The sequence below is a fragment of the Copadichromis virginalis genome, linkage group LG2 (genome assembly GCF_057382275.1).
Source record: "Copadichromis virginalis isolate Kocher_CV1m ecotype Utaka linkage group LG2, C_Virginalis_male_GT1.1, whole genome shotgun sequence".
In the NCBI taxonomy this organism is placed as follows: Eukaryota; Metazoa; Chordata; class Actinopteri; order Cichliformes; family Cichlidae; genus Copadichromis; species Copadichromis virginalis.
Genome location: NC_140619.1, coordinates 33,636,981 through 33,761,664, shown reverse-complemented (window position 1 = coordinate 33,761,664; position 124,684 = coordinate 33,636,981). Strand labels below are relative to the sequence as shown.

At 40.6% G+C, this 124,684-nt stretch overlaps 10 protein-coding genes across 23 annotated transcripts; 2 read left to right on the top strand and 8 right to left on the bottom strand.

Moving 5' to 3' along the window:
* Nucleotides 1-18,280: 18,280 nt before the first annotated feature.
* Nucleotides 18,281-43,658, bottom strand: LOC146717802 (high-affinity choline transporter 1-like). Of its 4 annotated transcripts, XM_085431154.1 has the most exons (11): nucleotides 43,559-43,658; nucleotides 29,570-29,713; nucleotides 28,828-28,858; nucleotides 25,772-25,992; nucleotides 24,977-25,090; nucleotides 24,219-24,374; nucleotides 23,789-23,937; nucleotides 22,550-22,693; nucleotides 21,448-21,601; nucleotides 21,149-21,366; nucleotides 18,281-21,051 (listed from the first exon to the last, which is right to left on the bottom strand). In XM_085431154.1, exons 4-11 carry the CDS (start codon nucleotides 25,953-25,955, stop codon nucleotides 20,494-20,496), a joined length of 1,677 nt encoding a protein of 558 aa, XP_085287280.1. In that variant the 5' UTR covers nucleotides 25,956-25,992; nucleotides 28,828-28,858; nucleotides 29,570-29,713; nucleotides 43,559-43,658; the 3' UTR covers nucleotides 18,281-20,493. The 4 variants fall into 4 exon arrangements, with proteins under 4 accessions (XP_085287280.1, XP_085287282.1, XP_085287277.1 ...); XM_085431156.1 differs by lacking the exon at nucleotides 28,828-28,858; XM_085431151.1 differs by lacking the exons at nucleotides 28,828-28,858; nucleotides 29,570-29,713.
* On the top strand, nucleotides 43,654-53,601 carry LOC146717801 (zinc finger protein ubi-d4-like). 4 transcript variants are annotated; one of them, XM_085431168.1, is made up of 11 exons: nucleotides 43,654-43,737; nucleotides 45,317-45,477; nucleotides 45,788-45,895; nucleotides 46,047-46,237; nucleotides 46,347-46,439; nucleotides 47,255-47,339; nucleotides 47,832-47,966; nucleotides 48,604-48,735; nucleotides 48,964-49,076; nucleotides 51,783-51,864; nucleotides 52,038-53,601. In XM_085431168.1, exons 1-11 carry the CDS (start codon nucleotides 43,706-43,708, stop codon nucleotides 52,121-52,123), a joined length of 1,218 nt encoding a protein of 405 aa, XP_085287294.1. In that variant the 5' UTR covers nucleotides 43,654-43,705; the 3' UTR covers nucleotides 52,124-53,601. The 4 variants fall into 4 exon arrangements, with proteins under 4 accessions (XP_085287294.1, XP_085287288.1, XP_085287300.1 ...); XM_085431162.1 differs by having other exon boundaries at nucleotides 46,044-46,237; XM_085431174.1 differs by lacking the exon at nucleotides 47,832-47,966 and having other exon boundaries at nucleotides 46,044-46,237.
* A 1,161-nt stretch (nucleotides 53,602-54,762) lies between these two features.
* On the bottom strand, nucleotides 54,763-68,243 carry LOC146717800 (sodium/potassium/calcium exchanger 3-like). Of its 4 annotated transcripts, none has more exons than XM_085431136.1 (17): nucleotides 67,690-68,242; nucleotides 67,371-67,469; nucleotides 65,761-65,837; nucleotides 65,575-65,649; nucleotides 65,079-65,163; nucleotides 63,446-63,549; nucleotides 63,296-63,370; nucleotides 60,447-60,472; nucleotides 60,298-60,351; nucleotides 60,066-60,202; nucleotides 59,620-59,789; nucleotides 58,316-58,583; nucleotides 57,215-57,381; nucleotides 57,011-57,125; nucleotides 56,821-56,933; nucleotides 55,737-55,802; nucleotides 54,763-55,556 (listed from the first exon to the last, which is right to left on the bottom strand). In XM_085431136.1, exons 1-17 carry the CDS (start codon nucleotides 67,796-67,798, stop codon nucleotides 55,446-55,448), a joined length of 1,851 nt encoding a protein of 616 aa, XP_085287262.1. In that variant the 5' UTR covers nucleotides 67,799-68,242; the 3' UTR covers nucleotides 54,763-55,445. The 4 variants fall into 4 exon arrangements, with proteins under 4 accessions (XP_085287262.1, XP_085287268.1, XP_085287261.1 ...); XM_085431142.1 differs by having other exon boundaries at nucleotides 59,701-59,789; nucleotides 67,690-68,241; XM_085431135.1 differs by having other exon boundaries at nucleotides 63,296-63,549; nucleotides 67,690-68,243.
* A 740-nt stretch (nucleotides 68,244-68,983) lies between these two features.
* On the bottom strand, nucleotides 68,984-77,411 carry LOC146717799 (uncharacterized). The gene is made up of 12 exons (XM_085431134.1): nucleotides 77,174-77,411; nucleotides 75,690-75,736; nucleotides 75,447-75,605; nucleotides 74,085-74,235; nucleotides 73,002-73,052; nucleotides 72,736-72,813; nucleotides 72,188-72,244; nucleotides 71,997-72,056; nucleotides 69,751-69,815; nucleotides 69,533-69,662; nucleotides 69,380-69,444; nucleotides 68,984-69,290 (listed from the first exon to the last, which is right to left on the bottom strand). The coding sequence occupies exons 2-12, from the start codon at nucleotides 75,710-75,712 to the stop codon at nucleotides 69,086-69,088; spliced, it is 1,044 nt and encodes a 347-aa protein (XP_085287260.1). The 5' UTR covers nucleotides 75,713-75,736; nucleotides 77,174-77,411; the 3' UTR covers nucleotides 68,984-69,085.
* Nucleotides 77,412-78,470: 1,059 nt separating this feature from the next.
* Nucleotides 78,471-82,368, bottom strand: zdhhc24 (zDHHC palmitoyltransferase 24). Its single transcript, XM_085431133.1, has 3 exons — nucleotides 81,765-82,368; nucleotides 80,715-80,992; nucleotides 78,471-80,183 (listed from the first exon to the last, which is right to left on the bottom strand). The coding sequence occupies exons 1-3, from the start codon at nucleotides 82,067-82,069 to the stop codon at nucleotides 79,891-79,893; spliced, it is 876 nt and encodes a 291-aa protein (XP_085287259.1). The 5' UTR covers nucleotides 82,070-82,368; the 3' UTR covers nucleotides 78,471-79,890.
* Nucleotides 82,369-83,268: 900 nt separating this feature from the next.
* LOC146717797 (uncharacterized) lies at nucleotides 83,269-88,754 on the top strand. 2 transcript variants are annotated; one of them, XM_085431131.1, is made up of 11 exons: nucleotides 83,269-83,408; nucleotides 83,679-83,738; nucleotides 83,811-83,961; nucleotides 84,063-84,146; nucleotides 85,585-85,645; nucleotides 85,812-86,294; nucleotides 86,391-86,517; nucleotides 87,086-87,889; nucleotides 87,964-88,104; nucleotides 88,178-88,212; nucleotides 88,289-88,754. In XM_085431131.1, the coding sequence occupies exons 1-11, from the start codon at nucleotides 83,311-83,313 to the stop codon at nucleotides 88,384-88,386; spliced, it is 2,142 nt and encodes a 713-aa protein (XP_085287257.1). In that variant the 5' UTR covers nucleotides 83,269-83,310; the 3' UTR covers nucleotides 88,387-88,754. The 2 variants fall into 2 exon arrangements, with proteins under 2 accessions (XP_085287257.1, XP_085287256.1); XM_085431130.1 differs by lacking the exon at nucleotides 83,269-83,408 and having other exon boundaries at nucleotides 83,542-83,738.
* Nucleotides 88,493-94,690, bottom strand: pola2 (polymerase (DNA directed), alpha 2). The gene is made up of 18 exons (XM_085431132.1): nucleotides 94,316-94,690; nucleotides 93,720-93,844; nucleotides 93,524-93,612; nucleotides 93,340-93,397; nucleotides 92,997-93,106; nucleotides 92,636-92,835; nucleotides 92,434-92,522; nucleotides 92,068-92,220; nucleotides 91,648-91,710; nucleotides 91,522-91,573; nucleotides 91,320-91,438; nucleotides 91,118-91,156; nucleotides 90,580-90,653; nucleotides 90,050-90,158; nucleotides 89,774-89,880; nucleotides 89,515-89,571; nucleotides 89,306-89,432; nucleotides 88,493-89,116 (listed from the first exon to the last, which is right to left on the bottom strand). Exons 1-18 carry the CDS (start codon nucleotides 94,398-94,400, stop codon nucleotides 88,964-88,966), a joined length of 1,809 nt encoding a protein of 602 aa, XP_085287258.1. The 5' UTR covers nucleotides 94,401-94,690; the 3' UTR covers nucleotides 88,493-88,963.
* A 960-nt stretch (nucleotides 94,691-95,650) lies between these two features.
* top6bl (TOP6B like initiator of meiotic double strand breaks) lies at nucleotides 95,651-106,287 on the bottom strand. Of its 4 annotated transcripts, none has more exons than XM_085431113.1 (14): nucleotides 106,167-106,287; nucleotides 105,872-105,995; nucleotides 104,355-104,420; nucleotides 104,154-104,275; nucleotides 103,963-104,046; nucleotides 103,824-103,879; nucleotides 103,384-103,455; nucleotides 103,101-103,296; nucleotides 102,816-102,939; nucleotides 97,368-97,526; nucleotides 97,146-97,267; nucleotides 96,739-96,849; nucleotides 96,549-96,662; nucleotides 95,651-96,434 (listed from the first exon to the last, which is right to left on the bottom strand). In XM_085431113.1, exons 1-14 carry the CDS (start codon nucleotides 106,185-106,187, stop codon nucleotides 96,387-96,389), a joined length of 1,419 nt encoding a protein of 472 aa, XP_085287239.1. In that variant the 5' UTR covers nucleotides 106,188-106,287; the 3' UTR covers nucleotides 95,651-96,386. The 4 variants fall into 4 exon arrangements, with proteins under 4 accessions (XP_085287239.1, XP_085287254.1, XP_085287248.1 ...); XM_085431128.1 differs by having other exon boundaries at nucleotides 96,549-96,647; XM_085431122.1 differs by having other exon boundaries at nucleotides 102,816-102,927.
* Nucleotides 106,288-108,477: 2,190 nt separating this feature from the next.
* Nucleotides 108,478-113,767, bottom strand: LOC146717794 (thiosulfate:glutathione sulfurtransferase-like). The gene is made up of 4 exons (XM_085431099.1): nucleotides 113,399-113,767; nucleotides 109,170-109,298; nucleotides 108,915-109,077; nucleotides 108,478-108,681 (listed from the first exon to the last, which is right to left on the bottom strand). Exons 1-4 carry the CDS (start codon nucleotides 113,409-113,411, stop codon nucleotides 108,627-108,629), a joined length of 360 nt encoding a protein of 119 aa, XP_085287225.1. The 5' UTR covers nucleotides 113,412-113,767; the 3' UTR covers nucleotides 108,478-108,626.
* Nucleotides 113,768-113,840: 73 nt separating this feature from the next.
* LOC146717793 (LRRN4 C-terminal-like protein) lies at nucleotides 113,841-117,438 on the bottom strand. Its single transcript, XM_085431084.1, has 2 exons — nucleotides 117,315-117,438; nucleotides 113,841-114,917 (listed from the first exon to the last, which is right to left on the bottom strand). Exon 2 carries the CDS (start codon nucleotides 114,913-114,915, stop codon nucleotides 114,112-114,114), a length of 804 nt encoding a protein of 267 aa, XP_085287210.1. The 5' UTR covers nucleotides 114,916-114,917; nucleotides 117,315-117,438; the 3' UTR covers nucleotides 113,841-114,111.
* Between the last annotated feature and the right edge of the window lie 7,246 nt (nucleotides 117,439-124,684).

Here is a 124,684-nt window from a genome sequence, read left to right as displayed (position 1 = left end):
TGCTGTGTGTAGAAAGTCTCTGGGACTGCTGTGACATCCGCTCCGGTGTCGATTTTAAAGAATGTGTTGCATTTGTCCACATGTATCTCTGTTACCCATGGACTCTCTTTGGTGTCTGCAGAGAGGGAACCCAAGAAAGCGACCTCATCATCTGTATCGCTGTTCTCTGAAACTGTTGCAGCATTGACTTCACACAGTTTTTTGTTTCTGCACATCCTGGCAAAATGTCCTTTTTTCTTACAGTAATTACATGCGGCTTCCCTCGCAGGGCATTGTTGAAGATTGTGACCTTTTATGTCTCCACATCTTCTGCATTGTGTCTTTTTTTCTTTCTGTGTTTTGGCGGTTTGTTTATGTAGCGGTGTCAGCTGCTTGGGACGTGCCCCTTCTTGCCGTTTAGCATGGACGCGGTTCAGTTGTGAGTTGGTAATATCCATTTTAAAGTTAGTGCTTAGCATCTCTTGTTGCTTCTTTACAAGCTCACTTTGTCGGGCTCTGTTAAGCGCTTTCTCTAGCGTTAGTTCTGGATCCATTTGTAGCTGTTCTGACAATCGTTTGTCTTTCAGACCCACGACAAATCTGTCTCGCACCATTTCGTCATGCAAAGTCCCGTATCCACAATGTTCTGCCAGACAATGCAGTGCAGTATGGAAGTTGTCAACTGACTCACCCGTCTCTTGTTGGCGCTGGTTAAACTTCGCTCGCTCAAATATGATGTTTCTTCGGGCTACGAAGTGAGCATCCAACCTCCTTTTAACGGTCTCATAATCGCTCGCCTCTTCGGGAGTCAGGTGCAGGGATACCAATATGTCCTCTGCCTCCTCGCCCATAGTGTAGATAAGGGCGTTCACTTGATTTTCGTCCGCTTGCGTCTCCAATCCAGACGCGATGCGAAATCTGTCAAAACGCTTTATCCATTTGGTCCAGTCGTCGGACCTAAAAGTGAACTTCTCCGGCGGGGTGACTTGAAACTGACTCATGACGCCACGTCTCTTTTCGCGCAGCTCCTCTATGCAGTGGCGTGTCCAGCGGGGTGGCCTGGGGGGGCACAGGCCACCCCCCCAACCAGACTGGCCACCCCAGGTGCCACCCCAAAGGCAAAACAATAAAATTCAATCAAATATCAAATGTACGATTATGTTTTCACGGTGAAGCTCAGATATCCGAGTGTAAGTGAATGCAGCATTGGCTTCTGCGCTATGTGCATCAAGTTAGCAAAGGTAGGAGAGCCAAGCACGAAAGACGGCACTGCACGAAACAATTTTTCGGTGAAAGAAAATGAGGACAGAATAAATGTCCCGGTAAGTAATATTAAGTTTGTTGAGTTTAGTAAACTTCGGTGAAATTAGAATACCAAGGAAAAAATTACACTTAAAGAATTATTGCAGCCGTCGAATATTTCAGACAGTATGCTACTGAGGGCAGCTAACATAAGAGTTATGAGTTATAAGATATAATCTAAGTCGTAACATTGCTGTATGGAGCTGCAGATTTGGTTGCAGGTTAACATAGCTGGACTGGCCATCGGGCATACCGGGCATGTGCCCGGTGACTTATTTTTTATTTTTTTTTGTAATGGCATGAACAATGAGAGGTGGTGGATTGGCCAGATGCAGGTCGATGTGTAAAAATAACTCAGTTGTTTGGTGGTGTCTGTGGCGGGGCTTCCACAGAGGCCAGCAGGTGGATGAGGGAAGGGGAGGCAGGAGGAGAGCCCCGAGGCGGCCACCAGTCCGAGTGTCAGGTGAACTGAACTTCAGGTAAGAAGTTATGACCTGCAGTCTATCTGGGTCAGATATAAACCAAGTTTAGGTGGAGTTTATTTTTGTTGTGCTGACTTTTTACTGTCAGTTACAATAACTCGTACTGCGTTCTAGCCAGCTTGACGGAGATTTTATACAGCTGGGTGGGTGCTATGATGTTACTGATAGTGAACTTCTCTCATTCTCCCCCCTCCCTCTCCTGTTGCTACTTCAATCATGAAACTGATCAATGATCAGCTGATCGGCTTTCTCTTGTTTATTTATCGCCCACTTTGCGCCAGAAAGGAAACCAGCAGATGTCGCGCTAAACAACAGCAGCACGTTTAAGCTTGATCAGCTTTTGTTAGAATTTATTTAATATTAATTTCTAGTATCAGCTGATGTTTGCTGGAGCCACAGCTGTAAACCTGCTGGTCATGATGTCGGTTTGGTTATGTGGTGAGAGGGAAACATGAAGATGAAACCAGGAGATGTCCTTACTGAATCATCAGAGCTGAACAGATGATGGAGAAACAGGTTTACCTTTTAGGTGACATGGATGAGTTGAAGGGAAGTTATGAACTGTTTCTGAGAGACAAATAACACCAGGATCCTTTTTTATGTAGCTGACAGCTGGTAACTGTGCAGGGGCGGGTCTAGGAAAGTTTTGCCAGGTAGGGCATTAACAGGCAAAAGGGGGGCACAAAGAAATACCTTTCTTTCTTATTCTCATTTAAAATGTCTAGCTTTTATTAAATAATTATCTAAATCTTACAACCAAAGTTTTTATCTGATGTAAAATGTATAGAAATCATACATATACCAACAAGACGGTGTACATATGGAAAAGATATATATAAATTTTATAAAGTTTGTATCTGTCTTGTGTGAAACTTGTATGAAAAGCATACAAGAGTAAAAACGGATATAAGATCCCTTGAAAGATTATATAATGAATCTTGTATGTTTTGGATACTAAAACAACATATGAAAGTAATAAGAAAGTGGCCACTTTCATGAGTAAATCATGTAAGTTTTTACTATTTCTTTTCCATATGGGACTGTCACAACAGCATTTGTTTTCATTCAAAGGCTTTATGGCTTTAATACCTGGTGGGCCGGTCTGTAGTCAAAATGCCCGATTTTCTGTCCCAGTCCAGCCCTGCAGGTTAATACTGGCAGTGTCACCATGCCAGCTGACTGTATTTCATCATCAGCCAGTGTTGTTCTTGATCAAAGTTTACCATAAGGCAGCATAGAAAGTATTTACTTGCTTTCAGGTTTCATTCAAATGTTAGTCTTTTCAGTTTTCTCCCCACTTTTTTCCTGTTTCAAAATCACCAGTTTGTGAGAAGATTATCTTCTTTTTTTTTAACAGGCAGATAAAGTTTTACATTGGAATTGGCTAATTTGTCAATTGTTTGTTACAAATGTTCGTATTTTAATATTCAAAAATGTTTTTCCCAAAACACATGTGCACTATATGTCAGTAAAAATACTATGCAAATATTGCTGTCCTTGAATACTGAGTAAACACTGACAAAGCACTGATTGTATCTCTTGTACTTTATCAACACAGTATCTAAAAACTTTGCACCATAGTGGTTAAAATCTCATTCGAATAAGAGTTAAAAGCGCATTCGGTTATTAGGTTTATAGGGTTATTGAATTATGGTTAACGGTTGGTAGGTCTGTGAAGGTTCTCAGTCATCCAGGTCATCGTAGTCAAAGGAGCTTGCAAGCTCCTTTGATTAACGGTTGGTAGAATTTTTTTAACTTTATCTGCTAATTACATCTGCCACCCTTCTCCAAATCTGTGCCCCTACCTGGCCCCCCCAACAAAAATTTTCTAGACACGCCACTGCCTCTATGGCCGACCTTTAACCTGGCACCGACGCCGAAACCTTTCACTTATGCCCAACTAACATTTCCAATTGTCTTCTGACACCATGTTCCGTTGAGGTTATGGATGTTATTTGACTGGAGGCATAACTCACAGACACACGAGACGCGCCATTACTCCATGAGTGTCCTTTATTATTTTCCATCCCCCCCTACAACAACAACCCAGCAGAAACGTTCCTACCACTTAACATTTACCTGATACTACAATTATAACACAAATCTACATCCCAGTAAACCATTTGTTTGTTACTACAGGTCCAACATGACTGAATGAAACCACTGACAGTAAACCCAGTGCCCTGCCACCACAAAGCAGGTTAAAAAAAAAAAAAAAAAAAAAAAAAAAAAAAAAAATCTACCATACAATGCTACAGGCCATACTGTACCTGAGCTTTTTAACATAGACTCTGGCACAGTGAAAAATTGTCCTGTAGTACGACTAGAATTCATAAGAATTTAGCGATTCTGATTCCATTATCAAAAGGATTCTGGGAAGTAGCTAGCCGGTCGTCACGGCAAAGCTACGAGAGCGTCTCTCAGCATGGGCCCGAAAAAAGTTCTGTCAGCCGAGGAAGGAGACGATATTAAGAAGTCGCTGGAGTTTATGACAGAGGAGATTTCTACTGTCAAACTGCAGCAGAAAGCCATCCTGGACCTGGTCGAGGAAGTTAAGGCTCTCCGCATCCAGAACGCCGAGAAGGATCGGCGGCTGGCGTACCTGGAGAACAGAGTGGCGGATTTGGAGCAGTACACCCGGATGAACGATGTTATCATCACGGGGCTTCGCATCAAACCCCGGTCATACGCCCGGGCGGTCGCCACTGACAATGTAGGAGGGCCAGGAGAGGAAGATGTCAACTCCACGGAGCATCAAGTGGTTACCTTTCTATGGTCCAAAGGTGTGGAAGTGGATTATAACAACATTGAGGCTTGCCACCCTCTACCCCGAAAAAATGACAGTAACAAACCAGCCATCATTGTGAGATTTGCAAACAGAAAACAGCACTGTTAAAACAAGGAAGGAAACTGAAAGGATCCGATGTCTTCATGAACAAACATCTGATAAAAAGAAATGCGGACATTGCCAGGAAAGCACGTTACTTGAAGAAACAGGGAAAAATTCAAAATACATGGACCACCAACTGCAAAGTATTCATTAAACTCAATGGAACACCGGAACAAGCCAAAGTGTTGGTCATCAGAAATATGGAAGAGCTGGACAAATACTGAGGTCAACTTACTCTGGAGGTATGAATACACATGTGACGTGACACACAACACAACACATGGCACAGTCCAAAAGAACTTCATCTGCATCCGGCAACAATATCAACATGACTCATTGGAATTCTCTTTATGATAATCTGGAACTGAGAACATTTCGATACACAGACCATAATGTTCTAGACTTAGAAAAGGATATAGACCCGGAAAATAATTTCTTCTACAACATCAGCTGTAACTGCTGCTACTTCACTGATGAACAGTTTAAGCACACCATCAACACGGAAAATAAATTATCAATAATCCATTTTAATAGCAGAAGTCTGTATGCCAACTTCAACAATATAAAGGAATATCTAAATGAGTTGACAAATCCATTTGGAATTATTGCCATTTCTGAAACATGGATCAATGCGGAGAAAGGAATGGACTTTGGACTGGAGGGATATGAAGTGAATTTTGTAAATAGAAGGAACAAGAGTGGAGGGGGAGTAGCTGTGTATGTGGATAAAAACCTAAACTACAAGGTGGTAGAAAGTATGACAACTGTAATTGATAATTTACTAGAATGTATAACAATTGAAATTTATAAGGAAAAAGAAAAAAATGTAATAATTAGCTGTATATATAGAACACCTGGCTCTAGTATTCAAGTATTTAATGACTTCATAGAGGAAATATTCTCTAAAACAAAAAAAGTTATGTTTATCTGTGGTGATTTTAATATTGACCTGTTGAATCCAAAAAAGCATAAAATGACCGACGAATTCCTAAACACTATGTACAGTTTGAGTTTACATCCTAAAATAACCAGGCCCAGCAGAATTACACCACATTGTGCCACCTTACTTGACAATATTTTCACTAACAATATGGAAAACAACATTGTGAGCGGAATATTAATTAATGACATCAGTGATCACCTACCAGTTTTTGCAGTTTATGACACTAATTATAAGAAAAATCAGCATGAAGAACAACTGAGATACAGACGTGTAAGGACAATATCTGTGGTTGTACGTTTATTGTACTTCACTCACCTCCTAGAGCCGAATCTGATATCTTCTGAATTAGCCCAACTATTCATAACCAACTTAAATTATTTTAGCTTATGTACTTGCTACATAAGACAAATTAGTGGCGAGCCAGCCAGGAGGTTGTGTCAAGTATAATATTGTTGTGTACATTCAGTCTCACTATCTCACCATATTACTATGAACATGGACTTGTTGGAGTCATTAGGTGTTAAAATACCAAACGCGGTGTTGGTCAGTGGCGTCCCCGCATATGAGGTTGAGGAGGTTGAAGATTTTCTTCTCCAGTATGGTGCTATTGAACGCTCCGTGCCAATAAACTCACCCGGTTCTGAGTTTAATAATATGCTCGTTGTTGAGTTTAAAACGGGGTCTGCTTTTGATTTATTGGGTCCGATTCTGCCGTATACATTTAAGCCCTTAAATAATGAATATCATATAAAAAGCTTGTCTAAAATCTATGCGGCTACTGTCGGGTGCACAAAGACTAAGACTTATTTAGCTGACTTAAAACAAGTAGCAAAACTGTCTGGTCAGGATTTTGCTGAAGTTCTCCAAGAACTAATGACCCAAATAAATGGAGCTGTTTCAGAACTGCGCCCAGGAAAACCAGAAGGGCTCAAGCAGGAATGCACTGCCGCATCTGAACACAAAATGGCTGCCACTCCGGATCGACAAACCCACAACATGGCTAGCCCTGTCACTTCTTCAGCTACCCTACATCCTACAACAACAGAAGGACATTCTATCAGTATGTCTGCGGCTGAGTTGAATCCACCTGAAGTACAGAGGTATGTTGTGGAGCATATAGTAAAGAGCGAAGATGTAAACATACGCTCATCCCATAAGCTGCGCATGTTTTCTGGGAGACTACCACACCCACAGCATGAGGTGGACTATGATACATGGCGCTCTGGAGTGGATCTCATCTTAAAGGATCCAGCCATTTCAGAACTGCGAAGATCCAGACACATCCTTGATAGTCTTTTACCACCTGCAGCGGACATAATCAAGCACCTTAACCCCGACCTACCAGCAGAGACTTATATTCAACATCTTGATTCTGCTTATGGAATTGTACAGGACGGGGAAGAACTTTATGCGAAGTTCATGGACACGCTGCAGAACTCGGGTGAGAAGCCATCCGGCTACCTACAGCGACTTCAGGTGGCCCTGAGTTTAGCTGTCAAGCGGGGAGGAGTCAAGCAGAGTGAAGTGAACAGGCACCTGCTCAGCCAATTCTGTAGGGGATGTTGGGATAGCAATCTTATCTCTGAGCTTCAGCTGAAGCAGAGAAAATCCAACCCACCTTCTTTTGCAGAACTGTTACTCCTATTAAGAACTGAAGAAGACAGAGAAGCTAGCAAAACTCTGAGGATGAAGCAACATTTGGGAACACCAAGACACAGAGTTGCAGCTCAAGCTCAGTTCGCAGTAGAAGAAGAAAAGGGGGTCTGTGCTGCGTTGTCCACTCTCACCCAGCAGATGGCGGAGATACAAAAGCAACTTGCCGCCTTAACTGCCTCCCAGTCTCACCAGTCCTGTACTCTTGTTCCAAAGCAGCACCCGAAGCAAAGAACGGATACACAGGGGAATATATCATCTAACCCCAAGCCTGGTTTCTGTTTCAGGTGTGGGGAAGATGGACACATTAGACCACAGTGTGAGAACAGACCCAATCCCACATTGGTCAATGCAAAACGCAAACAGTTCAGTGAAAAGAAACCAAAATGGCAGAAGCGGAATTCATCAACTGGACATTTAAACTAGATACAGTTTCTGTAATGGGACGTACAGGAACTGTGCAGGACCCACATTGTCCCGCAAAGGAGGAAAGGAACAAGGAGGAAATTGTTCACTGTGTAGACCTACACACTTGTCCGAAGGCAACTACAATGTTACCTCATGGGTTAGTTGGGTCAAGATGCACAACAGAGGTGACCCTAGCAGGCCATCCACAGAAATGCCTGCTTGATACAGGATCACAGGTTACTACAATACCTGTATCCTTTTACAACAATCATCTTCATGACCAACAAATTCAACCACTCCATGATCTTCTCCAGGTGGAAGGTGCTGCGGGTCAAACCATTCCATATCTTGGATACATTGAGGTTTCCGTCAAGTTCCCCAGAGATTTTGTTGGTGAAGAATATGAAGTAACAACATTGGCTCTAGTTGTTCCGGACGTACACCCTGACGTCCCCGCTACTGTGCTAATTGGGATGAACACCCTGGAACCCCTGTATGAACAGCATCTTAACCAGCATCCGAGCTATCAGCCTAGCACTCATGGGTACAGAGCGGTGTTGAAAACACTACAGCTGTCACACAAGCAGAAGGAGAATGGCAGCATTGGGAATGTGAGGCTACTAAGCAAAGCTCCAGTGCGTGTTCCGGCCGGCCGCACTATTGTCATCCAGGGCTCTGCCAAAGTTTCCACCCCGTTGTTTAGCCAGAGTGTTCTCCTACAGCATCCTGCTTCCACCTTACCTGGGGGGTTGTGTGTCAGCAGTTGTCTCATCAACTTCCCAGCTCTTTCTCCATACAAGGTTCCTGTGGTTATTACAAATGAGTCGGAGCAAGATACCTTCATTCCACCTCACAGTGTCATTGCGGATTTGGAAACCTACCACTGCATCTTGTCTGAACATCGCGTGACCCATCTTCCAGTCAGGAACACTACCACCAGCCTGAATTTTGATTTTGGTGATTCTCCACTGTCACCTGAATGGAGGACGCGAGTCATAGGCAAGCTGAATGACATCTCGGAGGTCTTTTCACATCATGACTTGGATTTTGGATGTACATCAGCTGTCAAACATCATATTCCACTCCATGACAATACACCATTCAAGCAACGTGCCCGGCCAATCCATCCACAAGATTTCGAAGCTGTCCGCCGTCACCTGCGTGAGCTCCTGGAAGCCGGCATTATAAGGGAATCATCGTCTCCTTTTGCTTCGCCTATCGTGGTGGTCAGGAAGAAGAACGGTGAGGTCCGGCTGTGCATAGACTACCGGAAACTAAACCTTCAAACCATCAAGGATGCATACCCCTTACCTAATTTGGAGGAATCCTTTTCAGCACTCACTGGTTCTAAGTGGTTTTCAGTGCTCGACCTGAAGTCCGGTTACTACCAGATCCAGATGGAGGAGGAAGACAAGGCAAAGACTGCTTTTGTGACTCCTCTTGGGTTCTGGGAGTTTAACCAAATGCCTCAAGGTGTTACCAACACCCCAAGCACCTTTCAGCGCTTGATGGAGCGATGCATGGGGGACCTTCACCTAAAGGAAGTGCTCGTTTTCCTGGATGACTTAATCATCTATTCGGACACTCTTGAGGAACACGAACGAAGGCTGCTGAGAGTCCTGAACCGGTTGAAGGAATATGGGCTGAAACTGGCACCGGAGAAATGTCGATTCTTCCAAAAGTCTGTAAAGTACTTGGGTCATATTGTCTCTGAGGAAGGAGTTCAAACAGATCCTGAGAAGATAGAGACCATCAAGACATGGCCGGTTCCCCAGACTCTGAAACAATTAAGATCTTTTCTGGGTTTCGCTGGTTATTACCGCCGGTTTATAAAAGACTATTCCGTCATTGCCAAACCTCTCAATGACCTGACTCGTGGATATTCTCCAGTTCAAAGATCAAAGACTCTGAAAGCTCACAAGATACCCACCTACAGGCCAAACCAACCCTTCGGGGAGAGGTGGGATACCAAATGTCAAGTTGCATTTGAAACCTTGATTGAGAAGCTTACAACTGCTCCGGTTCTTGGGTTTGCAGACCCGTCTCGTTCATACATTCTGCACACCGATGCGAGTGTGACCGGACTTGGAGCAGTGTTGTATCAAGAGCAAGAGGAGAAACTCCGGGTCATAGCTTATGCTAGCCGCGGATTGTCGCAGAGTGAGAGCCGTTATGCAGCCCACAAGCTGGAATTCCTCGCCCTTAAGTGGAGTGTGACCGAGAAATTCCAAGATTACCTGTACGGGGCAGATTTTACAGTGGTGACGGACAGTAATCCACTGACCTACGTTTTGACAACAGCTAAACTGGACGCTACTGGACACCGTTGGTTGGCTGCATTGTCAACGTACTCCTTTAAACTTCTGTACAGAGCTGGCAAACAGAATTGTGACGCTGATGCGCTTTCGCGGCGACCTTACTCCTGCTCCAGTGATGAAGTTTCTAATGACCATGAACTCATTCGTCAGTTCATTTCTCAACACACAGCTGATTCTGATGTCCTTCCAGAAGAGACTGTGAGAGCAATCTGCCAAAGTCATTTGGTCAGAGCCACACGGCCGGGTGACTGCGGTGAGGTTGGCTTCACACTTGTCGAGTCTTTGTCAGTTCAAATGGATACCATCCCTGACAGTTACTGTTCCGAGGACTGTCATCGGCTGCCTGTCGTTCCTACTCTTAACATCAAAGAGAAACAACACTCAGATCCCTGCATTCGAGAGCTTATTCACCAGCTTGAGACGGGGGAGAGGGTTCCACCAACAGCTAGAGCTGAGCTCCCTGAACTTCCGTTCCTGCTCAGAGAATGGTCCAGGTTGGAGCTGGTGGATGGAGTCCTGTACAGGAGGAGACGGGACAATGGAGACCTTTCATACCAGCTTGTCCTTCCAGAGGAGTTGCGACCATCAGTCCTGAAAAGCCTCCATGAGGATATGGGCCATATGGGGATTGAACGTACACTTGACCTTGTCCGTACGAGATTCTACTGGCCTAAAATGGCAAAGGATGTTGAGCAGAAGATTAAGACTTGTGGCCGCTGTGTGCGCCGAAAAGCCCTGCCGGAAAAAGCTGCTCCACTTGTCAGCATAAAAACATCTCGACCCCTTGAGCTTTTGTGTATGGATTTTCTTGCTCTTGAGCCTGACACTAGTGGCACTCGTGATATCTTAGTCCTGACTGACCATTTCACTAAATTCGCTGTTGCCATTCCAACACCCAATCAAAAGGCAAGAACTGTGGCGAAGTGTTTATGGGAGAATTATATCATTTATTATGGCATTCCTGAGCGAATTCATACCGACCAAGGGCAAGATTTTGAGTCAAGACTAATAAAAGAATTGTGTGAGTTTGCAGGCATTCAGAAGAGCCGTACAACCCCTTACCATCCGAGGGGAAATCCAGTGGAGCGATTCAACAGGACGTTGCTGGCAATGTTGGGGACCTTGGAGACAAAACAAAAAACAAGGTGGAAAGAGCATGTGAAACCGCTGGTTCACGCCTATAATTGTACCAGGAACGAGGTTACAGGGTTTACTCCTTACGAACTCATGTTCGGTAGAACACCTCGTCTACCTGTGGACCTGGCGTTCAATCTGCCACTGCGGGAATCCCAGCAAAAGAGTCACTCACAGTACATTAAGTCACTCAAATCGAGATTGGAGGAAAGTTTCAGTATTGCCTCCAGTAACGCTACAAAGGCTGCCGACCGAAATAAGAAACGCTTTGACAATCGTGTGATACCATCAGCATTGGAACCAGGTGATCGTGTGCTTGTGAGGAATGTCCGCCTTCGAGGGAAGCATAAACTTTCAGATAAATGGGAGGAAGAAGTTTATGTGGTTGTCCATCGGGCTGGGGCCCTCCCGGTCTACAAGGTAAAACCTGAGAACAGCGATGGACCTATGCGGACCCTTCACCGCGACCTCCTCCTTCCATGCGGCCTCCTCACGGGCAGTGAGGTTAACTTGGAATCACCAGAGCAATCGCTTCCGCACAGACCAAGAACTCGGCAACAGAACCCGGATTTAAATTCCCTCACAGAACCTCTGGTTGAGGATGAGGACACAGGAAGCTTGGTTTCATTGTATGTTAATCCTCCAACGTTGCACTTCACTGTGGAAAAACAGAATCAATTTCCAGATTCATCTGACAGTGGGAGCCTAGGACCACTGATTTTGGATCCTTCAGTTGAAGTGGAAGTGCAAGGGGAACCAGCCTCTGTGTCCAGTGTTCTTCCTCCAGCAGTGGAGTCTGGTGGTGGGCAATCTGACTCTGATGTGGAAGACATTTTGCTTGAACTTATTGAAAGTCACCCTGAAGATAGAAATAGCTTACCTGAAAACTTACCTGGAAGTGGAGACATACTTGTCAACATTCCTGTCGTTGCTGTTGAAGATTCTCCTGAAGAGTCTAGTGTTATTGAACAGGGCACCGACATAGGTGACGGGCTAAGACGTTCACAACGACAAAGAGCACCACCTGATCGACTTCACTATTTCACTCGTGGTAATCCTCTGGTTTCCGTTGTCCAAACGATGTTGCATAGTCTTTCCGATGCATTGGGCCATAATGCTAGCCGTCCTTCGTCTGTTCACGTTGTCTAGCGTTTAACATGCGACGGGACGTGCATGGTTAAGGCGGGGAGGATGTAACCCACATAAAAATAAAAAGAACTGCGTCTATAACTAAATTGGAATCTTAAATTCCAACCGGAGCGTGTCCGTGAAGGCATCGTGCGTCATGACGCACGCCATGCCGCGAGGCTGCACATGCCTGTTGTGACCAATCACATTCGCGAGGCACCGATATATGCCTTCCGGGTTGTCGCCTCGAAACGACGCGGGGGAGAGGCGTTAGCGGATGGAAGCAACAGTATTTTGATACCGCCGTGGGTAGATGCGTGGGGCTCGTATGTGACATCGCACGTAGTGAATGTGCAGGCTAGTGGTGCCCTGGAGAGACCACAGCGACACCACTACTTTGGATGGCGAGCTAGGCCCAACGAGCCAGAACCCCAGCTACAACTTCCTGCGGTCTGGTAGGAGGCTGCTGCGGCCTACACTCTCCCCTCTTGGTTTAGTCCCCTAAATCTCACTTCTGAGATTTCAGTTTTGGAATCTTAGTGCTGATCATCCTACTTCAAATTTCAACCTGTCTAGACTGTCATACGCGTTGGACTTATATCACTCATGAAATAAACTTTATGGACATTGTTGCCAGAGGTTGGACGAGGTTCCTGCACTGCCGTGCAGCGGATATTTTACAAGCTTGAATTGTTTTATTTTTTCCTTGTCTGCAGATTTTGTAAATATTGGTGTTTGGTAATTGCACTTTATTTTCACTATAAATAACAATTGTAATCACAATATCTGTGGTTGTACGTTTATTGTACTTCACTCACCTCCTAGAGCCGAATCTGATATCTTCTGAATTAGCCCAACTATTCATAACCAACTTAAATTATTTTAGCTTATGTACTTGCTACAACTGCATTTAAGAACGATCTATTAAATCAGGACTGGGACAATGTGTACAAAGAAGCTGATATTGATATTGCATATGGCATATTTTTAAGAATATTCATGGAGTTGTACGATAAAAACTGTCCAACAATAAAATACAACAGAAAGCACAAATATTCAGATAGACCATGGCTCACTAAGGGTTTACAAAATGCATGTAAAAAGAAAAATACACTCTATAGGGAATACCTAAAACAAAGAACAAAAGAAGCTGAAAATAAATATAAAAAATACAAAAATAAGCTGACCAATATTATACGTGTATGTAGAAAGGAGTATTATAGTAAAATATTGAACAACAATAAACATAATATGAAAGGAATATGGGATGTTTTAAACGGTATCATTAAAAATAATTCTGGACAACAAAGTTATCCACAATACTTTAACGATAATGGCAATATTATGGAAAACACTGCTGATAAGGTCAACAGCTTTAATCATTATTTTGTAAATATTGGACCAAAACTGGCAGAACAAATTCCTGAGTCACTGCCATCAGTAGAATGTAGTGAAAACCTGATTGATAGGAACCCTAACTCAATGTTCCTCACATCAGTGGAGGAAAAAGAAATAATTGACATTGTACACATGTGTAAATATAAAACATCCACTGATTGTAATGATATTGACATGAAAATCGTCAAGAAGGTCATTGAAGGAATTGTAGGACCTCTAACATATATTTGCAACTTATCATTTCAGACGGGAAAAGTGCCAAACAAAATGAAAATAGCTAAAGTTGTGCCGCTGTATAAAACCGGGGATAGACGCCACTTCACAAATTACAGGCCTGTTTCTTTACTACCACAATTCTCCAAAATCCTAGAAAACCTGTTTAATAAACGATTAGACAAATTCTTAGATAAATATAAATTACTCTCTGACAGTCAATATGGATTCAGATCAAAAAGATCAACATCTCTGGCATTAATCGAATCAATTGAGGAGATTACGAATGCTATAGATCAGAAACAGTATGCAGCTGGAGTATTTCTGGATCTCAAGAAAGCATTCGACACAATCAATCATGACATATTAATTAATAAACTGGAACGGTATGGGATTAGGGGGGTTGTACTGCAATGGGTGAAAAATTATTTAAGTGACCGGAAACAATTTGTGAAGCTGGGTGTCCATTCCTCATCATGCTTGGACATTGCTTGTGGTGTTCCACAAGGCTCTGTACTGGGTCCAAAATTATTTATTATTTATATAAATGATATTTGTAAGGCATCTGATATATTAAAATTAGTATTATTTGCAGATGACACAAATATTTTTTGTTCTGGGGGGAATCTAAAGGAGCTGCTGGATACAATTACTTCAGAAATGTGCAAAATTAAAAAATGGTTTAACAGGAACAAACTATCGCTAAATCTAAGTAAAACTAAAATTATCTTATTTGGGAATTCCCTTAGAAATGCACAAGTGCAGATTCATGTAGATGGTGTGGAAATTGAAAGAGTACTTGAACATAAGTTTCTTGGTGTGATTATAGATGATAAATTAAACTGGAAGTCTCATATAAATCATATACATAACAAAATTTCAAGAAGTGTCTCAATCTTGAGTAAAGTAAAACACATTCTGGACCACAAATCACTCCACATTCTCTATTGTTCCCTGATTGCACCGTATTTGAATTACTGTGCAGAGGTTTGGGGCAATACTTACAAATGTTCGCTATCATCAATCTTTATATTACAAAAAAGGGCCATAAGGATAATCCATAAAACTGGTTACAGAGATCATACAAATCCACTATTCTTAAAATCAAAAATTCTAAAATTCACAGATCTGGTTCATTTTCTCACAGCACAAATTATATATAAAGCAATAAATAACCTGCTTCCTGACAATATTCTAAAAATGTTTTCTAAAAGGGAACGGGGATACAATTTGAGGGGGGAATTAAATTTAAAACATCCTCGTATCCGTACAACATTAAAAAGTTTTTGCATCTCTGTGTGTGGAGTGAAGCTGTGGAACAGACTAAGTAAAGATATGAAGCAATGTCCAAGCATGGCGCAGTTTAAAAAGCGGTTTAAGGATATGGTTTTTACAGGGTACAGGGAAAAGGTAGAGATTTGATAGGGTGTTCTTGTCTAATATTTTCTTTTCTTTTTTTTTTTTTTTTTTTAAATGACATCAGAAACAGCAGTATGCGACATTACGTGATGGCAGAGCTTCAGTTCATCCTTTGTCATTTTTTTTTTTTTTTTTTAATAAATAGGACAGGGGGAATGAATGAGAGAAAGAGGGGGAGAGAAAGAAAGAAAACCAAAGGGGAGAAGAGACGGTGAGAAGGGGGGGGAAGAGAGAGAAAAAAAAAAAAAGAACTCCTGGGTCACCTGTATGGAGAAAAAAAAACAAACAAACAAAAAAAACAAACAGAGGAGACAGCAAACAACAAAGAGTAACATAATAATAGAGAAAACAAAGCACCATCACAATAAACTAGCTAGTCATAGATATCAATATTTACTAAATAATAAACGATATTGTGCAGCACGCAAGATAGACAGCGCACAGTGTGCTTTGAGGCAGCAGCCAAGAAAGCTTTAGTCCGCGTCTGTGAATACCCATGTGTGCATACCTGTGTGGATCAGCATGCTTGCATTCCAAAGGTTTCTCCATGTAATGATCTGCTAGGGAGTGTGGGGGGGCCACAGCCCCGTCCTCCAGGGTGTGAAGCGGGTATGGAGGAGATCAAAACTCCAGACATCCAGAGGCCCCCAGAACACAAGAGACCATGGAAGACCAACAGAGGGGCAGCCGCGCCACTGTTCCAGTAAGAGCTGAGGAGAGTCCCAGATGAGGGCTCGCCCAGCAGCCGCGGAGCAGAAGTCAGGGGGAGTTGCAGTGACGCGCCCGTGAGCTCCGCCGGCCCCCAGCTGTGCCTGAGTGACCGAGCCCCAGGCCGAGAGGCCGGGGGCACCCCACCTCCAAAGGGGCCCGAGCGAGCCCCAGGCCCCAGGCCCCGACAAGCGGCCGCCAAGGAGTGAGCCGGTGTGTACCCGGACGCCCACCCCCAGACACAAAGAACCACCAACACACCGACACCTGAGGGAGTCCGCCACCGGCAGGGGAAGTGGTGGCGGGTGGAGATAGGCCTCCAAACCTTGGAGGGCCTGAGGTGTCCCCAGAGAGGTGGCGTCTGATACCCAACCTGACATATAGACACAGACATACAGGCACACACAGACACAAACATCCATTCCCACCCTCATGCTCTCATATGCACTCACTCCACACTCAACCAACGTGGAGACAGACATAAAGAGACGCTGTACACACAATCACACTCCCCAAGCGTACTCTACAAACCGGGTCTAGGTACCCTTGCCCCTGGAGGGGGGAATTGCACCCAGACCCAGGTGGTGTTACCCTTTTCCCTGCGGTGGGGAGAGGCAGACCACCCCGACTCCGCAGCAGCAGGGAGGCCCCACACCCCAGACCGCAGTCGGACGGCCAACTCCTCCTACTAGCCCTCCCGCTCCAGCAGGCCGCAGAGAATGGGGGTGGGAGAAGACTCCAAACCTCCCTCCACCCGCTCATTGTAGTGTTGATGCATATGTGTTCTAAGGTGCAATTAAAACCCAGGAGGGCATGGAGCTACCTGCCAAGGAGCAGCAGGTAAGCGCATAGTCCCTCCTGCTAGCCCTCAATGACTAAGTGTATTTAAAATTGAGAGGTGGGCAACGACGTCAGGGGTGAGGTATACACCCTGATGGTGATTTGGACTCCGTGATTGTGCCCACCCCCAAGATCCTATATGTATGTGTAATGAGAGTGTGAATAATGTGAATGTCTAAGTTGTGGGATAAAATTGAGGCAGAGGCAGCCAGAAGGGGACGGGGGGGGGGGGGGGGGGGGGTAGCCTCCTCTGCACCCTGGTGACATACCCCCACTCCAAGGCCCTGCATGTGTGGGTGGTTGTGGAGGAGCGGGAAGAGGGAGGCAGCTGGAGATGGGGAGGGAAGGAAGGGAGGGGCAGGTAACCCCTCCCTGGGGCCAGCTCCCCCGCTGACCCCAGTAGGCACTCCCACCCTCCGCGACCCGCCAGGGAAGGGGGGCCCAGGCCCATCAGACCGGGGCCCAGTGCAGTAGCGCCCCCCGGCTCCACAGAGCCCTGGACAGTCCACCCAACCCCACCACAGAGAAAACTGCACCCACCCCACCATCCACACATCTTCCAGACTACATAAGACGGTAAACGCCCAGGCTGAGATCTTCCTCCACCTCTCCTGTATCTCCCCCTCCTGCAGAGAGTTCCTGAAGAGAAGAAAGCTCCTGCAAGATGTGACCATCCCCCCCACCAGTTGAAGAGCCCCCCAGGCGGCTCGACGCACCGGCGGCACCCTGCTCCAGGGCCAGGCCCCCATGCACCCACCCGCCCACAACCCCGGCAACACACCAAGAATTTGTCTAATATTTTCATGTGTGTCCGCATGCACGGGTTTGTTGGTATGTTGGTATGTGTGTGTGTGTATATATATATATATATATATATATATATATATATATATATATATATATATATATATATATATATATATATATATATATATATATATATATATATATATATATATATAGTGTATCCTTCAGGTGTTAATGGGGTTATTGAAAATGTGTATATGTGCGTATGTGTGTATATACGTAGGTATGGATAGATAGAAACATATATGTGTATATATTTAAAAAAAAAAAAAAAAAAAATTACACATAACATATAATGTAATTACAAGGAGGTATTTTTGTAGTCTATTGATACTAGATAGTGGAAAAGGGGTGGGATTAAATAAGCTTATGCTTCTTCCTGCTCCTTTTTGAACATGGACGTTATTTGGAGTTGTGGTTGCTCGTTTTCCTTTTGTTTGCTTTGTTCATTTGTCTCTTTTAATTCTATTTTTTTTTTTTATACTTTTTCAACATGTTCAAAATAAAGATTCAATCAAACTCTCATTGCCTCCACTTTGAGAGTCACCATCATCACTAAGCACCATATGGAAGACGAGTGGATGAGAAACGTTTGTGCATATTGATAGTATTTCCACTCTTGGTGTTGATACTAAAAGTAATTGCGCCCAGAAGACAGTAATTTGTTACTTTTTACATTATATCAGCATTTTTCCGTAAAATTACATGGAACGCATAGTCTCATAATTACCATTTATCAATATAAATCTACTGACTACAGCCCCACACACCAACACATATCCCAATCCTAATAAGGACACACATATGATCTTTCTCAAAGCATTTACATGTGAACACAAAGCCAACAAAACAAAGCAAAGAAACTTCACAGTAATTTCCACAGTGATTCTACTTTAGTAACATGAACAGGTAGAAACAGGTACAGCTTGACTGCTCGTCACAGATGTTACCTGCTGAAGTTCAGGGTCTGGCTGCTGGGCGGGGTCAGGATTCACTCAGCTTTAAGTCACTCTGGGTTCTTGGTTAGCTTAGTGTTAGCATGCTGTCCTAGCAGGAGCTGGCAAAGAGCCGAAGTTGTGTTGGCAGGATAATGCAGTTACTGTTAGTGTAGTTTGCACTTTCCCCACTGTGCTCTTCTCCTTTGTGCAATAAAAATAAAAAATGATGTCCATATCCACACTTTTGCCCCCCATCTTCCTCTTCAGTTCCACACGTACTGAAATCAGCTGATTGTAGCACAAGTGCAAGTCCAAAAATATTTTTAATTGTTTTCCCAAATCATAATTTGTTGGGTAAGGAAGCACTTTACTGCGAGCATCCATCTTCCATTTCATACTTCCATCTAGCAAAATGAAGTCCAGTGGCATGAATGCTACATAAGATTCATACATATGAATGGACTCATATTCATTATGTGATTCATGTATTACCTCCCACTAACTTTAGGAATTTTATTGAAGTATCACTATATTAGTATCATTCACCATTAGTAACAATCGGTTAAACAAATGCTAGTAAAATGTATTTAAAGAAATTACTCCAATGTAATTTTAAGAAATGTATATACTTCATGCAGAAAGCATGCACTGATTATAAACAATGGATGACTTTGGAAGAATCCATGAATTCTTCCAAGGCCCTGTGGCAAACATGATCATTTCACAAAATATCTGGCATAAAAACAGAAGGTGTGATAATAAATCACAATAACTTCAGCTCTGCCTTCAATACAGTTCAACCCCACAAACTGGTTAATAAACTAAGCAACTTAGGACTCAGCAGCTCACTGTGCAGCTGGATATTGGACTTCCTGAGCAACAGACCCCAGAACGTCAGAATGGGAGAGCACACCTCCACCACCCTCATTCTGAATGTGGGTGTCCCACAGGGGTGTGTCCTCAGTCCCCTCTTATACTCACTTTTCACCCATGACTGTTCACCAATCCACACCAGTAACACCATTATAAAATTTGCTGATGACACCACCGTCATAGGACTGATAGACAACAATGATGATTCAGCCTACAGAGAGGAGGTTCAGCATCTGAAGCAATGGTGTGACGACAACAACCTGCATCTAAACACAGCCAAGACCAAGGAGATGGTAATCGACTTCAGAAGAACAAAGCGATCTGAGCACTCTACCCTCTACACTGATGGGGAGGAGGTAGAAAGGGTATAAAGCTTTAAGTTCCTCGGAGTCCACATCTCGGCCGACCTTACCTGGTCCACAAACATTTCCCACCAGGTAGGGAAAGCACAACAAAGGCTGTACTTCCTCAGGAAACTACGTCAGGCCCAATTACCCCAAAGACTGCTCGTAAACATCTACTGCTCCACCATCGAGAGCCTTCTGACCCTGATTGGAGGATAACTGCACTGCCAACACTCATGGACATTACACCTTATTTGTAAATCGTATTTCTATTTATACTTCAATGCAACCAACACCCCTACCTCTTTAAACTATATTTATTATAACCTTAGCTAATATAGTTCCAACAGCACCCCCCCCCCCCACACACACACTCTCAATGTGCAATATCACTGATCACACTGCACCTCTCAATGCACCTACTAGTTAGATGGCATGTATGTGTATGTATATAAATGTAAGCGTGTATGTGGAAATATATGTGTGTATGTATGTACGGATGCATATATGTATGTATGTGCGTGTATGTATAACTTCTACATATCTTTCTTGCGTAAATGTAAATTTTTTCTGTTATTGTGTAAATACTTACGCTATTGTGTACTTCACACACATGGAGAAATGCCAAACTGCCTTTCATTGTTCTTGTAACAGTGACAATAAAAAGCTATTCTATTCTAAAAACACATCTGCATCCCACTAAATCATTTAGTTTGTCACTCCAACTGACTGGGGGTTAGTATTAGTTCAGTTTCACTCTGACCATCAGGCTTCTCCTCCTTGTCTGTTTCGATGATGCCATTGCTCATTAATGTTAATTTTTGTGATCGTTTGTTGGCCTTCACTTTGAATACGTCCCACCTCTCAGAAATCAATCCTCTGTTGAAGAGCAGTGATGACAGGTAGGAGAACAACAAAGTAACAAAGATAGCGGATAACATGCAGATAGTCCTGACCGGAGAGCGCTGGACATAAATGCCATGTTCAAGAGTGCAACCTGGGAAGTGAAGGACAACAGGTAACCCTATGGATGGTTCACCACTGAGCAATCTCAGCAACACTCCAACTAGCAAGCCCATGATAGAGCCATAACCATTGGAGATGTTAAAAAAGAGGACGCAGACTAGTTGAGGGAACATGATGGTGTAGGTTATGTCTGAGCCCAGGATCCAAAAAACCATGATGCTGTTGTTTAGGAAGGTGAGCGATGTGCCAGCCACGCCCACCAGGACCACAGTGACACGGATCACCCACTGGAGCTCCCTGTCTGATGCCTGCAAAAAAAAAAAAACCCAAAATAAAATAAAATCTGGAAACTGAACCAGAAAAGACATAACCACAACTCGAATCTTCTTCTTTCAGGTCTCTTACTGTGGTCCTTAGGATGCTCTTATATATGTTGGATGAGAAGATGGAGGCGGCAGATAATAGAGCAGAGTCTGTTGAGGACATCACAGCAGCAGCTACAGCTCCAATACCAATGATGGAGATGTAGTTTGGAGTGAGGTACTGCAGAGCAATTGGCAGAACCTGACCAGCGTCTCCTCGCTTGAAGGGGGATGGGGAGCCATATAAGGTCATGTTCCAATCTGGCATAAAAACATAAAAAGTACAAATAAATGAAAATATATTTTAACAATTTTATTAAATATATTTCTCTGTTGTTGTACCTGTTGATGCTGCGACTGCTCCAATCAACACAGATGGGATTCCAAGTACAAAAATAAGTGGAGCTGCAATAAAGCAGGTGATCCTGGCTGTATTTGATGAGGAGGCTGACAGAGTCCTCTGGTGGAAGTCCTGATATCCAAGGTTACCTAAAGCCTTAAACAAATGACAGTGTGACAGTTAGCCGTTCATTTTGTTAGTTAGTCATTTATTAGGGTAATGTTGTTTTAGTTTATAATCTCTCAACTTTAGTTGTATCTCTAATTATGTGTATTTTATTAGCACTCAGCAAATGACAAACTGTTTATTTCATCTTGAGTTAACTTGTGTGCTTTAGGTTTATAATGTTCACATGGAGTACACATTATAGGTTGAAACATTTGCTCATTTGTTTCTCGTCAGACTAATTGTTTATGTCTATTTGGAGTTTCAGTGCTTGTTCGGAGGTCCCTTGAATGTAAATGAACATTTCTAGTATTAATTATAGTTTTAGTATTAATAATCATTAAATTCAATGAAAACTATGTCCTTTACCCCCCCTCATTACATCATTAGGCTTACATCATGCAAACAATTTCATACCCATGAAGGCCTAATGCTGAATGACTGAATATTGTTGAATGTAACTTGATCGAGTTCACTTGTTAACCACAATTTCTCCACTCATGTTTTCTAAGATGAATATCGTGGTCCACATTGATATCCTTAGTTTTTTCTGGTTTTAAAGGGAGACCCTGTTCTTTATTTTGTTTATGAACCTCATTGATCCATCTCTGACCTGGATCCATTTATAGGCGAGTCACTGCTTGGTTTGAGTTTTGATAACTTTGTAAATTACTTAAATAATCACTTTAAAGCAGATTGAACAGCAACCGTGTGTGTGCTAATAAAGAATGCTGCAAAGCATGTTAATGTCATTCACATAGTTTATTTTGGATGATTGTTTGTACTTAGTGACCTTTATTTTAAAAACATTTAGATATTTTAATACCCATCAAGAGACTAGTGCTAGAAATCTGTCTTGGTCTCTGCAACTGCTAATGTTTTTCTGTGTTTGTTGCTTTTACAAATTCAGTCCTAAATAAAAATAAATGCAGGCCTTACCAATAATAAGAAATTATCAATCCATCTCCATAGCCTTTCTTTATCTACAGAACCAATCCAGGGGGCTTGGTAGGTAAAGTTGAAAGCAGTCTTAGTAATGTCCATAGAGTGGGGGTTCATTAAGGTGAAGGGGACACAGAGCCACTGCAGAACAGAAGAAGATCCAATGACATAAAGACTAAGTTACAATGTTCACAATCACATTAGATTTGCCTATATTAAAACCCTGTTCCCAAAAAGTTTGGGATGCAAAATGTAAAAACACTGTAAAATTGTAATACAAATACAATGCAATATATTGGAAACCATTCCAATCCTGTATTATAAGCAGTAAGTTGAAACTGTTGTGGTTAGGAGTCTCTTCTGCGAACTGTTTATGGCCCAGGCGGGCATTGTTAACGCTGTGTATTTTTTGACATTGGGATAAATCAAAGCTGCTGAGGAAAAGGTGCATAATCACAGCACACATGCTCCAGAAGGTAAAGAACCATTTATCATAAAGATTAACCTTTCAACCTCAGATTAAAATCTACTGTTTTTCAAAAAATATAGGCTGATTTAGAATTTAATGGCTACAACACGCTTAAAAAAAAAAAAAAGGGGTGGGACGAGGGCAACTACAGTTAAGGGAGAAATGTATAATTAGGGAAACGGCTCAAATAATTGCCAGTTTCATCATCTTTAGTACATAATGTGCATGAAGATTCAGACAATCTGGAGAATCTAGAGGAGCCAGAAAACAAACGATTAAAGACCTTCAGGCCCTCAAGTCTGAAAACTGTGTCCAGTGAGCACCATCAGTCACAGATCAAAACTCACAAAGACAAAACTGATGTTTAATATAATTTAAGGGGATAGAAAGAAAACCTCTCCTGTGGTGCATAAATAAAAGTTTGATATATATTTTTTTCAAAGCCACAGATCTTGTATTTCTCATGGCCAAGGAGCAGAGGGAACATCCAACTTGCTATAAACACAATCTGATGAGTTTGGAGACATTAATGCATATATTACTTTTTTTTTTTTTTTTAAAGTGAAGTGCCATCAAATTTAAAAAAAAAAAAAAAAAAAAAACCATAAAAACAACAACAACAACAACAACTAAGTTTTCATGTATTTTCAAATCCATACAGGCTTTATTAAAGTATTTACATTAATTGTGCTCTTTTATTTATATTAAACACAGTTTCCCTATATTTTATTAAGGAGGGATGTGGTTTCCCATGCAAGTGAACTCACCATACTGAAGAAAATGAGTGTTAGCTGTATTATGTCTGTGTAGGCTACAGAGTAGAGACCTCCCATTAATGTGTATATGATGGCTACAGCAGCAGAGATCCAAATGGAAACAGCGTAGGATAAATCCAGGACCACGCTTATTGTTGCTCCTATAAAAGTAACACAGTAAATGATACAGAATCACATGCATCAGAATTACCTTCATTCAGTTTAGGAAAATGAGTTCAGTCACTTTAGGATGACACCAACAGCATGTGTCAGTATGACTTACAGTAATACTATCATACTAGTTTGTTGTATAGGTGTTTTGGATGCAGTTAAAACTATTATAGCAGCCAAACTTAAAACACTTGTCTCTATCCTGGAAATTATTCAGTTGCAGGTCTTATTACTAGAGAAGGAAAACAAAAGTTATGTGGGTATCACTCACCTAAGCCGATAAGAGTTCCTGTCACCCAGATTAGATCAGAAATTAACAGAGCCACGGACAGAGCTCCACTTATTGACTTTCCATACTTGATCTGGAATGGGTCCATCATTGTCACATATTTTCTTTCTCTCATTGGTTTGGCAAAGAAAAGTCCACCTTAACGACAGGTAGAACACATTTCTTCACATCCACTACTGAAAATCAGTGGACTTCCTCTTTAAGATTCATTCATAGTCTTATGCGAATCACATTTTACGCTAATTTGCACAGATGTGTCCCCACTTCCTTATAAGACATGCTTGGCCTGTATTTTTCAAAGCCTAATTTAGAAAAGGTAGGTTTTTAGATTTTTCCTTATGATTTTGCACAGCTTCCTCTAGAGGCATAAAAAGTGTTTGTGAAAATTTGTGGCGTTCCTATGTAAAACACATTTAAAGTAATCATATAGAAATCATATTTTTCCACACAGATATACGCCTTTGTCTTATAAAACACATCATTCCTGATTTAGACATTAAAAGTAATATCTAGAAATAAAAACCTTGCTTTGAAAAAGGTCGTTTTTGTAGATGTTACTTAATAGTTCAGATGAATATGATATTTGTAGGCGTAACCAAGTATGTGACAAGGAAATCATAATGATTAAAGTCTGTAGTGTAGTACCTTACGCACACATGAGCCGCTTTCGTCAGAAAATGGGAAATCATGTGCAAATGCAGAAATTATACAGGTAATGGTGTTATTATTAAAACTCTTACCAACAATAAAAGACAGGGCTGCTGTTAATGGCATGACTGCCCAGGCCAGCCCCATAGTTGGTGTGTACACTGCTTCTGTCAGACCAACGATAAAGCCCCCGCCAACAAAAGTAGCTGCAGAGAGCACAGCACAAACACACAGAGGAATTACACCGTGACCTTCAGGCTCAGGTAAAGAGGCTTCTAAATTAATATTGCCTACTGATAAGCAGTTAATTGATGGTGTGAACACTTTTGCACATGAGATGAAGTTTTAAAAACATCCGTTTTCTCTTTTAACTGTGTCTTAGTGTAACTCAAAATGTAGGAATTCAATTGCACAAAAAAAAAAATTGACTTAAGCAAGGAATATTAATTTAAAAAAAAAAACCAAAACTAAACAAAAACAAAAAAAAAAACCCGACTTAAGCTTAATGGTTCCACTTCACTGTAATATGTAATAAATAGGCACAACAACACATTTTTTAAAATAACCGTATTAAGAAAGGTTTGTTGTCTTTTACATACGAACAGGCTAGCCCCTTTATCTTAATAGCTGCACATGTTTTTGTTGAAAGAATGTCAAACGGGGGACTCCCTGTTAAAGAGAGATAGGTTGTTGTTCACCAGCTACTTTACTAACTATTTACTTTGGTGGAGGTAGAAGAGAATTTAACTTGTTCTATTACAAAAGCTGCACTGTGATGAGCTCATGCAACAACATACTCATTTTGTGCTTCACAATGTTCTTACACAGTTTCACTCAATGAAAGTGGCTACAATAACAGCCAAATATCTACAAACATGCACTCTCACCGGTCATTGTGAAGACTCCTACTACCATACTGATCCCTCTGTTTCCCAGCAAAGTGACCTCTGTCCGGGCTGCTTGGCTGCTTTTCTGCACCCGTTTGGACTTCATCGAGGCCCACAGACCAGTGCCCAGCACCATCAGGTAGAAGACCACCATTACCACCAGCCCTGGGATGTTCAGAGCCATTGTGTGCTGCCTTGATGACTGGCAAAACGTGGATCCACTGATGAAAATAAATAAATAAATAAATAAATAAATAAATAAATAAATAAATAAATAAGACTAATAAGTTGTTTTTCAAATGCAAAATGTTTAGTTCAATCCTAACATTTCCTACAAACTGTGCTTCCAACTATGAACTATCAGTTGTAATGTGATACGGGTGGGGCAGTCAAGGGCAGTCTGGGGTGCTACTGTTTGATTAGATTTTAGTAAATGTTTGACAGTTTCTCACAACTCCCGGAATAGCTCTTGATTGGGGTTGGAATTTTCCTTCACAATGTAAGGTTTGTTTTTAAGACTTTTCCCTCTTGGTTGAATTACTCAGCTATAGTTTAGTTTTATATTGGCATGTCTCCAAAACTGTGTGCAGAAAACCAAGGCTGGAAATGGAAAAAAGAAACTGTAATTATACTTACAGCTCTATAAACTGATATCTGTAGATGAATAAGCTGTCAGGACAGTCACAACCAATGTAGCAGAATTCTAAATACTAGACCATATTTTAGTTACATTTATTTTTACTGTTTACTAGTTATTAAGTTAGTGAAAGCAGTTAAAAATGTATTCAGTCAGTACAGAATCATCTTCTATCCTAAAATATCATCAAGAAAGCAGAATTAATTCAAATCAAGAAATAGGATCAGTTAGAGAGACAGAGGAGTGGCCTCACTTGGTTAAAGACGGAGTGTGATTGAGATCAGGGGGTTCCATTAAATCTTCTTATATTTTCACTAGTTTTTCAATGATTGATACTCGAAACGATTGGAAAGTTAAGGACATTTATTCGTTTATTTGTGATTTTGGGAGTGCTATTTAGGTGACAGTTTATGGCAGGTAAAAGAAAACCTTCATCAGAACTTGTTAGAGTGAATTGTTAAATCATTCATGTCATTTTATGCTTGCCAACTCTGATGAAAGGAATTCCACTGTCCTCCCCCCCCCAGATTCTCGAGGTTGTGGGGGCTGTAATGTTTTATTGCAGATACATCCTATCTGGAAGATCTGCTTCTTGTGATGTTGCTCCTGCTTTTATGACCCTTTGGTCAGCAGGAGGTATAACTCACTCTCTCACACACACACACACACACACACACACACACACACACACACACACACACACACACACCCCCCCCCCCCCAACCAACCATGTGGGCGTTGCTTTGCTGTGATGTGTTTTGTGTGAACTGTCTCTCAATAAAAGGCAGCGAGAGGAGGCCGTCATCGGGGTCATTTCCATGGTGGACACACACACGAGGCCTCCCTTGCGCAAATAATCGATTGATCGACTGTCTTGTTTTCTTCATGATGAATAAGTCTCTAGAATTAGCGGGGCTTGTGGAAACACAGACCCAATAGAACTGTTCACATCTTCTAATTATTTGTCTTGTGAACTTGAAAACGGTGTCACATAGTTTATTATTCAGATTCAGTCCAACTTTATCAATCCCAAAAAAAGGGAAATTTGTTTGCAGCTTACCCACACAACATACTCCCACAGTCAAACTCACACAACCACCACAAACACTGTTGCATGTCAAGGCCACCTTACAGCCCTTAGCTCTCTTACTGAGAGTTTCCTATGTGAGGATAGGAAACCGGTTTCTGGCTTGGCTCTGCTGCTAGACCTTACTGATAGGAGGAGCTCCCAGCTAAAAATGATTTTGACGGTTGTTGCTACATGTTAGACACAATGTCACCAGGAGACCAAGGCCCTGTACAGGCTCTTGGTAAATGCATTGAGGAAATCAATGACTGGTTGTGCCACAATTTTCTCCAGCTAAACAAAAACAAAACTGAGGTAACAGTCTTTGGCGCCAAAGAAAAACGATTACAGGTCACCAGAGAACTTCAATCTATACATCTAAAAACCACAAACCAGGCGAGAAATTTGGGTGTAGTGATGGATGCAGACCTAAACTTAGAAAAACACATTAAGACAATAACAAAGTCAGCTTACTATCACCTCAAGAATATATCAAGGATAAAAGATCTGATGTCTCAACAGGACCTGGAAAAACTAGTCCATGCATTCATCTTTAGTAGGCTTGATTACTGTAACAGCATCTTTACAGGTCTACCTAAAAAAATCAGTCAGACAACTACAGCTCATTCAGAACTCTGCTGCTCGAGTCCTCACTAAGACCAAAAAAGTGGACCACATCAGTCCAGCTCTGAGGTCTTTACACTGGCTGCCTGTCCGTCAGAGGATAGACTTTAAAGTTCTGATGCTGGCCTATAAAGCTCTGAATGGTTTAGGACCAAAATACATCAATGACCTCCTGACCCAGTATGAACCATCCAGATCCCTCAGGTCATCTGGATCCGGTCTTTTATCAGTTCCCAGAGTCAGAACCAGACACGGAGAAGCTGCATTCAGCTTTTATGCTCCTTATATCTGGAACAAACTCCCAGAAAGCCTCAGATCAGCTGAAACACTCAGTTTATTTAAATCCAGGTTGAAGACTCACCTGTTCTCAGCTGCATTTGAATAAAGCACCAAATCCACACTTTTAGCTTAAATTTCAAAACTTACATTTAACTACTGATTTTATCTACTGTTCTGATTTTATCTGTTTTGATTTTATATACTGTTGTTTGTTTGTTTGTTAATTAGTTAGTTTGTTTATTTGCTTGTTTTAATCAATTTTAAATCATGCTTTTTATTTGTTCTTGTTTCTAATGTCTCTGTAAAGCACTTTGAATCACCTTGTTGTTGAATTGTGCTATACAAATAAACTTGCCTTGCCTTGCCTTGCCCACATTAGCCATAGCCTGCCTGTAGCAATTTGGGTGCATTTTTTCTTTCAACTCTGTTAACCTTAAAAGATTCACTCACCTATCACATTAGAGCCTGCTCACAGTAACAGCTAGAACAAAAATAACAATTTGCATTTATTAATAAAAGGAGTCATTAAGAGGTACATCTTTGAACAAAGTTCACAGCTCTAAAATCTTGTTTTATTTCAGAGGAAGTTTTAACAGTGTAAAGTCTGCCTGTTTGATTTCCCTCTCTTTATCACACCATCATAGAGGCAACAAAAAAAGAAAACAGAGTGAACACCACATAATTTACAAAAAGCCTTGGCAACTGAAAAACACCTAACTGATCTAGAGTACTGGTTAGGTGGGAAGTAGTTATTTCATAAGGATATATCTAATTATTCTCCAACATTGCGTTCAAGGAAAAGCACTGGGAACAGTAAACATGTAAAGCATTACCTTCACCTTGTTACAAAAACTTGTTACAAACTGTCATGAAAGCTATTAAAAATAATTTTATAAAATCCATATAAAGGCATTTTGGCATAATATAGATGTGATAATGCAGCAGTAAAACCTGATCTGAGTGACCTTTCTGTGTAGATTAAAAAGTGATACAGTGACAATTATTTGTAAACTTTTACACTTTTACTTTGTTTTAAATCTTAGTCACCAGTAAGTGCCAAACTAAAACACACGCTTGCTTTATCAGACCAGCTTAGTTGATTTACAGTCAACAGCTGCAGCAAATATAGACAGAAGCTTTTGCTAACTGTGATAGGTTTAAGCAATGAAAATCAAAGTCAAACACTAATTACCTGCTTAGCTGGTGGCAGTGTGGGTATTCTGGTACCTTTCTGAATCCTTTCCAGGACTGCGTTCCTATTGTCTCTGCCTGACTGTTTTGTTTTCGGTTTGTCTCATAACCAGTCTAAGCCTTCTTGTGGCACAGGGGGCTGAGCCTATTGTAGATAAGACACAAAAAAAAAAAAAATCTACGGCTGGACAGGTTTTCTCATTCCTCACAGACCTCAAAGGAACCAGCAATTTACGATCATTTCCAGGCAGAAAAAAGTGCCTGTTTAGGAATAGAGGAAATAATTAGATTTAATAAATGAGACAGATAAAGGTTTTACTGAATTTCAACTTTTAGCTAATGGATTTGTGGCTGAAGGAGTATTTAGAGTCTTGACTTCTGCAAAAGTTGCGATGCAATCTAAAATATAGACATTGTTACAGTGCAATCAAAATCCTGTGCTTTAGCAAAAAACATAAAAGAGCAGCACTCATTCTTCAGAATGCCACATGATTTCAAAATCATGTAATTCGCTCAGAATTTTTAATTCATCAGTGAAGAAGTCTATTTAATAAGAGTATAAATATGATTACTTTACATACTGTATCTATGATAACCCGTTTGTGGACACGGTAACCCTTGTTATATCTACAGATTACAGACTCCCTATTCACTTAATGTTTATGTATAAATATTATAAATATGTAAAAATATTGTTTTGAAATAAGAACAGTTATGACCTTGTTCCCGCTTTTTCACGAACTGCTTGTCTAGGCTACATGTGTGACTGACGTCAACTGGCACTATAAACTAAAGATAAAATACACATAAACAAAAAGTTCTCTTGTCAGCATATTTGGTGTCAGAATTTATTTAGACCCATGATGTACAATAAATCTTCCAAACTTACAACTTTTTAGCTGACCCTAATATTTTATACTCTTTCAAAAGCCAGTTTGAGGGTCAGAGTTGGAGTTAAGTCTATGTCAGGGGCATTTATTGGGCAGGGTTCAACATAAAAACTTGCCTGATGGCTCAAAGCCTGAGTGGTAAAGTACACTGGGTATGTTGATTTGGCTGTGATGATATTTTTGTTATCAGATTATTCACTTGTGATGCCAACATGCTGAAATAAACCGTCACTATTTTTTTTTTTTAAGTCAGCATTACTGTGATAAAATATTTTAATTTCACATACTAATGAATTACAGTAGTCCAGCCTAGAAGTAATAAATTCATTAACTAGTTTTGAGACAGGATGTTTCTAATTTTAGAAATAATTAAACACATTTTTTAAATTATACAAAATAAAGGAGATACCCTGGTCAAAAAAATGACTCCAAGATTCCACTCTCCATTTACATGAACAAATTAGAGTCTAATAGATAAATATGATTCAACCCACTGCAGCACAGTACATTTATTATTTTACTATTCTTACAGCATGCTATAATCTGTTATAAAATGTTGTGATCAACAGTATTGAACATTGCACTGAGCAAGCTAACGTTTAATTAATTTTTGGCTCAACAGAGCTCTGACTCTTTGTCAGCCTGGATAAAGTACTGAAAAGAAACCTGGGGTTGTTCTTGTTTTCTTCAACCAGGACTTTTTGCAAGGGCAGCAAACTCTTTTTCCAGGCTAAATGAAGCTCTAACTTAATGAGATGCCATTTCCTCTCAAGCTTACGTTTTATCTGCTTTAAGGCGCAGGTTTGCCAGGCACAGTTATACCAGGGAGTCAAGCAAAGATTTCAGGCTTTTTTCAGGGGAGCCACTGTATCCAGGTTCGTAAACAGTGCTCTGCATTGTGCTGGCACATGACATCGAAGGAGATAACCGTGGAATTGCATCCTTGAACTCAGTTACAGCGCTTTCAGGAAGACAACTTGAGCCTTACTCAGGGTGTAAACAGACCTCAGACCAAATAAAACTGGTCAGACCCTAAACTGCCATTGGCACACCTAATAACCTTTGAAAAAACTTGGCTTCTTTCATTGAGAAAGCGCTATATCTGAACCAGATGCACCTAGACCGTGTGGTGGCAGATTTATTTTCTCATCTATTAATCACATATTTAATCATATCACATTAGTTATAGTAATATCACTTTACTATAGTAAGAGCACTCCTGTCACTAGTTTACATGCATGTGGAACGTTAACACAGTGAGGCCATTGTAATGGGAGACATTAAACAGATAGTGGGACTCCTTCTGCGTATCAGGGATGTAAATCCTTAGGTGACGGCCAAGCAGAAAACAAGGTCATAATTCTCTCTGAGGGAGAAGGTATAGCTCCCCCGTGAGAGGGGCCAACGTGTGAGTTTGTGGAATGTTCTTTGTCTGCGTCTCTGTATATAAGATGTAAGGACGGTGGCCACAATTCAGAGATGGTCCTAGTGTTTCACTGGGATGCTCTCTCCACATTGCAATGTGTTTATCAAACCCACTTCAAATCAAGCTCGCTGGGTGTGTTGCAGGTTATTGTTCAATTTTCCACAACAATTTGGCGTTGTCGGGCAGGATTCCTCCGGTGAGTTTTGCTGAATCACGGGCACGCGGTGACTGGCCACCCTGAGGTAAAATTGCCTCAGTCCCACCATTGTTTTCAAAAAGGGAGAACCGGGGGGTATGCTTCACCGAATCACACATGCAGGAATTTTTAAAAGAACCAAGAGAGGCACTGCAAAGGATCTGCAACGGTGAGCTGTTTTGATTTGGGAGGACTTTTTCTATCGGACCGACGGGGAAATCCTCGCTTCCTTACAGCTGCAATTATTGGGTGCAGGTTCCTAGAAACTCAGTTTGGGTATTCAAGTGGGTATTCTTGTTGCAGTGGTAAGTGCAGGATCAAATCCAGGTTTTGGTTGCATGATTTTCTTTTCTCTTTCAGAAATATGGGAAAGAATACATGCAGTATAAAGTGTGTAGAAACTGAGGAATGCAGTAAAGAGAAGTGTGTGTGTGTATAACCAAGAGTGATGGAAAGAGATGTGTTAAAATGTGGATAGAAGAATAAGAGAGGGAAAGTGTTAATAAGTAGTGATGAAAATGATATTAAATATGTCACACATAAACAGAGAAATGTGAAGGAAAGGCAGGTTTAAGGACATGCTCTGCTGAATCTGCAGCTCCACTGCGCACACAGCCATTAAACAAACACACACACACACACACACACACACACACACACACACACACAAGAGAGTTATTTTTTTCTCCTTATCTTTCCTCATGTGGTGCATTTTCCATTGTTATACCTCTCTGACCTGTCTTCCCCATGTGATGTTTTGTGTAATGTATGTATGGTTGGAAGGGTAAGATGGCGCTGGCACAGCTGGCAGCCTTAACCCAATTTCCCTCGGGATAAATAAAGTATTATCAATCAATCAAATGTTAAATGTTACAGGGGGAAAATGTGTATTCAATGTGAAACACATACTGTGTTAAAATCAGTATCACTCCTTTCACAGACTAGGAAGGTTGACCACATGATTTACAGCAACACCTCTGGAATCTGTTGATCCAGGCCCGACCTGCGAGGACACACCACTGGCTAATGTTTTTTTTTTTTTTCCTCTCTAAGGGTTCTGGCATCACACAGGCAGACATGAGTGAAATGAAGCAGGTTGTGTAGTGATTACAGAACATCTTAGTGTGGGGCTCATTATCATATCTTTATTCATTTTAAGGTGTTGAGCTCAAAGTGTGAAAACAAGTGAGTGACATTACTTAAGAAAAGTTACTGGTTACAGTAGTTTTAATTAAACACATGGGATGATCCATGATTTGGGCAAATTATGGTAACAGTAGTGTTTTAATGATTTGGGGGAAATAAACTGCATATGGCGCACTTTTGTAAGTGGTGTTGGATGCCTTATTACTCTTATGACCCTACAGTTGTTTGTAAGTGTGAAGTTTGTATTTACTCACCGATTTTGGTTTCTAGGTAACTGTGGTGTGGATGCAGGCTCCAGGAAGATGACATTAATGCTGATTTTATTCTTTAACACAGGGTTACAGGGCTGAAGTGAAATTACTCCGGAGGAGAAGCCCTGATGTTGTCCATGGCTTTTTACTGTGATTTGTGGGATTAACAGTTCATGTACAGGTATTAAACCTCTACAGGGGGGTTAAGTCCATGTTCAGATAAGGCTTTGATGATCTATAAGTAAACTTCACTGAACTGAAAGAAAAATGTGGTTTGATGATGGTTGACATGTTTTCCAAATGGTTAGAAGTTTTTCCTCCTAGTAAAGAGATACAGGTGCAGCAGCCAGAGTATTGCTGGAAGAAATCATCCCAAGGGTGGAATCTCCTGACTGAGACTGGGTGCTGATCAGAAGTCTTCAGAGACCCAGCAAGAAGCAGGGACCATTCATAGCAGAGCTGACAGCCCAGGCAGTGGTTGAGGTCAAAGGTCGTGCGGTTTGGGGCCCTACTAGTCATCATGAGAAGATTCCAGAACCACAGCAATAACCATAAAGCTGCGTTGGAACGAGAGGGTGAGGGGTGAAAAGAGCGCCCTCCTCCAACAAGGGAGTGCCAAGCTCCAACTCAGCGACTGAAGAGTGAGACTCTGTGGCACCTAAGAGGGATCAGCGAATGAATGCAGATAACACCTGCTTAAACAGCCAATCAGTTTCCCTGGAAAGCTTAGTGTGTTTTTAAGTTAAGGTGGTCGTTGGTGTGACGTTAATAATCATTTTATAAATGACATGCATTTACATGACTCTCCGAACATCACAAACTCTGTTAGAGTTCTGAGCATGAGTAAAAGTGATTGGAGTAGTTATAGCATGCAAGTTTTACAGCAACTTGTGCGCATTTTGTAGGGTAGGTAGATTGATTATCTAGCATGTGTAGGAATGTTTAGCTTATTTTAGAGTTTAGGAATGTGTTAGATAGGATATAGAATTGTGAGACAGTGACACTGCCCTGGATATAAATAAAGGCCTGACTGTGTCATGAACTTAGGAGTAGATTTTAGGAGACCCTCCCCCAGTTGAACTGTAGAAGTAAGACAAAGAGGAGTTAATGCTGAGTGGAAATTCCCCAGAGGATACCTGGGTGGGGGTCTCAACATTTGTAACTGGATAACTGTGGTCTGGAAGGGAGATGGACTTTTATGACCGGCAGGGAGTCACGTACATAGAGACACACACCCACAGTGCTTTAACTGTTACGCACCCACAGTCACTCACGTGCACTCACACATACATACAGGTACGCACATACATTCACTCACGTGCGCTCACATAGGCATACGGGTACGCGCACACACAGGCACTCATGTGCTCGTGCATACACACAGACAGAGTTTGGAGCACACCATGGGGGTTTTATGATAGGGTCGCCTCTATAAAGCTGGCTGTAACTAACAAAGGGGTGAAGATTTTGCAGAGGGACATCGGCCTCGTCTTCCCTTCTAGAAGTGCATGCTTAAATGAAGATGAATAAAGGTTTTGTGAAATAACTACTGAGTTCCGGTGCCGTCTCTGGAAGTTTCGAGGAATAAAACGAACCGGGGTGAAACTGATTTCGCAACACATGTCAGTTCCTGATGCGTAAGTGCATTAGGCCCTCATTGTCTGAGTAAACATAGTAACAACAGTTGTGAGTTCTTTTGACATGTGTACTCAATTTTGACACATTTGACACCATAAAGATAGGATTTTTGGTTCATCACATTTCATTGAGGGATTTTGATAGACCTCAAACATGCTGGAAGCACCTAAACGAGGAGGTTTAGAGAGTTAAATGTGGTTGTTTTGGTTTCCCCAATCACTGGTGTAGGAACAGTAAAGATAATTGTAAATGCCCTTGAGAAGGTTTACACCTTTTAAACGGGCTGATGGCTCTACAATAGTAAAGAGTACACTACACTGCATAGACAGAGAGGAAAGAGCTATAATTCTGTTGTAAAATGTAGCTCAGAAGTGTTTGATATATGTTGGCTGTGTGGAAATTCATGGCTACTTTTGGGTTTTACTTTAAAACTCGAGAAGCACTAACATCAGTGTTAGTATATGTTTGTGGTACCTACAGATTCAGACATATTCACTGTCCTTGATGGCAAACATCTGGACAGGGCAAAGCAAATGGCACAAAGGATTGTGTGTGATGTTTGGCGAGGCATGTGTGCCTCAATCCCTAATAACATGGGGGATGAGGGTCTTTTACAGAAACAGTTAATAAATTGGGAGATTTAATTATAAAGTGGGAAGATATATCACACACTGAAAAACTTCCTTATCTTAACAATGGGTTTTTATGAGAGAGCAGCTTGATGTAACTAAGGTTGAAGTTTTCTTTGCAGATAATGATGATCAATATCATCTCATATTGTGTTTTCTTTTATGATATAACTTCCATCCTTCGAACAAAGGGTGGAGACTTAGATGGAGAGAAGATGACCATAAAATGTGAATTTGTTGTTTCCTTCTGACTATAGGGAAGATGCACATTGTGAATTCTTTGAGTACACAATGGTGTTGATGTACAAAAAAGAAATTTCCATGTGTTTTTATGCGATACTTAATTATTTTTAATTCTTAATTGTGGTATCACAAAGGGTGGAATGTGGTGGCAGATTTCTTTTCTCATCTATTAATCACATATTTAATCATATCACATTAGTTATAGTAATATCACTTTCTCACTTTACTATAGTAAGAGCACTCCTGTCACTAGTTTACATGCATGTGGAACATTATGTGGGATTATAATATTATTTTATGCCATGTTAGACCCCTAATTAAAGTTTGTGAATTATTATGTAGTTTTAGTTTGCATTATTCTCCTGAATTAGAAGGTGGTAACTATTGCATTTGTTAAACTGATTTGCATTACATTAGATTGCTGATTTATTGTGAATGAATGATATTGTTTTATGATGCATTATATTGCTGAGTTATAAGAAATACTGTTCGCAGAAAGTCATCGCCTTATTTGTCTGATTAGAAGAGAATAGAACATAGTGGAGTTTTCTGCCCCATCTCAGCAGGAGCAGATAAACAGGGAGCCAAGGTCGTAGCTTAGGCGCTGTGTGAGAGAAAGCATGTGAATGTTTAGGCTTTTATGATAAGGTGGGGGCCATTAGAGGCTATAAGAGTTTGATCAATGCTCCACCATTTTGAGATCTGATGCTGTCTGCGTACGGTGTCCATCTCCCACACGTGTGATCATTAAAATCATCGTTTGACTCAACCCGGCCGGACCAGTGTTGTTATTGTGGTTTTTCCTCTTGTATCCATCCCCAATATTTGAATCCGTAACAGTTTGGGGGCACGTCCTGTGGTATTGGGGTGGAAGTTGGAGGTTTGGACGGTCCGAGGTTGTCGAACGGACAGGCACGAGCCAGTGGTCTGACGTGAGTGGGCATAAGCCGGCTTATACAAAGGTAAGGGACTACCTGTTGAATCTATTTCCAAAGTGTGCCAAATTGGACATGATTAAATTAAAGTCTACTCACTGAAGTTACTGGAGAAGGCCTGTTTTGATTTTGATGAAAAAATCTCATGAGTTTAATGCAGTTAGAGGCTGCTAAGTGTTTAATGCAGTTAGAGGCTCAAGTAGTTTGGTAGGGAATTGGTCATTTTGTGAGTTAGAGGCTCCATTGAACACTAAGTTGCACCTGCCTCAGTCATACTCTTGTTTCGAGGAGTTGACTGCTGTTTCAAAGTGTTATAAATTATTATAGGACGGCAGTTAGAGGCTGCTAAGAAGCGCAGTGCTCAGAGGTAACGCTTGCCAAGGTCGGGGACGTCTAGGCCTTGTCCTCTTTGAGGGATAGTCAGTTGGTCACTGTGGAGCTTGGGGCACTCCAGAATAACTAGTGGTTGCACCACTTTACCGTTTGGAACGGTATCTGCGCTTTTTTGGACACTGTTAAATTGAGTTAGGGACTTTAGGGATTAGGCCAGATACAGTTAGAGGCTGATACTGGTTAATTGATCACAAAAAAGTTGGACTTTCTTCGGTTGGACCCGTTAACTTAAATTTGTCAACAACTAAAACTATAACTGAAACTAAGGATTTTCAGAAAATAAAAACTAGACTAAACTAGCAAACAATTGGTAAAAACTAATTACAACTGATATAAAATTGAAAATCTGAAGTCGAAGCTGAATAAAAATACAAACTAATGAAAATTGCAAAACTATTAAAACCCTGGTGCAGAGATTGTCAAATCTGACCAGGAAATGTTATAAAATGGATTGTCGGAACAGTCAGCGTTAAAGTCACCTTTGACAGTCCAGACTAAGATGTCCGACGCCATGTTGGACATCTTCAGGGCGGAAAAGGGTTGGTGTGACCAACGTGTGGTTTGGCTTGTTGTATGTATATTTCGAGATGATATGGCTCTGGATGGACCAGTTACCAGGGCATGGAAGGAGGACAGACTCATTAAATGAGGAGAAGGAATTTTCTGGGATTGGAGATCCTCTGGGTGAGTGGTTGACTAAAAGCATGCATAAAATAAAAGCTATTTTTTGTTATTGATTGGTAATAGATTGATAATTGGCCACATTTACAGCTGTATTGACTTGTTGTGGATGTAGTCTACTTCATGTTTAAGCACTCTAATTAACAGATTGAAAATAGTGACATTAAAGGAAGAATATGCAGCGCCACCCTGTCAGACGCCAGTGACGGTGGGGCTCAGTGATGAATCAGGTGAGCTGCATTCATGGCTGAATCAAAACATAGATTCCCCTGCTATGGTCAGTGAGGGGAAAACAGGGGGAAATAAAAGTAAAAGAGGCATGGATAAACGTTTGTGTCAAGTTTATAAACGGGATAAAAAGGGGGTGTTTTACTGTTATTTTAGCATCAGCATTATTGTTACATCAGAATCATATAACAAGCATTGCATTGATCATTTATTGAAGCTTTTGACATTACATTAACATTTGTATTACGGTGATTGTTATAACCTCAGGTTAATCTTCTATTTACAGGTGTCTGGATAATCATATGATCTTTCATTGCAGGTGTAACCATGATCATTTTTATACATATTTCAGTTTGTTGCTCATTATAGAGTTGTGCTCAAGTTAATAAGGGTTAAAGGCTACAGTCAACGCGATGTTTGGCTGATCTATGGACTGGAGTGACTTTGGGCATGGAAGGCCGCACGCGCTTACATAACACTGATATCATGCTATTCTTTGTGATCTTTTATTCAGTTATGTCTTTTGCTAACTTTTAAGTAGTGGCAGTTGATTAAACAACATTCATTTAATATTTCATACTTGATTCAGAGCATTACACACAGATCAACTTAACAATCTGCAAAACCTTGTAGCTGCAATGTTGTGTCTCCATAAGGGACAGTTGGCTCCAGGAGATAAGTGGGAGTCAGTGCCTGTCCTCGAGAAGGAGAGCATGTTCCTTTGCTGTGTCAACAAGTTCATATTCAAGTTCATATTAATACAGGTTTTGTTTCTTGGCAATTCTGCGGACGCAGGCTCTGGGCGGAGCCAGGAGTTGAACAGATCTAACATGACAATTAAATTGATTTCATTCCCTGGCACAGGATGACAGGACTGGAGCAATGACACTGGATAGGAGAAGGTCTCATACTTTCTAAGATATGAGGTCACTAACCTTTTCTTTTAATTTTCTAGCTCCGTTGATTTGACACATGGGAATGTGTCAAAAAAAGGGGGGGAAGTTGAGTTTTAACATCAAACAAGGATTATATGAACATTTTTATGACTTCATTTGTGTTTTTAATAACTTAGGTATGGTAAAACATAGGCTAGTAATGTCCCAAAAGGTTTCCGGACTTTTTTAGAGAATCAGTGAGAAGCATAAATCATTATTTCCATGTTTAAGCATTAATTATTGAAATGAACTGAATAGCGTTTAGAAGATAAAATGCCTGTGTTCATGAGAAGCTGACTACCACACTGGAGAGGAAACCGTGGGACAGTAGGCGGAAGCAAACACATGATTTTTGGGGAGCAAATGTTAGGATTAAAAATGGCTAATTTGTTTTTGATGTCTTTTGTTAAAATTAGTGGTTTTAATAATTTTCAGACACACCTTGCAAATGTGCTTATAATGAGTTGGCACTCGGTCATTTGAAGGTCATAAGCTTCGTTCGGCGTGATGGTCCGGACTGATAAAGTGTAGGAAATGCCTTGAGTGCAGAGGGCTAAATGCAAACACGCTTACACACACATAGGATATGATTAGAATAAGTCCCTGGGACATTCTGAATATTTTAAACCAATTCTGAATCACCAGAAGATCAGTAGATAACAACATTAGATTATTAGAGCTAGGAAGAGAGGTGTTTTGGTTTTCTGTCTCTTACAGAGAAAGGAACAGACACCAGACGAGGTCACAGATATACGGGGATCCTTCGCAGCAGAGACAGACACGGTGACTGCCGAGACACCAACTGGGTCCAAGTGTCATGGCGTTTGGGCTCCGATTAGTCACCTCAAAAGGATGGATCCCATAAACACAGCAATAACCATGAAGGGGTTGGCGGAAATCCAGGAACACCAGACCAACGAGGTTCGAGAGGCTCTTGGGCAAAGGGGGACACGTTCCTGTTCCTTTTTCTGGGGGATACACAGGACACAGAGGACCCAAGGACACACAGATTGTTGTTTGAAATCGGGGCAGAATAATCCCCTGATCTGTGCAACAACTGAAGGGTTGTCTAACCCCTGAGGGTTAGACAGAGCAGAGGATCACCCAACTGGAAGGCACTGGTAGCTGCAGCAATAAAATAAAGGCTAAAAGCTCCTTGGACAGAGGTTCTAGTCTGAGTACGTCTGAAGGGTATAAGGTAGCACCAAAATAATACTGTGGGAGGACTGGGGAGTGTCAACTGTACCTGCTATTGTTGTAATAATAGTTTTTCCTTTCATCTGAACTGCGCAAACACAGAGGTCATCTCAAATATGATTCGCCCAACAGGGGGACAAAGGGCCTCAGGAGTGAGAAGAAATGAACCCGGCCACACTGGATTACAGGGTGTAGGTGAGCTCTTTATTCTAAAGAGCTCATCAGGGGGAGTGTGGGATTATAATATTATTTTATGCCATGTTAGACCCCTAATTAAAGATTGTGAATTATTATGTAGTTTTAGTTTGCATTATTCTCCTGAATTAGAAGAAGGTGGTAACTATTGCATTTGTTAAACTGATTTGCATTACATTAGATTGCTGATTTATTGTGAATGAATGATATTGTTTTATGATGCATTATACTGCTGAGTTATAAGAAATACTGTTCGCAGAAAGTCATCGCCTTATTTGTCTGATTAGAAGAGAATAGAACATACTGGAGTTTTCTGCCCCATCTCAGCAGGAGCAGATAAACAGGGAGCCAAGGTTGTAGCTTAGGCGCTGTGTGAGAGAAAGCATGTGAATGTTTAGGCTTTTATGATAAGGTGGGGCCATTAGAGGCTATAAGAGTTTGATCAATGCTCCACCATTTTGAGATCTGATGCTGTCTGGGTACGGTGTCCATCTCCCACGCGTGTGATCATTAAAATCATCATTTGACTCAACCCAGCCGGACCAGTGTTGTTATTGTGGTTTTTCCTCTTGTATCCATCCCCAATATTTGAATCCGTAACAGTTAACACAGTGAGGCCATTGTAATGGGAGACGTTAAACAGATAGTGGGATTCCTTCTGCTTATCAACGTGTAAGAGTTTGTGGAATGTTCTTTGTCTGTGTCCCTGTATATAAGATGTAAGGGCGGTGGCCACAATTCAGAGATGGTCCTAGTGTTTCACTGGGGTGCTCTCTACACATTGCGATGTGTTTATTAAACCCACTTCAAATCAAGCTCGCTGGATGTGTTGCAGGTTATTGTTAAATTTTCCACAACCGTTTGTTGCAACAAACGGTCTAGGGCCTTATCAAACAGTCCATGGACTCTCTTAGAAAAAGAAAAAAAATATAGGGGGGCAGGGGGCGGGCTATAATCAGATGCTACCAATGTCGAAAAATGCCATTAAAATGACCAGTGATTTTATGATGCAAGAGTTATTTTGAGCACACATTAACTCAGGTGTGCATTGTTATGTTGGCTTGCCCTTTGGCATAGAAGCTTTTGAAAATAAATGATGTAGACAACCCTGTCTCACAGTAAATATAAATGCTTGTTCTGTTGACAAATTTGAACTTTGGTTGTAGTAAAAAAAGAAAAAAACAAAACTAAAACCAAACCCCCCCCAAACCAAACAAACGTCGAGAGACACACATAGGGTTGCCAACCGTCCCTTAAAATACGGAATCGTCCCGTATTTCGAAACAAAAGTACACGTCCCGTATTGAGCTAATAAGGGACGCACTTTGTCCCGTAATACAGTGAGAATCAAAAGTAGTCTATAACTTTTAATGGAATTAACGGTTTGTTTGAAAACATAATTCCCAGCCCCTCTCCTGCTTTGTGACCAATGAGCTGACAGCACACTTACGAGTATGACAATTCAGATTACCGCTCATCTCATTGGTCAAGGAAAGGTCGCTTACGGAGAAAATACCGGAAGACAACAGATGACCACAACAAGAAGCATGGCCAACAGGGAAACAAACGCCGACACTGCGGTGCAAGTCTCGGACGACAGTACACCTAAAGCTGGGCAAACACTGTGCGATTTTTTCAGTCACGTTATTCAGCTCCTGCTCAAACTGCACGATTGACTCGCAGGGGTTAGAAGTTGGTAGGTCACGATGCAGGGTCTCACACTATACGGCCCGATGCTCTGATGCGACCTGAGTGCTCACACTGTGCCTCCATAAAATGAAGGTTATAACAGACAATCTGTCGCGCTCTCTCTCTCCGTCTTTCACTCACACAGACACACCACCACCATCAACTTTGCTAAATTGCTAATGAAAAACATTGATCGGGCAGCTGTGATTGAGCAGCAATGTAAATCCAACTATTTTCACGGTTGTGTGCCTCCATTGCTTGTGTCCAGATCACACGCTGCACAGCCGTGCTGCTCCGTCTTTTACACCAACGTTTACGTGTTTGCGCGCGAGCAGTGTGAGCGGCTGTGGTGACACCCTCACGAGCGATTGATGATCGGGAGCTGGTCGTGAGGTGTTAATCACTTCTCGTTACCCCACGTATACTACACGACGCACGATGAAGGCCAAAATCGGTCCGATCACTCAAAAATCGGCTCAAAATGGGCCTAAAACCGCACAGTGTAAGCCCAGCGTTAGAGCAGCAATGTTTGTTCAGAGAAAGGGAAAAATGGGAAAAGGAAAACACCTGGCTGGAAAAAGTTAATATGGGCATGTGCAGTGAATATCAGCGCTATGTGGCCAGAAGTGTGATAATATAACTTATTTTGTGTAATAAACAACTGCAAGGATAGATGATTACAACAAATTGATGACTAATACATAAAAGTAATACATAGATGAATAATGATGATGAGTTAAGATGCGTAATCATGGGAACAAGCGGGTTTACAAACAGGAGCAGCTGATTAGCATTAAGCCAATTGTACTAAATGCACTAAATGTGCACTGTTACAAGAATGTTTTTCTTTCTATTGTTTTCTATTATTTTAAGTTAAGCAGGACAGAGTTCTTTTAAAGAAAGATTTACTTATATTCTCAAAAGTTAAGCATGACAGGCTTCTGTTTAAGAAGGAGACCTGTTTTATTGTGTTAATGTTGTCATTTTGAGCTAAAAAATAAATGGCTAAATGATCATTTGTTTCACATGTGTTCATATCACAAAGAATACACATCTACTTAAATCAAATTCAAGTCAAATGGTTAAAAAAATAATTTCACACACAAAAAAAGAGCTAGAAAATTCACCACACTGGGCCGCCCGGCCCTGGCCACGAGGTGTCCCTTATTTATTTTTCAGGGAGTTGGCAACCCTAGACACACAATTTCAACACATGGCACATTTTCTAAACTTATTAGTATTTTATGCATCAGATTTTTGCTCATGTTTCATATTCTTTCGTCTATAAGTCACCTTAAGTACAAATGACTCCTCTTACCCGAATATGGCTGTGTAGCGGAACCGAAGTGCGGAGAAGTTTGTTGTAAAATGCGCATTTCGTGTTTTTCACCAGGTGGAGGCAATAACGGTTTCCAGAATCTGTGCGCAGGCGCAGTGGCACATCACACAACCGCAATAAGCAAATATGGCGGCGGCCGTCGACAGTGTTGTTAAAGTGTAAGTTTACCTTTATTTATTGTGAGAGTTAAACTAGCAGCCGCACAGAGGCGCTTTTTTAGTTAATTATTCATCGTTTCAAAGGCAGGGCGCAGAAAAATTGCACATCGCATCTTCAGTATTGAATACGATAATTGTCCCAAGAGGATAACGTTATCCTCCGTGCTACTGTTAGCTTGTTAGCTTTGGGGAAACATAAGGGAATCAACCCTGCTATGGAGCTGCATTTCAGCCTCAGTTTAAGCCTAATTCAGCAAGTCTTAATTGTACTTAAAGTGGTTTTACGTGTAAAAGCTTTAAACTGTTTGTAGCCAGTCGCACGCAGATGAAAGAGGGTTAATTTTCCTTTAACCTGTCAGGTTGGCGGGCGCTTTGTTGTGACGAGAGTCGCTAACAATCAACCTTTTGTTCTGACACCCTCCACCGTTACTGATAATGCTGAGTGCTCAAATGAAACTAGGCTTGGTTTGGTGTCGCCCGTAAGTAAATAATTAAATACATTGACCCCAGACAGAAAATATCATCGTTTTACTGTTGTGATTCAACATAATTAATAGTGGATTTATGAGGAGAGCAGTAACCCTTAATTATTCATTTTAGATACATCGACATTGACTACTGTTAAAATAGTTAAATTGTGATGTAATTGCAAAGCAGTAGAAGAGACGTTTGTGGTGAAATATGCGAGCAAAGTCGCAGTAGGTTGTTCGGTAGTGCCGTTTGCAGTAATTTCACAGCTCCTTTGTTGTGCAGCTCAAGCAAGGCCGGTTTGTGTGATAGCACAGTCATGTATCAGCTGCATGTCATTCAAAAAAGACTGTTTTAAAGTGAAAATAAGCTTTTATGTGTCTTAATTCACTTTATCTCGACTCTTTACAGAGCATAGTCATGCTGTTAAACCCAGCTAAAATTTGCTTGGCAGATAAGTAACAAAAATAGCAGCTGAAAAAAAGGTTTAGTACTAGAGAAGCACTGATTGCAATTTTCTTGGCTGATTTTTCCCTTAACTGCGACCTGCCAATACCATTTCCTTTTTTTTCTAAGAACTATAACTCAGGATATATTAATCAAACTGAACCTTTTTTTCAATGCAAATTATTTTCATAATAAAGAGATGATTAAACTTGAAAATGTCCCCCAGGTTGAAGTTAATTAGAGGATTTTCTCTCACTTAAATTACTGAAAATAAAATGCTCTGCTGTGTGTTGTTTGCAGTATGTTAATAACGTAACCAGATAACTCTTATATCTTTTTCACTTGCTTGCATAATTTTTCACATAACTGCATTGATCTTTTGCTCATACTGAGGCTGCTAGCTTGTGCCTGGCTCTGAGCTCTGGATAGTTTTAGCTAGAGATACACCCATTGACTGTGCAGGGATACCTGAGCTAAAGCAAGCCAAGGAGGGAAACCACGAAAGCATTTGTGACAACAAATGTAATGAGACAGTTAAACATAGACATTTTAAGGACTGCTGGTGCTGCTGATACATTTTTACTTATCTCTTCAGTGTTGATTATTAATAGTCTGTTCTGATTTGTGTTATTTGACCTGTTAGTGTCCAACTTCCACTTTTCAGGCTTGGAGAGCAGTATTACAGAGATGCCATGGAGCAGTGTCATAATTATAATGCTCGTCTGTGTGCCGAGCGCAGCATCCTTATGCCTTTCCTGGACTCTCAGACTGGTGTAGCCCAGTCAAACTGTTACATCTGGATGGAGAAGAGACACCGAAGTGCAGGTATCGAAGTAGTGTTGGATGATTTCTTTAAGTATTTGTAGGTTCTCAGTCATCTAGGTCATAGTAATCCAAGGAGCTTGGAAAGCAAAGCGACTGGACGACCTTACGTTTCTTGAAGACATTTCACCTCTTATCCGAGAAGCTTCTGAAGAACCAAAGAACTGAAGAAGCTTCTTGGATTAGAGGTTGATGAAGTCCAGTCACTTTTCTTTCCAAGCTCCTTAGATGATCTCTGTAACTGATATACAGGGTGTAGCATGTCATCTCACTAAAATATACTTCAGCTTTTGGTGTTTCTCTGTCACATCAGGCGTAGCTCCAGGGCAGCTCTACACCTACCCAGCCCGTCGCTGGAGAAAGAAACGGCGTTCTCATCCCCCTGAGGATCCCCGTCTGGCCTTTCCCCCAATCAAACCAGGTACCACCTCTGATGAAACAACTTTTCCATTTAAATAAACATTCCATAAGTTTAATTATTTTCTTTTTTTTTTCTTTCTTCTATACACTGGTTTATCTGTTACACTTGTAGTGGTTGTATGCATTTTTGTTCTGCTTTGTTTGTGTAGCAGACTTGGAGCTGGGTCTGAAGCGCGATGCCTTGGGAGCAGTGGATGGCAGCAGTTTGGAGGCCCTGCTGAAAGGAGAGCCCCTTGACAGGAGGAGCGGTGTGGCAGATGTTCGAGGCCCTGAGGATGATCCGGCTACCGTGGAGCCTCCTGTGACATCAACGACCACCACATCCTCTGGGCGCATCCGTAAGGTCAGACCCAAAGCTGACTCGATGCTGATGCTTTTTGTCAAAAATGGCACAAATGATTTTTATTTTTTTTTAACAAGCAGAAGCAATTAGACTGTTATTTTTATGGTAGAGAGTGCTGGACCATGATGACTACCTGGATGATCTGGATGACGAAGACTTTGAGGATGAGACCCCCAAGAGGCGAGGGAAGAGCAAGTCCAAGGTTAGTGTTCTGCTTCTTCACTGATGGATTGCCAACTGTGAGTCTAAACTGATATGTTTAAAATATTAACTTGGCCGACATTTGATGTTACATCTTTCTGACAGGAAATAAAGAAATCTTTACAATAACAAAAAGAAAAACGTGACCAGATGAGCTGCTGATAATTCAAGTCATCCTTTGTCTTATTTGCAGTCAGCGTAATGTGTTTTCAATGTTGTCATTTTTAATAATACAGTTAATTTGATTAATCAGCTCATCATTTGTCTTACATAATTAAAACAGTGATAGTTGATAGATAACTGAATTAAAACAACTTACAACAACAGTGCTTACAGTTACTACTTAAGTTGCAATGCTTATAGTTCTCAATCTAACGTTTTTCTTAAACGCACTTCTTTTCCATGGATATTGTTTGATCTCTTCAGAGATACAATATGAAACATCACTGGCTTCTTTAGTCTGATTGACTGACACTGTTCTGTCATTCAGACACAGATACGGTTGGCCATTGTGCTTTTGATACATGAAGCTGACACTCTTATCGAAAGGCATATTTATCTGAAAGGGGCTTTTCTTGTTCAGCTGGTTCTCCTGTGTCAGAGTTTATTTTTGTAATTTTGATTTCTCCAGTGAACCAATTTCACAAAATGTTCAATTCATTTTCATTTCCCAAAACATTTTGATCTGTACCAATTGTCAGAAATGCACTTACTTCTCATTGTTTTTCAAAACCGTTAAAGGTGATGTATGCAAAGTAAGTTGTGTTGTTTAAGTTGGTCTGTTTGTTGGTCTCAACTGTGCAATTTGTTGTTCAGGGCCGCAGTGACAAGAATGGCAAGAAGAAAACGGAGGCCGCAGCTGCAGCGCTGGAGGAAAGGGATAAACCTTACGCCTGCGACAGTGAGTATTAGCTTTCTGTGTAACGTGTTTGTGTGCGCCATGCATGTCAGCAAGAGAGGCTTTTGCTTTTCCCCTCTTAAAAGACAAAGATGAGCCTTGTGCCATGCATGGAGTCATCTGAAAGATCCCACCTGGAACTAAAGTTTGACGACGCAGAAGTTGAAAAAGTTGCTCGCCTGGATGCGTTGTCTTTTTTTTCTTTTCTCTCTCTTATCCCTGAGATACTGCTTCGTGTGCTCTGTAACTTCCTGTTGGCCCCAGCTCACTGTGCAAATGCTCTCCTTCGCTGTATGAGTCTGCTACTAGCGTGTCCGTCAACAATTAATCATATGAAATGAAGTTAGTTTTTTTTAATGTTTTTTCTTTTACTTGGTTTTGAGGTGGTGAAAGGTGCACGCCCACCTTGTTTCCAACTTGGGCCTTTTTGGACGGTAGTTAAAATTCGCTGCCACAACTATAACACTTTTGTATGAACGTGTGTGTGTGTGTCAGTTTGTGGGAAGCGCTACAAGAACCGTCCTGGCCTGAGCTACCACTATACACACTCTCACCTGGCAGAGGAGGAGGGCGAGGACCGCGAGGAGATCGAGGCACCACCCACTCCTCGCCAGCCTGAGGAGCAGAAGAGTGAGTCACTCTCTAGTGCTGAGAGAGAGAGAGATGGAGAGAAAGAGGGGAGGGAGGTTTGGTTGCATGCTGTGTAGCATGTGTGTGTTTGTTCAAGGGAAGTCTCTCTCTCATTCTTTTTTTTTTTTTAATTTTTCTTGCTCTTTTCATTTTTTGATTTTCATTATTTCAGATCCCAAATTTGGAGGCATTCCTGATTGAAACATGCTTGCACAGTTGGGACTTTTGGCTCCCCCCCCCCCCCCCCCCTTTTTTTTTTTTTTTATTTAAAAGCATATCATCCATATTTATTTTTTCCTTTGTCTGCTGTTTTTAAACCCCCAAACATATCCATGGTCTTGCTTTTAAAAAAAAAAAAAAATTCCTTTGTGCACGCGAAATCGTGTTATCATATACATAAAAAGAAGTGCGTTTTGTGAGTTGTCACTCATACTTAAGTTTCAATCATAATTCAATGCATCATAATTATGAATGTTATTTTTGGAAGGCCTGCTACAAACAGGTTTGTACTTGGAAAATGTGGAACTTTCATTTTTAAGCTGTATATGCTGATCTGCTTACCTGGGAGAAGAGCGCAGTGTTCTCTTTCCTTCATACGTTCAGATTCTTATAGTTTCTTCACTTATTTCCTGCACAGCTACTAAGAAGGGTCCCAATGGGCTGGCACTGCCCAACGATTACTGTGACTTCTGTCTGGGAGATTCCACCCTAAACCAGAAGACCGGCCAATCAGAAGAGTTGGTATCCTGTTCAGACTGCGGTCGCTCAGGTATGAACGCATTGTGTCCCTTTAGGCTTGGTTATCACACATATAGTTAAAAGCAGATATTTATCTGCTGTTTGGTGTAATTGGTCTTTCTTGAGACAACCATTTAAACCTTAAAATGTTCTGTATCATGATGCCTGCAGGTCTTTCCACACTACTTCCTCACAGTTTTCATTGTTGTTCACCTGTTTTGTGTGTGTGTTTTTGGGGTTTTTTGTCTCCTTTGCGTAGGCCACCCAACGTGCCTGCAGTTCACACCAGTGATGATGGCTGCGGTGAAGACCTATCGCTGGCAGTGCATCGAGTGCAAATGCTGCAATGTTTGTGGCACCTCCGAGAATGATGTGAGCTTTTTAAAAAATTTTTATTTATTTATTTTATTTTATTTATTTATTTATTTTTATTTATTTTTTTATTTTTTTTAATGTTCCCCAAAACCTTAATCTGTAGTGGTTACAAGTTTAAAAAAAACTGCCTGTGACCCCTTTCTTCTCTTTTTGACCATATCCACATAAGACTGTCTATTTTTTTTGAAATTCTTTATTTTCAAGAAGTGGAGTACAACATAGTGTGTCAATAACAGGATGTCCAAATATAAACCACTTTTATCTTTTTACGTTTTGAGAACAAAGAACAAGTGGGGAGCAAAGGAAAAACATCCGTCACAGGGTTTAAAGGGGGATAAGGCACTCACAGGCACTCTAAGTTTCTAAACAGGAGAAATTTCAACAAAGTCTGGGTGCAGAGGCTTAATAAAACTGACCCACTTGCTCCATAATTTGACAAAAATGCTCTTTTTTTTTTTTTTTTTTTTTTTTTTTTTAAGACTTATTGAAAACATAATAGCTTCCATTACATAAATCTCATTCACAATGTCTTTCTACTCTGATATAGTGGGAGGCACGGGAAGGAGCCAGCATCTCTTGACTGCCTTTTTGGCTGCTTTTACCAGAATTGTAAAAAGATATTTATTTACTATGCACTGCAAGATTTACTAAGAATATGGTAGAAAATTGTAAAGGTATATTATTTGACTTAAACTTTCTATTTTTAAAAATCGTTTTGTTTTAATGAGCAAACATCCACTCTGTGCGTCACAGCTGTGGGACAGACACAGTGCAACATCACTTCTCAGTTTCAGCTTGTTGACTTGCAGTCCCCCCGACTCTGTTTTTAGTGTGTTTAATGAGTTTGAGAGGGACAACAAAGGCATATTAGTTGTTATAGTGGCTCATGTAGGTGTGATTAACTTTATTTTCTTTATTGATGAACTGCTGTCTTGACACCAGCATAACATACTGGGCCAAATAAACAGTATCTTTGGATATCAGATTTTAAAAAATTGGATAAGATAAGATACCTTTATTAGTCCTACGAGTGGGGAATTTCATAGTTCAATTAAAGAGAAAATCATATAAAAATGATATCGGATATTCTTCTTGATAACTCAACAAGGTGATGTACGAGCTTCGAACTGATACCTTAGGGCTGGCTATTAAAAATCTCGGATCAGTTGAAATCCTGGTGAGGTCAAGTTTCCTGAAAATCTTGTTAATGTGAAAGCAAGAACAATGTAATGCAGGATTTTAAAATTGATACCATAGGTTTATCTACTAGGAAGGGGTACCCTAACCCTCTGAGTGGTAGCACTGGTGGTCACCAGTATTTTTTAAGTCTGTTAATTAATTAATTAATTAATTAATTAATTAATTAATTTTTAGCTTATTTTGACAAACAGAAATTGAGACTGTTTCTGAGAGTAACTGTCCTTTTGCTCCTCCTTACTTCAATTCAGTTTTCATACAGTGTCTCTTCCTTACAATGTAAGGTAAAGACCATCAGTACTATAGGAAATACCCCAACAATCAGACAGCCCCCTATGAGCAAGCACTTTGGTGATAGTAGGTAGGAGAAACTTCCTTTTAACCCTTTAAGACCTACCATAGAACCAAGTTCGCCAGAGCTTATATTATATTTTTACATGCTGTGGAGCCATTTTTGGGAGCATTTCAAGTTGCTATACATCAATACAACCATTATAGCCCAAACTTTAATAATATGTCTGCATTAGGTGCATAGTAATTACATAAATTGCAAAAAAGTGCAATAAACTACAAAAAAATTGAAAATCGTTTTTGTTTTTTTAACATATATTTCTAGTTAGAGAAATTTAAGAGGCTTATCCCTCAAAACTGTACAAAAAAGTTACACAAACTAGTTTCCCACCACAGGAAATTTATTTTGAGTGTCTTCATAGTTTTATTTTTGAAATACACCAATTTTTATATACTGCAGGAAAAACGAAAATAAATATTATAGTGCAAATTTGCAAAATAACAGCATATGCATCAAAATAAACTATTTCCAGCAGTGCAATATGAGTCCTAAGCATCCCAGAAACGACACAGAAAGTCATAAACTCAAACATAACTTTTTAAAACACATAACAAGTAAAACACAAGCTCATAAGGGCCCGATCGTAAAAAACTACATTTCCGCAAAATGACGTCACTTCCGGTTTCGGGCAGGTCATGCGGTCATGTGATAGTTCGCGCTGATGGACGTAGGAAGTGTTACAAACAGCTGATGGATCGGCGAAGCGTGTTTCTGGAATATCATGTTTTTGTTGCTGCAAGTGATTTTTATGCAGTTTTTGCAAAGCTATATGTGGAAGGAAACTGTGACCTAGGACAAGCTGATGGCATAAGATGTAAGTACAACTCCTCCAGTTTCATATGCAAAAAAAATTATTGTGCTAGCTTAAGTGGTTGCAGAGCTACCGGGAATTAAAAATAGTTACGCAAAACAGAGCGTGCCCGCTCCGATCGGCTGTAAAGGGTTAATAGAAAGAAATCTCCTGCGGAACCAGGCTCAGAAGGGGCAGCCATCACCTATTTGGGTGTGAGGGGAGGAACATGGGATAAAAGACACACGGTGGAAGAGCCAGAGATGAATAATAATAACTAATTATTAAATGCCGAGGGTTAGGGGAGTGAAAAGCGTGAGCGGTGAGCATTTCATCAGTAAATTGAAATTTTGTGTATTTGTAGGACCAGCTGCTGTTCTGTGATGACTGTGATCGAGGCTACCACATGTACTGTCTAACTCCACCCATGACTGAACCACCAGAGGGTAAGCAGACACTTTACAGCAGAGGGTAGCAAACTCAGAGGAAGTTGTTAGATACAACTGAGAGAGCTGTAAAAATGTGACTAATACAACAGCTAGTGGCCTTCTGGTATCTGCCAAGTTGCTCCGAGATTCCATCACTTCGAGCCTTGTCTCACTTTGCTTCTGTTTTCCAGGGAGCTGGAGCTGCCACCTGTGCCTGGCTCTGCTGAAGGACAAAGCCTCCATATACCAGCAAAACCAGAGCTCCGCCCCTGAGTGACAACACAGTGGTGGACTCCACCCCCTTCAGGCACCAGGATCCCACCCCGAATTGAAACGTCAGACCACCTCTCAGTCCGGAGCTCGAGGCTCGGTCCTGATGTAGCTGAGCCGGATTGCAGATCAGCTTTAGAAGTCTTTCATATCTTCAGCGGCCAAAGGGGGAGGGGGGAACAGAGCCAAAACAGACCTCAGATCAGCAACCACGGGGATCAAACCGTCACTACCAACCTGCCTGCAGAGTCCCCGAGGGCTGCCGTCAAACAGCATGGACACACACTTTCTCCTGGACTGTTACACACCAGATACCAGAGACACAGCGCATACAGTAACCATAGTAGCTGCTGTCTCCATGGGAGCTCCTAGGAGAAAACGGATTAGCACCACAGCTAACAACCTGCACCCCTCACACTCAAAGACACAGTGTGCAGTGTCGACCCACCACAGTTCTTCTTCTGCTGAATGATCTGTTTTTATTCCCCGAAAGGAGCAAAAGGAAAATGTCACAACATACAGTAAACGGTTGAGTATTCTTCTTGTTCTTCTTCTTCTTATTGTTATTATTATCATTATTGTTATTGTTCTGGTTACTAGTTGGCTTTTGTAGTGGCATGTGTGCTTTTGTCTGATCCATCGGAGTATTTATCCTTTGAGGAAGTTTCCAGAGAGGGACCCGGTCAGTGCCAAGGTCCGCCATCACACGACAGCAGCTCATCACTCGCTCATTTGAGTCTGCACAAAAGTTTTTGTATTTGCTACCTTTCACCTCCACTCCATTACTTCAACCAAACACTACATAAAGACCATATGCTGTAGGCTGAGCTCATCAAACAAAAGCCCTTTTTCCCCTTTTTTTTCATCTTTCTCCATCAGACAGAAAACCTGATTTTGCCGGGACGTCAGAAACATGAAACTAATTAGGATAAAGTAGCATCCTGTTCTCACAGCTGTTATTTTGCTTGCTTTGTAAACTTCATCTAGCAGTGACATCATCCTTTCACACTCCATTTCTGTTGATTCAGTGGCACACACTCATTCACAAACTGTAGCTGCTTTCATCATTTGTCACACTGAGGCAGATTTGCATGCAAATTGCACCCGTATGAACGCACACACACTCTCATGTCACACTCTATTTTTTTTGTTGTTGTTGACATTGTATTGTTTGTATTTTATTTCATTTTGTATTATCTGATATTCCATTGGTATTGGGAGTTTTCTAGTAGAATTTTGTAAACTCTACAGCATAGCAAACACTTCAATATCTAGCTCCTAATGCATTCTCTGTACTGTATTTGCCTTTTTCTATTTTTTTTATGACTGTGACATGTTTGGATTTATTTGATTATTCTGATATGTCAAACCTCCATTATGAGTATTTGTATAATGATGTACTTTGTTGTACTATTTTTATTTTTACATTTCTTTGGTATTGAAGCCAATTTAGCCTGAATGAAAAATATCACCTTTAATAATGTGTTCATTGTTATTTCATTTTTGTCTTTTCCTGAATTATTCCTTCCTTAATTATGATTATGGACGACTATTCAACTGCTTGTTAACAAAATGATCTGCTTACTTAACCAAATGGCAGCAACTCACTGAATTTAGACAGGTCAGTGCCACTTGGAAAAGACAATTCCAGTGATTGTGAATGTGGCACCAAATGTACTGGGATTTTCCCACACAACCATCTCTTGGGTTTCCAAAGAATAATCTTAAAAAGCACTGCAAAAAGACCAGGCTGAGCATATTCTCTGGAGAAAATGCCTTGTTGATGTCTGAGGTCAGAGGAGACTGCTTCAATGTGATAGGAAGCCAGCAATAACTCAACCACTCATTACAATCGCAATCCAGTAGAGCACCTTTTAGATGTTATCAAACGGGAGAATAACATCATGGATTTGCAGGTGACAAATCTGAAGTAGCAAAGTCAGACTGGATGTTTGCCTGTTCAGTGCATTTGAGCTTATGCATGCTGTCACAAACCTCCATAACACTGCTTCTTTACTTTTTTCTTTATTGAAATCATATTGCATATAATTAGCATTTTCCCTATCATTAAAATTAGCCGACGGTTGTGGAACTGTCCATGGTGCTGAACTGCAGCAGGTAAACACCCCTGACTGTTTTTAACCTAGCTTCGGTATCCATTCTAAAACGAGAGCGCCACTTTGTTAAAGTAGCAACAGCGTTTACATACATCACTTCTGTCATCTGCTTTAGCAGGTAAACTGCTGACAGGACAAAGTTAAATTAGTTTCCATGTCCCAAAAACCAATTTCAGCCTCCACCTTTGACCATGGCTGTGGCCCATCTGGCCTGTTTGCCATCTTGGTGAATAAAAGTATTAGGAAAAATAAACAACCAAAGTTTGCTGATGATGTTGCACCGATCAAGAGCTGGGTAAATTAATAGAAATGAATGATTTGTAAAAATTAAGGTGTGGAGAAATGCCAGAAAATGTCTGAGAACTACTGTAGGTTTTCCCGCTTCTTCGGGTCCATTCAAAACAAGTTTAAATTTAGTCCTCTTTGGTTTAACTCTTCTGAGATGTTTTAATCTTTTTCGCAACAAATGTCACAGTGCCGTTAAATATTAAAAGTGTGATTAAGAATTTCGAGCCTCAGAAGACAAACATCACAGAACAAAGATTTTTATTGCACTCGTAACTCAAAGACATACACTTCAGGACTCTCTCCAGACAGACATTTATAAATATCTTGCAGAATATATTCATTGTTTCAGGAAAAATTAAAACAACCTTTGTGTTGAGAAGCTTTTAGCAGGGAGGAGGGGGGCCTACATTGTATACAAAGCCAAGACAACAGTGGCTTAGTGCAAATATCTGGAGCGTGATTAGCCATGCTATGCTATTTTTACAGCTACAGATACAAAGGCGTGATGAAAACACAAAACTTTACATGAAATAAGTGGACAAACCGAGAAGCAACCATATACACTTACATGTGAAATCATCTGCTCGTTGAGGTTACTTGTGGCAGTAATAATAAGTAAACTAACACACTTTGGGGTTCTTATATAATATTTTAGGTTTCAGAATACAAATTCCATATTTTATACATTTCTTGTGAGACAGTGCATTATCATCGGGTTGGAAGTGCTACAGTACAAAACTCTGTAAAAGACTCATTTATCAAAGGTAAACAATTTCGCTTGTAGGCAGCCGGTGTCATAGTAACGACTATCTATTGTGGAAAGCCACTTTGAAATGAAACCATAAATCATCTCTCCGTACGTTTTTCATTAATAATGGCAGCAGGAGAGGAGGGCCGTTTGTTTGCGTGTAACGGGAGTGTCGTCTAAAGCTGTTCGAAACCGACGGAGCAGAGCAGGAAGACAGCGTACAGCAGCAGGAGGCAGACTCCCAGCCTGCGGTCCAGCCTCCAGTGGTTCATATGGACACAGAGGACCTGAGGAGTTACGGACAGAAAGAGGCACACGGGGAAAAATTAAATAAGTGCTTTTTGTTTTGTTGTGTAATCACGAAATATGTTAGTGAAAATGGTCTCAGACAGTGATGGGTGGTCTGTTTGTTTTTGTACACAATCTCACTATTTGATCTGTGCTTTATAACATCAGGAGCTACTCACAGTAAGCGTGACTGAGGCCAGAAGCAGAATCACTGAGTACACCAGGCCTTTGCTGTTTATCGTCACCTGACAGGACACACAATGTGAAGTGTGTAACGCGCTGTTTTAAAACACTTGCAACATGTTCACAGTCAAATTTTGGTTTTGGCCAATGATTTTTAATTTTGGGGCTTTTTTTTTTTCATTTTTAAATGAAAAAAACTCACACTGTTTAAAAGGGATTTTGTATGATTTTTCTTTCTCCCTGTCATTTATTTACCATTCCAGTGGACAGCATTTCAAATAAAGAGATCAGCACCTGTACAGGTAATCCCTGTGAGCTAAACACTCAGGCTTCAGACTGCAATTAAATAAAACAAAAACACAATGTATGATGCCACGAGAGAGCCTTTACAATTGGTAGTTTCAGAGAACTCTGGCACAAGCACAAGCACAGGAACCCCGCCTACCTGCTGTTCAAACCTTTTGTTTGCGAGGAGCATCCAATCAGAACAAAGCTTAAAGAAAGGATGAAGAGAGCCCATGACCTCAGAAAAAAGTTTTTGGTCTCTTGCAACTCCTTGAATAAATATCTGGTTCTGGTGCATTGCCTTACACACACATTAGCTGTGTGTGTCTGCTACTGGTCCTCAACAAACAGTTTACAGAGGGCTGTAGCGACAGCTGCTTTCACCGCTAAAGACAGTGTTTTGAGAGAAGTAACAGTGAATCAAAACAATAAGACTGCAGAGCTGAACAGTGATCTGGATGAGCATAATCTTCACATTTTAACACTGATGTAACCTTCAAATACTAGTTATAGCAGCTTTGAATTACTTCTTCATTACAAATCAGTTACAAATCAAAAGAAATGGTAGTTAACAATGAAAGAGTAATTCAGTAGTTCTATAAATATTGTCCAATTACAAATGTAAGTTTTAAAGGTGCCTTGAATATCATGTAAGGTACTTACAAAAGTTTTCTTCAGGTGCCGAGAGACTTTTTTTTGTCTCGTCAAACACATTTCATGGTAATATTGAAGCTATGCTAGCTTACATATCAAAAGTAAAACTGAAACTGAGGTACAGAGAACAGCTGGTGTTACCACTGATCCATAGCTGACTATAAGAGTCCTCAGCGCCCAGGGAAAGCCCAGACCCAGCAGCACATCAAAGATATTACTGCCAATGGAGTTGGACACAGCCATGTCGCCCATCCCTGCAGCATAACAACATCATATGTTCACATCTTCATTTTCCTTTCCTTCATTAAATATTAAACACACAAATACACACCTTGTCGGGCGACAATGAGACTGGCCATGCAGTCAGGGACACTCGTGCCAGCAGCCAGGAAAGTGATGCCCATGATCACATCTGGGATTCCAAATGTATAGCTGATTATTGTCACCTTAAGAGAGGAAAAATGGTCATGCGCCTGTGTGTGTACGTGTGTGTTTAAACCAAATGTGTGTGTGTGTGTGTGAATGTGCATCATACCATCCAGACCATGAGGTAGGAGAAGAAGGCTATCCAGAGTGTGGAGGACAGGAAGGTGAGCAGGTACCAGCGCTCCCACCGCGGCAGGTTACAGTCAGGGATGGTGCAGTAAAGCAGGACGCTCACAGGCCAGGAGAGCAGCCACTTCAGACGCACACACCACCCATCTGAGAACATGATGAAAACACTCAGAAATGCACAAACAAGGTGAAACACACACACGCCCACCAGTTTGCCCAGAGGCGTCCTTACAGTTTAATCTGAACCCTTAAATTATTCACTGGCACAGCCTGGATGTGTCCGCGACTTCTCCTTTTAACTAACTCCATCAGCTATCAAATACTGTAAAGGATTATCTCTACAGTGCCTTGATGAATAATTATATTATTATTTATCAAAGCAGGAAGTTCTGGCTGATTCCAACGACAGAAAAAGCCTTTTAGAAGATCGACACAGTCTCTCATCTCTGCATTTTCTGTGGAGAGGAAGATTTAATTGGCTGTGGATGGCAAAAAATGGCATCCTGTGGCCAGGTACATGATCGAGCTTCAGGATTAATCTTTTTCTGTGTTTCCTGAGTTTTAAATATGTAATGAATATTAACATCATAGTGGGTAAAACTCTAGTTATTGCGAAAAGCAAAAAGTGTGTGTTTTTTAGTATTTCTTTGACGCAGTATGGCTTACATGTGCATTTCAGATACTTTGAGAGTAAGTTTTGTCTCTTGCTTTTCCAAAAGACATGTTTGATAAGACTGACTAGCTCAAGTGTCGTAGTTCAGTCCTACCCTATAGACATGTTTTTTTTAGCAAAAAAGTTGACTTCTGTGTCAGGACCAAGTTTGGCCTAAATTTTTAGATATATTGAACTTTTAAGAGGAATCTTGTTTTGCGGCTGGATGTGAATTGCCGTGAAGATGGTGTGTGGTGGTGGTGCATATATTTGACTGTGTATTGAACATATGCAATACCTGAGATTCAATCTAACGTTAGGCGGATAAACTCACATCTAAAATGATTTCCTTTATAGCATAATGATGTGAAACACATCCAAGTATTAAAACAAAATCCCAGTCGGCCTTTCTGTGAGGCCGGCTCTTACCTGGCAGGACAAACGGTTTGAAAGGAACATTCTCTTCATCTTGGTCCTCTTGCTCCTCCTCCTCTTCCTCTTGCTCCTTGGGCTGTCCTCCCCCACATGTCTCCCCTACTGTCTCTTTACCCCTTTCCAACTCTCCCTCTGGTGGCTGTCTCTCTCCCTCAGGTGCCGTCCCATTCTCTCTCCCCCAAGGCCCACTGGCTCCCGAACCTTCCTCCCCTGAAGCTGCCCCTTCCTCTGGGCCAACCCGAGCCCGAATCAGCCTTTGCCTCTGTGGGTGATTGGTGAGGGAAGTCAGGAGAAATTTAAAAAAAGAAAGAACTTTATTCAGGAGAAAACAGAAACACATGAGAAACACTGCAGCAGGGTTATGGAAATGAAGGTAGTTAAGATTATTTGAACTGGCAGGAAGAGTGATTATGCAGCTAGACAAGTCTTCACATTCACCAGAGGGGATTTAGAAAGCTTTATTTTGGTGGGGGTGGGGGTGGCATGGAGAGAGCAGGCATAGCATTGGCAGGTGTGCTTTAATTTGATGCTGGAAATGGCAATCACAGAGAGAAAGCTGAGAGAGTGAGGAAGCAGATTGGGAGATTGGGGTCTTGTCTGCTTTTGTGTCTGGGCTAATATTATGCATTAGGCTGCACTCTGTGTTGGTGTGATTTCTTTGTGGGCTTATTAGATGGCATCTGTGTAACAATGGCAAACAGGATGTTGTTTGATATGCCAGTACACATCTCCCCGTTTGCCAGTTTGTCTGCTATAGATGCACCAATTTAGTGTCTTCTTATTCCAGTACCACAGCTTTGGGTTCCTGCTGATGCTGTGTACTTCTCCCTAACTAGTTCTAGGTTTCAAGAAAAAGAAAAGAAAACCACTGAATTGAAGTGTTTATATTTAAATCTAAATTAAAATGGTAAATGGTCTGTATTTGCATAGATGGTATAACACTAGTCGCTAAGGACCCCAAAGCGCTTTACATATCCAGTCATCCACCCATTCACACACTGGTGATGGCAGCTACATTGTAGCCACAGCCACCCTGGGGCGCACTGACAGAGGCGAGGCTGCCGGACACTGGCGCCACCGGGCCCTCTGACCACCATCAGTAGGCAACGGGTGAAGTGTCTTGCCCAAGGACACAACGACCGAGACTGTCCAAGCCGGGGCTCGAACCGGGAACCTTCCGATTACAAGGCGAACTCCCAACTCTTGAGCCACGATCGCCCACCAAAATACCACCAAGCCGGCCGAAAAAGCCAGGGCAGCTTGATGTTATGCAATGAGTGTGAGCATGTGCAGTGTACCTCGCTGATGACCATGCGTCCTGCCATGCGCAGGCAGGTGAAGGGGGGGAAATGCGGGGTGATGAGAAGACGGAGGCTTGCCTCTGACAGAGTGAGTTGATGGGGGTGCGAGTTCAGTAGCTCATCCACCATCACGACCCCTGAATCCTGACCGGCCACCACACATGAGTCTTGGAGACAGAAGGAAGAAAAGCAGAAAAATGTTTAGTGGGAGATAAAAGAAGAGGGGAGGACAAAAAGGACACAGTGTTACGTAGAGAATAACTTTTGTTCGTCAAAATGGTCTAGTTCTATTTCAGCCTGTTGGAAATCCCCAGGGGAACACAAGAACCTTATACTGACAGCTTAAACTGTGTCACTAGGTCTGCTGGATGCTGCTCAGAGGCTTGGCAAACTTTTTCCTGTTTTGGATGTACAAGCACATGTACAAACACGACCCTTTTCACCTGGTTTCAGCGGCACCATGTCATTGTCGCCGTCTCCGGCGTTTCCGACAGCAGTCGTCCGTCGCAGACCGCTCAGACACGGCTGACCTGCCCTGCTGCAGTGTCTCTCCACCAAGCAGCACAGAGATCTGTTAAACCTTCACAAAGCACAACACATGAAGATGCTGCCTGTGGTACGTATAAAACATGTTGTGGCTTTAGGTTGGAAATATGAGCAGAAGCAAAGACTCACTTCATGATGATTATATAGAGTCCATACATAGAGATCAGGATGATGGTCTCCCACCTGAAACATGCACACAAATACCACCACAGATTCACAAATACCCACACAATCATCCAACGCACACTGGCTGCAAAAAATGTTTACCACAGTCTTACCACAGGACTTTTTCATCATAGATCACCTGCAAAAAAAAAAGAAGGAAACTTTAATGCCAACTTCAATTAGTTTTTTAGAAATATATTTAAACCATAACTCACTGCGAGAAGTTGCAGTATAGGCATGCAAAAGATTGTTTTATAAAGAATGAGAAATAATAAAAACTGGCCAAAAAACCCCAATATTAATGTCCTGTAATAATACAGGAGGTGTGTAGTTTTTCCTATACTGTTAGCCCTATACTTTATATAGTAGTTAAATCAGACAACTAAAAAAAAAATTATTTGGCGCCCTTCACTGTGCACACATGAAAATCTGATCTACAGATTTTGAAAGGTGGAGCTGGAGTAGAGGCGGGTTGCAAAAGGGCTTGCAGATGTGCAGCAAATGTAGGGCTGCTAAAGTACCGATAAAAACACACGTTATATGGAGAATTACCAGTGTACCAGAGTATGAGCCGTGACTTTGTATCCTACTTGATTTATCAATTAAAATATATACTTTAGATGCACCAGTTTAACATTAGAGTCATCTTTCATTTGCTTTTATTCTTGCACTAAAAGGTGCTTCCTTTCAATTGTAGGAATAATGTTACATATAACGGTGAGTATTTCAAAATCCAAATCCAGTTTATTTATATAGCACGTTTAAAAACAAAACGTTTGCCCAAAGTGCTGCACAGAAACACAGGGTAAAACACAAGGTACAACCACTGACACTCACATAAAACATAATAAAACACATAAAAACCATATCAACTCAAGCCAGTCTGAACGCTATCGAAAAAAGGTGTGTTTTCAAAAGCATTTTAAAAATAGGAAACGAAGATGCCTGTCTAATATTTACAGTTTTTTCTGATTGCTTAAACCCTAACTGTGATTCCTGTAGCACAATCTCTAAAACTATTCAGACTTATAGCAAAACCACTCACTGAGTTTGCAAAACTAAAAGCACAAAAACTGCTTTGCACTCAGTTTGCAATTTTGTAACACACACTTTGCAAAACTGTAGGCACAATTCACTGCACAACACTCAATTACCAAATTTCCAACACACTCCTAGCAAAAGTATACACATGTATGGCTATCATTAACACTAATTTGCCAACTGTCTGGCACACTTTCACATGTGAAAACTTTTTTAGATAATTAGTTCACTTTGCAATCAGCCTAAGCACTATAATACAGGTAAGCTGTGTGTGCGGAGTACAATGGAGGGAGCAGAAAGAGTGAGAAGTAGAGGAGGCCGAGGAAGAGGACGTGGAGGTGAAGAAGTAGGATGAAGAGGACGACAAGGACAAGGAGGAGCAAGAGGAAGACGAGGAGGGGGGAGAGGAAGGGTAGGAAGAGTAAGAAATAGAATTGCCGATGACATCAGAGCTACAATAGTGGACCATGTCGTCAACCGTGGAATGACCCTGAGGGTAGCTGGCCAACGGGTCCAGCCTAACTCGAGCCGCTACACTGTAGCAAGTACCATAAGGACATTTTGAAATGAGAATCGGTGAGTACAGTCACTTCGCACTAAGATCTGTAGCACTGCCATATGCCAATGAGAAACACACCAATACCATTGATGTAAAAATACTGAAATTGTACTTTACAGAATTGCTAGATGACCAGATGCTGGGGCAGAGGAAGCATGTTCACTGCAGACCAAGTAACCCATATAGTCATTATGGCGATTGCAAATAATCCTATACTTGGAAATAAACACTTGTGTTTGTTTTGATGTGTTTGAATAAACACCAGTACTTGAAGTTTGGATCCCTCTATGCTTATGGATCTATGACAGAAGTATGAGCTCAAACTGACATAGCCTACCTTGTGCACAGAGAAAGCAAAAGCCAGATGTGTTTTGTATTCATACCATCAGTGTGCAGTTGGCGCATTGTGTGCTTAGTAGATGATGGCTTGTGTGTACTGTTTGATACGGAAACACCATTTTTACGAAGGTGTGAAGAGTTAATCTAGCTGTGTTTGCTTTTGCAAGAGAACTACAATGTTTTCATGATTGGGTGACAGGTTTTCTTATTTGTGTGAAGAGTTTTGCAAAATTAGCCAATAGTTACAAAAAATGTGCTTAAGCAATCAGAAAAAACTGTAAAGGCAGCGTATTCCAAAGTTTTGGGGCCATAACTGAAAAGGCTCGTTCTCCTCTACGTTTAAGCCTTGATTTTGGGACAACCAACAGCAGCTGGTCAGCTGATCTGAGGGTCCGTGAAGGAATATAAGGCTGAAGTAACTCGGAAAGGTATGGGGGAGCAAGACCATTAAGGCATTTAAAAACCAGTGTTAGGACTTTGAAATTAATTCTGTGATGAACAGGAAGCCAATGAAGAGAAGACAGGATAGGTGTTACATGTTCATAGCTGTGGGTACCAGTTAAGAGGCGGGCAGCAGCATTTTGAATGAGCTGAAGACGAGCAAGAGATCGTTGGCTGACTCCAAAAAACAGTTCATCACAGTAGTCAAGCCGTGTTGAAATAAAGGCACGTATTACCTTCTCCATGTCACGTCTTGACAAAACTGGCTTCAGCTTAGCTATTTGCCTCAGCTGGAAAAAGCTTTTTCGCAACACCAAACTAATATGTTTGTCCAATTTAAAATCTGAGTCCATAATGACTCCCAGGTTTGTCACACGCTGCTTGATATAAGACCCTAGAAAACCAAAATTTACGAGCGGGCTGCATGAAATATTATTAGGTCTAAATACAATCACCTCCGTTTTACTCTCATTGAAACTCAAAAAGTTCAAAGCCATCCAAGCTTTGATATCTTCAAGGCAGTTCAAAAGGATTTCAGGACTTTTCATCAGTACTGAGTTTTGTACTGTAGAGATTTCTCACCAGAATAAGCACCACTATGGAGAGGATGTAGAAAACAGCATCACGGAACAGAGGCCACCAGCTCAGAGCAATGGGCTGCAGAGAGAAAGGAAACATGAAACACTGTGAAGACTCCGTCAGGCAGCAAGGGGTGCTCTGTAGTGTGCGTACCTGTCCTGCAAAGATGCCACAGATGCCGATGATAACCAGGATGTTAAAGACAGCTGATCCCACAATAGTTCCCACGCCCACGTCACCCTTTGTGATAAACACGGCTAAGTCCAGAAGAAGAAAGATCAAACTGAAATCATGCACACGTGTTTTATCTGCAACAGTGTACAAATTAAGAGTTTCTCAACAGAAGATAAACACAGTAATTCATCTGTCAGTTGACACCCAGAGGGGCTGGCCTGATGTCTTTCATGTTTTGTAATATTTACCGACTTATTGCCTAAAGTCAACTAAAGTCAAAGCAAGACTTTTTTCTTTCAAGATTAAAATATATTGTATCAGAGGCCGTTTTTGAGGACATTTCCAAAGGCAACATTGATTTAGAAGTAAGGCTTTCATTTTTATAAACTGTAGGTCAACATTTGTTTCAGAAAAAGCAGAAAAAAGTAGTTAGTAGTTAGTCTCAATAAAGGATCAGAGTCACAATACAATAATATCACAATATACTGCTAACAATAACAATGGCTCGTGCTACAGTGATGCTGCAATACCTGATACAAGACAGTTATATCTGATATGTTTTATCTGTGCAAAAGAAGAAGAAAATAATGCTAAAAGGAAAAATGTAGAAGTGATGTATTTAATTATTGTACTGTAGTGTCACAGTGTATGGGCAACATTATTATATAAGCAGTTACACTTACTGACCTGCTGTATATGCTTGTTTGTGTTTAACGTAATTTTTTAACTGTAACAAAAGAATTTCCCATATCTGGGATAAATAACGTACATCTTATCTTATAATATATTCACCTTGGAAACGTTTATTCCTTTGAACTGGTTGAATTTTTGACATGTCTGAGCTTAATGCACCGACCTGGCCTCAGATTAACGTACTTATCAATAAGCTTAGAGTGAAAGTCCCAGAAAAAGGCAACAAAGAAACAGAGCTGGGGATGACAAGCACAGCTTAAAAACACAGAGACTAACTCAGTGAACACACAGAGTATCTGACAGAGGCTACAATGGAGACAGGACTGTTTACTCAAAGAGGGAGTGAGTGAAACTCAAAACAAGACACAAGAGACAACTAACTAACAAAGTAAAAATAACAACAGCACCCAACTAAACACAGAGATATGAAAGCTCACACTAAAAAATAAAAACACAACACAGGGGGAGGCTGGAATAATGAGCTGAAAACAAAATACACGGACAAACACAACCCTCCACTAGGAAAACAGTTAAGTAAACATAGAACTATAGACTCTGGAATAGCAGGAAAAATCAGAACATAAACTCCAAAATATAAAATAAAGGTTTTATTTAATTTTATTTAATTTTTTTTTATCTTATTTAAAAAAAGTGAAAGTTTATTTACTGAAACACTGTTAATGATTAAAAAAAAACCCTGCCCCACAGTGACATGATAAACCATCAAGCAAAAATAAATGTTGTCTTCTTGACATCTATGATTAATGATAAATGCCTAAAATTAATCACTGCTAGCTCCCTATGTGCACTTTTCTCTGTCCTGATTAGACATTGTCTCTCCGATTGCCTCTAATTGGAGCACTGATGGCAGAAATATTGATCTAACCAGCTGGAGGGAATGACTGACTGGGATACTGACCAATCAAAGAAGTGAAGAGCTCAGGGGCGGAGCTCCCAGCTGCCATGAAGGTTGCCCCGGCAACATCCTGACTGAGCTGAAGGTTCTAGTGGATGGAGAGGGGAGATTAAACAGGCTTAAGGATGAGGATGGTCATATTTGGTATTCTTCTGTCACAGGATTGATCCTAATAAATACGGTGTGTTTATCCAGAGCCTGCCGTAGCCAAAGACCTCTACTGCTGTCCAAAAACTACTAGAAAAACATCAACTAAGGTTACATTTGTCCAATGAACATGAACACTAGTTTATAATTTAATACCACAAGGCTTAAACAGAGAGTTCTGATAGACTAACACACTATTGTTTCATGTCTTTAGAGATGAATTACAGCCAGTAAAGAAAATACACTCGCTTCTTACCCTTTAAAGGTTTTTTTTTTACTTAATACCTAGAGTAGAATGGGAAACTATCAAGTATTACTTTACTTTCAGCCATTATAGATTTCTGCATCGTACCTCTGACACTTTTTCCAGTGATGGCACAAAGTAAACATCACAGACAATGGCCAGTGCGTGAAACATGTAGATAGCCTGAGAAATACAGCAAACGCATTACTGAAGATTTGGTTTAAGATGAAAATAAGAGAAAATACAGCATTTTATTATGTCAAACGCAGGCTTTCAGACAGATGTGATACTCACACAGAGAACATGAAGGAGGACTGCACCCTGTCTCCTTTGATCCACAGTAAAGACGTCTTCAGGAAACTCACTGATAGCTTGGGAAAAGATGGATAGAGTGTAATCTAATGACATGTGGAATTAGGAAACAGTGTTGGACAACAAAAACCAGTTACCAAGTATTCTAATACATTACATTTTAAACACGACTCCCTAAAACCTGCACTTTTATCTTCTGATATCTGAAGATTATTTTCTGTCATGTCTCAAAATTAACTCACAGTGACTTTAACACACTTTCTTTAAAGGAGGATTTGTTCCCTTGGAGTTCAGAGAAGAGCCGCAGGTAGGTGGTTAAATGAAGGCTGTGATTAGAATTATAACTCAGCTCCACCCTGAACCTGCGGGCATTTATCCTTGCATGCGTCAGATCTAGAATTGGCGTATCTCAGTTTGTTGAATGTATCCTGTATCTTGTCTAGACACAGCTTGAGTTTAAAGTCACACAACCAGGAGTCCAATTGCATTACAGCTGTATTTTCCATGCTCCTCTTATGACTTCACACTATCCCTCACGCCATCCAAAAACAAGTGTTTTATTGACTTTCTTTGTCAGTTCTTCTAAAAGCAATTCCAATTATATTGAAGTTCAGAGGCATCTAATTTGGCTGAGCGTCACCATGCGTCACAGCCTTTCTCCTCCCAGCAGAAAGCGATTGCTTTGCTTGGCTGCACTGTCTTGCACATAAGCTCATAAATACCACAGCTCACTGCAACATTTAAAAAGCTTTTTTTCATGATACAGACGCAACAATAATCTGAAAAGCAGCCTCCCAAGTGACTTCCCCTCAAGGTTTTCTGATTTAACTGTACGTCAGATTTTTTAAACCGCTTTTAAAAGTGAAAGAGATATCAATGTGCAGTTAGAGGCAAACACAAATCACACCTAAGAGGCAGAAATGGCGTGATGTTGGTTTAATTCAGATCATGATCAAACTGTATATTTTTAGCATCAGAAACCACATGATGCTCTTAAAAATAGAAATATGATAGTTTGAACAAAGCTTTTAAGTTGATCTGCACTATATTTCCGTGAGGCAGGAACTTCATTCTGACTGAATACAGCTCAGTGTGTTCTGTAAAAATCTCAAGCAGCCACACAGATCCAAGCATGCATAAGCAATGGTAGAGCGGCTGATGAGAGGTTACTAATCAGCGGGTCAATACCACAAGCGGGCACTTTGAACAGCTCCAGATGCACACTATATCAAACCACAAACTCAGTTTCCTAGCAACCATCAAAGACCTAACTGTTTTTAAAACATATATATGTACTAAATTTAAAGAAATGAAAGGTGGACCAGAGGAGTAAAGGAATGCACAAGAGGAAATAGTTCTTGATTTAAGGAGATAAACGAAGATTGCACACTTTGACTGCCATAAACACACAAGGGCTCAGAAGGTCACGGTGACTGTACACAGGTTATCCAAACCTGAGCTCATTCTAGCTCAACACACTGATGCAATTAGACTTTTAAAGTTTTGTAAAGATAATGTTCCTGTTGGCGCATCATGCACGTCTATAAACAGAGTGTATGTGAAAGACACAAACACGTGGTAAAGCACCTCACCAGATCTAGAAGCACCCCCAGTCTGGTTGTCTTCTTTTTGCTGGATGAGCTCCCTCTTGAATAAGGAGCTGCTGTGATCCACAGTTGGTCTATGGTAGTCTAAAAAGAGTAATTCACATATGAATACAGTTAAGCTATTTGAGGATATAAATTCAACATAACCTTTTATGTAACTTTAATGTGTTTCTTTACTAGTATCCCGCTAAAATAATCTGTACAACGTGACATTTGCCTTAATACTGCAATTTGATTTGTTATAGCAAATAATGAAAGTATAGGAGTGGTTAAGACAACTTTAAATCAGAGTCTTTATACGCACCTGTAACATCACAGAAGTGAAAGATCCAGGCGGCTGCGAACAGACCGACTCCACAGACGCAGAAACGCCGGAGGAGGCGCGTCTGCCTCGGTCTTCTCGGAGCCTTCATCCCGCCTGCTGCCGCCGCTCGTCGGCTCTCCGCTCAGAACATGCCGCTGCCCCTCTTCCTCGGACTCCTGCTCTCAGACCGAATACAACTGGCCTGTTGATCTCTTATTCTGATTTATTGTCTATCTTTCTTTGCTCCATCCAATAAGCAAGCGGATGTTAAACAGGTTCGGCCTGTCCACAGCATCTCCGGGAGTCAGTCAGCACTAACCGTGCAGCATCCACACGCTTCACATACATCCAGCGGATACTTGCACACAATGAATCATCAGCCAGCGCCTATTTGATAATATCCCGTCTTTCCTCCTGATCTAAATCTGATCTGCTGTTTATGATTTTCCCGTCGGGGAGGAGGGTTTTTTTCCTGGACCTACAGACTAGAGCGCCTTCAGCTGGGTGGGGCGACGCGAGTGAAATACTGATAACACGAAGCAATGATTCAAGTGTCACGTGAAGCGCGCGGCACCGGGATTCTGTGGGGTGCATGAGAATATTTTCCAAAAGTATATATATTTTTTTCATCGATTAAAAAAGAAAATTCAAAAGGTTAAAGGGAGTAAAGCCTCTGTGTGAAGTAAGGTCCAAAAATAAGATAAGATCAGAAAGATGTTGAATAAAGACATATGCGCAATGCAACTTAACATAGATGATAAGACAATGAAATGAGATAAAAACAAAAAAAGTGAAAGTAAAAAAGATGCAAACTGCAAAGAGAGCCATAACATCCATAGTTTATTCGTTTTTGGGAATCAGAATTCTGAGATTACAGAATTCTGACTTTAATCTCAGAATTCTCAGAAAAACGTCAGAATGGAGAATTCTGAAATTAATGTAAGAATTCTTTTTTTATCTGAATTCTGAGACTAAAGAATTCTGACTAATCTCAAAATTCTGAGATTAAAGTCAGAATTCAGATTTTTCCCCCTCTGAATTCTGACTTTAATTTGAGAAAAAAAGTCAGAATTCTGCCCTTTTTCTCGGAATTCTGGAAAAAAAAAAAGACGTGCCCACTTTTCCCCCCCCAGTGGCCCTAATCCTCTTCTGTAGCTAAGACACTTGCTTTTGCAAATTTGATTTTTTGATCAGCACAGCCTCTACATGCTGTTGGTTTAGAATCTAGACGTTTCTGTATGTCATAACAGTGCAATAGACAATCAGCAAGCTCATGCAAGACCCTGAGGCTGAAGCAGCTTAATGCATCATGAGAAGCTTTATTTGTTTGTTTTCTGAACTCATGTTTACAAAAGAAATACTAAAATACAAGAGTAGACCAGAGGGAGAGTTAAGCTCAAATGGGAGGCAAGGCCCTATATTGTACACTCCAATAGGGCTGTAACATCAGGTGGGCGCTAGTCCACAAAGTGGTGATGGAAGAGAAGTCAGATGTTCCTGCAAAGCATCCTGAAGCCACAAAGGCTATAATCATGAGAATGAAGATGCACAGCATAAAGAAACCCACTCTCCAGATGGCTTTCTCCAAGGTACCTGGGCATCTTTACACGATTGAGAAGCAAGAGGGAGAATAATGAGCGAGAAAATGAAATACGATGCCTCCATCACGTACAAAATCTTATCTGAGTACCTTTTAGACTGAAGCTTAACTGTGGGAAGATGAGGTTTCAGCAGCTCCTCAGTCTTAGCTTCCTCCTGCAGACAGTGTAGCAGGCATCATTAATGTAGCATTTCTAACTCAGTTTCTCTAGTTTGTATTTATTTTATTGAACTTCATACAGACATCTACATTTCCATGATTTGTGGAGTCTGTCATGCCGGTATTCATTTCAGCTGTTGTGGCCAGCAGTTTAATTTCCTCTGCAAAGGACAGAGGGCGGTTGAGCACTCGTTCCTTCTCTCTCATCAGGTCACTAAAAACAGAGTGACGCAGTACATTATGAGCTCTCCCACTATACTGTGTAATCTTTTAAAGCAAGAGGATCTGTGAGTGAGGATTACAATGTGGCCTCATCTTGTCTGTCCTCCAACTGCTTACTCAGCTCCTGCGTTGTCTGCCTGAGGTCCTGTAGCACAGACACAGGGCCAGACAGTAAAACACCTTAAAAGTTTATAAGTCAGAATTGGGCAAATGTTACAAGGGCATACATGCCAACCTTCCCGATTTTTCCTATAGAATCCCGAATGTCAGTGCCCCTCCCAAAAATCTCCCGGAGCCACCATTCTCCCGAATTTCTCCCGATTTTCCACCCGGACAACAAAATTGAAAAACCATATATCGCAGAATTCATAGCGCGGCCCAGCCAATTCCAGTTTCCAACTGTGGCGGCAGCTACTTAGTTTTAATATTACTCCTATTACTCTTTCTGGGTCACAAAATAAACTTTTAACATATTTTCAGGCGAGAATGTAGCTGTGTAAACTTCAAATATCTGAGCCGAGGAGACACATCGGCACCCGTCACATCGTTTTCAACCCCCGCGGTCTTTCACTACTCAGATTAAACATGATATATAAGTCACTTTGATAACTTAAAACTGCTATTGTTGGACTTTTTTCAGTGTTTTATTTGTTCGTGAGTAAATCAGTTTGGCTGAGATTAAAGTTATCAGATTAGATTAGATTCAATTTAACTTTGTTAATCCCTCGGGAGGGTTCCTCCGGGGTTTTCACACAGCTGAATAAACGTCAAACAGAAAACTGATTAAACAGAAGTGTGAGATGGTCAAGAATTTATGGCAGCGTCAAGTTTATATTTTAGATAGCAAGGAGCAGGCGGAAGAATTTCACTCCACTGACAGAGTTCGTGATGTAATTCTGAAGGCTAGACTGTCCAATTTCACAGTCGCTCACTTCCGGCCTACCCGGCTTTCGGAGGACCCGGCCCACTTAGATTGCGAAGGCCAGGTCCTGAGGAGGATGCAGCCTCTCAATTTGGATACCCCCGCTGTTTCTGGCCAGCAAATAGAGCTGTTGGATACCCCCAACAGCCCTTTTGAATGTCTCCCTAATTCTGAGGTTTCAAGGTTGGCAAGTGGGGACTCTTTGTGAGCATCGCCTATGGACTGATTCCAAATGCAGTATCACATTTCAGGAATCTCTGACTCTCACACTGAAGATGAAGCAGACAATCCCTCCACCAAACAGACTTTAAGATGAGTTTTTTTTAAATCAAACAGTAATTGTGACCCACAACTACTAACTGTGCGCTCGGCTTGCAGGCACACAGCATGTTTAAGATCTCCCCGCTGACTTTCAGTGATGTTTAAGTCATAAAACTGTGAGAGCTCCTCCAAAAGCGTCAGCTTACAACTCCAATCAATCACATAATACATCAAATAATAATCTCTGTAATATTCTGGATATTTATTATTGAGCTATTTGTATGTATTAGAGCTATTTCTTATAATAAGCAATTTAGTTCAGTCTGTTACTGTTCTTACTGTATTGAAAGCAACTGTAACCACATAACTTCATTTAATAAGGTATTCTGTGATGAAAGCTGATGTCTGCTTTGCATCAATACTCAACAGTTCACAGTCTTCTTATAGACCTGCTTTTTCTTTCTTCCAAACATATACTTGATGATTCTGGCTAGACTTTCTATCTCACTGCATCTCTGACTTATCCAGATGTTTTAGTGAAGTGACTGCACGTAAGGATTCCTTTGGAGGACTCTTCCATGCAGGCTGTGTTTGCACATCTGAACTGCACAGTGAAATAGTGCACCAACTCTCCTCTGTCAGTTAAAATTTCCAGCAGCTCTTTTGAATTCATGACGTTGATTTGTTTTCCTTTCTTGCACAGCAGGGGTGCAGTTTTAGCTAAAAGTTTTCTAAGCCTTGCAGATATTGTCTTGACTTTCAGAGTTCCTTTTAACTGTCGTTTCTCAGTGACTTGTCAGACAATTGAAAGTTGGAGGTATTTTGATCTTTTTAAAAGCCTTCCCTTTGATGCCCTGACAGTCTTTTCAACTATGGCACTTTTTGACCTGTCAACAAGTCAATTAAGGCCCAAAGAGTACCCGGACTTTTACATACAACTGTGCATTTGCAGATCCCAACAGCTCCAATGCAAGCTCGCACATCATCACACAAAGGAAATGTCTCTCTTGTCAACAGTCTGCTAATCACTGACACAGTTTGAAATCCATGTGATAAAGAGTTGCATCACATGAATAAATTGCATAAATTATACTTTTTTTGGTTTAATGTTTGATTAGATATCAATGGATAAAACATTCTTACCTTTATATTGTTGAAGCACTCTTCCACAGTTTCACTTAATTGATTCAACTGCAAGTGTATCTATAAAGAAATGGTAAAACAATAAACAACAGAGAACTGTGACAATCTTTACTGTTAATGTTTGTGAGAAAATCTAAAACTGTTGGTCAGTCACTGCTTTGTATTGACATCGATGCTGATCTTATACTTGCCAGCTGAATAGCCTCATCCTTGTGCTCCAGGTTTGACTGGTCCTCTTCCCTTTTAAACTAAAAAAACATACAAAGTACAGAAGAAAAGAAGATTATCAAAATACTATATACTCATGTCATTCAGGTTTGTCAAGTGAAACCAATGTGGACGTTCTTTACATCTGCATTATTTTTTAAAGTCTTCCGGTTATATAGAAGACTGTGGAAAAACAGCACTCAGCTTCCTTGATCTATGATATGACACCCTTCTGGGATCTTTATGAGCTCATTAATATCAGATCATTCTGAAAAAAACATTCATTTTGTTTATTATGGACATTATTAGAGCCAAAAAAGAGGATTATGCACAGTATTCTTGTTTTTAAATAACTTGTCAATCACATAAGAATGGGCTGTCCTTGTTTTTGCAGTCAGATACACTCCTTGTTTGCCACATTCAGTTTCAAAACTATAATAAGGCAACGAAAAACACTCAGTTGGAGGCTTCATAACTTTACTAATGTGTGACATCGAGGTGGCTATAACCATGGTGGAATTGATAACGTTACCTTCAAGTCCTGAATTTCAGACTTGAGGTTGCTCAGTGAGAGCTTGTCCTGCTCTATTTCTTGCTGGAGGCTTTTGAGCTAAAAAAAATAAATTATATTTATATTTAGACACAGCTTTCCAAGTTTCTGCAAAACTTAAGATGTCAAAACTGAAACCCAAAAGCAAAATTCATCCAAGATAAATAAGCATGTATCACTGCACACTGAAACTATAAAATATGAGTGTTTAAAGTTGTTACTGAATGTGAAAAGTAATGCATATCTACCTCTGCAGTTAGCTTTTCATATGTTTTCTTCATCACAGTGGATTCCTTCTCCTACACAAAAACATGAAGGTTCATCTGAAGTGAACTCGCTGGGAGAAACCAGCAATCAGTGCAACATTACATCTACATTTTATGAAGCTTAAATATCACTGGGGGAAATAATGATTTGATCCAAGGCTGGATTTGTAAGTTTGCTCACTGGCAAAGAAATCACAAGTCTCCAATTTTTATGGTTGTTTCTTTTTAATGGAGAGAGACAGACAATCAACTATTCAGAAAAAAACACATTACATAAAAGTAGTAAATTGATTTCTGTGCCATTGAATGAAATAATAAAACATGACTTAGCACTTGGTGGAGAAACTGTTGAAGATGTTTCTTGTAGTTACCACCAGGTTTGCACACATGTCAGGAGGGATTCTGGCCCACTGCTCTTTACATGAACTTTCTAAATCCTTTAGGTTTCTTGGCTGCTGCTTGGGAAATCAAAGCTTCAGCTTCCTTCACAGATTTTCTATGGGACTGATAGGCTACTCCTTAACATGCTTCATATTGTTGTTTTGGGTCGTTGGTTGAAAACCCATCCATGGAAGGGGGTTCTCTTCCATGACTTTAGGGACTTCTCGTATTGTTAGCAGAAAAAGCATAACGATTCCACCTCTGTACCTGACTGTGGAGATAGTGCTCATTGGGTCATCATCTCTCTTCTTCCAAATGCGGCATGTCAAGTTCATGCCAAAGAACTCGATTTTGCTTTCACCTGATCACATCACTTTCTCCCAAACCTTCTCTGAATCATTTAGCTGTTCCATGGCAAACTTAAGATGTGCTTGCTTGAGCAGGGGAACCTTACGGGTGTCGGAACCAAAGAAATTGCTTCTGAGGATAGGACTGCTTTACTCATATAATAAGTCTGTTATTGATTGACTGTAATCTATGTACCAAATTGGCTCACATCTCTCCATTAAAATGAAACTACCATAAAAACTAGACACTGTTTATTTCACTGTAAGTGAGCAAACTTACAAATTCAGCTGGGGATTAGATAATTCCTCTGCTATATTTCAAACACTTCTTACGAACCAATTCACGGATCTTTTCTTCATTCCGTCTATGTGCCTCGAAGTCATCTTCCAGAGCTATGCAAGGCTCCGCTTCAGTCTGTTGCAAGTCTTGGAAAACTTTCTCCAAGCTGGAGACACACAGTGACAGTTTTAAGCTTCTGACCACATTGCTAAAAAAAAAAAAAAAAAGAACCTAATAAATAAAATCACCATAAAAAAAAAAAAAGCACAATTATCCAGTAATAACAACTGACTTATAATAGGTTTAAATTAAAAAAACAAACAAAAAAAGGAGATCTAACAGCAAGATGCAAAGTATTTCACAGGCAACAATAAAACAGCAAGATTAATCTGAAATTAGTAAAATATTAAAAACCCAACCTGATAACGTACTGGATTGTTTCATTAAATTCCAAGCAAGAATTAGGCTACGTTCACACTGCAGGTCGTAATGCTCAATTACGATTTTTTGATCAAATCTGATTTTTTTTTGTCTGGTTATTCACACTACAAATAAAATGTGACAGCAAACGCGCTCTAGTGTGAACCGTTCACGGCCCCCAAAGCGGCCCGCATGCGCAAAAGAAGACATCACACACAACGCGCTCTGTTTAGACCCAGACCAAACAGTATTGTTTGACTGATGGCCCTTAATATAAAGACTTGTTTCGGACTTTACGTTTCCCAATTTTGTTTTAAGTTATAAAGTTATTTTGTTATTTACATATGGCCTAATAATGATCCTTATTGCTGTTTTAGAGGAGCGGTGCTTCAAAGGATAGTTGCAGATTTCTGTCATAATCTGCAGATTATACAGTACAAATAAAAATGTTCACGTTTCTCCAACGTTGTCTTCCCAACAGTTTCACTAACATCTACACTGGATGGCCAGGAAGCGTTCGCGATGTCTTCTCCGGCGCTGATAATTGGCGTCTGTCTTGTGTGAGTGACGTAAAAGACGGATTTAATGCGACATGACCATTCAAACAGCAGTCGCTTTCTAAAACATCAAATATGTATCAGATTCAGTACCACATACGAAAGTAACCCAGATCAGATTTGAAAATATCGGATCTGTGCTATTCAAACTGTCATACCATGATCGGATATGGGTTGCATAGGGTCAGAAAAGTCGGATTTGATGCGCTTTCACCTGCAGTGTAAACGTAGCCTTAGAAACACTGCTGTTGTCCTCAGGGCCAAAGATAACAATCTTTCTCTTTCAGACTTTTCCCAAACAAACATAAACCACAATGTTTTACTGGAAGCCAAAATATGGAAACATGTGACACTTGCAACTGAATGCCACCGAATGGCAGGGAGACGAAATGGAAGTGACCCTTCCACAATCAACTCGTGACAGTAATCTGTCTTAACTTACGTTTCAACTTGTTTTCTGAGGGACTTATTCTCCGAACCCAGTGCTGCCATGTCATCATCTGCACCATCGAGCAATTTCCTCATGTCAGCATTTTGATCTCTCAGCAGACTCTGACTGTATTCCAGCTCTGCTATTTTCTCAAGCATCTCCTTTGGTGACCTGCACATGCACATCACAGAAAAAGGTCATATGCTGCACAGTAAGTCCAACCAGTTGTGTGTGTGTTCATTAAGCATCACTCACATGTTTTCCTCTATGACATCCATTGAGTTGGCGTATTCCTTACCCTGCTGTGATCAACATATGTTTTTGTCAAAATTCATATAAAATAGTGACAAAGCCACAATACATATTTTTGAAGTGAATGGTGTTGAAAGTAATTTAGATTTCAACTAGATTTCAAGTAGACTTTATTTATTCAAGCATAAATACATTTTTGGCAAGAAAGAACAAGCAAATGCACAGGTTTCTATTAGGTAAAGTAACAAAAATATATGTGGACAAGTTGTGCTTATGTGTGGTTTCCTCCCAAAAGACAATTTTGTGCCATGAAAAACCATGATCTACTTAATTTATCTAGGCCACTACAGTCATGTGAAAAAGAAAGTTTCAACTAAACCCACCTTAAGCAGTAATAAATACAAGTAATTGTTTCCAGTGTGACTTTATCAGTCTTTTACAATATTGGCTTTTGCCCAACACAGCATGTCACTGTGCATTATGTCTAAGTATCTTCACTTTGGTCTTGTCTTTTTCAAAGAAGTATCATTGTTTTTTCAGATGTACTAAAGCTAAGCCATGCTGACACTTTTACAGAAGAGGCTTTCTCTTGGTAACGACTCCAAAGAAGGCCTACCTGTTCATTATTTTCAGAACTATACTGTCATGAACTTTAACATTTAATATGCTAATCGAGGCTTGCAGAGATTGAGTTTTTGCAGTTTCACTAAGCACTGCACAATCTGAACTTGAATATGCTGGGATGTCCACTCCTGGGATGATAGAGGCATTGTGTTAACACACACCTGAATGCTTCAGCCCAGTAAAATGCCTGAACTCCTGCTTTTACAGAGGTGCTGGTACTTGCTTAAGGTAAGTTAATCATTTACATTTGGAGCACCTGGCTGCTACTTGCCCTATTACTTGCTATGGCTATAGTAAGGGTTTGTTAGTTAACTAACTAGTTAACTTAGTTTTTGCATCAAGTCCTTTTTTTTTAACATGACTGAACCAGAAATGCTTCATATGAGGCATATTTGTTTTGGCCTTGCAGGCAAGACCAGGACATCACACATTTAAGTAGAATGACATTTTGCTGTTAATGTAAATATAGATGGAGGTATGATTAAGGCCACATTAGCTTGAAAATGAATAAAAACAGACTCAGGCTTAGCTAACGGTTAACTTAAATGCGAATAATTAAAGCTAATAAGTTATGAGAACTTAACTGTCGTTTACAAAATGGTTAAGTTTTTTTTTTTTAAATACAGACACACATGCAAGCATTATTGTAACTTTACATAAATGTTTAAACGTACTAAAATGGAGGGGGGGAAAGGCTAATGCAAGGTAAAAACGTGCAAGCTAATGGCCAGCTTTTTTTTCAGTTAGCGTTAGTTAAATAAAATTCAACTTTGTGCAATAAAGACAATTTCTAGCAGAGCTTAAGTGTAAAAGTGTTTCAGTGGTGTTGTAGCTGTATAAAACTAACAAGCTAAAAACCTTACCAGCACATGAACACTTTGCTACTTGGATACCTGGTCACACTAGCTTAACTACCAAGGATCTAGCTTCCATACAAGCTGGTTACCATGGCAGCAATTAGTTGGGCAGGCTTCACAATGAAGGCACTTTTATCAAATCGCTTATTTCCATCTAGTTTATAACAAATTTATATAGCAGTATAACTGTAAGACTCACTGATACTGCTTATAAGGGATCAGAAAAGTTGCTGCCATGTGGAATAAATGTAAACTGTTCTGGTAGATATTGCTGCTTGCTTCAGTTGCAATTATTAGTTCAATATTAGACAAATATGACAATTTGTTTGTGTTGTGTTCAAGAAACCTGTCTTGGATGTTTTGAGCTTTGTGGTTAACCATCCATTAGAAGATGGGTAAACTTCTGTCACACAGGGATGGACATGGCCAGAGGCAGGCTGTGGGTGTTTAAATGCTTAGTTCATCCCAAAGTGGTAATAGAATATCCCCTGTCACAGAACAAATGGAGTCTCAGCATGCCATACCAGTATTATTCCCATCTTATATTGTTTTATTTTGGTGAGCCTCAGTTTCCTGTCACCTGATGTAGTCGCCTGCTGCTGTAGCCCATCTTCATCAAGGTTCAATGTGTTTTGAGTTCAGAGATGCTCTTCTGCATACCTTGGTTGTAACAAGTAATTATTTGAATTACTGTTGCCTTCCTTTCAGTTTATGCATTTCTCTGAACTCGGGATATTTTCAGTTATTTTCAGATGGCTGTGCAGGAAACTCCAAGGGGATCAGCAGTTTCTGAAACTCAGCTTTGTTGTTGGTGCCAGATGGATTGGCCTATGTTCAGTTACTTAAATCACCTTTCTTCCCCTTTTCCATCTCGACATACATAAGTACACTGCCATACTGTTGCTGCCAGTATGGTGAAGATTTTATCTTTTGGTGATTTTTATAATTGTTTTTATAATTGTTCCCTATTTGAACAGGATCTATTTCAGTGGTTCTTAACCTTGTTGGAGGTACCGAACCCCACCAGTTTCATATGCGCATTCACTGAACCCCTCTTTAGTGAAAAAAAAATAAATTCAAATTCAAGACATAGATATGTTTTTATTGGTGCACAAAATGAGCCGTGCATGTCATGGTGGAGGCTCTGCCGAACCCCTGAGACCGACTCACCGAACCCCTAGGGTTCGATCGAACCCAGGTTAAGAACCACTGATCTATTTGGAATTTTGGAATAAGAATTATTTTTATTAGTCAAATATGACAACAATTGCAGTTTAAAGTGATGCAAATTAGAAAAAGTTAAAACTTTTGAAACCCAAAATTTAATTATTTCAGCACAACTTTAACAAAAATAGAATAATATTAAAATTAAACATTTCTCAGTGGTATATCCCTTCAAGCAAACACCTTTAAAAGGCAAAACACCCAATAATCAACCAAACAAAATGATATCTTTTGGCAAGGAACTAACAACAGTTGTAAAGAATAATAATATAAAATTTAGTGACCAGTACAAACAAACAAAAAAGGCTTGTAATTTTTCCAATACACTTAGGCCAGAAGAATTAAAATAAGAAAAATAAAAGCTGCCAAGGAGTAAAATACATGGAGGTAAAGGAAATTCATTTGGCATCAATTAAAACTGACATGTTCGCATTCTTCCATATTATTCTGAACTGAAGCACTTGACAGGATGAAGTACACTCAAGACAGGTAAACAGTTACAGGGATACCTCGTGAAAAAAGAAAGACTCTATAGCCATCAATTATAACAGTTTGAATGTGTTTGTATGCAAAAACTGGTAATTATAGGCAAAAACAGGATGCTCTAAAGATTTCTATACAGTATGTAACGTATAGGGTACAGAATGAGGACACAGACGCTGCTTAATGAAATATCAAGCATGGAGGCAAAACTGTTCACACATCATAAGCATGTACATTTTAAATACTGCATTCACTAAACGTAAACTGTCATATTTTGCACTTTTTTCCACACCATTTCAGTGTTTACTTTTATTTATTTCAAATTAATGTTGTGCTGAAGACATTAAGACCGCTCCTTTGTGTCTCCCACTGTTCCACCTGCCACAGCAGAATCCAATTAAAAAGGTCAGTTTAATAAACTCAGGAGCATCCTCAGAGCAACAGCAAAATAGAGGCAAATGATTGTGCATTTTACAGTCAAGTGGAGTAATCAGGAACTGCGTAAGCCACACTTGTGTAACGTTCGGATTTAGGCAGCCTCAGCGTAGGGAAAACCCAAGAAAGCAGCTATTATCAACACTCCCATGAGGCGTCACTGTCAGAGATTGTGAGTGCTTCTCAACAAGGATTAAAACTGAACGTTGTTCAGTCAAAATACATTCTTATTTCAGTGCTATTTTCAAACATGTATTATCAGTGCTCGCTTGCAAGATGAACACATCGAGTTTCTGTGTTCATTTTCTGAGGCCAGCCTTGCTGAGTGTACGGATTACCATTTAAGATCAATGTACCACCAAAAGAAGACCCTTAATTTCTTTGTCTCAGCACAGAATCTACAGAGTAGACACTGGCAGTGAGTTACACCCACCAATACATTACACAGCCACAGACAATTCTACTTTCTTCCCACTCCAAGCTACCTCTTCTTGAACTAAGATGAGTTCCCCTGCTGCTCCCGATAACATTAACCACCACCATTAAAGTAAAGACACTCGGTCCGCTCCGACCAGCACCTGTTACCGCGAGGGCTCCAGCGATCCTGTGACCTGGAAGTTTATGCCGTCTCCTGGCAGTGGCGAGGGGATAAGAGGGCAGAGCCAGCAGATGTACCAACGCAGGCCCAGTGTGTGATGCAGGTTGCCAAAGAGTCCCAGGCTGTAGGGTCGGCGGGAGGAATACCACTCCCTGGTGGTCTGACCACGAAACAGCAGGTAGAGATGGAAGAAGAAGAAGGAAGACACCAGCAGGAAACCCACCACGCATGTGTCTGCGATGAATGCGAAGGCAAAGGCACGTGCTGAGACCTGGCCTGGGGTGACGAGGAACAGCAGCACACATTAAATCACAGCAAGTGATTACAAATCCAGGCAAACTGAGGTCTGTGATTCATCTCATCACCAATCAACCAGAGGCAAGAGGACAGTATCAGTTTTACTTAACCCGTAGAGTTTCTAAAATACAAACTAAAATATGTATTTCTGAATAATTCTAAATATTTTTTCATAGATCTTAATAGTCAGAGATGTAAAAATAATGGAGATGAACTAACTGTATATTTGGATCTGATATTGACATTTAGCTGATTTTTTTTTGTGGTTACTAAGATATGTGATCAGTAATGATACCAGTCAACAGTGGGAATATCAGCCAATACCAAGCGAAATCAGACAGCAATAACGATAATTTTTCTTTAAGCAGAGATGACAGTATCCTCTTTCCTTCAGTTTTAATACATTATGTTCATTTAGCAACATCTATAAGTTCAAACAGAGTGTCAAACAGTTAGTATCACAGTAATAATGTGCATGAGACGCTCCAGCTGTGACAAACCAGATCGTACCTGAAACAAGCATGATCCAGGGTATGAGCAGCAGCAGGATGCTGTGTACCGTCACACCCTCCTTCAAGATGACAATGAAGACCTCTGCGTTCATCAGGGTGGCGTACAGGAGCCCCGACCACATGAAAAACAAGCAGCTCAGGAAGTAGCGGTAATTGCGGAAGCCCACGCACTGGCCAAAAAAGACGCAGTGGTGATCCCGCCGCAGCACGCACACCTTGCAGTCGTAGCAGTGGGAACAGCGCGGAGGAGTGTGCGTCTCACATGTGTAACAGTACCTTTGAATAAAAGACAGACTTTTTTTAATGTATGGTTATTAGTAAATCTATTTTATTGTGAGCATCAAAAATAAAGATTGTGTTGAGCCACACGTTAATAATTCAAATGAACACCTGCTTTGGAATAAAGTGTGAAGCAAACTTTAGATCTGGCAAAAAGCAAAAATCTCACTTCTTTGCTGCCGTTAAATTAATTATTTATGGTTCCCGATCTCGCATTTTTCAGATTTTAGAAAACCTACAATCTGTTTCAGTTGTCAGCAGAGGTTATATTTCTTGTTAACATGCAGTACATGTTATGCAATGCTAAATTTTGTTATGTAATCACCCCCACCCCTTTTATCGCATTGCACAGTTGTAAGCAAAGATTTACTGCAAATTTAATCTGATCACTTCACTCAAACATAAACATCTCATCTCACATCTAAGTCACAAATAATCTGTTAGGATTCAGTGTTTTTCCTAGCTTGTCTCTCTTTAAAGCCTAAAACAATATGTCAAGGAATTCTTGCCTCTGCCTTGCTTATACCTCATGTTGGGCAGGATAGGGAAGCATACAGGAAGTAGTTTTTCTGATTCGATGCTTTATGAAGGTTACAAAATACAAATTAGTTGCCCAGAACATTATTTAAATCAAGATTCTTATCAAATCATGACGACAACAACAACAAACCCGAAGCGCACAAAGCAGGTAGCTGTAGATAGGTGGCAATATTAAACATACAATGTGCTGTGCATCAAATGTTCATTTCTACAGCTGTTTAATCCTCACCTCCACCCTTGGCCGAGGACTTCTCCTCCCAGGAACACTCCCTTGATGCTGGGACTAGTTTTCATGAAGAGCAGGGCGTTCCAGCAGATGTTCCCCAACATGAAATACTGGGCCAGCAAGTGGATTAATTTCCACCGAGAGGACCACTGAGTCTTCTTCTGGTCTGGCTCCAGCGGAGCCTCCACCGACACCAGGTAACTCACCTCTCCGGTTATGGAGAAAACCAGGAACGTGTTAAGGACCACAGGGAGGTAGTGACACATCTTCTCCACCCTGCAAAACACCTTACTAGCTATACTCGTCATGTTTTATTTGAAATTGCACCTAAAAGTGAATACGGAAAGCGGAAGGAATGCTTTAGCCGACGCACAGCGGTAAGCGTTGGCTAGTTTAACTAGCCTAAAACAATCTAAATTAGCCTCTCGCGTGAGATAAAGTCAAACACATGAAATAAAAAATGCCTTACGTGTCTTCCGGAAAGTTACAGTAGCGTAAGAAAATAAATGGTACCGTTTAAAAACCTCACTGACAAGCACGATCTCTGATTGTGGACGGAATCTCGTCTGCTAGTAGGTGTTACATGAAAATATATCCGCAATGCAACAATATACTTTGGTTCCACCTCTAACTTGCCATGGGTAAAACATGACTAAATCACTCGCCTTTAGCCCTTTATTTGTATATAACTGTGTGTATCGTTTTTTTTTTTACGTCCCAAAATGTATTTCTGTGTGTCAGCAGGCACCATTTTGGTGTAAATTTGCTTCAACCACAACCCTGTTTTGAAGAAAGAGAGAAAACAAAGCAGCTTCTCCTCTTGTTAATCTGTTCAGTTTTGTAGCAGGTGTACTTTTTGCGACAGAACTGCAAAAATATTTTTTATTACTTCTGGTTTGAAGGTGAATCAAATTTTCTCCAAGTCAGAGAAGCTCACCTTCGGCCCTAAGTATCACATGAATTTTTCATTATAGAAATGATAGACTAATTTCTAATCCTGTACATCCTGGTCGCTCCTAATGAAGATCTGAGCATTTTCAACTGTGTCTCACTCTCACTGTCATCTTGTACATCATACCCTTCACTCTTGCTGCTATCCTTCTGTCCCAGATCACCCCTGGCACTCATCTCTGCCCACCCCACTTTGCCTGTACAGTCTTCTTCACCTCTTACGCAGTTTCCGTTGGTTTTGATGGTTGACCCCAGGTATTTAAATTTATCAGCCTTCACACCTCCACCTCTTGCAGCTTCAGCGTTACACATAGATTATTATAGATGGTATTCCACTGATGCCTGCTACATGCCCTCAAAATACCAGATATTAGGTATAAAAATCATTTTGATTATGTTATACTAAGGGCTCACACATTTGCATAAATACAAGTTCCAATAACTTGGTTACCCACTTACCAATAAAGTTGACCTCGCTGCTGTTTAACCTCATTAGCATGTCGATATGTTGATTGGACAGCATGTCTTTGGTCCCTCCCCTGTTGAAACACAGCCTTTAATCCCTGGTAATCTGCTCATCTACTGAGAGCCCACAGTCATGGCTGCACCAAAGGAAAATTTGCTGTCTCTTGGGCGTCTGAACTGCTCAGAAAAAAACACTTTCACCAAAGAAAGACAAATCTGTGGAAATAAGAGGTTAGACCACCTAAATGGTACCACATTTGCAGAGAATGGTGGATGATTTTGTCTTTAAAATCTTTTAAACTCTTAAAATGTGACATAATTTAAGTGTGTATGCAGTTTTTATATGAAAAGTAATGTTCACAGTCAAGACTAGTTTTATTGGCAAGTCTAAGAAGCAGATGCTGCCATGTCTTCTGGAAAAATGGGCTGTATGTAGATGGAAAGTGTGTGTGTGTGGCTTAGATGACCATCCTGCTGCTTCATGACCTCTTTCTCTTACAGTGTTAACAAGCTGGTGTTGTTGCAAGATGACCCTTCAGCTCTTCACACTCAGGATCATCTGTAAGTTAGCGAGATGCTTTCTCAGTAAGTGTTTTTTAAACTCCAAGTTTTTATGTGTGTGTCCTATTCAAGAGTGATGCACCTGCAGCAACGCTGGCAGGAGCTGAAGGAAAGCGAGCACATAGCCCAGCAACAAAACAGGCAGCTGCTGCAGCAGTTTGAGAAGGCCCAGGACACACTGAAAGGGATGTTGGCCCGCAATGCTGCCATGAAAGTGATTCGGGTGTGTAGATGTGCAGAAAACAGACCCATTAAACACACTGGAAGAAATCTATTCTTTCCTCGTGAAGCTCTTAAAATAAACTATTGCTTTGACCCCTGCAGATGGAGTATGAGAGATACCTGGAGGAGAACTCCCCCCGCTGGAAGCAGCAACTTAAGGAGAAGAGACAGGCAGCTCAGAAGAAGGTACAAGTAATGCACAGCATGAGCTGATTATTCACAAAGTTAAAGTGTCTGGTCAAAATGTAGAGCTGGTTTGTATTTGCTGCCTTACTTGCAGTTGTGTTTACATACACTCTCGTTGGCATGAATGTAATTCTGGGCTTTTAATTATTATTTTTTTCCAAGGTAGAATGATTGTACAGCATACATCTTTAATAATGACGCTAAATAATTGGGTGTACAAGTTAGAATTTATTTTAGATCTTTTCTAATCCACACAGGGTCAAAATTATACGTACACACGTTTTAATTTTAATGATGCTGAAGCTTCTACAAAGTCTTTTAACACAATTGACCACATTTGGTAGCTTCTCTTTGCCTGCATGAAAAAGGACTCACTAGACTCAATGAACAATGGGAAAGTCCAAGGAACTTTGGGAAGATCTAAGAGGGAGAGCTGTAGATTTACTTTTTGGGAAGGTCTATTGGAACCATTTCTAAATAACTGTAGATTCCAGGACCAGGATAATCAGTTTAATTAGTTATATTTAACTCAATTTATTCAGATTTATTCACTTTGCTGAGATATTCAGGAACAATCCAGGAACCACAAAGGCTCAAGCCTTTCATGAACTGGAAAGCTGCCGGTACACCAGCGTCACTGTCCACAGTTAAGCTAATTTTACATTCCCATAGACTGAGAGGGTGCCGACCAAGAAAGAAGCCACTGCTACTAAATCAACAACTTCAAGCCCGACTAAAATTTGCAGCTCCCTACACAGAAAAGTCAAACACCAAGGTTTTATAGTCAGACAAGACAAAGATCGATTTATGTCGGCAATGACAACAGGTGTGTTTGGAGGAGTAAAGATGAGGCTTTCAAACTGAAGAAAACTGTTGTAAAGCATGGAATGGAATGGATAAGGCCAGCTAACATTAAGCTTCTGGAATGGCCTTCCCAAAGCTGGACCTCAACCCTATTGAAAATGCATGGATGCTTGAAAGTTGAGTCAATGCCAGGAACCAACCAATTGAAATGAACTCTACCAATTCAGCAAAGAGGAGGGGTCAAATATCCAACCATAATTATGCCAAAAGCTTGTTGATTGCTGGTTCATCTAACCATGTGTTAGTGGGGGCGTGCAAATTTGTGCACCCAATTCTTGTTTTTTTTAAAGTCATTAAATATGTATGCTTTACAATCATTCCACCCAACAGTTCAAAGAAATCATGAAACAATCAAAATGACAGTAACATTCATGTCCATCATAAGTGTATGTATATTTCTGATCACAGCTGTATTTGATAGCACTTTCAATGTTTCCACTTCCTCTCACCTCAAAATGACAAATGCAAGGAGATTAAGAATATCCATGTTCCAAAATCCAAAGTCATTTTTCTTTATTTACAACTGATGCCATGTCTTTCTGACAGTGTATTAAAGAAACTGTTTCTTCAACAGAAAATGGACGACTATTTGAAGTCATGTTTAAAGAACACGGACGTGATGAAATCTTCTGCAGGTAAGTCTTTATGCTGTGGGGCTCACTTTAGGAAATGACTAGATCACATTTATGGTTTAGTGGTAATAATCTGGTCTCATGTGTTATCTTGAAGATTGAGGTGTTCAAATATTTTATTTAAAGTTAGTGTGACAAACACCAGTCGAACATGTATCCTTGTTTTCAGGTCCACCCACGGAGCCACAAAAAACTGCTACACCTCAAGGTTACTCTGACTACAACCAAGATGGCTCCTCCCATCTTCCCCACACGCAGTCCTCCTGGTTGAGCTGCAGTCAATCCCAGATAGCCAGATTTCCTACCAGATTTCCTACCAGAGTTCCACCCATCATTCCTCACCCATATCCGCTTTACTATCCCGCCTCCGCACCCGGACAGTACCATCATCCCTGGCACAGGCAGGATCTACAAGGCAGGGCTTCCCTACAGCCTGACTACCCCTGGTACCAGCCTGCTGGTGCAACTGGAACTCCATCATACTCCGAGGCCCTGTGGGGCCAGCTTTATATGGAGGAGCCTTTACGTGACTCAAGGGTTTCGCAGACTGTGGGAGAGGAGGATAAAATGAGCAGAGTGCTGAGCTCACAGAGGGAGAGGAGCATCAGAAGCAGCAGCAGTCGTTCGTCCCACGAGTTAGACGTTAAACCAGGTGAATACACAAAAATAAATACTTTTCTTACACGAGTCTTTGTGCGTATTCAGCATGTGTGTGGACTTGTTTTGTGTTCGTACATTCTGTATCTAGTCCGTCTGTCCAGCAGTCACAGTGAGAGCAGTGAGAGTGGCAAGGATTCCAGCAAAAAGGCGGGGAAGGAGAAGGGAGGAAGAAAACAGCATGTCTCTTCAGACAGAGAGAGATGCAGCCCTCAGGAGTAAGCAGCATTCTTGTAGATGTGACTTTGAATTCATTGGATCCCACTGATGTATCATCTCCCCTTAGTTTCTTCCCTTCATGCTGCACCAGTCTGCTAAATGTGTTCTGAATACCCTTCATCAATACCCCCCTCAATTTATAGGCGCATTCCTGTCTCCTTTAAAAAAAAAAATGTAGTTGATTTATGTGTGTCCTAATCTTTCTGGTGCAATTACTTGCCTTTGATCACAGCACAGACAGAAGCTGCAGGAAAAGAGAGCACAGGAATGACAGTAAAGGTCAAACTGGCTGGACATGAAGCTGGGGATAGTATTTAAAGGCGTGTGGCAGTCACACTAACAACTTAGCACTAAACCACATTTTATAGAAAACATCACGTTCTTGTTACCTCCTAATTTTATATAAATTAACTTTTAAGTTTTAAAAAATATGTATTAGTTAAACGGCACATGCTGTAGAGGAGGTCACAAAAGATCAGAAACAAGTCTTCTCCTCTTGCTTTATTTCTTAATACTTATTACTGTTTTAGACTGGCAAATTCATTCATCCATTCTTCCATCTTTTAGGTTTTCTAGGAATTCGAGTGCCATTCACATTCACTCAGTTAAAGTGGCCCAAAGTTCAGAAAGCAATGCCTCCTCAGAGAAAAGCCTGAGGAGCAGTAGGAGAAGGAGAAGTGGGGAGCTTTCTGTTCAATCACCAGGATTTCAGGAGGCAGAGGAAAGGACTGCGAGTAAGGGAGGTGACTCAGAGAGTCAGGACACTGGTGAGGAGTCAGGAAGTTTGAATGAGGCATACGAGGGTGAAAAAGCAGGGAATCAAAATCATGAAGAGAAAACAAACAGATGCAAAGAGTCAGGATCCCAGCGGGAGAAGGAATCAGAAAGTGGCAGTGCAAAGAATAAAAACGATGATGTCAGTGAAGTAGAAGAGCAGGACAGTAGCAGTGCTGAGCAAAGCAGCACAGGAGAAAAAGTTAAAGGTAAGACAGAGGAAAACCTGGAAGCTAAAGAAGACGGTGAAGAAAAAGAGAAGAGTCAAACAGATAAAGAACAAGATGACAGTGATACCAAACAAGGTGATGGTGCTTCTGCCAAGGACGCAACAGAGGAAGCAGAGACATCTACAGGTGATGAAATGGAGGAACAGGGAGGTGAAGAACAGTCAATCAGGCTGAAGAACGAAGGCACTGAGAACAGAAAACAGGGTGCTGCCTCCTCTCAGGACGAAGAGGATGGAAGTGAAGGCAGTGAAGAAGAAGAGGATGAGGACTTGAATCAACAGGAGGATGACGAAAGCGAAGAGGAACACGGGAGTGAGGAAGATCAGATAGATTCAGACGACTGCATCGTCACACCACAAGAAAAGAGGTAAGACGATGAAGGATTGAAATATTCCTCACAGACATCATCACAAAAAAAATCGAATGTAATCCTGTTTTTAGATCTACACAGATTATAACCGAGGAGGCAGCTCAGGAACAGGAAGAGGGTAAAACAGGATCTGATAATGACGACTCAAACGAAGTCAGTGATGAAGAGGATATTGAGAACCTTCTTGCGCCTCAAGAAGAAACTCAGCAAAAGTAAGTACTCTTTTAACTGACTGACTTAAATTACAATGTGAAACGTGCCTCTTACTTTTCTTTTACCTTGTAGAGAAAAGTATCTGAGAGGTGAAGAGAAGCCCAAAGGTACAGTATAACCAGTCTTTACAGTAACATTAGAAAGGCTGCAGGACTTCTGATTTATGCTCAATTTATTTTCCAGCGAGTTTTCACAACATGGGAATTTTTCAAGTGGAGCACGACAAGCCGAAGACGGAGGACCCAAATGACTCTGATGAGTTTGATCATTTTTATGACTAAATGTACTGCTGTGCAAGTTAAAAGAGACAAACCACATTCAAAATAAAGTACTGCAGAGTATTATAATTAGTTTTATAATAATACATTAAAAACAGAAACAACAGGCTATTTAATAACTGTTTTATTTCTTCTTGTTTTAATTAAAGACATTTTTGAATGTTACAATCTTAAACTGGAATACAGACTGTACTCAGGCTTCCCTGCAAACACAAAATTATTTTCATTTTGAGCTGCAAAAGCAACAGGATTTTTCAGCGTGTTACTTTTTCCTCCTGTTAGAGACACAGGAAGATAAAAAATCTGGACAACAATAAAACTTAAGTGGAAGAGACACAATGTTACAAAAGCTGTACAAAGGGCAACAATAATTTGTTGAAAAAGAAATTATTGCTGCTGTATTTGACTGATAACCCATCAGTTATGAGCACAGTACACTTCAACATGTTCAAGGTATAAAAATAAACCAATATACAAAATAATTTGAAATGGTTTTCCAGCAGCATGCCTGTAGCACAGCTGGTCCTGGTTAAACCAGCTCATTTCTGGTGACAATTAGAAGTGAAAGTCTGCACTCTTGTTAGATTTTCACCACCTGAGCAGTCAAACATGGGCTCACCCTCTTCCCGTCTTCTGACTGAGGACTGCGCTGGATGAGCAGCCGCCCGTACGTCCCGCCCACCTGGCCTTTGGTCAGCCGTCCAGGGTTGACACACACACAGCCGACCACGTCCTGAAGATGGGAGGAGATTTTAGATGACATAACACTCGTAAAAACTAAAAAAAAAAATAGTCACGTGTTTAAAAAAAACCAAAAACATGTTTTACTTTATATTATTAATGCAATAACTGATGATCCTGCAATCAATTACCTCAATAAATGTGTATATATAGGATGTCAAGGGGAAGACGAGTTGTTTACCTTTACAAAGTAGCGCATTTCAGAGGGAACAACAAGGATGTCGGGGGTGAGCGGCATTTGGCCGAAACTCTGGAACTTCTCATAATCCATATTTACCTCGTCCGCAGGCGGATACAGTGGGTAGTAACTGGACATGAGAACATGGACACGATCACTAATAATACGTGATCTCAAATAAATAAATAGATCTGAACTCCTTCAGGATTTACCTCCGCTGTGTGAGCATGTGCTTCAGTATACGTGAGAATTTGTCTGAGCCGGTTCCACTGCAATGCAAAACATCAATTTCAACTATGTACACCGATGACCTTCATTGGAAAATATGATCATGTGAATAATTTAAGAAAACGGTCAGCCCTGTTCTTTATAAATCTGCATAAAAATGTAGGTCAGTAACTCACTTTGGTGTTTCTGATCTGCCACCTTGATGTCAGAATTTGGTGCAAATTAGAAAACAGCCTCACTCACCAGCTGATTTCCTCTGCACCCATGTGGATGAGGATGTCAGTTGATGTCAAGCCAATAGTCACCCCGTCAATCAGAAGGGTGCAGGGGTCAGGGACCAGGGTGACACGCTGCAAAGCATGAAGACAAACATTATATAACCTGACACTTACGCATGACATCTCCGGGACTGAAAACCATATTAAAGACAAACAATGCTACACTATTAAAATAAGGTTTGCCACGAGTGCTCAGAAATCTGCTGCATGTGCTCATCAGCACGCAACAACAGTGTCTAACCTGGGTCTGTTCTTTGCTGGGGTGGGGCAGGCTGAACGGAGGCTGTGGGTAGATGAAATGGTGGTGGATGTCTCTCTGAGAAGGCACAAACACCAGCTGACAGCCAACACTGGATTAAAGAAAACGAGAAAATACGAGGCTTCATTGTGGTAAAGAAAATCTGATTTGAACAGGAGGAAAGCACAGTTTAAAAAAACAACCAAACGAACAAACAAACCTCGAATCGTTACAGTGTGACTGACCTCTGTCTTAACTTACTTGTATAATGTGATGACATAGTTTATGCAGACATATATGTAATTAACAAGAAAGACAAATTTCATGTGCAGTTGCAAGCAGGTTAAGTCGCAGGGTTTCAGACGGGGTTGCAGCTATAATGTCCTTAAGGCACAGATTTAAAACAAAAGCGAAAAAAACTGTAACTTTCGGAAAATTGCAGAAAAGGTCACACATGGATCCTGAATTTAACATCACAAAGGAAGTCACATGCATAGCTGTCTGACTCTGAGCTTTGATTAGACAACACATACCTTCTGGTCCCATCCACAATGCTTTCAATGCATCTGGTGAAAATGTTCTCAAAAGTCTCAGTCACCTGGGCTTTCTATTTAAGAAACACATGGAGATGACAAAGAAAGAAAAACAAACAAACATGTTGATTAAAATGAATTCACACTGCAAATTTGGATATAGAAGCTCAAATTAGATCCTTCTATGCAAAACGTGTACGAGTAGACGGTATTTTATGATGAAAAAAAACAAAAAACTTTCTGTGATTGCTATACTGCACCTGTCAGTTTCATTGATCTGTTATTGTGGTCAATCCAGTGGTATGCTTTTTATTTCCAGACCCAATAACACTGAAACTAATCGTCTTATTTGTGGGTTAAGTGTTATATCTTGAAGGATAACACAGAAGATTTATTCAGCAAGTGATACCTATTAGTTTTTGTCTACACACATATCCCTTTTAAAGCATTTTGACTTGTGCAAAAATGCACGCGAAAGGTTCCCCCGTGCGCTGTGCACACTCAAAAACAAGAAAAACACGGTCTCTGTCCCACTGACCTCAATCTGTTCATGTTTGGAATCCACAAATGGGCCCAGCTGTGGAAGAGAAACAAGAAATAGGAAAACCAGACAAAACACAGAGTCATGGGAGGACTGTCTCCCTCATAGATACACTCCTGACAGTGTGTATGTGAGCTTTAGTGGAAATTCTGTCATGGATAGTGTCTGTTTTATGATGGAACAACAAGGGAGACTGTACCAGCAGGCAGACATCAGGACGATCCCTGACAATAACATTGATTAAGTCCACCAGGGGGTCAAAGGTCAGACTGTCAGAGGGAGCGTACGGTCCACAGGCCACCAGTACATTCAGTGGCTCTGCAACAAATGAAGAGTGTGGAGTGTAAGAAGATGGCTTTAAGTTCAAGCTAAATCTGAAAAATTGATCAGACAGATCTTACCCTCATCTGTCTCCATTTTCATGTCAGAACTGTAGAACGGCAGAGGAACAGCCTAAAAGCACAACAACGTTACAAGAGTTTTCACAAACAGGCGAAAAGTGTTAAAGCCAACAACTTAGAACCGACCTCATAGAATTTGGAAGCCACCAGTTTTCTTCCTGTAGTGTTCATACCCTCCATCACCACCACCTAAAAAAAAAAAAAACAGAACAGGAGCATTTAGATAAGTGTTTTCTTACATGTGGGTTTGTTGGAAAGAGCTGCAAAAACAAAGCTACATGCTTCTGCTGATAAAAGGTTTCCTATAATTCTGAAAGTTTATTTTTATGAGGGGGAAAAACTGTCAGAGCTCTCGGTCAGACACCGGGTCAGTCTCAAGCCCATGTCCTTGGCATGCTCTGTTACTCTTGGTGGCCATATAACCTGCTGCACATAAGCTCAGTGCACAGGCAAAGGAGAAACCACCGACTGGTCATTAGGAAGGACCTCACTGGCATACCCATTTCTAGTTTCATCTGTCAAAGTAAGCGATTTCATTCAGCTCACCTGACCAGGAAAAAGGGAATACTCTTTAAGCTCCGATAGGTCAACAGGTACTTGCTGACCGCCTTGTTCTGGTCCAGCCTCTAGCAGGACTGACTGTGCATTCAGTTTGCCATTACTGTCACAGCAAATCTGTCCTAGCACAGTTATACTGTCCTGGAGGGAAGAAGACGCAAACCCAAGAAAGAAGTTAACTTTTAATCAAACAAATAAGCAGGTTTGATTTTACTCCTCAATATATATGATTTTAAGAGAAAACAATTCAGTGATGTAACGTAACATTTTATAGCAATTTAATAATTTATTGTTTAAGCAGTGGGGATGAATCTTTAATTTAAAAGTTTTCCACAGGTGTCATCTCTTCTGTACCTGGGCAGGCAGAGAGACGGGGGAGAACTCCTCAATGCTGAAGTGAGTCCTGAGTCCTTCTCCTAGCTCCTCAATCTTCTCTGTCAACACTGGGAAAGACCCAGAAAAAAAATATTATCCAAATGTTCTGGGGTATATTTATTTAGTGATTTTACACCCAAACATACAGGAAATCTTTAATCAAGTGTGTGCAGCTATGTACCGTTTCGAACATCTCGCAGCCTCTGGAACATGTATTTGTAGCTGCTGTTAAGGGAATCTTCCGGTCCTTCCAATATCTCAACTTGGACACCTGCACCTGGATCTTTCCTGCCCACCCAACGGGTGCCCTGCACAGCCCCAAACGTGGCCACCACCTCTCCCTTTCCTCCCCGCTGGCTGTACTTCTGTGAGGGTGTCGCACTTCCAAAGAGATAAGGGGAGAAGGTCACTTAAAGTGACAGTGATGCAAATACAAAGGTTTATCTTTTAAAAAAAAGCTTTCTTTTTAAACTTTAACACAACCAGAGAGCATAATTTTCACGTTTTCAAAAATAATCAGAGCAGCATGGGGTGGAGAGTACTTGGGAGAGAAGCTGGCTGGAGACAGCAGTATGCTCGGGCTGGCCATCAGAGCTGCAGTTCTCTTTGAATGAGGACGCTCTGGTGTCGTCAGAGGTCGTTTCTGAGAGCCCTGTACCGACAGGAACAAACACAGTTAGGATCTTGTCTGTCTACATAGACTCAAACTCACTCTGCGGGAGACCCACGAGTTACATCTAGCTTATCTTAGCTTTTAAAGGCAGATCAACAAAAAAAAACCTAAAGCATAAATGGATACATTTTTTTTAAAAGTTACGAAACTTTATTTCTTTTGTTCAGATTAGATAACGCTCTGCTGCTGACAAGCAAGAAGTGTTTGGTTACCTTAGCAGGAGTAGAGTAAGAATCTAAGAGATCCTCCTCCTCTTCCTCAGCTTTTATTCTGATTCATTTTGTCAAAGTCTATGACTCAACAGCAACATTAGCAGACACAAATCAAAGAAAACACGTGACTCCAGGCAGTGCAGATAGACGGGTCTTTATGCTCAAGCATCAGTGTGAAGGATACAAATCATCAATCATGCTAATGTCTCTCATTCTACTGGCTGCTTCTTCCTTTCGGGAGGTTTTTCTGGATTTGATCCTCTTGTTCAAAACCTGTAAGATGACAAACATGCTGCATTTATAAGGAGCAGAGAATGACTAAGTTGTTGCATATTTAATAAGTAATTTGTAATGCATATTAAAATCTGTGGTCCTGTTACCTCATGTTCAAACTGCTCCAGAGTGTCCGTGGTGAGCTTCACGCCTTGTTTTGTGGCGCTATAGGCAACCCACTCATGCAGTATCTCTTGTGCCTGCAGTCTGTTACAAATACACTGCTCCACCACTGAAATGGAGGAGATATGAGGGAAAACAACCTAGGATTTAATCTGAGTGTCTGAGAAAATATTAGATGCAAGTACAATGTGAATTAATTTTGTGGGACACAACTTGCAGTGAATAATTACTGTTCCTGATCTTTAAAAATGGCTTAGTAATTATAAAAGACGTATCAATGAAATCAAAACAAAAAAAGCAGATTTCTAATTTACTTGACTTTGAAAGTAAGTTATCAAGAAGAAAAATGCTATTTTAGTCAAAAGCTTTAACTAACAAAATCGCATGCACATGGGTATATAAATATTATGACTGATGACAACAGCTTAAACATGTCACAACACTACATTACTGCTATCCTGGGTACGGTAGAGTCCTCGATGATTACAGTGATAATGCACTTAGCTTCTTTGCTAACACACTCTCCCGTGTAAAGCTTCAATCCATATGAGAAAAACGGTCATCTTAGTTAGCAACTTACTTTTGTCGAGGACGGAATCATCTTGATAGGGTATATCGAATATTTCCAGCTCAGTCTTTAAGCTCTCTGTAGTTACTAGCGACATGGTTTTATGATACACAGTTACTACGTTGTGGAAAACGTCAAAAGCTCCAATGTTGTGATGATAGCTGCTAACGTTAGCTTTACTCTTACTTCGCGACAATGCCGCCGACCCTAGTTTTGTTTTAACTACACGGCTTCTAAATACTACCTACAGGCGGTTCGCTGTTAGACAGCAGAAACTAAATAATAATGGTCAACCTGATGCCTGTTTCATTTTACCGCGAAAAAGCGCTGTTCGTGTTGGCGGCCGGAATGTACGTCACATTCGTAACAGTAATAAACGGAAGTTGGCGGTCCCACAAAAATAAAAGCCTGTCCTGGTAACTTAGATTTTTTTCAAACTTTTTCAGTGTCCCACTTCAGAAGCAGAAAAACGAAAACGCCCCACAGTTTAATCATCCAATAACAATTAAAAGCAAAGGACGCAAGAATTCTATCTGAATAATGGTCAGACAAGTGGCAACAAGCTATCTATTTATACTTATTTAATCATCTGGTTGTCTGCTCCATGGTTGTCTGGGAATCACTGGATAACATATGTGTGTTTAACTATTGGATAGCACTGGTCTGGGTAACACAATTCTCAGATCTTTTTACAGGTGTGCAGTGTGTGTTAATGATACTGCTCTGCTGCTGGCAGAAAGTCTCTGGAGTGGGCAGTTGTGTCCTTGCAGAAGATCAGCAGCAGCAGCCCGTCAGTGATTGAAGATATGTACATCAGCAGATGCAGGAACAGGGCTACCAGTATCAAAAACGACTCTTTAAACCCATGGACTTTTTACCCCCTCACCTTACAAAGTGCATCATCAGTGCAAAAACAACAACCTGTCACACCCATAAACACTGCTACACACTAACATTTTTTTGTCCATGCACACATACCCACACATTAGGAACTTGTTACGATACGCAATAACAGGTTACACAAAACAGACTCATTTTTGCAATAACACCTATTGTCTGTTTTTATATCTATTAAGACTCATTTGCACTCTAGAAACAAATGCGGTCTAAACAACTGCATACATCAGATAAGAATGCACAAAATTGCATCCTTACCGATGTATAGCCTTACCTTAATTATATGATCATTAATGTGTTGTTTTTTCAAATTTAGAAAATATTTCAAATTGTATTACTTGTTGAGGTTGCTCATATGACTATGATATCAGATAATGATAATATAGTGACCAAATTCTATAAAGAATACAAGTAAAATTCAAAACTATTAGAAATAAGACAGGAAATTAATTCAACAGATAATTTTTAATCTTGCATTTAGCACACAAAGTGGTAAAATAAACATTTGAACTCAAGTTAATTATTTTAATGCTGTTGTTTATTTCTAATAGGATGGATGCATGTTAGAGCTCTGAAACTTTACATTTTACAAATTTTAAATATTCAAACGTACTGGCGCATAGCCAAAAGATGTGAAAATCACTTTTGTTTGCCACCAGATCAAAGTGAAATTGATTGTATTGATTGCACAGTTCTTGGTGATGAATGCCAATGTTTCACGGAAGAGTATCTGAACTGGGGCTATTTCAGGGTTCAGTCTTGTCAGTTTAGGGAGATATCTCAACAACAGATACTCATCAAAGATCTCATGGGCATTCTTCTGGCTATCTGTGACGAATATAAAGGTATCACTGCCTCTGATTTTACGGCTTTTTTTCCAGGTTACCATGGTGATGTAGGTAAAAAGAGAGGCTCTTTCACCTCACATCCTAAATAGATATATGGTACAGACATTTTTCTATGGGTATAACCATTGATAAGAAAAAAACTGAGATCAATTTGGAATATTATTACAAAAATAAACCAGTGCAACCAAGCTATAACAACAACTGTACTTATAAATTATGGGTTAAACAGATGTTGCTTTTGGCAGCACTTTAAATTTTTTAAACACATTCAAACCCTTCTTCTGCTGCCTCCGCAGCCTTTAACCATAACAGAACTCTTAAGATAAACACAGAGATTCTCAGATTTCTGCTGTGGTGGGCTCATCGTTTTCAGGATGTACTTCCATCTGTTAAAACAATGACATTGCATCAAATTGTGGTTCAGTGTAAGAGGTACAGTGGTAATGAGGAGCTGCTATAGGAACTGGGTGGTGCTGGCGGAAACAAAGCGTCTCACTCACCTTAGTAGAAAAGCACTTTGCCTTGGGAACGAATTTCCACGATGTCACTCTCCACAGTGATTCACGGAGCGAGGCTGCCAACTCATGTGTGTCATGTACCTGACAAACACAAACCTAACATGTTGTCAACGCCTCTGAATACAGTATTCAGGTTCTGCTTCACACCATGAGACAAGCAGTTTTTCCACACCTTCATGCGGTTCAGACAGGCATTTCTGAAGTCCATGCTACTGCTGCTGCTCACGATACTCATGGACGAACCGAGAATCACCTCAGCAGCTGCATGCAGCTTCTCTTGTTGCTTAAGGATACACACAAACATACATAATTACTTTTTTTTCTGGTGTCAATAACTGTTGGAAATGAATGTAAAACAACCATCACAATCTACCCGAGTATAGGGTAATGCTTAATTGGATAACCAATTCAATCCATAGTTAGTGAAAAGAGAGAAAAGCTGTCAATGATCAAAACTGTTGCTGATTCATTTTCTGATAATGGACTGCAATAGTTATCATTACAGGACTAAAAACTCTTAAGTAAAAGAAGTAGGACACTTAGTGTGTTTGTGCATGTGCGTGTATGTCTTTGTCATGCCTTTTTTCTGTGATTTTGTGATTTCAGTGTGTTCCTCAGCTCAGTCTGCACGTCTGCTACGAGGGCCTGCCTGTTGTTGTTCAGAATGTCCTCCAGGTGGAGCTCTATCAACATCTCGGTGGCTGAATGATCAACAATTTGCATGTTTGGATTGGAAAACTGAAAGGCAGGCTGTCTACAGTGTAGGGTTTTGTGACTGTACATGCCGCTGCGGTTCCTCACCCATAAGATCAGTGAGCTGGGAGGTGAAGGGGTCACTATGCTGTAAGAAGAAGAAAAGCAGGAGACTCTGCTGCACTGTGGGAAGACTTGATTCCTGCTCTGGATCATCCCAGCTGTCTTTCTCTACTGTGTACACAGTACCGCCGCTATACACAAGATCTGCAGGGGATGTTGAAACATTTATGCCAAAGTAAAGAAAATAATAAGATGGATACAGTGGGAGTTACTTGAGATAAGAATTTTAAGAAGAAAACAGTGTTCGCATGAAGCCACACATGGGTTACAACCAGCATAACATGTATCTAGCATGCTGGCAATTAAAGACACACCTCTGGGTTGGGCAGGGCATTTATTTATTTATTGCAGCCTTTTATGTCAGCATTAAAAAATAGCGTGTCAAACGTGTTTCTTTTCATCCCAAATCAAACTTCTTAAATAAGATAAATGTTGATGGAAGATGGAAATAGTCAGAGACAGTGTGAAGCAGAATAGATTACGGGGCGTTTTCAGGTTTCATTGTGTAAATGTGAATGGATAGACTACTGCTGATTAATACAGACTGTCGGTTTTGTTTGTAGTTATGATTTATTGTATACACAGGGGGAGACACTTATTGTGAAAGAGCAGTTTCTGATAAAAGGGCCGCCTTTTGACTGTTATCACCACATGAGTGCGTTTAATCACACTGCTCCAGTCTGCCTTGTGTGCAAAACAGCGACTGTTAAGTCTTTTTAAAATGTAGCTTCCAGACTAATGTGTTTCTTTTTGATAGCTCTCTTTAGGGTAAGGTTTTAAATACCTGCTACTACTGCTTAAAATAAAATCTAAATGACTAAATGGTTAATCCATCCATCCATCCTCATCCGCTTTGTCCGGGGCCGGGTCGCGGGGGCAGCAGCCTAAGCAAAGAGGCCCAGACCTCCCTCTCCCCAGCCACCTCCTCCAGCTTATCCGGGGGAATACCAAGGCGTTCCCAGGCCAGCCAAGAGATATAATCTCTCCAGCGTGTCCTGGGTCTGCCCCGGGGCCTCCTCCCGGTGGGACATGCCTGGAACACCTCACCCAGGAGGCGCCCAGGGGGCATCCTTGTCAGATGCCCGAACCACCTCAGCTGGCTCCTTTCGATGTGGAGCAGCAGCTGCTCTACTCTGAGCCCCTCCCGGATGGCCGAACTTCTCACCCTATCTCTAAGGGAGAGGCCAGCCACCCTTCGGAGGAAGCTCATTTCTGCCGCTTGTATCTGCGATCTCGTTCTTTCGGTCACTACCCACAGCTCGTGGCCATAGGTGAGGGTAGGGACGTAGATCGACCGGTAAATTGAGAGCCTCGCTTTTACACTCAGCTCCCTCTTCACCACGACGGACCGGTGCAGCGTCCGCATTACTGCAGCTGCAGCCCCAATCCGTCTGTCGATCTCCGGCTCCCTTCTCCCATCACTCGCGAACAAGACCCCGAGATACTTGAACTCCTCCACTTGGGGCAGGAACTCATCCCCGACCCGGAGTGGGCACTCCACCCTTTTCCGGCTGAGAACCATGGCCTCAGATTTGGAGGTGCTGATCCTCATTCCCGCTGCGAACCGTTCCAGTGCGAGCTGGAGGCCCTCACCCTATGAAGCCAACAGAACCACATCATCTGCAAAAATCAGAGATGAGATTCTGAGGCCACCAAAGCGAAAGCCCTCCGCCACTTGGCTGCGCCTAGAAATCCTGTCCATAAAAATTATGAACAGAACCGGAGACAAAGGGCAGCCCTGGCGGAGCCCCTCACCCACCGGGAACGAGTCCGACTTATTGCCGGCAATGCGAACCAAGCTCTTGCAACGGTTGTATAGGGATCGAATGGCCCGTAGCAATGGGCCAGACACCCCATATTCCCGCAACACCTCCCACAGGACACCCCGAGGGACACGGTCGAATGCCTTCTCCAAGTCCACAAAACACATGTAGACTGGTTGGGCAAACTCCCATGCACCCTCAAGTATCCTGGAGAGGATAAAGAGCTGGTCCAGTGTTCCGCGACCAGGACGAAAACCGCATTGTTCCTCCTGTATCCGAGGTTCGACTAACGGACGAACTCTCCTTTCCAGCACCCTGGCATAGACTTTCCCAGGGAGGCTGAGGAGTGTGATCCCCCTGTAGTTGGAACACACCCTCCGGTCCCCTTTCTTAAAGATGGGGACCACCACCCCGGTCTGCCAGTCCACAGGTACTGCCCCTGATCTCCACGCAACATTGCAGAGGCGTGTCAACCAGGACAGCCCTACAACGTCCAGAGCCTTCAGGAACTCGGGGCGGATCTCATCAACACCAGGGGCTCTGCCACCAAGGAGTTGTTTAACTGCCTCAGTGACCTCGCCCCCGGAAATTGGCGGGTCATTCCCCTCATCCCCAGACTCTGCTTCCTCCTCGGAAGACGTGTCAGTGGGATTAAGGAGGTCCTCGAAGTATTCCTTCCACCGCCTGACAATTTTCTCAGTCGACGTCAGCAGCGCTCCGCCAGCACTATACACAGTGCAGGTAGAGCACCGCTTTCCCCCCCTGAGACGTCTGACGGTTTGCCAGAATCTCTTCGAGGCAGTCCGAAAGTCTTTTTCCATCGCCTCTCCGAACTCCTCCCACACCCGAGTTTTTGCTTCAGCCACTGCCCGAGCCGCATTCCGCTTGGCCTGTCGATACCTGTCGGCTGCCTCCGGAGTCCCACAGGCTAACCAAGCCCGATAGGACTCCTTCTTCAGCCTAGTGGCTCCCTTCACCTCTGGTGTCCACCATTTGGTTCGGGGATTACCACCACGGCAGGCACCAACCACCTTGCGGCCGCAGCTCAATGCAGCAGCTTCGGCAATGGAGACGCTGAACATGGTCCATTCGGACTCAATGTCCCCAGTCTCCCTCGGAATGCTGTTGAAGCTCTGCCGGAGGTGTGCGTTGAAGATCTCGCGGACTGGGGCCTCTGCTAGACGTTCCCAGCACACCCTCACTACGCGTTTAGGTGCACCAGGTCTGTCCAGCGTCTTCCCCCGCCACCTGATCCAACTCACCACCAGGTGGTGATCAGTTGACAGCTCAGCCCCTCTCTTTACCCGAGTGTCCAGAACATATGGTCGCAGGTCTGCTGATACGATTACAAAATCGATCATCGACCTACGGCCTAGAGCGTCCTGGTGCCACGTGCACTTATGGACACTCTTATGTTCGAACAGGGTGTTCGTTATGGCCAAACTGCGATTAGCACAGAAGTCCAGTAACAGAGCACCGCTCGGGTTCAGATCAGGGAGGCCGTTCCTCCCAATCACGCCCCTCCAGGTCTCGCTGTCGTTACCCACGTGAGCATTGAAGTCTCCCAGCAGGACAACATAGTCTCCAGGTGGAGCACCCTCCAGCACCACCCCCCAGGGACTCTAAGAAGGCTGGGTACTCTGAACTGCCACTCGGCGCATAAGCGCAGATGACAGTCAGGACCCGTTCCCCGACCCTAAGGCGCAGGGAACAAACCCTCTCGTCCACCGGGAAAAACCCCAACGTACCGGCAGCAAGCCGAGGGGATATTAGGATACCCACCCCAGCCCGCCGCCTCTCACCAAGGGCAACTCCAGACTGAGACAGAGTCCAGCCCCTCTCCAGGAGACTGGTTCCAGAGCCCAAGCCATGCGTAGAGGTGAGCCCAACTATATCTAGCCGGTACCTCTCAACCTCACGCTCTAACTCAGGCTCCTTCCCCACCAGAGAGGTGACATTCCATGTCCCTATTGCCAGTCTTGGCAGCCGGGGGTCAGTCCGCCAGGGCCTCCGCTCCTGGCCGCCACCTGGCACACAATGCACCCGACCCCTATGGCGCCTCCTGCGGGTGGTGGGCCTGCGGGAGGATGGGCCCATGTCTCCTCTTCGGGCTGTGCCCGGCCGGGCCCCATGGACTAAGGCCCGGCCACCAGACGCTCGCCCTCGGGCACCCTCCCCGGGCCTGGCTCCAGGGCGAGGCCCCGGTAACCCTATCCCGGGCAGGGTAAACTGTTCCCTCGGTTTCCTTTTCATAAGGGTCTTATGAATCGCTCTTTGTCTGGTCCCTCACCCAGGGCCAATTTGCCATGGGAGACCCTACCAGGGGGCAAAAGCCCCCAGACAACATAGCCCCTGGGATCCCTGTGACACACAAACCCCTCCACCACGATAAGGTAGCGATTCAAGGAGGAGTAAATGGTTAATAAAGACTTAAATTAGGCTCATTTTACTGGACTGCTGTCTGGACACAAGAAGACAGTTTGGTCTTTTTTAGAGAAGAGCGTCCTGCTTGTTAGGTACTCATTGACAGGAGAAACCATATAATATTTATAAGACTATTACTCTGCGAGTCAAATGATCTTATCTGTTCAAATATGCCATATAGAACTAATTTGCAAAATACATTTTGGGAAACTATAATGCTGCTGTCTGTATGTCCATCAGTTTGGTCCAAATTTAAACCCGAAAAACTTGATGGGTTTAATTGCAGGGGATGTTACTAAAAGCTTTTTGTAACTCTGATGGGACAGACTTTTCCTTGCATGGCACTGGCAGTCTTGTGGATGTGTCTTGTCAACTGCTGAATATTTTGCAACAAAACAGGTCCTGATAGATTTGCAGCAACTCTGGTTGTCCTATCTTTTTATCTGGCACTGCCATCAAGTCAAACATTCAGTCTGCACGTTGCACACAGTTCACATTCCACATGCTTTTTGCACTGTCACTGTGACAATATCAATGAAACAAAAATGAAACACTGCTCATCCCAAAAGCTATTAGCATGAAAAATTATGTAAATCCTTCTGAAAAAACAAACAAACAAACTTTTAAGTATATTACTTTAAGAAAAGCACAGTAATTCATGGGTAAGACAGACAGTTAGGTCAAACCCTTTATCCACAACTGGAGTCGCTGCTATGAGAATATTTTGCAGCGTGACTGAAGCACTAAATCTTGTATTGGAAATAAATGTCAAGTGCAAATTAGTTGCAGATGAACCCCATTCTCATGAGGCAGGTTTTTAGAGTGCAGGGACAACCACTGTGTTGTGACAGAAAGTAAATTCTAGAGTCCATTTTCTTTTAGTGCTTAATGCTTTTGTTTATGTTATATGTTCTGCGTCCATTGTTCTGTTTGGTTTTGCCTTTCCCATTCAAATGTTGGGCTTATGAGATCCATAAAAGTCTTAATTAGCAGCCTCAGGCTTGGGCTCATTCTCTCATAAACCCACGCAGGTGGTTGAAATTAGTTTTCTTCAACAAAGGTAACAAATCCAAGTTCTAATTGTTTCAATGTCTTAATGTCCTGTAAGGACAGGATTAACTGTTCCGGACTTTGGACCTACATCAGGTTCGTTTTACACTCTTTTTATTGGGAAATCAAACCTCTCAGCAAAAAGAATTAAAATACACCCTGAACATCAGAACATGCTGTTCCCATCAGTGATTACCTTTGAAAGAAGAGCAGTAAAGTCTATATAGTCCCAGCTCTTGACAGTCCAGAACAGCAGGAAGTTTTTGAAAGAAGCCAGAGGGCCCAGTGACAGGAATGTTACTGGGGTTGTATACCAACACATGGAAACATGTCAAGGAAGACTAATCCAAATCAGATGCCCAAATACCCCTGAAATGAGTCAGGCCCTAGTCTGAATTTCCTTCTTTTCAATTCCTTTGCCTACCATGACAGGAAATGAGACTGTGTGGTACAGATGTATGATAAAACATGAAAAGGATATTTGTATGTGAGTAAGTTCTGTTGCCACATTGGGATATGGCAGCAGACAGGGGGTCAGGAGTGTAACCACCTGAACACTCAGATCCCCAAAGAGGCCCTGCTCCATGGTTTGTGGTGGGATGCTGAGTGGCAACCTGCCTCCTATAGCAGGGTGTCCTCTCACACACCAGCACCCTTTCTTCACACAGCACGGAGGCCTTTAAATTCAAGGGGAGAAGAGAAAATCAGACGGATCAATAGAAGGCACTTATTCCGGTCAAACCTTTAAAAGCGGCATTACTGACGGTACAGAACAGGTGACGTCCAGGGTCAGTAACAGTTGGTCCGCCAGTGCAACTCTTCTCTTGACCTTGACACTGCAAGAACGCAAGATGACTATGTCAGCAGTTCATAAAACAGAGACGGATATTTCCATTCCTTTTTAATTTACAATCCAGACTCCACTCAAGAGGGTTTAGCACAGTCAGCCCTTTGTCTTGTTTTTATGTTTTTACTCCAAGACAAACCACTCGAGGCAGTTACAATGATCTACGGCAATACTCTTTTGCTTCAACTTTTTTATATTGCAGTTACTTTTTAAACTTACTCAAAAATAATTAGCTAAATTCTGTTTATGAAGTGAGATCCTTAATGAACCAAAAGCAAAGTCATTAATTGTGAGATGCTCTAACAAGAGGGAGGCTTTCAAAAACAGAAGCTATGATATACATCGATGCACTCGTACCTAAATTCCCGCAGCGAGGCCTCCTGGTTGATTTTGAGTTTGAGGTGGATTTGTATCTATGAAAAATAAGAAACATGTAAACTTTTTTTGCTTGAAGCTTAACATGTAACTCGAGATGGGGAAACAGATCTGTTCATACCCCGGCATTAGCCAAAGTGAATGTGCGCAGGAATGCCTCTAGATGGGCTTGCCACTCTGAAGTGCAGTGTCTTGTGTCTTTTACCTGTACATTGCAAGTTATTTTAAAAAAACATGAGACTCACACTACTTGTGTTACGACTGAAAAACAAGAAAAGTGCATTTCAGAATTCATCTGAGTTGTTTTTCTACCTGAAAAGATAGAAGCAATCTGAGGGAACCATACAGATCTGTGAAGGCACTCAGCTCCTCAGGGTCAGGCTCATTACATGGCCACACACAGGGACACATGCTCTCTTTCAAATGGACAAGGGCTGATGTAGCAAGAAAAGAGACGATGTAATGCACAGAGGTTCCAGTTATGTGTATATGTCTATATTTGTGTGTACATACCAGGTTGGAGGGCTTCCATTTGAATCCCTGCACACCAGGGGCCAGCCGCTGCAACTGTGCAATTAACTGGATCAATACAACAAAACATTAGCCTTTGTTCCAGGAGCTGCTGGGACAACTAGCTTCCTGTTAGTTATCTTTATGCTGCAGTAAATTTAGATGGAGGCACTAACAGTAATTGTTCAGTAATAAATTATTGGTAACCAATTAATCATCTATTGATAAAATGTTATTCACCATATCCTGAAGAATAAGTTAATTTATGTAGAGACTTAACATTTATGATATAATTTATAGCTTTAATTGATACAATAAAAATCCATTGAAGTTTTATTTTAAGTTACCGTATTTCCCGGACTACAAAGCGCACCTGAATATTAGCCGCACAAGCTAAAATCAGGGGAAATCCTGTTTTGTACATACATTAGCCGCACCTGACTAAAGGCCGCAGGTGTTTCAATGTTGACTTATCATATGTAAGAGAATATGCACAAAGGGAATTGTCAGGAAAGAGATGGCTGTTTGGAGACACACCCCTTTTATTAATATTTTGAAAAACAAGTTATGGGTACATATTTGCACAACTTTTTAGGTAGGTCAGCAGTGATCACTGACTGTTTTAGGAGCTTTTTGAGATCAAATAGAAGAAAGTACATAACATTAAACATGTTAACAACACAAAAGCCATATTAAACGCAGACTACTTTAGACCCGGAAGTAGGATTCGTCGCGTCATCACTGAACAACCGGATAGGCAATAAGGATCCCAAAGCGTGCCAAGAAAATATCCCCCCACAAAAAATGAACCACCAGCAGCCTGAACTGATGATACAAGACCGGATGGATTCATGCTTTCATGCTGTTTACACTAAATTGTGACCATAACACCCAAGTATTGCAGGATAAACTGTGACTCATCAGACCAGGCATCTTTTCCAATCTTCTACTTCTAATTTTAGTAAGCCTGTGTGATTTGTAGCCTCAATTTCTTGTTCTTAGCTGGCACCCTGTGTGGTCTACTGTGGCTGTAGCCCATCTGCTTCAAGGTTGGGCAAGACAACTGCCACTCACCTCATATTTTCCTTTTTTTGGACCGTTTTCAGTAAACCATAGAGATGACTGTGTGGGAAAATACCAGCAGTTCAGCAGAAATACTCAGACCCGCCCCGCCGGCATCAACAATCATACCAACTCATTCTTTATCCTGAGGCTCATCTTGAACTTCAGCATAGTCATCGTGACCATGTTTACTTACCTAAATAAATTCAACTGCTGCTATTTGATTGCCATCAGACATTTGCATCAATAAGAAGTTGAATTAAGTGTCCCTGATAAAATGACCTGTAGATATCAAAATACTGCATTTTTCTAATACATGGTGTGTAAATATAAAAAAAATAACCCCTTTTATCCAAGGACATTGTCATTTTAATATTTGAACAAACCCTACCTTAATCCTCATTTGTCTCCCTGTTATGCCTCTTTTATTTGGTGCAGTCTCAGCTGCTTTGACTCACCAGTGCAGTTCAGCTTTTGTGTAGAAACTTCGGTGTCAGTCCACAAAAGCAACAAAAGCCCTCCTCCTGTCCTTAAGCCCAGCTTTTGCCTTTGCTTTCCCATTAGCATGATCAAACGCAGCACCTGGAGAGGCCATTTGAAAAAACAAACTCCTAGCTTAACATGCTAACGCTACTTGCTAGTTAGCGTTAGCTAATAATTTGCTAGTAATTTTCATCTTTATTAATCTCTAAACCTTTTTATCCATTTTCTTTTCTACCATGAATCAGGAATAGCTATAACTTAAACAATTACCTGTTGCATTTCTTTCAGCATTTTCAGTTGTTGTCTTTGTGCTAAATCAGCAACCTAACCTAATTTAATATGGGATCAGAACTTTGTTCCCGTAATTAGGCTGTTGACTCATACCATACCAATCCAGGAAAGCATCTGTATGTAATTTGAAAATTATTTATTATTTATTAGTTGTTTAAAATATTTGACATCATCATCATATTCATTGTAATAATAATAATAATAATAATAATAATAATAATAATAATAATATTTTTTACCCAGTTTTGAACATGGTTTTTATTGGTATGTATTGTATTGCTAACTGTTTTTTAACTTACTATTTAGTTTTAATGGATTTAATTTAGTTTAATTAATTTATATCTAAGCATATAATAGGCAGTAGTTTAAAAAGTATGTTTTGGAACATTTACATTTGATTGTAAAAATGTCTATATATTTAGGCATATTAGATCATAAGAAAGTAATTTATTTATTTTTATTTTTCATAAAAAACTGTTCATATACAGTGACAAGTACTCGCCTCCTTTGTAATTTCTCAGTTTTTTCCCCTACATTTGTTACACTTAACTGTTTCAGATCATCAATCAAATACTAGTAATAACAAAAGATAACCTGAGTAATACACCACACTGTTTAAATGATTATTTCATATATGATAAAAGCTATCCAAATCCATCTGGCTCTGTGTGAAAAAAGATAAGTGCAGTATAAATCTGTTCAGTGGTTGTTCTGTCCTTGGCAGCAAGAAAAATTAAGTAACTGGAAATGAGTCTTTCACATCACCGGGGAGGAGTTTTTGGCTACTCTTCTTTGCAGAATTATTTTACCACAGTCAAATTGGAGGGTTTGTTTTATGTTCTTTTTTATGCAATCCTGCGTTTGTTAGTTTTAGGACAGACGTAATGGGACTGAAAGTCTTCAAAGAGTTAAACATTTGTCTTATCAGTCAACAGATTATTTTCCCCAATGTTTTGCAGTTCTTTAGATATTGTTCTGGGTTCTTTTGTGACCTCCTCCATGAGTCATCGATGCACTCTTCAAGTCATTTTGGTAGGCTGGGTTCATGAGTGTGGTTCACTAGAGTCTTAAAGCCTTAGACTGACTGATCGATGTGAATGACCTTGTTTATCATCTGTTCTTGAGTCTTTTCAAATCAAATCAAATCAAATCACTTTTATTGTCACATCACATGTGCAGGTACATTGGTACAGCACATGTGAGTGAAATTCTTGTGTGCGAGCTTCACAAGCAACAGAGTTGTGCAAAATACAATAATGTAAACAAGCAAAATACAAGAATGGCTACATCTGAAACTAATAAATATATGTACAATATATAATAGTATATGCATTTCTGGATGTGTATACTAAATATTTTTCTACGTGTGTGTGTGTGTGTGTGTGTGTACACATATTTTACAAATTAAATAGAGTAAACAATAAATAAAATATATAAAATAAAATATACAGAGTGAGACATGCGCAAAACAGTGGCGTTACTGTACAGTATGGAGTGCATAATGTTAAAGTTCCAGTAGTGAAGCTGAGGTGTCTATGAAGTGTTCAGCAGTCTGATGGCCTGATGGAAAAAGCTGTCTCTCAGTCTGCTGGTACGGGACCGGATGCTGCAGAACCTCCTTCCTGATGGAAGTAGTCTGAACAGTTTCAGATCATGGCATGATGTGTTGCTTTTTGTTGTCTTTTCACCTGCTTCACTTTGTCAAACAGAGTGATTTCTTGATTCAACAGGTCTCGCAGTAATCACGCCAAGTGTAGATAGCGTAGATAGTGAAATCGAACTCAGCTTTTCAAAAAGATGTGGCTAACCACAGTTAATTCATGATTTAACAAAGAGCTGACAATGGCTTCTTCACATGGGGCCTTCTTGGTTTGGATATTTTTTCCCATAATAATTGAAATCTTTTAAAAGCTGTATTGTGTATTTAGTTCTAGTTTTATCTTTGCCTGATGTTAAAATGTTTTTGCAGATCTGAAACATTTAAGTGTGACAAAGAGGCATAAAACTAAAAATCAGAAAGGTGGCAAAAACCTTTCAAGGCGCTTTTCTCTGATAATGTTAGCAAAGCTCTTAATTTTATGATGATAAATAATTATTAATGATGCAATAAAAGTCACTCTACCACTGGTACTTTGTACTGTACAGCTGTAATTTTGTGGTGTTTATCAGGCTCATTACGTGCACCTCTGTTTGCAAAGACATCATTAAGCATGTATTTATTATATCTTTTGGGATCTTGCAATATTTTTCATCCTTAAAAATGAACAAACAGAACACAATTCTTTCCAAGTAAATGTAATAATTTAATTTCTTTGTAATTATTCATAAATATAAAATTCAATATTGCACAGTGTGAAAAAAATCACCAGAAGATTAAAACATCTAAATTTCACAGTTGCTGATTGGATGAAGACATATGAAACTCTCCTTTAGCGTGAATCACTTTCCTTCTTTCTTAAACCACTCGCTGTATCCACCAGTATAATTGCATGCGCTGAAATAGAGAACAGAGATGAAAGATGTCAGAATATAAAAGCTGTTATTATTACATCATAAACATGCAGTAGAATGCTGCACATTTTTAAAAACAACAACAACCAAAGATGGCTCTCTACAGTCTTAAGGACTTATTGCCTTTGTGTTAATGAAGAAGACTTGGAGTTTTTTTTAATGGGCCTTGTCCATGTATGTGTGTGTATTGTGTATTATAAGCAATAAATTATTTACGTCACATATCCCAGCTGTTGGACTTTGCCGATGGCCAGTCCTGATCGCCTGCCCGTCTGGCAGGAAAACACCAGCTCTGGTGCATCCAGCTGTGGCTTCTTTATGCCATACTTGGCCTTGAATTCCTCTGGATTCATTGCAAAAGCAGTCTCCACTGTATCAACTGAAGGAATCAAAGAAGAGACGAAGGTATAAAACATGAATATGCAAATGAAAACTTAGAGAAAACGTACAGAACTTGAAAAACAATCTCACGTGGGATATTGGTGCATCCTGGAATATGTCCTTTTGCTACCTCCTCTTCACTGCGGACATCAATCAGAATGAGATTTGGGCTCTTTCCCACAAGAGCCTTCAGTTCCTCATAGGAAATATCCTTGGTACCTTGAACATGGCAGAAAAAACATTTCATTAAATTAATTAAAACTACACCACTTTCTTTTTTAGATACAGGTTTTAAGTGACAAATCATCCTGACACAAAAATGCATTATTGATGATCTGTCATGGTCCCTGTGCCCTGCTGGTCAATCCTCTATTGGGCAATATGTTTGTGGTTTGTTTGCTCTCTCGCCCTCTCTCTCTCACTCTCTCTCTCTCGCCACGGCGATGCTCACTGCGGGCTCCCGCTGCTGGCCCACACACCTGCTCATCACCACACCGGCCGCTGATCCCAGCTGATTACTGCACTACTTAGATGGCGAGTCTGCACTAGTCTTCGCTGGATCGTTCTGTTAGGGGTTCCGAAAGAGACTCAGGCGCAGGCCAGGGTTTCCCTTTAAGCGAAGAACAGTGCGTTTATTCACAGTGAACACAATCACCAAGTGGCTATGTACAATGTGCAGGGGAAACGGGTCCGGGTCGCCAGGGTCCGTGGGAAACAGGGTTAGGGGAAAAGGTGCTCCACACTTTCTGTACAAAAGCTCCTCCTCAGTCACTCCTCTCAGAATCCGGTTCCAAAAACGATCTAAACACAAAAGGTCGGGTTAGCGGGATAATAACAAAGGGCTTTCAAGATACAGGTTGGCAGATACACAAGTTTGACTGACGCTGATAGTTCAACGATCCAGCGAAGACTAGTGCAGACCAGAGGAGGAGCCAGACATTTGAAACACCCGGGGCTTAGCCCTAAAGGGTAGTATGCATGTGGGATTTTTTTTTTTTTTTTTTTGAGGGGGGGGGGGGTGTAGAAATGACTGAAAGATTAATAGGCTCTGTTTTGAGTTTTGTTCAAAAAAGAATGACTTCATATAGGGAAATATATATATCACACATGCAGGACACCTTAAACTAGTTTTTTAATTGAGCAGCAAGACAGAACGAAGTCGGGGCTGTATCAAGACACAGGGACTAAACCCCAATTCAACCAGACCCAGAACTGATCCAGAATTAAAACAGGACTACAACAGTTCAAAAGCAGGATTACTGAGGACTTAACCAAGACATAACCACAATCAGAACTAGATGATAGTAGCACTAAAAATCATCATAGACCTGCACTACACTTATTTATTTAATTCTACCAAAGTACAATATTTAGATTGAGAAAAGTTTATATAATTATTTAGCCTTGTTGTGCAAACAAGCCTGCAGAACTTAATAAATACAGAATTTGAAAAATAGCAAACCTAAAAAGAAACACTAGGTACGAGATACATGAGTACCTATGATACAGTGATACTTTTAGTAAGCAACCATTTGACTAACATGTGTGTCTCACCTGCTCTTGTTCATCTCTGTTCTGTCCTCATTCTCCATCTCAATCTCTGCTCCTCTCTCTCCCTCTTTGTGCTGACAATCATCAAATATACAGTTGAAACCAGATATTTACAAACTCTTCAGATCAAAACACAAACACTTTTTTAATTGTAACATCAAATCAGACTAAATGTTTATTTTTTTAGATTGATAAATATAAAAACATATTTGTTAACTTTAAGAGTAAAGAGAGAAACTGTCTGTGTTTTTTAATTGCAAATGGCACCAAATTGTATTCAAATTGAGCCACACTTATGGAGCTCCACAGTTCTTTTCCTGGTGTTTTGGTTGACATCTCTGGATTTTCCCATGTCAAAGAAACAGGCTCTGTGTTTTGCCTTATATGCATCCACAGGTGTGCCACCAATTTACTCACATGGACTCTACTAACCTATCAGAAGCTTCTTCAGCTCAGAATGGAATCGTCTGGAGTTTTCTTATTAATTAACAATAAACTTAGTGTACATGTACTCCTAAATTTAATGAAAGTGATAATAAATAGAAAGCTCTGTCTCTCTTTATTCTGACATTTAACTAATTCAAAATATATTTCAATATTTATCTAAAACAAAAGTTTACTCTAAATTGATGTTGTACAGTAAAAATGTTTTATGTTTTCTCCCTAAAGTGTAAATATCTGGTTACAAATGTGAATATCCTGCTGTGTACTGAAATCCCTCTTGTTTTGCATAGAAATATACTGAACAACATACAAAGCATAATATATAAAATAACATTTACCTGAGTTTTTTCTTTGAAAGAAGCCTCTAATGTCCATTCTTATATTTCAGTACATAACTGAAACCAAATTAGTCGGGGAGGGTAAGAACTGAAAATATGAAATAAACACACGTAAGCTAAGACTCTCTAAAAAATAGCATTTGTTCGGCTTTTCATTTCGCCATTTGTTGATTCACTTGAAGAGCAAGTAAAATAATATTGGTCAAGTGATCAGTTTCATATCAATCTTTCGTGATGCACCGTCATATTTACATTATTTGTACGGTACGAATGATTTGCTTTGGTACCTGCTCAAACTTAAGCTCTCCTTAGTATGGCTGGCTCCGTCTCTCCAACAGCGCACTCACGGGCAGCAGCTCCCCCCGCCCCCTCGCTCAGTCGCTTAGTGCCTGAGCTTGGATCATACCAATATCAGGGGGGATTCACGCACAGTCGTAAATTCCCACAGTGTGCACTATGTGCTTCGAATATTGTGTGTACTTTTTGTTTTATACAGTTGTCAGCCAGGCATCTAACTATGAAAAAATTACACTCCAAAATACCCCGGGCTTCTGACAAAACAACCCGGGCTTAAGCCCCGTAAGCCACCCCCACGCTCCGCCCCTGGTGCAGACTCGCCATCTAAGTAGTGCAGTAATCAGCTGGGATCAGCGGCAGGTGTGGTGATGAGCAGGTGTGTGGGCCAGCAGCGGGAGCCCGCAGTGAGCATCGCCGTGGCGAGAGAGAGAGAGTGAGAGAGAGAGGGCGAGAGAGCAAACAAACCACAAACATATTGCCCAATAGAGGATTGACCAGCAGGGCACAGGGACCATGACATGATCATTGCCAAAGGAAACTAATTACTGTTCACGTGAAAGGTTAGATGAAATATGACACCTGCTTTACTTGTACAAAGGTACATGCAAACACGCTGATAAGGAAGGATGTACTAATGCAAACCGCACTGTGGCTACATGTCATTTGGCATGTGTAATGTAGTGATCCAGAGAGTATCTTTGCTTCATTGTTAGTGCCGCAACAATCTAGCAATAATATTCAAATACATGTACATGACCCAGCCACTTTGTTAGGTACACCTGCTCAGCTGTTCATCATCTCAAAAATTTAATTAACCTGTCACACGGCATACAAGGCTCACCAAAAATTAAATAATAGAAGAGTCATTTCAGCATGGTCCAAATTCTCTAAAGCTTATTTATAGCAGCTACTGGAATCGATACCAAGAAGAACTGAGAAAGTTCTGAAGCTAAAAGGGGGTCTTGCTATCAAGGTGTACTTATTAAAGTGGCTGATGTAAATCGTCCTAGTTATTTAAACACCGTAAGGTAAACAGAGTGTTGAGTTCAGCTATTAAAATAATTCGTTTCTCAATTCGGCTTTTAGTTTAAGTAGAAGATGGCCTGAAAAAGAACCTGACATTTAGCTCCCCTTTCATGCTATATTCCTTACAAGATAATTTCACTCGCATGTTGACTTGTTCTTATCATATAGTGTGATGAATATGAGCCTGTAAAATAGGAGTAAAGGTACACTGTCCTGACTGCCAGTGAAAATATGCAGATAATTATCAGCGGTTATTAAACCTGATTGTTTTTTCTTACTCGAATAACCGAGTAAGAAAAAACAATCAAGTCCTTAGGGAGACTTAAAAGCTTCCAGTTTGAGCTATTTATTGTTTGCTGAGTCATTCTTATCCTACAAAGTGAGGTTTCTTCATGTAAATATTTAGTAGTAAGAGAAATAAATGTGGGAAAATGAAACAGTTCAACAGAAGGACCCCAAAACAAGTTTAAGTTTACAAAAATATATAATTCAGATTTTTATGAAAGCACTCTATTACTTCTTCTTAAGCTACTGTAGTTTCGAATTGTTATTTTACAAATTGGTTACCCATTAAATTAGACGTGCTTCAATTCAGACAGCAATAAATATTTTATAGTTTGTTAACCTGGTTAACAAAGTTGCAGAGTGGGCTTAAAGACTCACCTGTGTTCGCCATCCTCTTTGTTGGGTGAAGTTGAAAATATGAATGGCATTAGCAATTATATATAATGGAATAATAATGCACCTTCTGCATGCATTTGTTTGGTGGCACCTCATTGGCTCACCTACTGGTAAAAGGTGGATCTTAGCCCTCGAGACTTCACTGCTTAGCCAATCAAATCAAAGTCTTACTCATTTGTTTCCCAAGTAAAAGCTAGAGGAGGTGTTTAGTGACTGTGCAAAAGCCTGTTTTACAGTGTATAGTTAGTGGCTTAAATATTTTTTACAAATGTTTTGTGCAAGTAAAAATTATGAGTGTGACATGCCTAAAGGATCAAAAGTAAACCAGTCTCAGTTCTTATAGTGCAGACACAATCGCATTATTAGAATGAAGTGAACCCAACCTTTAAGTGGAAACTAAAAAAAAAGAGGTTAACATATAGAGTTCTCGTTTAAATGATTTTATTTTTTAAAAAGCACTCAGCAGTGTCTATCTAAAAAAATAACATTTACTTTACATTCTGTCTTTGATAGATTAAAAAAACATCACAGATCTACAGAGGTTAATTTGCCAGCAAATAAAACTGTGGTGGCTGCAAAGTAGCATAATAAATGATTTGTTAACATTATTCCTCAACTTTACAGTCATATTCACTCATATTTACACATTCCTTGAAGAAGGAGTTTAAATAATGTTTAAATTCTACAGTCACTGATTACACCACTACAGAACTGCATTTGTCCAGATCACAGTGTTCCACGTGTACTTTAGTAAGTCCATCAGTAGAGTCTCTCTTTCCCTTTCGAAACTTCTTATACTTCCCACAGATCAGAGCTGCTATTACAACCAGTAAAAGGAGAGCGACTCCTCCTCCTATAATCCAGGCCATCAGTGTGTGGTCAGAAGATTCATGCAATTCATACCGCTTACATGAAAACTCTGAAGGATCGCTGCTTCCTGCGTTGTTCACTGCCACCACACACACTTTAGTTCCCACTTCCAAAGATCTGACCAAACCCCGCCGTGACGCATCCCCAAACTTTGGGACTTCACTGTCCCTTCCCTCGATGACTATTCTGTACTCAGATACCACTGAAGATGGAGCACACCACTGCACCTGTATTTTCCCTCTGTCACTCCCCTCACTGACTGGAACCAGCGCTTGGATACGTGGTGAGTGAGGACGCACATTAGCTCCACTCATCCCAGGGCAGAGGCACCCAGTTTGCTCTGAAAGTGTAACACAGGGAACCTGGTTCTCCGAGCAGGGGTCGTACTCGCAGAGCTGGTTTTTCTGGTGTATCATTGGGACGTTCACCACCCTAGTAGGAGCTGTGGTGGTGTCGTATTCAATAAGGTCATAATCATCCTGGCCTTCTGAGCCCATGTCAGTCATGTGTATGATCTGTGAATGGGTGATGGGTGGGGAAGCAGACGCAGCATTGGTGAAGAAATGGGAATGCATGGGAGGCAAGACAAGAAAGAGAAGTGCCACCAGGTTCCTGCAAAGTGAGGTCATCTCTGTGAAAAGAAATGACAAGAATAAATATGGTCACTGGTCACTTTACAACCATAAATAGACTGATTGATGCAACCTAACCACAGCTTGTTCATTAACCTACTTCTGTATATTAAAAGTATTCCTATGTAATTTTCTTTAGTTATGATGAAGTAAATTACATAAGAAACGCACTGAAGCAACAGTCACTGTAGCAAAAAAAAGGAACTAGTTACCAGTGATGGGAATAACGGCGTTACAAGTAACGGCATTGCATTTGGAGTGGCACAAATAATTTGTGTGGCATCTTATTTAGTGCAGAACACCTGATTGTTATGTAAATAGTTTGAAATGGTTATTAAAAAAAACAAAACAAGGTAAAAGGTAAATGCAAATAACTGGTGTTTGCAAACGTTGTGCATAGGATTTTAAAATTGACAATTTATATTTGCATTTAAAGTTATGAAATATGATTCAATAAACATGTTTGTGGTTGTTACAGTAAAAAATACAACTTTTTCTACTCCGATTGTATGTTTTTTTGTCTGACTTTAGATCAATTGTGTTAAAACAGTTTATCAAAATAAAAAAAATCCTGCAAATTCAGACACGTGAGGTTGTGCTGAAAAGAATGATACCAAACAAGGCAAAGTAAATAGTTTTTAAAGGTGAAAAAAAATGGCTAATTATACCCTGGACCCCAGAGTGTTAAACTTTTAAAGTAATGCAATAGTTACTTTTCCTAGTAATTGATTACTTTTAGAATCTTGCAACTCAGTTACTAACTCAGTTACTTTTTTGAAGAAGTAACTTGTAACTATAATGAATTACTTTTTCAAAGTAACTTAACCCAACACTGCTAGTTACTGAATTTGGTTGAAATTTCCAATTAATAGTTCTGCAGTGGTGAAATAGTGAAACTTTAAGATTTGTTCTCCATTTTGGCACCTTAACACGTACTGTTAAGATGAACAGTAACTGTTAACATCTTAACTGTTAAAACAACTCCACGCTGTTTGATACAAAGACACATTTTTCTTTCAGTTCTCCTCTGCTCTTCGGTGTAATACTTTGGAGTTCAGATATAATCAGTCCCTCTCTTTTCAGAGAGCCATCAGGTGTGGAGAAAAGTAATGGAGGGAACATAAAAAAATAATTATTAATATTATTTTTTAGCTTTGAGACACTTAAGTTACCTTAGCAGTATGCTTGGTATTACTATCCCGTTGCAGGATGACTTGCGGTCTAGATAACAGGATAACAGATAAGTTTCTATGCACGTCAGAATTCATTGTGCAACTGCCCTCAGCAGTCATATCGTCAGAGGAGATAAGCTTGCTAGCACCTGTGGTAGCCATAACATCCTCACCACCATTTTTAAAAAACAAGCTTTAGATCTTGGGCAGTTCTTCTTTGCCTCCACACTTTGATCTCGCTCTTACTCTGATACAGCTTAATCTTGTTCTCGTCTGTCCATGACGCCTTATTTTTCAGAATTCTGCAGGCTCGTTTAAGTACTTTTTAGATTTAAACTGTAGTCTGGCCATCCTGTTTTTGTGGCCATTTAGTGGTTTGCATCTTGCTTCTGTATTCTGTTCATGAAGACTTCGAAGTCGCTGACAAACACAAACACATACCTGCCCCCAAAGATCTGTTTCTTTACCATAGTGAGGGTTCTTTTGTCCTCAGCAGTGGTCTTCGTTGGGTTAATCGTCCCTTTGTGATTACAGGGCTGATGTCTTTAACTGTTTTATTCTTCTCATAATACCTTTAGCTTTTTCCTGTTGTTGAACAATGGCAACTACAGACTCTGTAGAAGCAAGTATAAGTAACGTATCCCTACGCTAATGGACCAATGTCCAACTTTGATAAGATAAGTGGAAGAGAATGGCTGGCTGGCTGGCTGGATGGATGGATAAATGGATGGATGGAAAGAGTGGCACTGGCAAGCAGAGAAAAATGCATCCTTGTCCCAAACATTATGGAGGGTAATATATAAAAGAAGAGAAAGATAAAAGAGTTTTTTAAGTCTGGTAATACATAAAATAAAATTCTTTGGCTGGATTCGAGGCACCAGGATGCTGTTTGCCTTGGTTTACAGCTCATAAATGCTCTTGTGTACACTCAAACATCTGCAGTGTCCTGTCCTGTAAACACGGATAGATAAATAAATACTGAGTGCGGGAAGACAAGTACAACTACCCCATCAGCACTACCATTGTTACCTGGCAGAAAGCCAGGGGAGTTTTGTGGGAACCCAAAATGTAGAAAAAGCCGGCTGGCTTTCATTCTGGTCAGTTTACAAAATTATTCATAACAGTCAGAAAACATTTTTCATGCTGTTAAACGATAATACTTATGACTAAACCTCTAAAAATAAAACATGGAGCAAAGAAAATACTGAAATGGGTCTACAGTACCTGCTTAATGCTGATGGATGTGTCAAGTCTCAAGTCTGAAGTTCTTTGTTTCCACTGTGGCTGCTCTCACCGTGTGCTCCCGACTGTTCTCAGTCTTAAGCTGTTTCTCTCAGACTCTCTCCTCCTCCTCATCTACACCCCCTCATCATTCTCTCCCTTCTGGGCCTCCCCCCACCTCCTCTTTTTACTCTTTTTTCACTTCTTCCCATTTGTTTTTCTTCCAACTGACCAGCAGTGCTCTTTTATTTTGTTAATCCGTGTCTGGAATTTGTGTTTGAATGTGCGTTACGAGGGAGAGGGGGAGAGTCGCCATGTGTCTGTGTGCTGCTCAGCATATTAATTTGCTAAGTAACAGCGGGAGACAGGCTTGTGCTTGTTGCTCGGAGTGTTTTTCACAATCTGTAGGTGTAGCTGTCTGTTTTTCCATGTTATATGCAGGTGTTATTATGGAAGGGGACAGCACATAAGGTCACCTAACTACGTGTTTATTTGTGCTTCTCAGAGTCAGGAGGGGGGTGAGGAATGCTTGGGTGTATTTATTAAAGTTGTCCTGCATCTCTTGTAACCCCTCATTGTGAGACATTGGAGAGAAACGATGGAGGTTTGTTTTGTTTTTACCCTTTTATGGGATAAAGCTGGCAGAGTACACATTTTTTCTTTCTTGTTCCAAATGCCACTGTGGTACAGAATAGAGGAAAAGTACCAGCGCAGGAGCCTCCTTTTATCGTTAAAGATTCACTCAACTCATATCACTGACATCTCTGGATCCTTCATTTCAGAAACAATTCCTAAGATCTTTGGCCGTTTTTAGTCAGTAGAGTCACGCTGAGTGTTTTATACAACATTACAGTTCTTTGTTTGGGAGGATGATGATTGGCTTCTTTGTGTGTAAAACAAAAAGTATACAGTGTGTTTAAAAAGTCATAACTGCCTTTGAATTTTCTTAGAATGATTATTTCGTTTAAATATGAGAAGATTTGAAGGCAAATCTGTTAAGATTTTAGTGAGTATGAGTTTACATATGAGGGCAAAACGATTGAAGAAAGCTATAAATCTGTCCAGATAAAAATACAATAGAAAAGAACCTAAACATGCAGTCATTCAAAGTGGAACAACATAGTTACTGGGCCAGGTTGCTTATAACTTTAACTCTCAAAAAGAAGAAGCTGAAGTTGGAGCTTTAAGAATACACAAAATAACATAATATGAATCCACACTGGGAAAAGGTATGCTGTGCACAAAAACTTAGATTTAGACCCGCATAGCTCTAAAGGGTTGAAAGTGAGGTGTAGCCTTTCATCTTTCATAACATCTACAGTCTTTCTCCTAATTACCTTTAAAAATTCTTCACTATCACATTTAAGACCTTGACTCTCTATGTGCTTGTTAAAAAGGAGTCTAGCTGAGTCATCAGTTAGGAAATTCTGTAACACATTTTCAGAGAAGAGCAGAGGCGCTTCACAAGTGGTTGTGCCTGTTGTGGGAAATGAAACAGTGTTGCACATCTTGGTTTTATTATCATGCAGAAGAAATATTGAATCCAAATGTTCTTTTCTCCCCAGCACAGCCTTGTTCAAAGGCTGCGATGAAGGATTAAAAAGCTGAATTGAAAAGTTCAGACTTTCAAACAGGTCAAGTGAAACAGATATGACTTCTCAGTTTAGACCTAATGAACGTTCCCAGGAGTCGTCAGATATCGATTATTTCTGAAATGTCATCTATTCCACATCTTTGGTCACTTGATATTCGTGGTATTACCCTTAAGTAGTATCTCAGTGCTTACTGGATGAAGCAAACATTTGATGAACGCATTCACGTCCTCGGGATTAACTGTAATCGTGTTAGTCATGTCAAAATGGAAAACTTTCCATTTCCGAGTACTTTAATTTTTGAATGAAGACCTGTGAAACGTTCCCTGCTGTCACAGCTGTATTTTAATGTTTATCCAAAGACATTTTAAGGGACAATCTTGATACTGGGAGAACTTCCGGTTCTTAATATCTTATTTGGGGAAAAAGTTAGCAAAGCTTTTCAGTGGTTACATGACTGCTGATCCTGGGGTTATTTAAGACACTGAAGAACTATTTCAGCGGTTCTTCAAAGCCAAGTGCTAAGACCTGGTTTTAAAATGACTTGATTTATTGCTCATTAGCAATAAATGCAGATTATGTCTCTGAACAAGGCAGCGTAGCTTTTCTCCTTGCACTCCTGTGTTTAGTCAGTCAACCAAGCATGAATATAACATGTATCATTTATGTGTCATAACTGAGTAGAAAATTCAGGAAGAGCTACTGTAAATTCAGTAGGAAAGAGCATATTTAGAAAGGTCTCCTTAAGTCGTCCCCCATATGTATATTCTGTCTTCACGTTGTTTTGGCTACGTGAAACCACCATTTCTTCCCCTGTCTGACCCCCCCGTTTGCCACGTCAGAAATTGCTAAGTATCAACAGTTTCCCTGAAACTGTCTGGTACAGGTTTCTGTGGTTCATCAAGTTGAAGTCATTCATTTCAACATCCAGTCAATCCTTGAGGACAGTCCAGGATCTGTGATAACGATTCTTCTCTCATTACAGAAATACTCTCACATTTTCAGCACAGCAGTAAGTTTTTTCTTGCTTCATCCAGCTCAGCGTGGGCATTTTGCTCCATTGTTTTTTTTTTTATTTTAAAATAAGCAAGATCGTGTTTTATGACACTAACAATAAAGAGAGCCAAAGAATTTCACTCTGCATGAACACAGTGTCAGATTAAAAGAAACATACAGAAACAGTGGCTTACAATAAAGATTTTTTCAAAGGTCTGCAAGCGACGACTCAGCCAACGATACATCTAGACAGACTCCAACACAGAGACCCTTCCATCAGCTTGTATGCTATTTGTGTGTGTGAGGTCACACTTGTGAGGGTAGGATTACGTCAGATAAAGAAGGAGCTCCTCTCTTCGTCAAATATGGAAAGCGGAATCGACAGAACAGAAATGGAAGCAAGTATCTGCTATTTTTAACACGCTACAGCCGATCAGCCAATTTTTTTTTAAAGATTAAATTTATTGCCTGTTTTTTTCATGTTCATTGTCAACTCTGGAACAACTACTTACAGGCAAAAAAGTATACAGCATAGAGTCAGTGACTGACTATGTTCAGTAAATCTTGTGATCGTTGGGAGGTGAGTAATTCCTGGATGAATGGCTTGACTTCCTTATTCAGCTTTTTCTCTCAGGTAAAACCAAGCAAACGCAGGTGGCTGAAGGAAAACTATGCACAGACTGAGCTGATAGCTGATATAGTCACTGTTTTGTCTTCACTGGTTTTTCTAACATGCCCTTATGTACTGATAAGGTCAGCAGTTTTGTTAAAGGTGGAGATCATCACTAAGGAGGCCAAGCTTTTTCTTTTTAAATTACTTTCCGCGGTCAGTTTTAGGCCAGACTGTTTTTTTTTTTGTTTTTTTTCATAGAAACTGTGGTTCAGAGGTCCCTGAGGAATAAAGGAAGCCATAAAGATTGAGTCACATTACTTGAGATAGTGAGTTGCCTGCCTGTGCACATTCCCCTTTCTTTCCCTCCTACATGTTTGATCACGTTGCTGTATGTGACACACAGCCATGACCACATAGACAACTCCATGGTTTAAACTTGTGGTGTAGTAGTGGTTAAAAAAAATCCCTACTGATATGGAATTATTTTATTTATTATTTTCCTGAGTAAAACAACAATTATTCATTAAATAGGGAATCTCCTCTAACATATGTTTATTGAATCAAAATAACATCCCTTTAGTTTCCCATTCACGTATTCAGTTTCTGATTGATTTGGCGCGACTTAATCAAACTCATTCTCCAGTCCCTCTCATAGTCCATATGTCTCTGAGGATTTAAGCTATTTCTGTTTAAACAGGAAGCACTGCTATTGGCTAAATCCCAATCACCTTTGACCTCCCACTTCACTCAAAAGGAATCTCGTGGTAGGGTTATTACCAGAATCTGTGATGTTGTGTGAACCGCTACTTTCAGCTTAAAATAGCCGTGGAACTAGAATGCAGTCCCAGTCAGCGTGACGTCCCAGTGATCCTCCAGAGGATAATTGGAAACAGAAGTGTAATGTAGCAGTACTATGTGATGATGAGGTCCCACATTCCTAAATCTGGCCACAATAGAGTGAATTATAAATTTGAATTGGATTTGTTTTGTTTTATTGGCCTTTTAAATCACACAGAGGGCTTTATTTCTATTTTCTTTTTCCCTTTCCCTTTTTTTCCCTCTCTCTTAAAAAACTGGAATGTGTGTAAAATTTTACGCTCTATTTTTTATTTTTTTTACTTTCATGTAGGCTTATATGAACCTTTTAATTTTTTTCCCTCTGTAAATAACTTTTTTCAATTTTGAATGGTGCTATACAAATAAAAAAATTAGTATTGTTATTAATTTGATTCCCCAATGAACTTACAATACCTATGCGTATTTTATTAATTATTTATGTGTCATGAATCGGATCAAATCTCAGACAAAATACAGACACCAGACAGACAGGGGGCTTAAATAAACAAGCATGTATTTTATTAAATTAAGCTCGTAGACATGTGGAATTGCTGTCAGTAGAAAGCAGGTATATGATGAATGTATCTGAAGGAAAGGAAGTTTACCAAAAGCAAACAAAACCCAAACCAGCCACTCTTCTCCCCAGCAGATGAGAGCGTGCTAGAGGGAAGGGAAAGTATTTTAGCACAGAGCCCCTTTTAAAAGCCATTAGCCAAGTTCCAACAGGCATGTTTCCGATAAGACCTGTCAGCCACACCTGTTTCCTACATAAAACTGAGGTTACATTCTAAAAGTCCTTCGCGTTTTCTTCATCCTACCCGCCTTTCCTTGGCCTTGATAAAAATGTCAACAAGGTCAATATGTCATGAAGACTCAGATAAAGAGAAGAGTGATGCAATGAGAATCCAAACTAGTCTCCTTAACAATGTAATTCAAGATGCCTGCAGTGTCAAAACTACAATGAAATGCAAAACGAGCATCTTAATTCACAACATGTTGTTAACTTCTTGTTATATGCAGGTCATGTAAAAGACAACGGTTTTACCTTCAAAGGTCGGAATTTTAAAGAAGAAGAAACAAAGAGGGCCAGATTTAGAGTTTGTTGCAGCACAAAGCCTTCTTTTAGCATTAAAAGGCTACTGGATTTAAGATAGATAGGCCAGGTGAAAGCCTGTTGTGGTTCTGTCCTTCTAGCAGTGTTTTTTAATTTGAAATGAGAGGCGGAGATGTTATCAGAATCAGTAGGTGATTGGAACGTTGGATGGATGGCTGAAAGTTGAGTCAAGCCCAATTATGTCTGTTTCCCAATAATACTGGTACTTTCATGAAACAAACTAGAAACTAACTGAACCGGGCTCCCTTTTTCTCAGCAGTGCGCACACAATGAGTGATGTTTCTTTATTTAACTGTCAAATGCGGCTTTTGTTTTGTACTATGTGAACATGTATGATTAATGTCTGAATGCAAAACAAAAAAGATCCAATCTGATGATAAATAATTACTGTTCTTTGTAATATTAATGATGATAATTTGCACTAACACAGCTCTCTGGATAAATCCTGTTCTCCAGTCTCATTCCTCATGACCCCTCTCACAGTGCCCAGTAATTTCTATTAGAAGAGATATCCTTCCTATCTGAAATATTGTTTGATGTCGTTCAGACTCTTCTCATTGATCTAACTTACCTTGTTGTGTATTATTTTGGTTAGTAGACCTATATCACCCCCTCCCTCTTGCACACTCACTGGGTGAACTGCTAATTTGTGCTGCTCTTAGTAGAATACTCAGTATTGCTGAAATGAACTGACGATGTGATCTAGTCTACCTCATTTCCTCCTCTTTGTTTAAGATATCCATGATAACTAAAGTAAAAGAAGTGAAATGAAATTACCCCCATCCATCACTCCCAGCTCAATCAAAGTAAAACCTAACCAATCATTATCCTAAAGGCAATAGACCTAAACAATAAAAAAAATAATTATAAAGAACCTTGAACTCACCTTGATGAATTAATAGAACTCATAATCTAGATTTACAGCACTAATATAAATATGTGTTTGTGGAAAAAATTCATCCATCAGCAAGTTTGATGATCAGAGTTCAGCTATGCATATAACAGCCTGTTGTTGAAAATGTAAACTATTGTGGTTCATGAATAATTGAAAGATTTATTTCAGTGATATATGGGACTACTTTGTCTCCTCTCATTTCATAAAAGATGCTCCCAGTGTGTAATGTGCTAAGGGATTTAATAAAGGAAGCAATGAAACGAGTCACTTCACAAACTTTTAATATTTTTGGACCATACCCAAAGAAGAGTTGCTCCAAACACGTTTCCTCTTTTTTTTTGATTATTAAAGTCTTAATTGTTCTCAGAAAAGGGAAAGAGAACCTTTTTGGCCTTTTAATGATGCAAACTAATAAACTGCATATTTTCTTTGAACATATCAACAAATGTGTCACATGATGTGAAATCTCAACATAAAATGTGCTGATAACAGAGAATCCATAGCAATAAAGTTTAATAAGAACTGTATAGATGTAAAATGTACATTTAAAAAATACCATTAAAGCAGGCAAAGAAAAAACTGCACCTTACTCTTTATCAGGGGACCTAAACATTATTATGTCCAGGATATTTGTGGCATATCATGGCATACAAATAACCTTTGTGATAATTTATCAAACACTGCACTCGATTTTAATGCGCATGAAACAATTATCTATTGTTCATCTCCATCAGTAGTACAAATGCTTGAATTTCTGCAGTCTTCCTATGATGTTATTAAGTCTTATTTAACTTTAGCTAGTGTTAAATGGATGCAAATCCAAGTATTTAGGTATCACTATAGAACAGAATGTGCAAATTAAAATTTACTTGGAAAGACCTGGGTCCCTGTTTCTTGGAATAATCTACAGAAGGAGCTGTAGTGATTACGACAGGGGATACTTTAAGTTCATCTTATTGGAGCAAGAGAATAGGTCTCTTGGTCAGTGTGACTATATTTTTAAAGCTGCTCTTGTAATGATCTGCATTACATATGTGGTTTGTGTTCATTAGTCTGTGCTGAATACCTGGATTGGAACTTTTAATCGCGATGAAACTTTTACCTGTATAATAAATTAATAAATGATAATAAATCAAGGATAGTAAAAATAGCAAACATGCTTTCGCTGTCATCATTACTACCAATAGAGCAGCTTGTTGATTCTGATAATCTGCCAGATGTTGCTATAAGAAATGTGAAAAGCACTTTTTTTCTTCTGCAGCCTGGCTCCTGTTTGCAAGTCTGTTGATCACACTGCGAGACACTTTATTCACTATTAAAAATGAA

Bases quoted from the DNA above. Each gene is read 5' to 3' on its own strand.
- LOC146717802 (XM_085431154.1), bottom strand. From the start codon at position 25,955: ATGGCTCTGAACATCCCAGGGCTGGTGGTAATGGTGGTCTTCTACCTG. The intron at 21,602-22,549 runs GTAAGGCCTGCA...CATTTGTTTAAG, and splicing joins TTGATAATTTCTTATTATTG to GCTTTAGGTAACCTTGGATA. The intron at 21,052-21,148 runs GTAAGAGACCTG...TTTTTTTTGCAG, and splicing joins AGAGCATCCTAAGGACCACA to GCATCAGACAGGGAGCTCCA.
- LOC146717800 (XM_085431135.1), bottom strand. From the start codon at position 67,798: ATGAAGGCTCCGAGAAGACCGAGGCAGACGCGCCTCCTCCGGCGTTTC. The intron at 59,790-60,065 runs GTGAAAAGGGTC...TCTGTCTCCAAG, and splicing joins CATGGTGCCGCTGAAACCAG to ACTCATGTGTGGTGGCCGGT. The intron at 57,126-57,214 runs GTATGATGCACA...TCCTCTCTTAAG, and splicing joins CCTACCTCATGGTCTGGATG to GTGACAATAATCAGCTATAC.
- LOC146717794 (XM_085431099.1), bottom strand. The intron at 109,078-109,169 runs GTGAGATTGTTT...TGATTCCTTCAG, and splicing joins AGGATGCACCAATATCCCAC to TTGATACAGTGGAGACTGCT. The intron at 108,682-108,914 runs GTAAATAATTTA...TCTCTATTTCAG, and splicing joins CAACAGCTGGGATATGTGAC to CGCATGCAATTATACTGGTG.
- LOC146717793 (XM_085431084.1), bottom strand. From the start codon at position 114,915: ATGACCTCACTTTGCAGGAACCTGGTGGCACTTCTCTTTCTTGTCTTG.
- LOC146717801 (XM_085431162.1), top strand. From the start codon at position 43,706: ATGGCGGCGGCCGTCGACAGTGTTGTTAAAGT. The intron at 43,738-45,316 runs GTAAGTTTACCT...TCCACTTTTCAG, and splicing joins GTCGACAGTGTTGTTAAAGT to GCTTGGAGAGCAGTATTACA. The intron at 47,340-47,831 runs GTGAGTATTAGC...TGTGTGTGTCAG, and splicing joins TAAACCTTACGCCTGCGACA to TTTGTGGGAAGCGCTACAAG.
- zdhhc24 (XM_085431133.1), bottom strand. From the start codon at position 82,069: ATGACGAGTATAGCTAGTAAGGTGTTTTGCAGGGTGGAGAAGATGTGT. The intron at 80,993-81,764 runs GTGAGGATTAAA...TTTTATTCAAAG, and splicing joins GTCCTCGGCCAAGGGTGGAG to GTACTGTTACACATGTGAGA. The intron at 80,184-80,714 runs GTACGATCTGGT...TCGTCACCCCAG, and splicing joins CTGGATCATGCTTGTTTCAG to GCCAGGTCTCAGCACGTGCC.
- LOC146717797 (XM_085431131.1), top strand. From the start codon at position 83,311: ATGGCTGCACCAAAGGAAAATTTGCTGTCTCTTGGGCGTCTGAACTGC. The intron at 83,962-84,062 runs GTGTGTAGATGT...TGACCCCTGCAG, and splicing joins CTGCCATGAAAGTGATTCGG to ATGGAGTATGAGAGATACCT. The intron at 84,147-85,584 runs GTACAAGTAATG...TTTCTTCAACAG, and splicing joins GACAGGCAGCTCAGAAGAAG to AAAATGGACGACTATTTGAA.
- top6bl (XM_085431113.1), bottom strand. From the start codon at position 106,187: ATGCTGAAAGAAATGCAACAG. The intron at 105,996-106,166 runs GTAATTGTTTAA...TGGCCTCTCCAG, and splicing joins TGCTGAAAGAAATGCAACAG to GTGCTGCGTTTGATCATGCT. The intron at 97,268-97,367 runs GTGAGGAACCGC...TTGATCATTCAG, and splicing joins CCAGCTCACTGATCTTATGG to CCACCGAGATGTTGATAGAG.
- LOC146717799 (XM_085431134.1), bottom strand. From the start codon at position 75,712: ATGGATGTCATAGAGGAAAACAT. The intron at 72,245-72,735 runs GTAACGTTATCA...ATGTTTTTTTAG, and splicing joins CTGAAATTCAGGACTTGAAG to TTTAAAAGGGAAGAGGACCA. The intron at 72,057-72,187 runs GCAAGTATAAGA...ATTTCTTTATAG, and splicing joins AGGATGAGGCTATTCAGCTG to ATACACTTGCAGTTGAATCA.
- pola2 (XM_085431132.1), bottom strand. From the start codon at position 94,400: ATGTCGCTAGTAACTACAGAGAGCTTAAAGACTGAGCTGGAAATATTC. The intron at 93,398-93,523 runs GTATCCTTCACA...AAAATGAATCAG, and splicing joins ATTAGCATGATTGATGATTT to AATAAAAGCTGAGGAAGAGG. The intron at 92,836-92,996 runs GTACTCTCCACC...TCTCTTTGGAAG, and splicing joins CCAGCCAGCTTCTCTCCCAA to TGCGACACCCTCACAGAAGT.